General features: G+C 45.3%; 2 protein-coding genes and 2 long non-coding RNA genes across 11 annotated transcripts; all 4 read right to left on the bottom strand.

The window, feature by feature from the left end:
* Positions 1-15,749: 15,749 nt before the first annotated feature.
* LOC125122269 (uncharacterized) lies at positions 15,750-25,528 on the bottom strand. 3 transcript variants are annotated; one of them, XR_007133751.1, is made up of 5 exons: positions 25,373-25,528; positions 20,938-21,029; positions 19,301-19,400; positions 17,271-17,348; positions 15,750-16,220 (listed from the first exon to the last, which is right to left on the bottom strand). It is a non-coding gene; the product is annotated as an uncharacterized LOC125122269 (long non-coding RNA). The 3 variants fall into 3 exon arrangements; XR_007133750.1 differs by having other exon boundaries at positions 19,319-19,400; XR_007133752.1 differs by having other exon boundaries at positions 19,319-19,400; positions 20,938-21,026.
* Positions 25,529-39,919: 14,391 nt separating this feature from the next.
* Positions 39,920-45,419, bottom strand: LOC125122268 (uncharacterized). Of its 2 annotated transcripts, XR_007133748.1 has the most exons (4): positions 44,059-44,088; positions 42,356-42,416; positions 40,612-40,752; positions 39,920-40,103 (listed from the first exon to the last, which is right to left on the bottom strand). It is a non-coding gene; the product is annotated as an uncharacterized LOC125122268 (long non-coding RNA). The 2 variants fall into 2 exon arrangements; XR_007133749.1 differs by lacking the exons at positions 42,356-42,416; positions 44,059-44,088 and adding an exon at positions 45,027-45,419.
* Positions 45,420-62,722: 17,303 nt separating this feature from the next.
* On the bottom strand, positions 62,723-65,444 carry RPL37A (ribosomal protein L37a). Its single transcript, XM_047773454.1, has 4 exons — positions 65,345-65,444; positions 64,881-65,009; positions 64,216-64,298; positions 62,723-62,846 (listed from the first exon to the last, which is right to left on the bottom strand). The coding sequence occupies exons 1-4, from the start codon at positions 65,345-65,347 to the stop codon at positions 62,783-62,785; spliced, it is 279 nt and encodes a 92-aa protein (XP_047629410.1). The 5' UTR covers positions 65,348-65,444; the 3' UTR covers positions 62,723-62,782.
* A 14,871-nt stretch (positions 65,445-80,315) lies between these two features.
* On the bottom strand, positions 80,316-142,931 carry SMARCAL1 (SWI/SNF related, matrix associated, actin dependent regulator of chromatin, subfamily a like 1). 5 transcript variants are annotated; one of them, XM_047773449.1, is made up of 18 exons: positions 142,700-142,931; positions 141,596-141,632; positions 140,292-141,175; positions 139,434-139,484; positions 135,878-136,120; positions 133,380-133,430; positions 128,097-128,283; positions 123,822-123,972; positions 121,707-121,865; positions 118,203-118,268; positions 111,240-111,380; positions 107,022-107,240; positions 98,662-98,732; positions 95,172-95,274; positions 87,128-87,310; positions 85,923-86,023; positions 84,943-85,039; positions 80,316-80,587 (listed from the first exon to the last, which is right to left on the bottom strand). In XM_047773449.1, the coding sequence occupies exons 3-18, from the start codon at positions 141,115-141,117 to the stop codon at positions 80,369-80,371; spliced, it is 2,868 nt and encodes a 955-aa protein (XP_047629405.1). In that variant the 5' UTR covers positions 141,118-141,175; positions 141,596-141,632; positions 142,700-142,931; the 3' UTR covers positions 80,316-80,368. The 5 variants fall into 5 exon arrangements, with proteins under 5 accessions (XP_047629405.1, XP_047629404.1, XP_047629409.1 ...); XM_047773448.1 differs by having other exon boundaries at positions 142,721-142,931; XM_047773453.1 differs by having other exon boundaries at positions 140,356-141,175; positions 142,721-142,927.
* Positions 142,932-144,179: the final 1,248 nt, after the last annotated feature.

The following is a 144,179-nucleotide window of genomic DNA, read 5'->3' as shown; positions in this document are numbered from 1 at the left end:
CAATGAGGGAGGAAGAAGTCCATCCAGGGTTATTTTTAGCACTTTTGGAAATCATGCATCTGCAGGGTTTAGCACAGTGCCTACTGCACAGTATGTGCTCCAACCTGGTAGCTGCTACTTGTAGAACGCTCTCATTGGCTGCCTGCTTTGTTCCTTCTCACTTACGCCACGCTGGGTAAAGTGGTGCCCTGTCCTTTCTGATAGGTTCAAAAGCATGCCTGCCTCTGGAACTCCCTTCAGACATGAAGTTCTCCCTTTCCCATTTTGTGAGCAGAAATTGCTCCAATGGCCTTGAGAAGAAGCATTATTGACTAAGGGCTATTAACCTAGTACCAGCTGTGTACAGAACAGAACACAAGAGGCATGGGGGAAGTTCTAATTATGGAGCAGAAGTTCCAGAGATAAGACTAATACTCATGAGAGAACCAGGCTGTAAGAATACAAGACTGTGCATAATGCTGGTACAGAGGACAAATGCTAACATTGCTTAGGACTTGACTGATGGCTTTTCCAGATCCCAGACAAATTTTCTTCAGAGGCTCGAGAGAACTCAGGGATCTCACCCTTAGTTGACACACAAATAACCTGAGTCAGGGTCGTGTTGCTGCCACTCCGTTGTGGGTGCCATTGCACGGGCAGTGGCAATGATTTGTGTGTGGGCTGCTGTTTCCATTTCCAGAGGGCAGAGCTCATGTTTGGGCTAGCAGGGTGTTTCCCACTCAATAAACAAGATGTGGCCGCAACAGGATGGGGACAAAAAGGTGAAGGGAAAGATCACTGAACTAGAGGTCAGGGGACTTGGGTCATAATTCCACAATGACCACTAACTTCTTGTATGACCTTGAACTAGTCCCTTGCCCTTCTATGTATAAAATGAGAGAGGTGGCCAGATAGGGTTTTCTGAATTGTGCTCCATGTTCTGGAACTTCTGGAGCTTCAAGGGCACCAGTGGGACAAGAGGACAAGTGAGTGACTGTTTGGGATCCTATGTTATCCCCCTCTTATCTTTCCCTAACTTCAACCAGAACAGCCCCCCATTCACATCTTTTTACATACTGGGTAGCTTTCTTGGAAAAATCCTAACTTATCTCCCTCCACCATATTCCTTTTATGTACAAGTCAGCTGAGTCCCAGAGAGCTAAAGCAACTTGACAAGGTCACTCAGTGAATGGAAGAGATGGTACTAAAATCTCTTTTCTGATAACGGTGACAATTATTTGGTTGTCCAAGAATAAATGTCACCAGCTCCTAAGTTCTGAAAAGAGGGGCAAGCTGAAGGTAGGGCAGTGAGTAGGGGTTGGGAATGCATTGGCCAAGGCACCGGAGTGCCAGCTCTGACAAAGTCCACCTGAAGTCCGGGCAATGCCCAATAAAGAAACTGGCACAGGATTGGGTCCTTGATGACTCCACTCCCTGTTGACAGAGAAAGGGACCCAAGCCAAAGCAAAGAGACTCATTGGTCACCCTGAGGCCTTTCTAGAGGGCTCACCAATTTCTCCACCCTCTAGCTTCTTAGCCCTTGTCCCAGAAGTCAATATAGCATGCTACCAAAGTTCCTTTATTCTTATTTTTTAAATTAATAAATATTAATTTTTTAAAGAAAAAAGGGAGCAGTAAGTCCAAAGAGCACCCATCTACCCCCTCTCTACTCTTGGATTAGTGTGGGACATTTGTTATAATTGATGAACCAATATTGACACATTATTATTCACTAAAGTCCAAAGTTTACATTGGAGTTCACTCTTGGGCTTGTACACTCTAAGAGTTTTGACAAATGCATATATCATATATCCATCATTACAGTATCATACAAAGTAGTTTTACTTCCCTAAAAATCCCCTGTGCTACATTGATTGATCCCTCTTTTCTCCCTACCCTCAAACTTCCGGCAACTACTGATCTCTTTCCTGACTCTGTAATTTCACTTCTCCCAGAAGTCACATATTTGGAATCATACAATGTGTAGCTCTTTCAGATCATCTTCTTTCACAGAGTAATATGCATTTGTTTCTCCTGTTTTTCAATGAAAAACAATAATAATGATGGTGCAAGAGCCTGCAAATAAGAAAATAGTTTATTGAAGGGTCTTCAGAATTGCAATTCGGGAGACACGGATTCAGGTAACTACAAAAGAGTGTTCCAGGGAAGAGAAAGAGTCAAGGGCTTGTAAAGACAAAAAGCCATGAGGACTTTAAAAATTGCCTGGTAAGAACTTTGATTGACTCTGATGCGTCAGAAAATGTTTGTCCTTTAAGGATTCATGCGTTGTTTTAGGGTGGGGGTCTGATGAATAGATGATCACAAGCTTTTTTTAGACTGTCTGATACATATCTTGAGTTTTTGGCAGGTGTTTCGGACGACTTCATCAGGTCAAGATCTCAGATTCCATCCAGGCTGAGACATGCACAAGTCACGATTCCTTACTGGCCTCCTCGCCCCATTGGCCCCATTTTGGAGAACTCTCTCAGCAATACAGATTCCATTTTGATTTTCCTTTCACACCTCCACGTCTTTTTTTGAGCTTTTTAGGGCCCCACCTTCAGCATATGCAAGTTCCCAGGCTAGGGGTGGAATCGGAGCTGCAGCTGCTAGCCCACACCACACCCACAGCCAGACCAGATGTAAGCCACATCTGTGACCTACATCATAACTCACAGCAACGGTGGATCCTTAACCCACTGAGCAGGGCCAGGGATGGAACCCTTGTCCTTATGGATACCAGTTGGGTTCGTTACTGTTGAGCCACAACAAGAACTCGGACCACCATGTCTTTTCGTAGCTTGACAGCTTTTTTCTTTTTTTTTTTTTTTTTTATCACTGAATAGTATCCCATTGTCTGGATGTATGATGTTATTACAGTTTACTTACCTATTTACCCAGTGAAGGACGTCTTGGTCACTTTCAATTTTGGCAGTGTGAAGGAAGCTCTTATAAATATTCGTGTGCAGGTTTTTGTGTAGACGTAAGTTTTCTACTCATTTGGGCAGATACCTAGGAGTGTGAATGCCAGATTGTATGGCTAGACACTGTTTATTTTTGTAAGAAACTACTAAACTGTCTTCCAAAGTGGCTGTACCATTTTACATTCCCACTGTCGAAGTCTTTTCATTTGCTATTAAATGTTGTTCCAAGTAAAGGAAAGAGTTTAAACTCTAAATTATTAGCACGAATTTTACTGTTCATTTTTATATTGTGCAATGCCGGTTTTAAATGCAACTATAAAAACATTCACTCATATGCAGAATCACTGTAATTAATTACACAATTTGTATTTTGCAGCTTGTACATGCATGTGTATCCCATTTTCACTCAAAGAGTGGAAATATGGCATAAAGCACATTCTACCCAAAATTTTCTGCCTTCAATTTAGTAAGCAAGGACACAAAAGACAAGGAACTATGCATTGCCCTGTCCCTTTCCTTCTGCCATCATTTCACCATAAATGGGTGGCTAATACAAGAAAGTAACAGGAGGAAGAAAGAGTCCTTGGTTGTTCTGTTCCTGAGAATGCCATTGCCTTCTTTCTGCCTTTAAAGCAAGTTGATTTGAATGGAAAGCATAGTTTTTCAGGGCAGTCAGTCCCCTACAGAGTTGTAGTCATGTTCCTATGGGAGAGGAGTAGGGAGTTCTGGTGTTCCGTGGGACTCAAACACCCAGCTTTCATGGCACGCTTATCTTGTACTCACTTTGAGTCTCACTGAACAGCTACACATGGTGTCCACTGGCATGCAGTGCTCCCGTGGCATCCCAAATGCTCCATGGGAATGGCGAGCGAGGAACAGAGGACACATATGTCGCACGTGCCTGCTCTGCTCATGGGCAGGCTCCACCCTCCTATCGATCGTCCTCGTCTTTAAAAAAAATTATAGTTCATTTATAATGCCAAATTCTGCTGTATAGCGTAGTGACCCAGTTATACATATTATATACATTCCTTTTCTTGTACTATTTTCCATCATGTTCTATCCCAAGAGATTGGATATAGTTCCCTGTGCTGTACAGTGGGACCTCATTGCTTATCCATTCTAAATGCAGTGGTTTGCCTGTACCAATCCCAAACTCCCAGTGTATCCCACTCTCTCCCCTCCCCCTTGGCAACCACAAGTCTTTTCTCTATGTCTGTGAGTCTGTTTCTGTTTTTTGGTTGTTTGTTTGTTTTTGCTTTTTTAGGGCCGCACCTGTGACATATGGAAGTTCCCAGGCTAGGGGTCCAGTCAGAGCTGCAGCTGTCAGCCTACACCACATTCACAGCAACTCGGGATCCAAGCTTCTTCTGTGACCTGCACCACAGTTCATGTCAACATCAGATCCTTAACCCACTGAGTGAGGCCAGAGATTGAACCTGCATCTTCATGGATACTAGTCATGTTTGTAACCCACTGAGCCACAGTGGGAACTCCTGTTTCTGTTTTGTAGATATGGTCATTTGTGCCATATTTTAGATTCCACATACAAGTGATATCATACAGTATTTGTCTTTCTCTTTATGACTTACTTCACTTAGTATGAGAATCTCTAGTTGCAGCCATATCACTGCAATGACATTATTTTGTTCCTTTTTATGGCTGAGGAGTGTTCCATTGTATATATTTGCCATATCTTCTTAATCCAATAACAGCTAATGTTTATTGAGCACTTGGTACATGCAATTTAGGCCCGAGTGTTTTATATTGATTAACTTCTTTCATCTTTACTGCTTCCTCCTGAGGTAAGATGGCTAGCAGAGCATTAACCCAAGCACAGAGCCCTTCTGAGTGTGGGGTCTGTTGACACTGCACAGGGTGAATATCCATGAAGTCGGCGCTGAGTTTCCTTGAGGATGTTCAGGTCCATTCACATCCTAGCTCTGTCCTGACACTGTTATGTCACCCTCTTCCCTGCTTTGTTTCCAAGAGGTCACAGAAACAGAGCTCTTCCTCCTATCATCTGCCTAATGTTCAGATCAGAAACCAGAACGAGCTTCTGCATCCTCTCCCCCTCTCACAGTCCATGTTCAACCACCAGCCCCTATCAATGCTCCTGGGAGAGCATCTCTTGACTCCTCCCACCTCCCATCGCCACTACTGCAGCCTGGTTCATCCTCCACCCCCTGCAACAGCTGCCTGATGGATTTCCCTGCACCCACCTCATCCTTCAGATGGAACCCTCAACAGCAGCCAGGGTGAGCTTTGCAAGGATAAAATCCAATCCTGCCTGAATACTGTCCTGATGGCCCCCAGAATCCTCAAGATCAAGGCCTCTTCTGACCATGGCCTGCAGCCTCTTTCTGGTCTGCCTCCTCCTGTCTTTACAGCAATACTTTTCACAGTTCACCTCTCATTTCTGGTACTCCAAAAAGTTGGAGAATGCACACTTCTTTGAATATATCTTCTTTTTCCTTCCTTCAGCTGTTCTTTTTTATCCCTCTCAAGTTTTAGTTTTGACTCCCCCTGCCATGTCTCTATCACCTCCATCATGTAACACTTTCAAAGCTACATCATAATGAACTTATCTGCATCTCTCACTAGACTCTAAGATCCCAAGAGCACGAGGATCTTGTCTGAATCACTATTGTGTCCCTAGTACATTGAGTTCAGTGACTTTCACGCAGTCATCACTCCATGGAAATATGTCAAAAGCATAAGCTCTCCCTGGGCCAGCTGTGTCTTCATGTCACAGATGAGATAAAAGTTCTTGAATGGGTGGTGGGGTGGGTCAAGTGGTATCCAGCCCATCTCCTCATTTTCCTGGGGCCAGCCTTGGCAAAGTCATTAGTATTCCTTGGAGGGTCGTGCTTTATTCTTTGTGGGGGTTTCCTGGGCAGATGTTTAGCAACATTCCATTCATCAACAACAAGCCAAGAGGCTTGACCAGAGCCAAGACCAGAGAGAATTACCAACCTGTATGTGAAATCAAGGTTTTCAGGGACATCCCCTTGTTTGGCCCATCCAGAGTTTTCCCAAGCAAAGCCCACCTAATCTGACACAGCAATTGAGAGGGAGAGGAAGTAGGGTAATTTATGTCATTTCCATCAGAAAATGTCAACACTGCACACAGGATAGTTAATCCAGAATTAAATAGCAAGCACTTGCTCAAAATTGACTTAACACATTTCTCAAAGCACCTCAGATTGTTGCAAAACCTCTCTGTGCTATTTAAAAAAAAAAAAGAAAGAAAGAAAAGGAAAATCAAAAGCAAAACAAGACAAAACAAAAAAAAACACAGCAGTTTGGAGTTGGGAACAAAGAGTCCCAGAATAGTTTCATTTCCACACCACGGTCACAGCAAAACAATCCTTTGGAAAATGCTTTTTAGTTAACAAGTCTATTTACTTGTCTCATTGGGTCCTTGCGACAATGCGAGCATTCCTTGCAGCCTTTGATGCCATGTCCAAACACTCTGCCTGCTTTTGAGGTCATCCTGGATCTCCGATGCTGCCTCTACCCCGATCTGTCTCATGTTTGTGCGTCCTGAGTTATGCAGACTCCTCTCCTAAGATGCAGGTTCTAGGAACGCCTGCACTCACATGGTCTCCACGGCTTCTCACAGGCACTCTCAATTGCAGTGGATCTTGCCTGGTTTTTTCTCTCTGGTTTCTTTTATAAAGTTTGTCTTTGATACTTTGAAGTTTTGCTATGGTGTATGTTAAAGAATATTTGGTTTTGATTCTCTAGTTTGGGATTTGTGGTGATTCCTGAATTTAAACATCCTTGGAAGTTCCCACTGTGGCACAGTGGGTTAAGAATCCAACTACAGCAGCTCAGGTCTCTACAGAGGTGCAGGTTCCATCCCTGGCCTGGTACCATGGATTAAAGGACCCAGCATTGCCACAGCTGTGGCATAGGTCACAGATTCAGTCTGTGGCTCAGATTCAGTCCCTGGCCAGCAACTCCCATATGTGGCCAATGCAGCCATAAAAAAAAAAAAAAAAAAAAAAAAAAAAAAAAAAAAACTCATCTTTCATCAATTCTCAGGCATCTTCTCTCCAAGCATGGCCTCACCCCCATCTCTCCATTTTCTTTTCTGGACTTCTGCTAGATGCATGAGAGGCTCTCTCGTTTTCTCCTCCATGTCTCCTAATATCTGTTTCATAGTTTCCATCTCCAGGCTCTACTGGGATACTTTCCTAGATTTACCTCCAAGTTCAGTCATTTTTTCTTCAGCTATGTCTAATCTACCACTTAATTCATTCACTGAGTCTTAAATTTTCATGAGTAGTTTTCGGGTTTTTTTTTTTCTAAGAAAGGATACTCTTTATTTTTGAAGTCTGCCTTGTTGGGTTCACTTTCTAGGTATGCATTATGCTTTTGAAGCCTTACTTTATGCTATTAGTCATTTTAACACACTGAGTTTCTGGTCTCCTATGAAAGTTCTATAATCTAAGCTTCTAGGAGGTCTAGTCCTATTGTTTGCTGGATCTGTGGACACCAGCTCATGGCTCTTCCTTGTGGGCTATGTGATTTTGGATTGTGAGCTCATCTTCAGCTGGACTTTAATCTGGAGAAAGTGGTATCATCAAAGTGTTTGCTTCCAACAGAGTTTCACTGGCCCAAACCAAATTTTATATTATTTCTTAGACCAGGGGTTTCTAGGTTGTGCAGGAACTATTTATTCCAACCCCAAACCCACTAAAGACTCATGCCAGTGGTTTTCAATTCTTAAGGGAGACATTTTCCTTCCCCTCCTGACCTAGAGCTCAGTTCAAGATAAACAAATTTTCTTCCCATTTTTTTTTTTTTTATGCTAGAGATTGACTATTTCTGGTCTACAGTTGTTTAAAGGATGTTGTCCTTCCACGGTTTTGGCTTTATGTGGAAGTCCCAGTGCCAACCCTCCACCTCCCAGAGGCTCAAGATCTTGTTTCTTGTCCCTGAACAGCATTAAAACCCAAACCCCTGTGTAAATAAAAGCAGCTCTAACATCAGCACCAGTCCTCCGCCCCCACCATAACTGCAAAGGACAGCCCATGTGCTTACTTTTCTAGTTTTCAGTTCCTTCTTGGTTTCTGGCTCCTGGAGCTTTTTTTGTCCACTCAGCCTTTTTAATAACAGATAGTATTTTTTTGTTTGTAAACACCACACACCATGCCTACTGACTCCTTTAACTCCAGTAATACCTCTTGAGCTAGGTACTATTATTATCGGTCTCATTTTCATATAAAGAAATTGAGGCACAGACAAGTAGAGTCACTTTTCCCAAGGTGTCACGGCTAGGAAGCTCAGGCTGAAACTCAGGCAACCTGGCTTCAGAGCTTGCCTTCTTTGTCAACACTTCACGGGGCTCTCTCATTGAGGATATGTAGGTGTTTCCTAACGGGAAACTCTTTAGATACCATGTTGCAGTTTCACACTGTTGCTCCCCAAACTGAATGAAGAATAACTGCATGAATAGATGTACTTTTCTGTCCATCAGACAGGCAACCTGGTGATTTTCACTGGCTAATCTCATAAAGTTGAAGCCCATCTCTTGGGTGGAAGATCAAATCCAGGCTCTATCATGAGCACATCTGCTGATTCAAAGTAAATGACTCAGATATGGGGAAATTTTAGCACATCACAGTCATGAGGGACAGAGACAGGATTTTCCAAGGCTCAGTCCATGGATAACATGCATCAGAATAAATCCAAGATATTTCTTTAAAAATGCAGATTTTTGAGACCCTACCCCAAATCTACAGAGTCAGAATTCTTAGGGTTGGGCCCAGGAATCTGCCTTTCAAAAATAATCTCTCCATCAAGTGCTAATTCTAATGGACACCAGAGCTTGAGAACCACTGCTCAGTCTTCACTTTGGAACCCAACCTGGGTCTATGTTCCTTCTCAAGACGTGACCATGACAGGCATAGCAAAGCCCCCTTCTTCCCTTTTACGATCTAGTGCCCCACAGGTGGGGAAGCAAGCTCACAGAGGATGGCCTTCTGCTGGGCCCCCATTGCATCTGCGTTCCCAAGCACCACCCTATGGTATCATTAATTGTCTCAACTGATGGTCTATCTTCTCATATAGTCTGTGAAGGTGGAAAACACTTCTCAGTCAGCTTTGTGTCCCTGATGCAAACCACGGTACCTGACATGCAGCAATCGCTCAATATTTGTCGAAATTGATTTGCATTTCTCAGGAGCCACCTGCTAATCAATGATACTGTGAGGGCTAGAACCCAGGTGTTAATTTTCCCAAGAAGACTTTAAATCTTCCAATCCTGTGGTCCCAGAAGCCATTTTTCTCCCATTCTTTTAGAGGAAGACGAAATTTCCTCCTCCTCAGACCAAAAGCCGATCTGAGGTATGGGAGGTCCGCTCATTCCTCCTCACCCCTCTGAATCCCACTGTGACCCAGGGACTGCTATCCAGGTACCTCACCGGAGATGAATGAGTGCAGGATGAGGGCTGAGCATTTAGAAGCTGTGATGTGGGAATCATTGAGAAGTGATGTGGCCCAGACAGGGATGTCAAGAGCTCAGCAGCCTCCAGACAAAAAGTTCATGCTGTTGATGCTTGAAGGCAGGGAAGCTGTGCTGAGATGCCAGTAGGCTCCTTCACCTGTCTTCCTCTTCCAAGCATCACCCTTTGACTTGCAGGCTTGCCCCGTGTCTGCAGTTCCCCTGGAGGTTGCCAAGGAGACCCTGTGGCAGGGGATCTAACCCCTATTCCCCATCAACACTCTCTGCCCATCAATATCTCTCCAAGGGACCTCAATCCACACGCCTTCCTTCATACCAGGGTTTGTCCCAAAACTCAGTCCCGAGTTTAATCATCTTGCTTAGGGTTTTCCTCCTGGGAAAAGGAGAAGGACTTTGCTGGAGTCCTCCAGTTTATTTCTGTGGGAGACATTCTATTCTAGTGCTTTCTATGCCCCAGGCACTGTCTGAGTGCCTCTGCAGGTTGGCTACTGAGATTGACAGAATGTGGACCCCGCCCTGACTGTTTGGAAGGAAGGCAAATGTTCACACACATTTAACACACTCTCTGCCAGGTCATCATCCTTCAAGGAACAGTTTCAGGCCTCACATTCTGCCTGAACAACTTCCACCCTTGGACTCTCTCTGCGGGAGTCACATCTTGGGTGGTGCTTTTTAGCGCTCATGGGGCCTACGTGACGAGGGGCACTGAAGCTCCGGGGGTGACCTGCATGCTCCAGTGCCATGGAATCCCAGGTGTCTTGCAAGGGCGTCCCCTCACAGGAATCTAGGAACAGCAAGAATGCCCCCCTCCTGGCTTTCTGTCTGCAGTCTCTTGGCCTCCCCTGTTTCACCTCTGACTCACCCTTGACTGTAGTCTCAGTTTTCACTAATCTGGAAGCCTCATGTGATGCTGTTACAGTGGTGTGGGCAGGAAAGGAGAATTCCTCCCACCCCCATGAAATCCCCAAGGGACTGAGGTGGATAATATCCAGGGGTCCCAAATATCCAGGGGTCCACTTACTTTCCTCTGTCTTTGGCCACTTATGCTGTTTACAGGTTTGTTTGTTCAGATGTATTTATTTATTACACTGGCTCAAGTGTAAGCTGAAAACTCCAGCATCGAGCTGAGGCAGATGGACAGATATAAATGACTTTCTCAAGCCCTGATTTCTCTCTTCTCTCTCAGGTCTGCTGACTCTGGTTGGCTCCATCTCAAACCTGTTCTCCCCCGGGGTGGCAAGATGGCCACAGCAGTGCAAGTCCCACCTCACCTCCATTCCAGTTCCGATGGAAGTGCCAGGAGTGGTTCTCATCGGCTCTGACTGGTCTGGGTTGGGTCACATGACCACCCCCAGACCTATTACCATCGTGTCGGGAGAACGGGGTTCACCCACGGCCAGACCAGAGCTTCTTACTCCACCCAGATCACATAGACTGGAAGAAAAATGGAAGTGGAGAAAATGAATGCAAATGTTTGTGACAACGAATGTCTTGAGCACCATAAACACTTTACCTGCGTTATGTTATTCAGTACCTACCTCACAAGGTAACTTTATTTAATGATAAAAAAAAACCCAAATTTTACCCCAAACGGTGGAGAAACGGTGAGCATTGAATTGCTCTTCCTGACTTTTTTTTTCTTTTAATGGCCGTAGCTGCTGTATAAGGAAGTGTCCAGGTTAGGAGTTGAATTGGAGCTGCAGCTGCAGGCCTACGCCACAGCCACAGCAATGCCAGATTCAAAGCTGCATCTACGACCTACCCTGCAGCTTGTGGCAACCCTGAATCCTTAACCCACTGAGTGAGGCCAGGGATCGAACCTGTATCCTCACCGACACTAAGTTGGATATTTAACCTGCTGAGCCACAATGGGAAATCCAGATCTTCCTATTCCAGAGCCACTCTCATTCTATTTTGCTTATAAATCACTCCATCCTACAAACCATTCAGTCTTAAGAATCTCAGGTCTCCTGCCACCTCTCTTTATCCCTTATCTCCCACATTCAATTGTCACTAGATCCCCCCCCACACACACACACCCCTCATCTGTCCTTGCCCTGCCATCCCACTGTCCCTGTCCTCGATGGCTTTCATTACCTCACTCCCCAGTAAAGACAGTAGCTCCCTAAGGGATCCTGGAGTCCCCACCCCAGGTGCCCACACCGATGGACTCAGACTGGACACAGTTTATAGACCTGACCTGTTAACTTTTTTTGAACCAACATTTTTTCATTGTTAGACGATTCCTCAAATAATTATTATTTCCAGCATCTCTTTTAAAACTGAAAGACCTGGAAAGGTTTTAGGTAAGTTTTAAAAATTTCTCTGATCTTCAGTTTCCCACGTGAGCTGGAGATAATAATACCTGTCTGATAGCGTTGCTGAGGTGATTGATTACGTGTGGATCCTTCCAGAGACGGTAGGCTCACATGGGCGCCCTGGGCTTTCCTACCTCTGAAGATAATCTCCCAGGTTCCTGTAGCATCTTTCTCCAGGGGCCCAAATGGCTCTGACCTGTGTGGTCTCCCCGAGCCTCGCAGTAGTACCGGGAGGAGGTTAAAAGCAGCTCTGGACGCCCATATGTGAAAAGAAAAAGGATCCTTCTGGGAAATGATGACTTTCATCTAACATCACGCCATCAGGTAGAACGAGGACTAACTGTTCTGTCCAACCCTTAAAACTTTGCCAAATCATATTCTATGAACATTCTTACAATGTCTGAGCAGGAGCAATCCAGGTGAGACAGAAGAAAGAAGAGCTGTTTGTTCTACCTGTGACTAGCCGCCAAAGGGAGGTTCCACAATCTTCTCAGAGGCTGAAGGATTTATGGGATTCTAATCACACAAATAGTGCTCCTGCTGGAAAAACAATACATCTACCACCACACCAATCTTGGCAGATGATGTAATCAGTTTTACTGTTAGCGTCATCAGCGGTGATTATTGGCAAGAACAGCGTTATGAAATATTGAAGCCACTAAAAACAATGAGGCAGGAGTTCCCACTATGGTGCAGCAGGTTAAGATCTGGCATTGTCTCTGTGATGGCACTGGTTCCATTCCAGGCCTGGCATTCCACAGCTGAGGCATAGGTTGCAGCTATGGCTCAGATTCAGTTCCTGGCCTGGGAACTTCCTCATGCCATGGGTGCAGCCAAAAAAAACCCAAAAAAAGAAAAAACAAACAACAAGGCAGATCTATCTATGTGTACTGAGACATGGTTTACTTAAAAAGGGCAGAGCGATTAAAAAACATTAGAAGATCTGGCAATATTAGATCTGTATTTTCTTTTTCTTTTTAGGGCCACGCCTGTGGCACATAGAAGTTCCCAGGCTTGGGACTGCAGCTGCAGCTGCAGGCCTATACCACAGCCACAGCAAGGAGGGATCCCAGCCACATCTGTGACCTATGCAGCAGCTACAGCAATGGTGGATGCTTAACTCACTGCGCCAGGTCAGGGGTGGAACCCACATCTCCACGGACACTATGCCAGGTTCTTAACCCCCTGAACAACAACAGGAACTTCTTTTTTTATTATTATTATTAATGATTTTGATTTTTTTCTATTATAGCTGGTATACAGGGCTCTGTAAGTTTTCCACTGTACAGCAAGGTGACCCAGTCGCACATACCTATATACATTCAAAAACAGGAATTTCTAGACCTGCATATTAATGCATAAAATTGCACAGCTGCTGCCTGCTTTAGAAAGGGCATCCACATTTTGTTTGCCTACCTCCCCTTGTTCTTCTTCTTTAAAAGTGAAATTTAAATATTAGAAGAAATACAATATCCACAGATTTTAAAAGTACATGTAGGGAGAGTTCCCATCATGTTGCAATGGAAATAACTCCCACTAGGAACCATGAGGTTGCAGGTTCGATCCCTGGCCTCGCTCAGTGGGTTAAGGATCTGGCGTTGCTGTGAGCTGTGGTGTAGTTTGCAGACACGGCTCGGATCCTGCATTGCTGTGGCTGTGGTGCAGGCCAGCAGCCATAGCTCCGATTGGACCCCTAGCCTGGGAACCTCCATATGCCTTGGGTATGGCCCTAAAAAGCAAAACAAACAAACAATCAATCAAACAAAAAAGTACATATGGGGATCCAGTGAATAGTCTCCCTTCAAATCTTACTCCAAAGCCAAACAGCACCCCTATCTTATGGCCTCTCAGATATTCTGCGCACACACAACCAAATACACACACGTATGGTACTCATACTCTTTTTTCCTTTTCTTTACGAAAATGAAAACTCACTAAACTCCCTGTTCTTTACCTTATGTTTTTGCTTAACAATGTCTCTTGAAGATTATTACAGATTTGTACCCCCCAAAAAAGCTTTTTTGTTGTTGCTTTTTTTTGTTGGTTTTTTGTTTCTGTTTTGCCTATTTGGTTTGCTTGGGGTAGGGATCGATGGTTTTTGGTTTTTTACTGATGGATGTTATTCTTTTCTATGGATATACCATGGCGTATTTAACCAACACCCTACTGATGGACTTTGGGAATATTTCTAATCATTTGCAATTATAAACAATTCTACGACAAATTACCACATGCAAGTGGTATCTCACACAAAAATAAGAACAAACTCTAGAAGTAGAATGACAGAGTCAAAAAGCATATTCTAAAAATGAAGCTTTAAATTGCTGGGGAGGAGTTCCCATTGTGGTTCAGAGGTAATGAACCCGACTAGTTTCCATGAGGATGCGGGTTCAATCCTTGACCCTGCTCAGTGGGTTATGGATCTGGCGTTGCTGTGAGCTGTGGTATAGGTCACAGACACAACTCAGATCTGGTGTTGCTATGGCTATGGCGTAGGCCCGTAGCTGCAGCTCCAGTTCGACCCCTAGCCTGGGAACCTCCATATGCCATGGGTGTGGCCCTAAAAAACATTAAACAAACAAATAAAAAATCGCCGGGGACAAAACACAACATTAGAAAGATTTAAGATGGCTCCTGCTGTACTTATGACACTATGCTGACTGACCTACATTGGTGTTTTGCATTATCTCTTCCTCCGGACAATACATTCAAGCAAGGCAAGCATCTGTCTCATTTCGCATCCTAGAATACAGTGTCAATAAAGAGTTGCTAAAGGAAGGAAAAGAGGAGGGAAGATTTGTTTTAAACAGAGGTTCGTCCTGGGACCCGGTGACCCCAGCAAAGTTCTGCTTGCCCAAAGGCCCTGATTTTATGACCTAATGAAATTAGAAATCCTCACACCCTCCCCCTAAAAAAAAAAATCTCCAAAGAACACCAGAGGGAAAAATGAGAGAAACTCAACACTAAGGTCAGGCCACAGAAGAGTGGACATATTTCCTTCTGAGACAAGTAGGTGTGTCAGATACCACTTTCCCAGTTGGCCTGAGTGAAACAATGTGGTAGAAGCCAGACTTTCTATTCCAGGAAGGGAAAAGTTGAGCTGGAGACAGAAAGATGGTCCATCAGGGGGAAAGATAATCAACCCTCTGGCCTCATTTTAGTTCTAACTAGATCCACATTTGCTCCACATTGACAAATGCCTTTTTTTTTTCCATCCAGATACTCCCCCAGATGATTTCAGGAGCCCCTGAGGGGTGCAATTTGGCACATATCTACCCATAGGATCTTCACAAAGTCTCACCCCAAAGCAAATTCGATATAACAAAATGAACAAGTCCTTGGTGCTAGCTAGAAATTCCTCAAGACCCAGCACTAAGACCTGATACCCTTTTCAAAAATGGCAGCCACCAGTGGACCAGCAGGAAGATTTGTTGTGTCTCTGAGTGTGTGAAGGCAGAGCGTTGGAGGATGACACCAAGGGTTTGAGAACGTCTTCCCTCCCAACCCAATAAAGACAAGTTTGGGAGGAGGAAGGAGAAGAGGAAGGCCTGGAGGAGAGGGCAGAGAGAGGACTCGGGTCGGGGGAAGAGGATGTGCCTGGAAGGGAAGCAGGATCGCAGTTGAGGCAGGTGCTTTCCACACTCTGGTTCAGAGAGAGAGGAAAGGAGAGGAAGGGAAGAGATGGGAGGAGAGGAGGGCAGGGGACACAGGAAGGCCTGCCGGGCTTCCAGGGCACCTCCTGCCCAGGCTGGGAAGAGCGAGCATCTAAATGCCCCCGAAGCCCTTCATGGAAAAGCCAGGTCTTCCTGGAGGACGACCGCAGAGTCCATGAGAGGCTGCCTACTGGGAGGTTATGGAAACAGGGGCCGCGGGCAGGCCAACTGGAGAGGCGTTTCGGCGACGGTTTGCCCTGGTATGTGAAAAATTTTTCCTGCTTAGATAGTTGGCAAACATTTTAGAGGCAAAATGGAATTTATTAACAGAAAATATTTGTCAAGGATTGCTCTGATTGTTCCCTCCCCCCTCCCTCTGTTCTTTTCTTTCTTTCTCCCTTTTTTCCCCCCTTCCTTTTTTCAGGGTGGAGGCCTTCATCAACAAGATTCTTTCATCTTCCTTTGTGGTTTGGATCTTTAAGCCTGACTTGAAAGAAGAGGGAGATGGCTTTAGGGGAAATGCTGCACCCCCCCCCCCCCAAGGACAGCTTCCTTCTCTACATGCAGGTGTCAGCTTTCTGCCCCTAAAGGGCCTGGGCTGACATGAAATTGTCTTTCCAGAGGAGTTCCTTCTGGGCTTGGAGCCCCCAGGACTGGGTCTGAATCTATAATGGCTTATTAATGTTGCGGCTTTCATCTTTTTGAGTCTTCATTTCCTGAGGGGAAAAATGAGGGGTGAATAACACTGATCTCTTTGATGGTTGTACAACTATAAATATAATAAAATTCATTGAATTAAAAAAATACGTATCTCTTGCCGTTGCTGTGAAGATGAAACACGAAAGTGGATGCCAAGTGTCTGGTACAGGATCTGGAACAGAGTAGGACTTCAGAGAAGAACTTGCCATTAGTTCTGTACCTTCCAATACAGGACAGAGACCCTGGAACCTGCTCACAGGCTAATCAACGAGGCTTAGAATGTGGCACTTTGGGTATCAGTTAGTAACAGAGAGATAAGACACAGCCTTTTAAACCCACATTTAGCCAGAGGCAGCAAAAACAGACAGTGTTTATTGAGAGCATACTAAGAAGCAAGTGCTCTATAAAAACTATGGTGTATGGAGTTCCCATTGTGACTGAGCAGTTAACACACCCGACTAGCATCCATGAGGACACAGGTTCAATCCCTGGCCTCACTCAGTGGGTTAAGGATCCAGTGTGCTGCAAGCTGCGGTGTAGGTCAAAATGCAGCTGGGATCTGGCATTGATGTGGCTGTGGCTGTGGCATAGGCTGGCAGCCACAGCTCCGATTCAACTGCTAGCCTGGGAACTTCCATATGCCGAGGGTGTGGCCCTAAAAAGACAAAAAAAAAAAAAATTACGTTGTGGGAGTTCCTGTTGTGGCTCAGCAGGTTATGAACCGCTCTAGTACCCATGAAGATGCAAGTTCAATCCCTGGCCTTGCTTAGTGAGTTAAGGATTTGACGTTGCTGTGAGCTATGATGTCGGTCACAGATGGGGCTCAGATCCCACGTTGCTGTGGCCGTGGTGTAGCCTGGCAGCTGCAGCTCCGATTCAACCCCTAGCCTAGGAACTTTCATACGCCTCAGGTGTGGCCCTAAAAAGCAAAAAAAAAAAAAAAAAAAAAAAAGCCCAAAACCTTTACGGTGTTATTTAACCCACCCGACTACCCTCCTATTATCCCGAGGCTAGTAGTATTAAAGTGGCTGAAGCAGCATTGAACCCAGACCATCGGCTTCCCCACCCCACTTTCTTAACCATAATGAAAGCTCCATCACTGCAGCAATGAAAAGGGAAACACACAATCATATTCTTGTGGGTTGAACAAGCTTGGACATTAGCTTTTCCAGATCTGTTGTGAGGAGGAGGAAAGTAAAGGCCAGAGAGGGCAAATTCTCACTCAGGGCCATGGAGCTGGTGATGGTAGAACCAGGACTGGAAGCTCAGCTTCTGGAATTTCGGGTCAGTGTCCTGCCACCTAGAGAGAGAGGAATGATCAGATTCCCTGGGGGAGAGAATACTGGTTGGCCTCATAGCCCTTGAGAGCTGTGGGCCTTAACTTCTCAAATGGGAATGTAACCTAAATTTAACCCACCCCAAACCAAATGCTTTCTCAAGCACCTTTGATTGGGTGCCTGCTGTGAGGGAGGCATCTCGGGTGCATACACCTGTGGGGAGACTAAAGATGGAGGACCCCTCATTTGTGGAACTGGAAAGGGGCTTCAGGCCCTGTCAAGTTCATCTCTGATGAGCTGGAACTTGGCAGCTGCAGGAACAGGACTCCAGAGCTTGTTAGGCTCTGGGTGGAGCTGCAGAGGAAGAGGGACCTATGGGGATGAGGGGTCTAGAAAGACTCATTTACAATGACCCTAAGAAACCATGGGCTGGGCCACATCATTTCCCATCTAAGCCATACCTGGACACACAGAAATGGTAGTACCAATTCTTCAGATACTGCAAACATCCTATACCACTCGGTAAGAAGCCAATGCCCTGAGCCCCAAGAGTGCCCCTGGCTACCTCCACTCTCTCTCCAGGCACCTTCCTAACCTCCCTCTGGTCCAGCGACTAAAGAGTTAACACTTGCCCCAGCAGAGGTCCGCCTGCCTTCCGAGCTGACTATCTGTGAAGACTGGTCTAGAACTAAACTCATTCTTACTGTTTTTAAATAGTTTGAATGTCTCCCCCAGATGAAACTACCCAAATGGAATGAGGTATCTAAACAGAGCCACATGGGGTCCATTTGGGGTGGCTCCCTGGAGGACAGATCCTGCAAAGGAAATATGAAGGGCTAAGGGATGCAATTTAGTGGCCGGGAGAGGGAGGGTTTGGACAAAAGCTCTGATTAAGGGGCAATCGTCCTGAGCACGCTGGGGTCTAAACATAGGGTTCGGGCGCCCTGTACATCCCTATGGGCACCTCCCCTGCGACAGATGCTGAGGGCAGGCCTAGCAGCCCAAGGTCACATTATTAATACTCCTTGATCTGCCCAACTCCCTGGCATTTCCCTGCCAGCAGCACCCTCCTTCCCCTCCCTGCTCCTAGGAATGCAGGTCAGAACAGCAGCAGAGGGCTCCCCCGCAACCCCTGAAATCCTCTGCTGGGCAGGGTCCTCCAGAGCCCATCCAGGCAGGGTGAAGGTAGGAGGCTTTGACTGTGATGCAGATTTTTTAGGGCCAAACCTGTGGCATGTGGAGGTTTCCAGGTAAGGGGGTCCAATTGGAGTTTAGCTGCAAGCCTACACCACAGCCACAGCAATGCCAGATCGGAGCCGCATCTGTGACCTGCACCACAGCTCACAGCAACACTGGATCCTTAGGCCGATGAGCAAGGCCAGAGATTGAACCCATGTCCTTATGGATCCTAGTCAGGTTCATTTCTGCTGAGCCATGATAGGAACTCCCAGGAAAAGAGTTTCAATAACTTCTGGGCGATGGTGTCCTCTATCTTGTGACAGTTGGAAAGGGGTTCCTTAAGACTTCATCTCAATCCCTTGGACTCAAAGGGAGAAAGAGTAAATTGGAACAGGAAGGAGGGAGCGGAGGGAGCTAGGGTCAAACCCACACACCTCCCTCTACCTTGCTGCTGAACTTCAGGGGGCAGATGGCAGCTCTCATTCCACTGGCTCTGGAGCTGGATGGTCCTGGGTTCACATCCCGCCTCTTCCCTTATCAGCTGTCTGACTATCTGACTCTGATAGTTATCTAACCTCCCAGAGCTCAGTTTCCTCATCTGTAAAATGGGAATAATAATAACCCAGGGTCCTTGGAAAGGTTAAATGAGCTAATGGATGGAGGGCCTCTACCCATGTGACTATTGTTAGTTCTCTTCTCTTCCTTCCTCATATTAAGTCGGGCAAGAAAATGAAAACTATCTCCCTAGGCATTCAAATATTCATAAGGTAAGATTTTTTTTCTGTCAGCGACATACTTTCTCACATCTCTTCACCTGGTGTTTTCTTTCCTTGGGCTCCGCATCCCTGGTCTTCTTAGTGAAAGAGTGAGACATTCAGACCGTCAGAAGATGGTTCCTGAAGTCAAGCAGACACTTCAGAAGGGATGGTCTCTGCGGTTTTATGCTGCACATCAGGAGCCTATCCAGTGTTCAGAGGGTTGTTTTTTGGTTTTTTGTCTTTTGTCTTTTTAGGGCCACACCTAAAAAGCACATGGAGCACATGGAGGTTCCCAGGCTAGGGGTCTAATCGGAGCTGTTGCTGCTGGCAACACACCCATAACCTATTTATTTGACATTTAGGTTGTGATATACATATAATGATAAATGCTAAACAAATTAAATAAACAAGCAAATATTTATTTATGCTATAACATTATCAAGCCATTAAAAATTAGGTTTGGTGCACCTCAATGTTCACAGCAGCATTATTTACAATTGCAAAACTGTGGAAGCAACCTAAGTGTCTACCAACAGGCAAATGGATAAAGAAGGTGTGGGGTACACATACAATGGGACACAACTCAGCCACAAAGAGAATGAAAATTTGCCATTTGCAACACCCATGATGGACTTGCAGGATATTATGTTTAGTGAAATAAGTCAGACAAAGACAAATACTGTAAGACATCTTTTTTTTTTTTTAGGGTCACACCCACAGCGTATGGAAGTTCCCAGGCTGGAGGCTGAATTGGAGCTGCAGCTGCCGGCCTACACCACAGCCATGGCAACGCTGGATCCAAGCCACATCTGCAACCTACTCTGCAGCTTGCAGCAATACCAGATCCTTAATCCACTGAGTGAGGCCAGGGATCAAACCCGCATCCTCATGGATACTAGACAGATTCTTAACCTGCTGAGCCACAACAGGAACTCCTGGAAAAGTATTTATTGGGAGAGAGAGATTCTTAAAATATGAAGTACAGTGAAGAGTCAAGACACAAACTGTATTCATGGCATGATCTCAAATATTCAATAGATGTTCGAGTAGAGACAAAAGACCAAAAGGAAATTTACCAAAATATAAATTCCGGTCAACTCTTGAGTGTGGGGATTAAAGGTGAGTTTTATCTCATTCATTACAAAAGGAATCCATATCCTTCTAGGACATTTGAAAAATGCAGAATGGGATAACCAGAAAAAGTTGACTTAAATTTTTAAGTATCTTTAAAAAAAAAGAATGGATGGTTTCCAATTGACCCGCCAAAACCTCAGCAATCAAAATGATCAGCTCTTCAGAGTTTCATTGTGGCTCAGCTGGTTCTGAACACGACTAGGATCCATGAGGCTACGGGTTCAGTCCCTGACCTCACTCAATGGGTTAAGGATCTGGCATTGCCTTGAGCTGTGGTATAGGTCGCAGACGTGGCTTAGATCCCACACGGCTATGGCTGTGGTGTAGGCCGTCGGCTATAGCTCCAATTCAACCCCTAGCATGGGAACCTCCACATTCTGCAGGTGCCGCTGTAAAAAGCAAAAACAAAAACAAAAAATTATCAGCTCTTCGACTACCTACTACCCACCTCCAATGTTTGCAACACTCTCCTCCCTACACACACGCACACACCTACACACCCCCTGCCTACATGTACATACACGTGTACACAGACGCTCACCCGCGGAGCACTCCTGAGATTCCCACATGGGCACATGAGGTCAAGTCCCTTGCGGTTGTAGCAGGAGCCTGAGGCTGAAAAGAAGGCATCTGCTGGAAAGATGGAAGAGAAAAAAAAATAAGAGGAGGTGGGGCGTGGGGCTTGTGAGGGTGGGGTACAATGGGAAAGGAAGGGAGTGGGCTTCCAGGAATAAAATTCCTACAAATCACCATCTTGGTTCAGAAAGATGAGTTGAATTTTCTCCAGATATAGAAGAGTCTCCAGGACAGATGGGGTGGCAGCTGTTTTAAGAAAAATAGAGACAACTGTCTGGAAGGACTCAGGGGTTGCTCCCCAGCACCAGGGTCAGTTGTGTTCTGTGCTGGATAACACACGTCCCCACGACCTTGTGGTTATAAGAGCAAGAAGAGTTTTTTATGCTCAGGTACCCGCAACTTGCTCAGGGCCAGATGGGGGCAGTTGCCCTCTGCTCCAGGCACTGACCACACTGGGGGCTCCAGCACGGCTCACTCACAGAGCTGGCACCCTGGCACTGGGTGTTCAGCCAGAGCCACAGGCTCTGAGCATCCGTTCCTCCCCACGTGGTCTCTGCTCTTCACAGGCTGCTTTGGCTTCCCCTGGGCACAGTGGCTGGCTTCCAAGAGCAAGCGTCCCAAGAGACAGAAGTGGCAGCTGCCAGTTTCTGAAGACCTGGGCCCAGATATGGGTACAGCGCCTCAACTACTGTATTGATTTGTCCAGTAGTCACAAGGCCAGATTCCAGGGGAAGGGAGACAGATTCCCACCGCTCTAGAAGAGGATGGTCAAAGAATTTGGGAAAAGTGTTTTAAAACTACCACAGAGGTGGGGCAGACAAGATCATTTCTTGGGGAGTTCCTCCAGGAAAGCCATTTATAACATCGCTGCACTCGAGAAGGTGTAAGATCTGTGGGATGAGCAATATCACGCCCTATTCATAAAGAAGCAGCCTGCTCGGCCTGGGCAGGGAAAACCCTATTTCTCTCTTTGGCCCACCTCTCCAGTCCCCGTAGCAAGGATCCCTCCAGCCTCTGGTCTCCTCCCCATCCCCGCAACATCCCTAATGACCTTGAACAACCTCCTGATGAGCCCCAGGGCTGTGACTCCTCAGAGCCAGCTGCAGAAGCAGAAAATGTCAGGGACCACTCAGGGGACCCTGGCAGGAAAAGCAGGCCGCTTTCTCCCCTTGGGAATGTGGAGCACCTGATGAGGGGGCGGAGGGAGCTGGGTGTGCAGCCCTATGGGGCTGCTCTTCTCATGGGACTATAACTCCCTAAGGCTCTGAGCAGGAGGATCCCGGATGGAGTCCAGCCCTTTACACTCAGAGGACACTGAGTCTTAGAGCGAAGAAGAGGCTGGCCTGGAAAAGCAGGACTAGCACCCAATTCTCCTGACCCCAAATCCATCTCTTGGCTCGTTCCTGCCCTGCTATGAAGTTTCGACTGTGAGGGAGGCACTCATGCACCAAGGAGCTCATTTTGCTTGAGAAGATGTTTCCAATCCAGCACCTCCATCCAGAAGCCCCCAGTAGGGCATCTAAACATTTCCTCTGCAGAGGCCAGAAGCCGAGGAGAGATCTGCAGAACCAAGGCAATCTGCTTCCCATTGCCAAGCTCACCACCCCCACCCGACCCTCCAAGAGTGAAACTCTTCCAAAGTCACCAGGGTCATCTTTCATTAAGGTGGGAGTCATGCTCTCCACAGCATGACGTAGTCAAGGCTGATCCACCATAACAACTCAGCCTAAATCCCAAACCACCAGAAGCTATATTCACCTTCTCAGGACAAGAAAAAGGATTGGGGGTGGGGGGCAGGGGTAGATGGACACTTAAGACAAAATCTGTTTTTCCTCCCAATTTTGAAGTTTCAAGACCTATTTTCCATCCACTTAATGGACAAGACCTTCTATTGAGCTTCCTTTCAGCCTTTTTCCATTCCTCCTTTTCTTCTTTGTTTCTTTTTTCCTTTATACATCTTCCTCATGTGCTTGCATGCTCCCCTTTCTCCCCCGCCCCACCCTTTTATTCACAATCTAACTCAATGGAATATTTTTCTTTGGGGATCATGGGAGATTTTCTGACATCAGGGAACCCGGATGAGGTATGTGCACTTATAATATCTATTAATATCAATATATATATATATATATAGAGAGAGAGAGAGAGTTCTATCTCAAGAATTTGCTGTTCTTTTGATGACAATCTAATCATTTGCAAGGACAGAAACACCTGCTGAGGCACCAGCCTCGTGAGAGACACACTACCAGCTATTACGGTCTCCTTCCTGGCTGTTCAGTTCGGAAGCAACATCAGACATCCCTGGGCCATTTCTCAGCAAGCAAAAATTTTAGAAGAATCATACATCAGAAACAATAATTAGGACATTTTTAAAGAGACATGGACCATAAAACTTGCTTCTAGCATCCTCAAAAAACATTACCATTAGAGTAGATTAGTCTGGGATTCGAGTTTTCAGGGCAGGATTAAAAGAAACACATATATGGATTCAATGCTAGTAATGATATTAAATACACATCAGTTTCATGTGTCAAAATGTTTTCCTGATTCAATGCATTTATGCTCCACCTTAGCATAGAGACATGAGAGTTCTCTTGTGGCACGGCGGATTAAGGATCCAGTGTTATCACTGCAGCAGCTCAGGTCGCTGCTGTGGCGCAGATTTGATCCCTGGCCCAGGAACTTTCACATGCTGAGGGTGCAGCCAGAAAAAAGGAAAAAGAAAAAAAAGCATAGAGATATGGAGTCATGAAAGATGCTATTATCAAGGAAATCTGGTCTCGAATCCTGGCTCAGCCTAACCAGCTGTAAGTGTAAAAATACTTCACTGGACTTCAGTTTCCTCATCTATAAAACAAGAGACAAAAAAATATCCAATTCTTGGGGTTGAAAGGATTCAATGAGATAATGTCTTAAAGCCCTGGATAAATGTTAATTTCCCTCCCTCCTACGTCCTTGCCTTGGGTGGAGAGGGAGATGATTCAAACAGGTATTACCACACCCTTAGCATCAAGAAGATTACAACCTGGTTGAAAAGACAACACCTAGTAATATAGAATAAACTGCCAAATTGGTGCAAAGCTGGAAATAGTCAACACACAAACAGTATGGAGATAAAGGGGATGGCCAGATTGGGAAATCTTCCCATAGGAGATGGGCCTAGAAGAACCGGTAGTTTGGAGCAGAAAGGAAGCTGGCATTTCAGGCCCAGGTGTTGAGGGAAGAGTCAAACTAGTGTGTCTGTGGGAGACGAGACGAGACTGACCACACAAAATGATACGGCAGGAGAGGGCCAGGGGCACGGTGTGGAGACGCTGTGGAGCCAGGAAGGGGTAAGTGGGCATGAGCTCATGGGAAGTGGGGTTAATTGTAGTGCTGGTATCATGAGATCAGAGTTTGATGGAAGGGAAAGTTGTAGCCCTCCTGTCTCCCCAGAGAGGAGCCAGCAGGAGAATCATCAACAAGACAAGGGGGGTGGGGCTTGCCCACGGCTTAGATGTTGGGAGTGAAAAGGGGAGGAGGAATTGGGGATGACTCCCGGTGTGAGGCAGGGTAGCAGGGGAGTCCACTGACCACACGGAGACTGAGAACAGGGGACAGGCGTTGCCTGAAGAAGAACAAGGTTTGGGTCGGTTTTGGACAAGTTTATGTAAGACAGCCCTTTGTGCGGAGGTCTCCAGGGCCTATTTCCACTTCTATTTATTTATTTATTTTAAATTTTAATTAGGGTTGATTTACAATGTTCTGTCAATTTCTGCTGTACAGCAAAGTGACCCAGTTATACACATACATACTTTCTTTTTCTCACATTATCCCCCATCATGCTCCATCACAAGGGATTAGATATAGTTCCCTGTGCTGTATAGCAGGACCTCATCGCTTATCTACTCCAGATGCAATAATTCGCATCTGCTAACCCCAAACTCCCCGGCCATCCCACTCACTCCCAGACCCCTTGGCAACCACAAGTCTGATCTTCTATTTAATGCTACCCTCTCCTCTTTTTCTTCCAGCATCATATTTCCTAAAACCTCAAATGGATGCGCCTGGAGGCAGGAAGTTACACAAGCTATCCAGAGGAAGCCAGAGCCACGCTCAACAGCCGCGTTCCCCAGGTCTTTGCTGGGTCCCCCAATTGTTGTGTTCACCTCCCTCCCCTTTTTACAGAAGAATAATAAGAGTTTCTGGAAAGGATTTGACCTTATATGAGGCAAAAATCTCATGACTTAGGGAGAGTCAATGCCATAGAGAATCTTAGAACCCTAAGGTAACCAGATGTTCTTTCTGAGCTCTTGATAATACCCTTTCTCAACTGTATACATTCCAGCTACTTCATCCTAGTTGGTAGCTTGTCGTTTCTCTTTGGGTAAGATACCCTTTTGGAGAATGGTCAGAGGTACCTTGCATGGATCCTCTTGCCCAAGCATTCTGCCTCCAGGGAAGTCCACCCTTATCGGCTGCTGCTGTTCACCGTGGCTTTGGCTGGCAGAGCTGTGTGGGACTTTGGGCACCAGAATAGCAAGCAGGCCCGGAGGCAGCCAGCATCAGGAATCGAGGAAGGGAGTTCCAGATGGAAGCAGCAGAGTGTGAAGATGCTTGACTGCAGGCCAGCCCCGGGGCGGGGGGAGAGGCGCGGGGGCTTGGAATGCCCTAAAAGGTTCCAGACCAGAGGAGAAAGGCTGCTAGGAAAGGCTGAGAGCATCGGCACGCAGACCCAAAGGAACGTCTGGTATTCAGTCCCTATGGTCATACAATTTGGAGAATTACAGACTCCCCAGGAATTGAAATCACCTGCACCCTAAAATTCTCATGGCCTTGAGCCTTCTGCCAAGATGACCAAAGCAGAGATGGAAATCTGCCACAACTCTTATGGGTCATTCATTCAAGACCCCCTAATATTTCTATTGCCTTCTATGATGTGTCAGAAGGATAGGAAATCCAAATTCAGATTTTTCTGGACAACTAGAAGGAAACAGGTAAACGCAGAGGAAATGATTTATATCAATTACAACAAAGTGAATAAAAGTTAGAGAACAGAAAGAACCTCTCAGGAGTCTGATAGGGTGTGCAATACAGTCTAGTCTACACTATAGTCTCAAAAGTGAGTCTTTGTGTTCTTTGTGGAAGAGACAACCACACAGGGCCTCAGTTTCCTCATCTGTAAAATGTGGAGACCATTCCCCACTTTGCCTTTCTTGATATTGCAGCGAGTGAAGTCCATGTGAGATGCTAAAGACCTTGACATCTCCTAAGGAAGTTTCTTGTGATTTCTCCGAAGTAGAGACTTATGAACCGTGAGGTTATCCAACCAAGGAGATGGGAAAATGAGGGCTCTTCACCCCTATGTCCTCTTCCAGAAACACTAGATGGGCAAATGAGGCCAGAACCATCTGTAACTTACTACCAGGCTGTGCTTATCCTTTCAGCTGCCAACACTCCTCCTGCTTTCAGATGATAACCTATTTTCTTCCACCAAACCATCGTCACTTGACCACTCCCAGGACTTGATGATCCCAAGTACTGCAAGAACACCTCCCACCAGCCTCCATCAGAGCTCCCAGGTAGCAGGCGTAGACTCCTTCTGGAGGCAGGGGCTAGCCACATGCCCAAATGGAGGCAAAGAGAGAATACTAAGAAAAGCCTGAAACACCGTCTCAGCCTGTGGGTTTCAGCTGTAGCTGAGGGAGCCTCAGAGTCCCAATGAGGTGTCTCAGTGGAGGGTGGGCGTGGCCCAGGACTAGTTTGGGGCCCCCAACCCCTACTGCCATCATGGTAGCTTTGATGTTATTGGTCTTATATATTGCAGTTCCATATATGCTTTTGCTTACTGAGGGGGCTCTGTGGCTCTAAAAATGTTTATAAAGCTCTATCTGCACTGATATATTTTATAAGTACAGAAACCAAAGCCTAGAGATAACCCCACAAATCTGTATAGTCTCCACATTAGGCACAGTGCCAGTAACTCAGAAAAAGTTCAATAGCTGGTTGCTGGAAGTAGGAAGGAAAAAAGGAAGGAAGGATGGACGGATGGAAGGAAGGAAGGAAAGTAGAAAGGGAGGAAGGGAAGAAGGAAGGAAGGAAAGAAGAAAAGGAGGGAGGGAGGGAAGAAAGAAGGAAGGAAGGAAGGGAGATACTTCTGCACAGACATAATCTCTTGGTTTCTCTTCCCTAAGTAAGCTAACCTCTTCCACAGTTGTTTTTTTCTTCTGGGTTACAGAGGGCAAATGCTGTAAATTCTCTCTAAGGGGAAAGCTGGGTAGAAGTACTCAGGGACATTAAAAAAACTAAGTTGGCATTGTAAAGGAAACAGCCAATATATTTAGCTACCCATGGCATGCCAAGGCCTTATTGAGACAGAAATAAGCACTGTAGGAGGAAGCTCAATTAAATATTTTTCTAAGCAGTCAGTTCTGGGCTTTGCCTGAACATGGATATAGAGCTGGGGCAAAGCAAAGGACAGAAAGCCAAGAGGATTCTGAGTGGGGGCTTCTGTAAAGCTAGTGACCCCAGGGGGAGGGGACTGGCCTGCTGCCATGGCCCAAAGAGCAGGATCTCTCCTCCTTTCAGGCAGTTTCCAGAATCCCTACTTTGGAGGGAACCACCACCTCTCTCACACCCATTCTTAAGTGGCACCATAGCTCTGAAATATTCTTCCTTCAAGTTCTACCCAATTTTTCTAAAGTCCTTCCACTAGTTAACACCACCTAGAGTCTTGCCCTGTTAAGAAGTAAGGTTCCTCGATAACCTGAGGGAAAGGACACTTTGGGCAGGGAGCACCACACACATCCAGCTTGTCTTTGTTAAAATATGTGGTACTTCAGTCCAGAGGCATAGCAATGACCATCCCACATGGACTGGGCTCTGAGGATGGGCTCCCAGGCTAGGCAGGGCGAAGAGGAAAGAGCTACCTGGTGGTGGCACAGGCCATCCCACACACAAGCCAGATACGCACGCCAACGTACACGCGTATGAATAAGAGCAAATATCTTCCCTTTTTTTTTTTTTTGCATGTGGGATCATACTGTTTTGAAAACAGCTTTTCTCACTTAAAAACATATCATCAACATTTTCCCATGTCATTGAGTATTCTTCTACGACGTGATTTTTAACATCTATATCGCATGCTCTCATTTGGAAGGCAGACTTTAGCCAACCTCCAGCTGTTAAGCATTTAGATTGTTTCCTGTTATTATAACGCTAAAATGAACACCCTCAGGGCACAGCCTTGTGTTCATTTCTAATCATTTCAAGAGGCAGAATGGCCGGTGGTTAAGAAGGGCCTTGCAGCTGTTCTTCCGGAATCTCAATCCCTCGCTCTTTCGACTTTGCTCAAATGACAGAACTTTTCTGAGCCTCATTTTCTTTATTTGCAAAAGGAAAATTTACTTGTAAAAAGTATTAATAGTACTGACCTTATAAGAGTGTCCTGGGGATTAAGTAAATTAATAAATGTAAAGGGCTTAAAAGAATGCCATCCTTGGCTCTGTGTCGTTGGTTGAGAAAGTACTCAATAAACTTTAATTATTATGTCTTTGGGGTTATAGTCTTTGATGAAGAATGTCTGCATCAGCAATTTTATACATTTTTAAGGCCTCTGAAACATGTTGCCCAACTGCCCTTCTGAAGGATGGTGCCAACTTATATTCCCACAGGCGGTTTATAAAGACCACAGCTTCCAAACCTCATCTTTTACAGTAGTGAAGATGTTCGCTTTCACCAATGTGGATTTCTCCACAGTGGTGGGATTTAGCACTGTTGACCCCTCTCTCTTGAAACCCCCATTACCTGGCTCTGTTTTCCGGGTTCTCTTCCTATATCGCTGATCTTTCTTTCATGTGCTTTCTTGCCTCCCCTTTCTTGGGACCAAGTAAGGCTGGGTTTCCTTAGGTCTAAACCTTGGCAGCCTTCTCCTCTTTCACTGCATGCTTTTTCTTGGAAGTTCCACCTTTTCTGATGCCTGTAGTTCTCACTCATCACTAATGTCTGGATCCTACACTCCATGTGGGTATCCCATCATCTCAAACCTCCAGATGTCACACTAAATCCACCATAGCCTGCTCCCTCTCCTCAACCTCCCCAAGGCAAGCTCCCGGTTTCCAGCTTCCTGTCACCAAAGCATGAAACTTCAAAGATGACTTGAGGAAGTTCCTACTGTGGCTCAGGGGTAACGAACCCAACAGTATCCATGAGGACGTAGGTTTGATTCCTGGCCTTGCTCAGTGGGTTAAGGATCTGGTGTTGCTGTGAGCTGTGATGTAGGTTGCAGATGTATCTTGGATCCTGCATTGCTGTGGCTGTGGCGTAGGCCAACAGATGTAGCTCTGATTCGACCCTAGCCTGGGAACTTCCATGTGCAATGGGTGGGACCCTAAAAAGGAAAAAAAGAAATTCCTTGAACTCCTCGCCCGCCAACATCTAAGACCCACACTTTACTTTTTCTCAATACCTCCTGGAGTGTCTCTCCCTTTCCATTTCCAACACCAGCACCCTTATTCAAACTTTTCTCACCAGGCAGGTGCTCTTGCAGCCAGCTCTCCCCTTTCTCCAGTCATGGGCCTCTGGACACACAGCCGCCCCCCTACTCAAGGATTCGCTGCCAGAGTGAGGCCCACATGCCTCCATGCAGCATTCAAGGACTTCAAAGCCCAGTCTTACTCTATATTTCCGGCCCAGTCCTCTGGACATTTTCTTTTGCCCTTCCTTTTGCCTGGAATATCCATTTGCTCTAAATCCTAGCCATCCTTCAAATCATTCTCTTCCCTGCAGGATTTTCTAGCCACAATAATAACTTGATTTAGTTGGGACAGTTGGGCTACAGGCAATAGTTTGAGAAACACTCAAACTGGCTTCAACCATCAGGATATTTACTAGCTCACCTCAAAGGAAATCTATGGGTAGAGTAGCCAACAGGGTCAATGGTAGCAGATGCCCTTGTTAACCAACGTCTATTTCTTTCTTCCTCTTTCCTAACAGAGCTTCGACTTTGTTCAAATCCCCATCTCTCCTTTGCTCAGCCATGTGCCCCAGGGAAGCTGACCTCACTTCTTAACTGGGGTGAGTAATGATTAAGAACACGGGTCCTGGGGCCTGAATTCAAAATTTAGTTCTGCCACTTCCAAGCTGAGTGATCCTTGGGCAAAATATGTTAATGCCATATTTCAATGTCCTCATGTATAAAATGAAGATTCTAATAGTACATCTCCTAGAGCATTGTAATACAGGTATAACACTTAGCACAGCACCTGCACATAATAAAAATTCTATGTGTGGTGTGCTTGCTATTTGTACCCCAACTAAGATGATAAGACAGCCATGGCATTCCCAGACTTTGAGGTAGCCATGGAACCCAGTGCTTGCCAAAAAGTCAAGAGAGTGGTTTGCTGGGCATCTTTTGGGGAGACTATCCTAACTCTTAAGAAGAAGGTACAGAGTTCCCGTCATGGCTCAGTAGTTAACAAATCCAACTAGGACCATGAGATTGCAGGTTCGATCCCTGGCCTTGCTCAGTGGGTTAAGGATCCAGTGTTGCCCTGGGCTGTGGTGTAGGTTGCAGATGGGCTCAGATCCCATGTTGCTGTGGCTCTAGTGTAGGCCGGCGGCTACAGCTCTGATTAGACCCCTAGCCTGGGAACCTCCATATGCCGCCAGTACAGCCCTAGAAAAGACAAAAAGACAGACCCCCCCCCCCAAAAAAAAGAAGATACAACATTTTCTGACTCTTTTTCTCCCTGGTCTACGCCATGTCTGAAGTGTGGTATCTAGGACGAGCAGCCTGAGGAGGGTTGAGTGATGTCACCAGGAACCCAGAGTCTCGTCTCTTTGCTCATCCTCTTTGGCATGCTGGTGTCTTCCAGGCAGCAAGTTGTCCACAGCAGTTCTGATCATCATGTTCTATGCAAAAACCAGTGGAATAGAGACTGCCCTTTTCTGTGGCTCATTAGAAGCAAGAGAAGTTTTCCCTGAGGCTGTCCAGCAGCCCCCCCGTTCCCACCTAATTAGCTAGAATTGTGTCACATGGTCTTTCTTGAACCAACCAGTGGCAAAGGAAATAAGGTTCTTCATAGCCTAATCCGGGCAGGCCTAGACCTGGGAGAAGCGTCATCATCCCCTGAGATAACAATGCAGCTCTGAGCAGCATCTCTCAGAAGATGCTCCTTTGTCCCCTGGAAGTAATGTTAAGATGAAGGACTGCCATGGAAGGCTCAAGAGACCAGGCTAGGGTCCTGGCACTGCTGCTAACTAGCCAGTAACTTTGAACAAGTTCCTTAACTTCTCTGAGTCAGCATATTCATCGGTTAAGTAGGAATAGTAACCCTACCCTCTTGTGAGAATCCAAGGAGAATATGTAAGACAGCACTTTGTGAGCTCAAAGTTTTCCTATAAATGTAAATAAAGTGTGTGAATTTTAAGGGGCTGCTCCCTTCTTTATGAATCCACTCTCTTAAACAACGGAGCTCTCCTTCCCAGGAAGTGAGTCAGGAATCTCTGTCTCCCTCCTCCTGACCTCTATTTTGGGCTGCCCCATCTTTAGAACCCACCGTGGTATCAACAGCTCCATCACAGGTTGTCTATCCTTCTCCATCCCCAAAACCACAGATCTTTTTTGGACTAGAGAGTCTTCAAGGAAGAAAAATGTCCTGCTTCCTTCAGACACCTAGGACTATTTGCCTCCCATCTCACTGTCAGAAAAGCTGGGATGTTACATTTCAATCTAGAAGTTCTAGGCTGTCTCCTTGGCTCTGTACAGGCCAGGCAGGAAGGCTTTAGAAAATAGCTGTTGAGGAGTTCCCATCATGGTGCAGTGGTTAACGAATCCGACTAGGAACCATGAGGTTGCGGGTTTGATTCCTGCCCTTGCTCAGTGGGTTGATGATCCGGCATTGCCGTGAGCTGTGCTGTAGGTTGCAGACATGGCTCGGATCCTGCATTGCTGTGGCCCTGGCGTAGGCTGGCAGCTACAGCTCCGATTAGACCCCTAGCCTGGGAAGATCCACATGCCGAGGGAGTGGCCCAAGAAATGGCAAAAAGACCAAAAAAAAAAAAAAAAAGAAAAAGAAAATAGCTGTTGAAAGCCGAGGCTCTGAAATCAGGCAGTCTCTGAGTTAGAATATGAACCTCAAAGCTTAGTACCTGATTGATCTAAGCCTCTGCACTTCAGTTTTCCCATCATGAGGCTGTGTATATCCACCTCATAAGACTGCTCTTAGGTAAAACACATAGATAAAACACATAAACCGCTAAGCATTGGTTCGTGCCTCGCATGTAGCAAGAACTCACGCAGCAGTTAGGCTTGCTAGTCTATTTATAACCATTGTTGGGGGAAACTCATTCCAGCTCCTCTCTGGTCCCTGAGGAGGTAGGAGCCTTGGAAGGAGGAGATCTGGGTTCCAGTCCTGGTGCCACCACCACAAACTGCGTGGCTTTGGTCACTCCATTTCTCTCTCAGCTTCCATTTCCAGATCCATGAAGTGGAGGCAGGTGCATGGAACCACCTCTGGGGCCCCTCCTTATGCCAGATACTCATTTTTGTGGCTTGCAATCTCTTCCATGAGGAGACTTCCAGAGTCTTCTCCTGTCCATCTGATTTTCCGAGTTGGACTGGTGACTGTTCTGTGCTCACTGTCCACATCCAGGAATTTGCTCCAGGGGGCTCCTCACCATTTTGGGACATGGACACTGCATCTCTGGTTGGGTTCTTCTGCTCCCTTTTCGCTTCCACCGAGGACTCCTGGGTTGCCTGGAGGGAAAACCATCCCTCCCCCCATTGCTCTGCATCCCCTCGCTTTCTCGTCTCCTGCCAAAATTCCTGGCTCCCTAAGCCAGGTAGGAAAGCAGTTTAGTTCGACCCAATCTGGCACTTTCTGAGAACCTCCCCTGCCTCTGGCACATTCCTTGCATTTGGGCAGAACCCAGAGAGCTAGAGAATTCCTCTCCCTCCTTAGCGTGGGTCCCCGTGTTGGCATGCCAACAGCCCCAAATATTTAAAGCAATCATGAAAATGAGCTCAGAGGCCCATGCCAGAGCCTTGAAAGGAATTAGGCTAAAAACAAGACAAAGGAAGAGGTGAGGCCAAACAGAAAATGCCATGAAAGGCACTGCCCAGCAGGGCCAGGGCCCAGAGCCCTCCTCACTGGCTTCATTCATCGGCAGCCAGGCCCTGGGCTGGGCACCAGGGATGCAAAGTCAAGTTAACTGGTGCCTGCCCTCGAGGGGCAACCAGTTCATCCCGAGAAGCCATACAGACAGGTGATTGAGGTACAGAACGTAAGGACAGGCAAGATGCCGACAAAGGCACGATGGAGCCACCTAGGAAGGGGGCGTCAGCCAGGGTGGGTGGTCAGTAAGGCAGCTCTCAGGGCACTAGGTCCAGGCCTGACTTAGGAGCCTAGGGACACCAGGCTTCACCAGGGGACAAGGGAACAGACGTGCTTCCAGGCAGAGTGGAAAGAGCAGGTGCCAACGCACAGAAGCCTGAAGCAGGGTGGAGGAGAGGGAGAAAGTGCCCCACGTAACCACTTCGTAAACTGTAAAGACCCTGCATCTCCTGCTGGCATGTTTATGCGCATGTGATACATGGGACAGAGAACAAAATTAAGACTTTTTAAAAATGATGACAGCAGAGATCCCATTGCGGCTCAGCAGTGATGAACCTGACTAGTATCCACGAGGATGTGGGTTCAATCCCTGGCCTCGCTCAGTGGGTAAGGATCCGGCGTTGCTGTGGCTGTGGTATAGGCTGGCAGTTGTAGCTCTGATTCCAGCCCTAGCCTGGGAACTTCCATATGCCGTGGATGTGGCCCTAAAAATAAAATAAAATAAAATAAAATGTATTGACAAAGATGGACTCTTGGATGCATGCAGACAGAAAGGCTTGAGCAGAAAGCCTTTATCAGAAGGTCCTTTGAGTGTGAGCCAAGCATCGTACCTGTGCGTAGAGAGGCTGGTGAGGCTGTGCAGCCGCAGAGCAGCCCCTTTCCTGTGATGACCCAGAGAGACCGATTCTTTGCTGGAGGGGAAATGGGATTTCCCAGGTCACATGTGTGATGGAAGCGAGTCAGCTTGGCGACTGGGAGCACTGCCAGTCTTCCAGGCACCTGGCACATCGCAGGGAAGGTGCCAAGGTCAAAAACCGATGCCTGCATGAGTTGTGATTAGGGGAGCCCCAGAAGGAGATGGGAGAGGTGGGGCAGGCCTGGGCCTCCTCCTGCCAGAGCACTTCCAAGCCTGCACAACAGGGTGGAGAGTGGCTCTGACAGGAGCCTAGGCAGCCACAGGGAGGAAGAAGCGAACAGAATGAAAATACAGCAAGTGAAAGGATCCTCAGGAGCTGTGCAGACACCTGCTAGTAACGGTGTGCTGGGAGCATCATCATAGTCATCTTTATTCATTTAAACGGTTCTAGCTTTTACTAAGAATCTACTGTAAGGCAGGCTACATTAGTTCTTATGGGCACTTAATTTTCGCAACAAATTCAAGAGATCAGTATCCATACTAAGCCCATTTTACTTTATATTTTATTTTAGTTTTTGCTTTTTAGGGCTTCAACTGAGTCATATGGAGGTTCCCAGGCTAGGAGTTGAACTGGAGTTGCAGCTGCCGGCCTACACCACAGCCACAGCAGCACGGGATCCAACTGGTGACCCATGGCTTGTGGTAATGCCAGTTTCTCAATCCCCTGAGCGAGGCTGGAGATTGAAACTGCATCCTCATAGATATTAGTCAGGTTCGTTACCACTGAGCCACAACGGGAACACCAGCTAATCCCATTTTATACAGGAGGGAGTATCTCCTCATAAGCCTAAATGAAGGTCCCGGATGCCCTAAAACCAGGCAGTGTGCAATTAAAAAGTAAAAAGTGTTAGAGGCTGACTTGTGTCCTCCCCACCTCCCGGTTCATATGCTCAAGTCCTAACCTCTAGTGCCTCAGAATCTGGCTTCATTTGGGGATGGGCTCCTTAAAGAAGTCATTAAGTTAAAATGAGACCAAGAAGGTGGGCACTAATCCAACATGACTGGTGCCTGATGAGAAGAGGAGAGTTGGACACAGACACACAAAGGGAAAAACATCTGAAAGCACAGGGAGAAGATGGCCATCTGCAAGCTCAAGAGAGAGGCCCCAGAAAAAAAACACAAAGTCCACACTTTGGTCTTGAACTTCCAGCCTTCAGACTCATGAGAAAATAAGGCTGTAGTATCATTATGGCAGGCCAAGCAGACCAACACAGGGAGCGGTGGCTGAGGAGTGCCTTAGAGAGACTCCATGGATCAAGTCTGCTTGGAGAGTGTGGTGCCAGGCAGGGGGCTGCCCGCCACAATCCCTTGCCTTGTCCTTGTCTGTTGGGAATCTGAAGACATCTTAGCATCCTCAGTTGAGCACTAAGGGTGACAAACCTCAGGTGGTTTGAAGTTGTGTTGCAAGAGTGCCATTGATAGGAGTAACCATGGTGGCTCAGCAATAATGAATCCAATTAGTATCCATGAGGATGCAGCTTCGATCCCTGGCCTTGCTCAGTGGGTTAAGGATCCAGCATTGCCACGAACCATGGTGTAGATCGCATCAGCGGCTCAGATCCCACTTTGCTGTGGCTGTGGCATAGGCCAACAGCCGCAGCTCCAATTCGACCCCTAACATGGGAACTTCTGTATGCCGCAGGTGTGGCCCTAAAAAGACCAAAAAAAAAAAAAAGAGTACCATTGATGGGTGTCTTGCCTGACAAGACCAGGGCTTGAAATCAATGGGATGAAAACTGAGGTTTAAAGAAATTAAAACACAAGCTCTAAAGCCAAGCCATCATAATTCTTCTTTTACATACCTTTATATACTAGACTTCCATGAGAGGTGAAGCCAAGGGGACAGACCGATATTTCCATCTGCTTGAGAAGCAAAACAGGTGTGCCAAAGGAATTCACGTTCTCACCATGAATAGACCAGAGCCCAGAGGATGGACCCTCATGAGAAACATCATTAGGATCGGTTAGAAACTAGGTCAGTCGTCACTGTATTTGGGCTTTTGAATTCTTTGAAGTAAGTTAATCATTAAAAGAAAGAAGCAAAAATATAGTCTTGAATTTTGGTTAAACTAGAATTGGTCTAGTCGGAGAGTGGGGTGAGAAAGAGGGTTTCAGAAGTTCACTCAGCCCGTGATGCAGGTGTCTGGAGACCCAAGTGGCCCTGGCCTCTACAGCCAATACTGAACTGACCAGAAGTACAAAAGGAATGAGGTTTCCGGGTTACAGGATGGTGGGATGTGGAGATGGAGGAATTGAGGAGAGGCATCTGAAACTTTAGGAAAGCTGGATTTCTGTGCTGAGAGTAATCTTTAAAATAGGTGCAGGCCATAAGACAAAGAGAAGGCTAGCCAAAAAAAAAATAAGGAGGACGTCCTGGAGGAGGGGCCCTGCAAGCCGGGCTCTGAAGGAAAACGGATGTGGAGCTGAAAGAACAGAGGAAGGTGCTTTTTCCCATGAAAATGTTAGAGAAACTCAAAAAGGTAGGCAGGAGGTCCCCAATGAAGACTTTAACACTGGAAGGGGAGCCTTGGGCCACACCAGGGAGGGGTGTGTGTGTGTGTGTGTGTGTGTGTGTGTGTGTGTGTGTGTGTGTGTACATCCTGGGACTTTAGTGGGGAGGATCATTTGGTCAAATGTCTCTGGTGAGAAGTGGAGCTAACTAGCCTCGCCAGGGCTAACAAGAGCGGGGTTTGGAGATTGTCGGGGGAGTTCAGCAGGCACCTTCCTTGACCAAGGGGGAGCAGGGACAGAGAATCATGAACGAGACCTGCTGGACTTTCAATCAGATCTAGTGTCAACCTGCAGCTTAAGTGATAGCCAAATGTCTCTTATTTCTATTTTATCATCTCCACACTTGCTCCCAGCACGCAGAGCATGCCATCTGCATGATGTTGGGCCAAAGAAATAAAACCCAAGAGGAAATTGCACGACGGTACGGCATAATCGGTCCGCTACGTCTGGGATATTAGCTGAGACATGTGTGTCTTCACTTATCCGGGCATTAACATCCTGACTGTTTCAATGAAGCAGGATGTTTCCCATTTGGTCCGGTGGAGGGGCAGCTCCAGAATCAGCCATGCGTCAATAGCTTTCTGGTCTCTCTCACTGAACCTCTCTCCCCTGCTCCTCAATCCCGTCTCCCTTCTTCATGTGTTGACAGTTTTGACAGTTTAAGAGAAGACAGCAGCAGGAGTCCTGGTCTGAGCAAGAAGCAAACAGTGCAGCACGGAGGCACCAGGAGACAGATGCTAAGTGATGGAGGCAGGCGGGGACCTGCCCGCTCTTCCGTGCCGGCTGTCTTCTTGGCCCAGCTGACGTGTCCTCTGCAGCCCGTGGGGGCGGGGGCCCATCTCAGACAAGGCACAGGAAGCTTGGCAAACCTTGGCTTCTTCCTAAGAAAAGCAGGCTCGGCAATGCCTACCTCATGTGGGCAGTAGGAAAAGTGCTTAACACAGCACCTGGCTGCAATATACACAAGATCGAGAAATGCTTTTAATAATAGTACTAATAGGGATTGCTTATACAGTGCTTACTACCTACCAGGAGTGGTTTTAAGCACTTTATCTATATGACTGATTTAATCTTTTACAGCCCCGTAAGGCAAATCCCATTATTATCTCCACTTTACAAAGAAGGACGCTAAGATACAGAGAGGGTCTGTCACTTGCCTATGGTCACAGAGCTGGTAGATCTGGGATTCAAACTCAGGTGGTCTGGCTCCAGAGGCTAGGTGTGAATACAGATAGATGAATAAATTAGAAAGCTGGTGTAGGAGTTCCCTCTGTAGCACAACGGGATCAGTGGCCTCTTGGGAGTGCTGGAATATAGGTCTGATCACCTGCTCTGCCCAGTGGGTTAAGGATCGGGTGTTGACGAAGCTTCGGCTTAGGTTATGACTGCAGCTCAGATCTGATCCCTGGCCTGGGAATTCCATATGCCAGGGGGCAGCCAAAAAAAAAAAAAAAAAAAGCCGGTATATTGGATGGACAAAGATCGGGGATCCTTGTGAACTTCAGCAAGAGGCGGGTTATTCAAGTAGCACATTGATGTCTTGAAGGCTGGACGTTCTAGTCCCGGCCTCATGGCACCCAGGAACCACAGTTAATCATCTAATGTTGCTGTGCAGTGGCCTCACCTACTCTCAGCTAGAAGTGAAGGCTGTCTCCCTTGCTGAAACAGGGATAGTATTTGCTATAATTTGGAAGGTTAGAACTGGGAAGGACCCAGAGATCACCTGACCCCCAACTGTATGTTTGAGGGAACTGAGGCAAGAGGGGAAGTGCCCCACCCAGAGTCACGAGTGCCTGCTGACACAGCCCCCACATCCTTGCCCAGCGCTGTTTTCTCGGCACCATATGGCCTCTTCTTCATGCCAGGAAAGTCGTATCTGGAAGTTGGAAGAACAATTACAGAAAAAAAACAATTTTTTTTTGAAGAGTTGAATGCAGGAATACATGGCAGATTGTTCTGCAATGAGAAGGGCTCCCTTTGTTGCATGAAGTTCCTATTTCTGTGAGTCTGCTGACGTCATCAGGCTTTGCCTTTCTTCCTTCCTGAAGGCTTGGGGACAGGACACTGATACAAAATGCACCCTCCCTGACCAAACGGGCCACTTGCTGTTCCCCAACTATCACAGCCACAAGGGACTTTCTGGGCTTGAGGCACCTCAGGTGATTGGGTCAAGTTCTGGCTCAGCCAGGTCTGGGTGTGAATCTCCAGCCTCGGCTTATTGGACCGTGACCTTTGGCAAATACCTTAACAGGCGCCTTATCTCCATTTTCCACTTATCAAATGGGGAAATTACCCCCTCCTCTTGTGGTGTTATATAAATGACATTAACATGTGTACGGAAAGAATTTAGCCTAGGGCCTGGCCCTCAGTAAAAGGGAGACAGGATGGCTCCCTAGGAGGTCAGATTCCACATGCCATTCTGATTTATGTTGTTTGGGTTTGCATCTTATCTCTCTCTTAAGGAGATGCCAATCTAATTGGCAGGAAGTGGGCCAAGTTCATCTTTCTCTCCTGTGGCACCCACCGGGAGCCCTGCACAAAGTCAGTGCTCAGCGAGCACACGTTCCATTGGGGTGAACTGGACACATTCCATTGGGGTGAACTGGACACAAACAGGATGAGTTCATCGTCACCAGAAGCTGGTATTGCAGCTTTTGTAAAAAGCCTTGGGGACCACCCTTCTAAACAGGCTTGGAGGTTCTGGGTAGAAATAGAGAGTGGGGTATCACTCACAACCCTCATTAGAGTCTGCTTGTGGGTGATAAACACAGTAATAGCCTCCACCTATAGGAGACTCCAAATAGCCACCCAGGCTCTTCCTACCCTCATCCTCACATCACACTTACTGGGTGAGACATTATCAACCCTACCTGGAAGGAAACCGAGGCTCTGAGAGATCCGCCAAAGGTCAGATGCCAAGTGTACGCTGGGCCAAGGTCTGAACCCAAGCTTGTCTGACTCCCAAGTCCACCCTCTCTGCCCAGAGGCCTAAAAACTCCCTCCCACTATCTAACAGGCCCCCGTGCCTGTTTCTGTATGGCCCTAAAGCTAAGAAGGGTTTTTACACTTCTTTAATTTTTATTTTATTTTATCATTTTTTGGCTTTTTTAGGGCCACACCCGCAGCATATGGAAGTTCCCATGCTAGGGGTCGAATCAGTGCTGTAGCTGCTGGCTTACACCACAGCCACAGCAATGCAGGATCTAAGCCATGTCTGGGACCTACACCACGACTCATGGCAATGCCAGATCCTTAACCCACTGAGGGAGGCCACGGATCAAACCTGCGTCCTCATGGATACTAGTTGAGTTTGTTAACCACTGAGCCACAACGGGAACTCTGGTTTTTATACATTTACATAGTTGGAGAAGATATCAAAAGTAAACTAATATTTTGTGACACAGCAAAATTATATGATATCCTAATTTCAGTGTCTATAAACAAAGCTTTATTAATAAGACTGCAGCTACATCTCTTCACGTGTATGTTGTCTGGCTGCTTTTGTGCTGGAACAGAAGAGTTGGGGTAATTTCAGGTGCCTCAAATGTTGACCATCTGGCTTGTTGTTGACCCTGCTTGATGCCATGCTGCCTCTTACAGATAAAGTTCCTGCAAAGAAAGTGTCCCTTTCCATAAAAGTATTGCTACAGAAAGGGCAGCCACTCCTGCAGCCTCAGTATCAGTCCCAGATGCTGACCTTCCCCATGCCTGCCAGCCAGCCCTGGGTTCTCACAGCTCCCACACACTCCCAGTGCCCTCGGAAAGGCAGAGCTGGGGGTAGCCTCTAGCCCCCGCCAGGCAGGGACAGGCCAGAGCAAGCCTAGAAGAAGAGGGAAAGGGATTTGGACCCAGAAGTCAGCTCGACTTCTATAATGCCTTCACCCCCTTGATTCATGGTTTCCTGCCGCATCTTGTTTGGCTGTGAACGTGCCCAGGCCCCAAGCAGGGACAGGCAGGCCAGAACCCATGAAAGCACAGGGGCCCCAGGCCCCACCATGTTTGATCTGGCTTCCGCCCTGGAGGTGGATAGAAACCCAACTCAGAAGAGCCTCTCTAGGGGGCCTCAGGGTGTTCCCTCCTTGGCCTGGCTGCTCAATACCCCACCTGCCCCACACACCTGTGCAGGCCTCTCCTCCACGTTGTAATCACTTTGTCCTCCCATTGTCCCCCCAGGGAGTGAGTTCCAAACAGCAGAGTTTGCTCTTTGTGGCACTCCTTCATTTGGCAGGATTTTTGAGTACTGCTGTGTTGTCCAGCTCTGCAGAGACATGAAGGAAGTAAAAGTAACAGGAGAGCTTTCTATTGTTTCAGGATACTAGCTGCACCAGATGGAGAAGCTACTGACCAATCCCAGCAAATTCAGATTCCTCATACACACACCGGTTGCCAGTTATATATGTAGCAGCTCCAGGTATTTTCACAGCCATGCTTTTCCTTAAGCCACAAACCGCTCCTGTGGCCCAGGCATCCTTAGACCCATTTTACAGATAAGGAAACTAAGACTCAGAGTTTGCCTGATCAAATGGCTGTAAAGAAGTGAAGCGAGACTTTCAATACAGATCTCACTGGTTCTAAAACCAGTGCATCTGCAAAAAAATGAAGCTACCCCAAACAGGGTGCAGTTGGTGACCAAGTGAGTGCAGCATGGAGATGTTAGAACTGGGAAGGACCTAAAAAATACAATAAATAAAATTTTTTAAATAATTAAATAAAAAATTAAAATTCTTCTAGACCCAGCTCTGCCTTTTAAGGAGCGATATCCCCTTGAGGAGATGTTTTTTCATCCCTGGGTCTGTTTTCCCTTTAGTAAAACTGCAGTGGGGAAACTGGACAAAGTGATTTCAAAGCACCATCCACCTTCATGGCCGCTCTCTGTACCTGCTTCACAGATGATACGCTTAGGTACAGAATTCATCATTTGGCTCTGGCCCTGAATCACACAGTTCAAACCTAGTGCCTGTAGCAGAATCTTAAAAAGACAGTGAAGCCCTAATAAAACTCAGATAGTTGAGCTATATAAGTTCAAAACAGGAAACTAAAATTTAAGAAAAAATGGAGGCCAAAGATGTTACGTAGATGCTATTTTCCCTTCCTGATTTCACCTTACTTGGCTTTTGTGGAATTCTCTTTCCAAGAGTAACTCAAATCTCTGCTAAATTTGAGTTTTCAGAGTATTCTGCACTGGGAAGCAAGAGTTAGGCACGTTGAAAAGGAAGCTGGGTAGACGTGGCAGAAGACAACTGAGGCCTGAAGAATGCAAAGGATTTAGGGAAAGTATGGGTGAAGATCTATAAGAAAGAAGAGAAGAAAATGGAAGGAAGGAAGGAAGGAAGGAAGGAAGAAAGAGAGAGAGAGAGAAAGAAAGAAAGAGAAAGGGAAAGAAAAGGGAGTTCCTGCTGTGGTGCAATGGGATTAGCTGTGTCTCTGCAGCACTAGGGTGCAAGTTCGATCCCAGGCCTGGCACAGTGGGTTAAGAATCTGGTGTTGCTGCAGCTGTGGCATAGTTTGCAACTGCAGCTTGGATCTGATCCCTGGTCTAGAAACTCCAAATGCCTCTGGGAAGCTGAAAAAGGAAGGAAAGAAGGAAAGGAAGGAAGGAAGAAAAAAAAAAGAAGAAGGAAGGAAGGAAAGAAAGAAAAGAAAAGAAAGAAACTCCAAGTCTTGACATCCTAGTAGCAACAAGTACACATTAGCACCAGGAACTTAGTTTCTAATACCATTCTTAGTATTTAGAAGGAACTTGGGCTTCTTGGAGAAATAGCCGATTCTAGTTCTACAGTCAAAAACATACAAGATAAATATGTAATGCCAGAAAGTAAGAAAGTGCTCAAAATTTTTTTATTTTTAAAATTTTAACCTACATTGACGAGGGTATGTCAGAAGGAGACAGGATCCAAATGAAAGAGCTCCCAATGAGCAACACTGGAAAAAACGAGCAAATGAAATAAGTAACATAATAATGATTTCTAACCCAAAGTAAAGAACAAATATTCACAAGTACATACTGATATAAATATATAATACAAATAAACAAATAAGTAAATGGAGAGGAAGATAAAAACTCTTATAGAAGAATTCCCATGATTATGTAGACAGCCCTCCTTCAAGAAAAGGGAGCATAACCCCCTTCCTTAAGTGTGAGCTGTGCATAATGACTTTCTTCCAAAGAGGACAGAATGGGAATAGGGAAAAGAGTAATTCTCTAGTGGAGAAACTTGACAAACACAGCTGTCTTCTTGCTGTGTCCACACAGGTACCTCCCTCTCCTTATAAGGGCACCAGCTCTACCGGATCAGAGTCCCACCTTCATGACCTCATCTAACCTTTATCACCTCCTACAGGCCCTACCTCTAACACGTGAATTGGGGGAGGATGCAAACATTCAGTCCCATTACACTATGTACAAACCAAATGACATACTTAATATCTTACAGGCTGAAAAATAGAGAGATAAAAGAAGAAAGAAAGCAGCAAGGCTAATTTCATAATTCACAGATGTTTAGACACAGATAATACTCCTAATGCTATTGAAATAGCAATGAATAGGGATAAACCCCAAATATTCATCAGTAAGATATCTAGCTTAAATCAATTCTGGTGGATGCATAGAATGAAAATACCACGCAGCTCTTAAACAAGAAGGAGGATGCTCTCTATGCAATGCTATGGAAATACCGCCATCATACATGGTTAAGAAAAACAAGTAAGTACATTGTCACATTGTCCATTTAACTTGCTGAACATTTGTGTAAAAAAAGATGGGGGGAATAAGAATTCTAACTGTATATCTTTTTCTATTGTCTTTTAAAATTTTTGAATCATGTAAATGTGATACTTATTCAAAAACTTAATGAAAAAAATGAAATGAAATGAGATGATTTACAGAAAATTATTAACTGAAGTAACAATGAGGTGGTATGTGGCTTGGCAGCAGTCAGGAAGTTTCTGGGGAAACGACTAGTGCAGAGAAGCGTTTTCAATCACCTCCCAATGGCACCTCAGTCTGGTTCCTATTAATTGATTGATTACTTCACCCTTTAAATCTTATAAGCTGAAAAATAAAGTTATTTTAAAATACCAGCAAGACTCTTGACAGATTTTTAGATGGAGAAGAAAGAGAGAGCTTCTAACTCAGCGCCCTCACCAACAAAATGAAAGCTTGTGGCTTGTCAGGGCTCGTTGGCAAGACGAAGGCCTCCCTAAGCCCTGGGCTCTTATTCATTTTGAAGGCTCTATCTCCCATCAAGCAAGTCCAAATGCACCCACACTGAATAAATCTCATTCATTTAATCTCTAAAGCATATTTCTAAGTTAGCTTTTGAAGTGGTTTGACTATTAGGTAACTTATTACATTCACAGTTTTTTTTTTTCTTTTCTTTTTTGTCTTTTTAGGGCCACACCTGAGGCATATGGAGGTTCTCAGGCTAGGGGTTGAATTGGAGCTACAGCTGCCGGCCTACACCACAGCCACAGCAACACAGGATCCTAACCACGTCTATGTCCTACACCACAGCTCATGACAACGCTGGATCCTTAACCCACTGAGCGAGACCAGGGATCGAACCTTTGTCCTCATGGATTCTAGTCGGGAATCTAGTACCACTGATCCACGACGGGAACTCCCAACATTTGCGGTTGCTTATATTCCCTGGGATTCCTGCAAAATATGAAAATCTCAACTGAAAGTTGTTTTTGTAGAAAAATTCTTTTTAAAAAAAATGTGGCCATGTCCACGGCATGCAGAAGCTCTGGACCAGGGATCGAATCTGTGCCACTGCAGTCACAATGCCAGATCCTCAACCCACCTAGCCACCAGGGAACTTCTGTTTTCATAGGAAAATTCTAAACACTAAATTTTATAGGTAATAAAGGTAACATAAGGAGAAGTTTTAATTAAGCATATGTTAACTCTGATCTTGCAATTTCCTTTGGTTATCTTCTTTTCTTTAGGAAAAAAAAAAAAAAAAAGTCTCCTAATGCCTGCAAATCTCCTAAGAGGCAATGTGAGCTAGTGGCAGCAGAGGTAGGAACCCACACCCATGACCTCTCAAAGCAAGGCACCCTCTGAGAACCGTAGTCCTCACAAGGGAAGAGAGGAACCTCCCCCCAGGGGCACGCCCACCTACACAGACGCTGCCAGACGGCCGGGACGAGGCGAGCTCAGGGGGTCTACCCCTCCCCCCCAAGCCTGCCCCACCGTTCCTGAAATAACCTGCGGTGGAAGGGGCTGCCCCTCCCTCTTTCAGCGCCTGCCTACCCTCCCATCCTCCCTCCCGGCAACTCTATAAATCATCAAGCGTTTCCCACAAAGAATTACTGTTAGGTAAAACAAATGGGGAAGGGTGGTGCTTCTTAGAGGCTGACCGGGGCACGAGGGGAAGGAAACGGAGAAGGTGAGCTAAGGGCCGCGAGCTGATATGCCTACCGGATCTTTGTTTTCAGTGACAGAGCTCTAGGGTAGCCTCATTTTCGTTTCCATTTGAGGCTGGGGGTGGGGAAGGCGGAGAGCTTTGGTGCTGGGAATATACTTACTGATGAAGATGAGGTCAAAACCGGAAGCAGCTGGTTGACCTGGAAGAAAAACTTTCTGGTCGTAGAGTCACAACTTCTCTTCTTTTTAGCGACCCAAAAGATGCCTGCCAGGCCAAAGAATCTGAATCTGTCCTTTTTCACAGGATGTGGCAGCACAGGAACCCCTTTGTAGCTGTCCCTACTCCTATCCCTAAAAGAGCACAAAGCCAACAGAGCCACCCAATTAGATTTGCATTTACTGTCCTTGCTACGCACAAGCGTCAGTGCATTATTCATTTAAAACATTTTTATCGGAGTGTAGTTGACTTACAGTGTAGGTTAGTTTTAGATGTATGCAAAGTGATTAGTTATACACATACTCATATCCATTCTTCTTCAGATTCTTTTCCCATATAGGTTACTACAGAATATTGAGTAGGGTTCCCTGTGCTCTAATCTTGTTGGTTATCTGTTTTATATAGAGTAATGTGTATATGTAAATTCCAAATTCCTAATTTATCCCTCCTCACCACATTTCCCCTTTGATAACCGTAAATTTCTTTTCAAAATCTAAGAGTTTCTGTTTTGTAAATAATTTCATTTGTATCATTTTTACTGGATTCCATGTATAAATAATATCATATAATTTGTCTCTCACTTACTTCACTTGGTATGATAATCTTTAGGTCCATCCATGTTGCTGCCAATGGCATTATTTCATTCTTCTTTAAGGCTGAGTAATATTCCATTGTATATATGTACCACATCTCCTTTATCTACTCTTCTGTTGATGGACATTTAGGTTGCCTCCATGTCTTGGCTATTGTAACTAGTGCTGCAATGAACGTTGGAGTGCATATATCTTTTCAAATTATGGTTTTTTTCAGATAGATGTCCAGGAGTGGCTGGATCACAGATCATGGTGAGGAAGGGAAGGATACTCCCCAGGGAACTTGGTTCTATGGTTTGTCCTCTTCTCACCAGAGGTCAGACAATAGCTCTCTGGACTTCTCCAGAATGACCCACAATGGTGATTCCTTCCCAGCCAAGACTCTCCCCTTATTCTGTTCCTTTGGGTTACACAGTCTCCAAACTGTTCTCATCATGCTCAAAGTACAAATGTGCCCCTGGGGAGAGGAACATACTAGCTTCCTAATTCTTTCATGTTGAGAGAATTCAGGGTCCCTCTGTGACAGAAAGGAGCCCATCAAGCTGAAAGTGAGGCGGGGGGATAGGGTGAAAGAGACAGCTGAAGGGAGGTGAGGAGGCCTGCAGTCCATATTAGCCTTCGTCACTGTAGGTCCAGCATTCTGCAGACAGCCTGCTGAGTTCAGGGCGTGGGAGAAGGGGGCCTCCATCTTTGCCCTCCTTGATCTTCTCTTCAACTTTCTCTTTCTCGCCCTCATTCTTGTTGATCTAGCCATGTTAAAGGATGTCAGGATTCAAGAGGGGGTTCAGGTGATCAGCATGGTGGGGTTCATGGAGCTTTCTTAAAGGAAAGCCAGAGGCAGTCTGGCTGGTAATGAGACAAACTATTCGTCAGAGTCTTTAGAGTCAAAGGAATAATCCCAAAGACTAAATTCTCAAAGTTCATCATTTTTCAGGACAGCTAGCTTACCAGCTACCTTATGTGGCCTTGGGCAGATTGCATATCCTCTCCAAGCTCAGTTTCCTCAACTGCAAAATGAGGCTAGGAAGAGACCTACCTCTTCAGGATTGGGTGAAGATCAAAGGAGACAACCTCCATTCTTTGTAAACTCTAAGCCAACAGAGCAATGTCCTTATTCTTTATTCACTAATCACCTTTACCCCTATTGGCTGTTGTGCACAAAGTTAGTACCAGATTCTGCCATAAAATTGTTTTACTGAAAGTAAAAAGGCAACACAGATTGAAAAAAAAAAAAAAAAGTTAGCACAAGAGAACAGGCTTGGAGAGACAGTCCTGAACTGAAGTCAACAGCAGCCTTGACAAAGAACGGCCAAGTTCTCTGATCTTTGCACCACACTTCAAAGGGCACTGGCCCCTGACTCACAGGTAACACAAATATTTTTTACTCCAATGTATTTCTTTGTTCAACACACTCATCCCATTTCTCTGGGTCCTCTCCACATTTATCAGTAATATGGCAGCCTTTTAACCGGCGTGTGACAAAAATATCCCAGGCACTTATTTATTCATTTTGGGGGGAAAACCTTCAATTGTGATCCCTAATAAGAGTTTTTTTTTTATTATTAAAGTATAGTTTATTTACAATTTGTGCCAATTTCTTCTGTATAACAAAGTGACTCAGTTATATACATATTATATTTTTTTATATTATTTCCCATCACGGGTTATCCCAGGAGATTGGATATAGTTCCCTATTCTATACAGCAGGACCTTATTGTCTATCTGTTTCAAGTGTAATAGTTTGTAGCTATTACCCCAGTCCATCCCACTCCCTCTCCCTCCCCCTTGGCAACCACAAGCCTGTTCTCCGTGTTTCACAGGCAATTATTTAAAATGCCAGTTTCTGGGTTCCATACGTAGTGGCTCTGAGGTGAGCCTCACAACCCTGGCATTTGGGAGTTGTTACTGCTACATAACCTGGCCTTTCTTGGCTCATGTCCAAATGCCCACACATCCCCTTTTTCTAATCAATGAAAATGTTCATACACAAAGGCTGGGTAACCTGTGGCGGACCCCAGACCCATTCTTTCAGAACCTCTGCATCAGTTTATTTAAGTCCCAAAGGGCATGGGCATAGACCGTGTCATTTAACTACCCAGTGCATCATTAATGCCTAACACTCAGGAAAGATGCTTGCTAATAAGTGAGAAATACCAGGCAATCTGAACACCTGCCTCTTAAAGGATGTAACACTTTGTCCCCAGTATTATTTCACAACTTTGACCAGCTGCATAATTCCCACTCCTCCTTAAGAATGAAATTCTAGACATCAGTTTCCCATGGTGAAATTTTTTGGCACCCGGAGGCTAGTTTAAGTGGCCCTGGGTCGTGGTTCCACAGCCCCCAGACCAGACCAGCACATACTTCAGAGTCTATTTGCTGATTTACTGCTAGTCTTCCCCCTACTAGCAAAAAGTTTGCCCCCTTCCTTGAAGACAAGGGCTTTGTCCCCTTCTCGTTTGTGTTTCTACCACCTAGTCCGGTAATCAGCCCTAAGTCAGCAGTAGCTAACAAAGTGAAGCACCGACAGGCATGAAACAGGATGGGATGAGTGGTAAACCCTTTGAGATGGGAGACAGAAGAGAACCTTCTCTGAAGTTCTAGTACAAGGACCCGCTCATCCTAGGAGGAGCCACATGACTGTGTGTGGTTGGTTTTCGAGGAACGGGGACTTTGATTTTGTTCATAGTTTGGGGGTTCTGAGAAATTATTTTAAGGAGTGGGCATTGAGAAATGTTCCTTTTAATGCTGTGATGTGTCTTAGTTTTTCATACCAAGTTTGACATCTTGAGCAGGTGTTTCAATTAGCTCATGGCAGAGGATCACTCACGCTATGATTATATTTGTTTATGTAGTGAACCGTCCTAAATTGGATTACTCTTCACCAATATCTGGTTACCTCCTGTAAGGGGATCATGCTTATCCACATTGTTGGACTCCATATGGCCATGTGACTTATGGGCAGAAGTGATCAGTCACTTCCAGATGGATGCTGGAAAGTAGGTTTGTGCTTCCAATACCCAAGTCCCAGGACAAAGAAGATCATGTTAGGAGCAGAGCCCCAGCTACCCATGATGGGTGCAGAATATAGGCAAAAGATAAACACATTTTGCAGTAAACGCTGGCATTTGGGAGATGTTACTGCCACATAACCTGGCCTTTCTTGGCTCACCTCCAAATGCCCACATATCCCCTTTTTCTAATCAATGAAAATGTTCACACACAAAGGCTGGTTTTGTGACTTTTTTTTTTTTTTTTTTTTGCTTTTTAGGGCCACAGCTGAGGCATATGGAGGTTCCCAAGCTAGGGGTTGAATTGAAGCTGCAGCTGCTGCCTATACCACAGTCACAGCCATACAGCATCCAAGCTGTGTCTGTGACTCACACCACAGCTCACAGCAACGCCGGATCCTTTAACCCACTGAGCAAGGCCAGGGATGGAACCTGCATCTTCACGGATACTAGTCAGTTTTGTTTGCACCACAATGGGAACTCCTGATTTTGTGATTTTTAAGAAAATATATTTCTTAATATATACTTCTGTTTGTCTCAGTTTCTATGTCTACAAAGTAAGGGAAAAAATAATGACACAATAGCAGCATCAAATGTTACTTAAAGGTTTACCATATGTCAGGCATAGCACTTTAGAAAAAGTATCTCATTTTATCCTTATGACAACCCTATGAGATGGTATTATTATTATTATCCTCATAGGCAAGGGAACAGAGGCCGAGAGGTTAGGAAACTTGTCTAAGGGAATAAAGACACTAAGGATAATTAGTGATGGAAGGTAAGTGATCTGACGCCAGCACCTAGTCTCCTGACTTCTGTGCTCTATCTGCAGGGTCATTACTCCTCTTGCCTCCACTACCAGAGGGTACACCCTGTGCAGGGCAAATACAGAGGGATGTCACCAAATGTCATCAGCCTCTTTGTTTTGACCCTCAGCGGCTCTGGCAGAGGACATGGTAGAACTGCTGTGGCTTCACTCACTCGCCTTCTCCTCATCTTCCATTAGCAGAGTTCATGCAGATCTGGTTCCATGTTGGCACTTCTAAAAGTGTGGAGCTGAAGCATGAGAAGGACAAAGCAGATTTTTTTTTTTTTTTAGGGCTCTAAGCAATATTATTTGAGTAAGTCCTTGTGGTTTTCTACAAGAAAATGTCCTACCAACAATTGATAGCCAATGACACCAACAAACCAGGCACCTGCTCAGGCTTCTCTGACCACAACTCCAGTGCTCTCCATTTGGACGATCCTCTCCATACCTTCCTTTGGGCAGTTAATTCTTACTCCCTTCCCAGTGCTCTGCAGTACTCCCCTCTACCCCCAGCTGATCCTGGCCCTGACTCACGGATGCTGACTCAAAGAAAAGCAGACCCCTCAGGCAGCGGGAGGGTGGACCTGGCCCAGAGCCTGCAGGAGTGGGCGGGAGGGCAAGGAGAGGCGGGGAACCCATCAATCAGCCTGTCACCAAGTCTTTGCTGATCCCCTCTCCACTCCCTACAGAAACGCGGTCCCATGCTGAGCTGCACAGTAGGGTTCCAGAAAAGGAAGGGAAGACAGGAATGTTTATTTGGTAGCAACTTAAGATGTAAAGATGGAGCTCCTTCCTTTTGGGGGGTCCCCAAGCGTGCTCACTCACCATCACTCTCAGAAGTAAGATTCGTGTAATGCTAGGAAAGGCTGCCACCATGGAGTTAAGGGAAGGTTAGAAAGGAGCAGCCAGGGTAGCGTTTCAAAGCTGTATTTGCAAAGTTAAAGACATAAGATTAAGATAATGTCAGTTGTTTATAAGGAGAGAAAGGAAGCAGATGGAAAGTAGGGGAAGAGTTTAATGTCCCCAAGTCCATACCCTTGGTACTACCATTGCTACTGCTCCCCACATTTCCCTCCTATATGCCTGTTGGATGTGGGCAATTCCTTTTGGTTAAAGCACTGTGCTTTTAAAATGTCCCTGCTAGGAGTTCCTGCTGTAGCTCAGAGGTAACAAACACTACTAGTATTCATGAGGATGTGGGCTGGATCGGTGGGTTAAGGATCCTGCATTGCCCTGAGCTGTGGTGTAGGTTGCAGAGGCGGCTCAGATCCTGTGTTACTGTGGTTGTGGTGTAGGCCTGCAGCTCCGATTCGACCCCTAGCCTAGGAACCTCCATATGCTGCAGGTGTAGCCCTAAAAAGCAAAAAAAATAAAATAAAATGTCCCTGTTAAAATGAACCAACTATGCTATTCTGGGAGTGTCTTTTTAACCTGATTTGCACCCAGGATTGCCTTTGCACAGAGGGACTATAGACCATAAAAGATTCTGGGGCAGAGAAAACTGACTGAGATGACGAAGTAAAACTTCAGAACCCTAGCACCCTAAGGACTAGAATCCTGACTCAATGGCTTACCAGTGTATAACTGAACTGGGGGCAGTTTTTCAATTCCTTTGAGGTTTGGTTTCCTCATCCGGTGAAGAGGAATAAAGCAGCAACCTCATAGGGCCTTGTGAGGAGAGGCACCTTCATAGGCACTTCTGATAGGGAAATGATAGGCAGGCACTGAGTAAGAAGAGAATGGGGAGAAATGAGCTCAAGGTGATGGAGGTTCAGAGAAAATGTCACTTTCTCCTTCTGAGTCCAGACTTGATGAGCAAAACTCATCGAGGGCTCCCCCTGCTGTTCATTCTGTACACTCATCTTCCTCTATCAAATAGGTGCCTAGATTTGAGTCTGGGGCACAGAGTGTGCACCTACCCTAATTTCATAAGTGGAGTTCCGTTGTTACTTTGTTAACGTTATATCTTGAAAACATTCTTTGCTTTCCATTCTGTTGTCCTTTCCCCAACTTTATGCCTTTGTCTCGTGCTTAGATTGGCTCCCCTATCACCAAAATCCTTCACAATATGCCACTCTCAGAAAACCTGTCTTCTTATCTGTAAGAGAATATATACTCTCTGAAGTTCAAGCCAGTAAATGACAGAGCAAAAGTTTGATACCATAACTTCTGGGTCCAAAGTTCATCCTTTTTTCCGCATTATTATCCCTCTCTGAAGTGTATGACCTTATGTATAACATTTAACTTCTCTAAGCTTCTTTTTCCTCACCTGTAACATGGAGAAAACAATCACATTAATCCCACGAGTTTGGTGTAAAGAGAAAGGGAGTCAAGGCAGGAGCAAAGGAGAATGAGCAATAGAAAGAGCACAATCAATACTAGAAATGATCTCAAAGTACGATTCGTTCGAGTAACAGAGAAGTTCAGCATGGCTGGTACTCAGAGTGGAAACAGAACATAAAAACAGATAAGACTGGAAAGGTAAACAGAAGTCATGAAGCACATTGGCAAATACAGTCCAGTTACCCAGCGCAGGCTGTCCTGAGGATTACATGAGTTTATATAGGTCAAGCCCATACAACAGTCGGGCTGACAAACTTTTGCTCTGTCATTTATTCCTGATAAAACGCTCTACTGCTAGTCATGACTTAGAAACTAAAGCAGGGAAATTTGCAAGCAGAACAGCCTTGAGCTGAAGAGTTAAAGAATAATTGCTTGGGTGGGAAAAAAAAATACCTAAAAGACTCAGGAAAAAAAAGAACATCAGGAAAGAGAAATGAAGACTTACATCAACCCTGTAATACTGGCCTTTGATTCTTAATAAATTACACCACTTTATGTTCCTGTGTGACACACATGAGCATGTGTGCACACACACATACACTTGTGTGCACACACACACACAGCTTCCTCTCAATAGAGAGAAGCCCCTCGTCCACTGGCTCACTTTCAAGTCATACTCCCACTGCCCACAGCACGCAGAAGGTCCCAGGCCTGGGATTGAACTTGAGCCACAGCAGTGACAATGCCAGATCCTTAACTGCTAGACCACCATGGAACTCCAAGAAATGCTTGAGAAATAAAATCTTATTCAATTAAATGTATTTTAAAGATGCATTATCACTACAAAAGAGTTTTGTTTTTATAACTGGTAAAAATAAAATTTAATATTATTAACAAAATGAAAATATGAAATTATAATTTTCTATTCAAACTAGCAAACCCTAGAAAATACACCCAAGATCATCTTAATTATGCATTATTGAGGTGTTCCAAAAGACCTGTAATTACTAAATCCTATTGTCTTTTTTTTTTTCACTTTTACATTACAACATTACGGAAATTTTTAAATAACTTGGTACTTAACTAGTTTTAAACAAGCTCTTAAGCATTTTATATACGCGCTCAAGATGACTCCTCCAGACCTTACACTTAATTACCAGTCTGTTTCCTTCTTCTAGTTATATTTTATCACCCCCTACTGTTATACACGATGTCTGCAGCCAATACATGATGGCAAATTTCTCTGCTTTGTTGAAAGAATGAATAATAATCTGCAGATAAGTACTTTTTAAATTTACAGATTAGGTTCCAAAAAATGTATGTAAATCTACTGGGTTCTGAGGGCATGGTGCACTACATAAAACTTAAAAAAAATATTTAGAAAATACCATACCAGGACATCTTATGAAGGTTATTTTCCAAAGTCAGTACACAAAACAAGTAGAGAATAGTGATTGACACTCAACAATGATTATTCTGTTTTCTGCTGTTGAGATTTCTAGGGAAACATCAATGTTAAATGCCAGTCCAGAAAAATGGAGCATCAATAACAGAAGCAAAAGCATAGACAGAGGGATGGCTCTAGTTTAGCTTAAAAGATTCATTTTCAAAATACATTTTAACAGATTAATATGTTACTATTATGTCGAGCTGCTGAAACATTTCTTGATATTTTATGTTTTTGTTTCATAGACTTAGCTATTATTTAGAAATTAAGATGTTTTCTAGCTTATAATGAGTCCAACTTGCTGGGTCTTCTTGGTTATTGGCATTGACTTGTAGAACTTATATTGTTCTTCTTGATTTCCTCTAGTCAGTGTTTCTCTAAATTTTTCAATTAATTCTTCTGTTTGCTCCTCAAAAACATCTTCAGAGCCATCCCCATTTACTTATCTAATGTTTATCTTCATCAATGGCCCAGAAATGCTGAAAAAGCAGGCATAAATTTTTAACAATTTAAATGTCCCTCTTTGTTTCTGGCAACGCTTTTCTGCCTTAAAGCCCACGTTGTTACATATTAATATTGCTTCCAGGAGTTCCCACTGTGGCACAGTGGGTTAAGGATCCAGTGTTGTCACAGCTGTGGCGGAGGTTGCAGCTGTGGCTCAGATTTGATCCCTGGCCTGGGAACTTCCATATGCTGCAGGTGCTGACAAAAAAAAAAAAAAATTGCCTTTCATTTCATGAACTAGTGTTTTCAGGTTATGTCTTTCTTTTACCCTTTAAATCTTTCTGTAACTTTTTTAGCATATCTGTATCCATATATTACTTATACCTGATTCTTTAGGGCTTTCTTTAATCTCTATATTTTATGTATATGATCCAATCTATCTTTTTTTTAAATTTTTCATTTTTAAAAATGTTATGGCCACACCACAGCATACGGAAGTTTCCAGGTCAGGAACTGAATCTAAGCTGCAGCTGTGGCAACAGGGGATCCTTTAACCCAATGCACCACTGGGCAGTGGATTGAACCCGCACCTCACAACGACCCAAGTCACTGCAGTTGGATTCTTAACCCACTGTGCCACAGTAGGAACTCCCAATCTATCTCTTTTTTTTTGCCATTTCTTGGGCCTCTCCCACAGCATATGGAGGTTCCCAGGCTAGGGGTCGAATCGGAGCTGTAGCTGCCCGCCCTACACCAGAGCCACAGCAATGCAGGATGCGAGCCACGTCTGCAACCTACACCACAGCTCACGGCAATGCCAGATGTTAACCCAAAGGCCAGGGATCTAACCCGCAACCTCATGGTTCCTAGTCGCACTTGTTAACCACTGAGCCAAGATGGGAACTCCCCCAATCTATCTTTTAATTGAAGTCTTTATTTAGTCTATTTAAATGTGATGTCATTATTACTGATATATGCACATGCACGTATGTGTATATGTTTACGCTTAAATCTACCACCTATGTACTATACTTCTAGTTCTTTTCATACTCCACTTTTTAATTCTATATCCACTCTATTAGTTATACATATTCTATTATTTTAATGATTACTAGAGACTACAACATGTACTCAATTTGTAGTTGGAGCTCTTCCCAAACAATCCAAGAATCATTTGAACACAGTATTTATCCTTTCTCAACCTATATGCTGGGGCTATAACACATGTTAGTATTACCCTTACATTTATTATTGCTATTATTTATAACGTCTATATTCATTTGCACTTATTGACCTATTTCCCCTTTGTTGTTGACTTTTTTTTTTTTTTGGCAGTGTCTACAGCATGTGAAAGTTCCCAGGCGAGGGATCGAACCCAAGCAACAGCCATGGATGACAGCTGCAATGACAACACTGGATCCTTAACCAACTGCGCCACAGGGAAACTTCCTTGTTGACTTTCATTCCTTTGTGCATCTTTAAGTCTTCTTATTTACTTTCTTTCCAATAGGTTGGTTTGTAGTGATAAATTCTCTCAGTGTATTTTTGTTTCAAACTGTCTTTATTTCATCTTCATATTTTACAAATATGGCCATTAGATTCAGCACCTTTTTTTTTTCTTCTTCTTTTTAGGGCTGCACCCACAGCCTATGAAAGTTCCCAGGCTAGGGGTCAAATCAGAGCTGCAGCTGCCAGCATACACCACACAGCAACTTGGGATCCAAGCCGAGTCTGCAACCTACACCATGGCTCAGGGCAATGCTGGATCCTTAACCCATTGAGTGAGGCCAAGGATCGAACTGTGTTCTCATGGATACTGGTCAGGCCCGTTACCCCTGAGCCACAACGGGAACTCCGATTCAGCACCATTTTTAGTTTAGTGCCCAGAGGAGCCCTGAGACTATTTCCATCAACAGATGCAAATAGTCTCCTTCTAACTTAGGGACGTGGACAGCAACAGAAGAATGGGAATTACAAAAAATTTAAACCAGCAGCATTGAAAGTTACATAAATTGAATAAAATTACCAGGACAGTAATGAAAAAAAAATTTGCCTCTAGAGAAGAAACTTGGAAAAATCTTAACTTTTGCTTTAACTTTTGCTGACATACCTATAAAAAGAAATCTGTATTTGTATTCTATAAGGAATCTTCAATTCTACCTATTATAATCTGTGGATTATGAATTACTTTTCTGAATGGAAAAAACAAATTGACTTTAGCAGTAAAAAAAAAAAAAAGTACAGCCACCAAGTATACAATTTGAAGAATTTTGAAAATACAAATCTATTGTCTTGTAGAGTCTATTGTTCAAGAAGTTGGCTGCCTGCTTTGATGCTATTCCTTTTTTTTCTACTAGCTGCTTTTGAGATATTCCTTGTCTTTGGTATTCATAATACAATCATATTCTTAGATATGATTTTCTTTGTATTTATTTTGCCTAAGGCTTACAGGGAGGTTCTTGAATTTGCAGTTTGGTATTTTTTTTATTGATTTGATAAAATTCTCAGCCATTACCATCCCTCCTTTCTCCTTTTAGAACTTGTTATACACATGTATTAGAACTCTTTGTCTATGTCTCTTACACTTGTTGGCTCCTTTCCACTGTTTTTGTGCTTCTGGAGTTTGGTTTTTTCTATCTTTCTAGCTACTATTCTCTTAATCTGCATCTAATTTTTGGATAAACCCATTCATTGAGTTCTGTTACTGAATTTTCCAGCACAAGATTGTCTTCCTTTTGGTAATGAAATTCTTAGCCTTATCTTTTATTAACTTGTCCATAACAAGTTATTAATAATTTTTAAGTCAATTTCTGATAATTCTATTTGGATAGCCTGTGGACCTGTTTCCACTGTCTATTGTTTCTCCTGGTTTTTTAAATCAAACTATCTTGTCTCCTTGTACACTTGGTGATGTGATTTCTACCTGGGTGCCAGATGTCATATATTAAAAAACAGAGGTAATTTGTAGTTTAGAGTATCTTTCCTTTTCCCAGACAGGACTTACACTTGCTTCTTGTAGGCAATTAGGGCATGAGAAATTCGAAATTCACTAAGCCAATTATGGATTAGGATGATGTGGAACTCATCCTCAGTCCCCATGAGGGTTTTGTGGTTTTTTTGGCTTTTGTCTTTTCGGGGCCACACTCACAGCATATGGAGGTTCCCAGGCTAGGGGTCCAATCGGAGCTACAGCTGCCGGCCTACACCACAGCCACAGCAACATGGGATCCGAGCCACATCTGCAACCTACACCACAGCTCAGGGCAATGCTGGATCCTTAACCCACTGAGCAAGGACAAGAATTGAACCTGCAACTTCATGGTTCCTAGTTGGATTCGTTAAGTACTGAGCCACGATGGGAACTCCCATGAGGATTTGTTTATCTCTTATTCACTTCTCCCAGTGTGTAGGCTGCTGGAGGAGTTTTACTCTATATTGGGATCTCACTACATCAAAGGAAGAACTAATACCCAGACAAGAACCTGAGCAACTTCAGGGAATTTGACGCAGAAATTCATGATGTTAAGGCACACTTCCAATAAAAGACTCAGTTCCGACTACCTACCTCTCTCTATGACTCTACCCAATTTATAAATGCCCAGAATAATTTGTTTGATCAGTTGTAACAGTTCAGATCATGTGACCATCCTTTTGTGGCCAAGAGAAAGGATCCTGCTATGGGTAATCCCACCATAACCAAATAGAATGAAGCTGCTCAAAGGAAGAGATTTGGGGAGACAGAAATATTGTCTAATCGCAGAACATAAGGAAGAGGAGGGAGTGACAGATGATGTAAGACAAGGAACAAATCTGGAGAACATGATTTTAGCTCTAGAAATGTCGTAACACGTTACTGTGTTAACATTTGATTCAGTCAAGTTCCTGGCAGAAAGCAGAGGGGACACCAAAATAAGTGAGGTGAATAAAGGAACTAAGGTCAACAGCATGGGCAGTATCAAAGGAAATCGACAATGGATGCAGCCACTCAGGACTAGTAAAAATGGGGAGTCATTACCACCCTAGGCCCGCAGGAATAAGAGGAGCGGGTACTAAATCTTCTCAGAAAGAGCCACCTAAGAGTACTGAAACCTTTAGCAGAATGGTTGACATGAAGCAACACTGCATGCAAGAGCAGAGGAACTACCATGATTCCACTTTCTTATCTATTAAGACTTCTCTTGGTCTACCCCTTTTCAAAATCCAACCAGAAGCCACAGAACAAAAAACCCATTGCTAGAGCCCACAAAGGCAGATTCTCCTGGAGCAAAGGTGGGTGGTAAAGATGACATATCTGGAGACTCACTTTTCTACTTGTTGCTTCAGTGGCATAAAAAACTCAAAATGATCAACCCTTAAGATTTCAATTTAAATGGAACTAAGGTTGTGTTCCCCGGAAGAAGCATTTCTTCCTTAGGCACTAAGACCTCCCAACTCATCAAACCCAAAGTTACAAAGCAAATGAATTAAAATTGCCTTCAGTGGAAAAACTGCTGTAGTTCTCAGTGGTGAGAGTCCCACTTTGATCCCTAGATTTCTTGACCTATGAATCCTGGCTACAGAGAATGCACCACATACTGAAACTTGTGAAACAGTGCCTAACCTCATGGTAAGTTAATTCTCAGCTAGTCCTTTTACAGAGCCTTTGGCAAACCATTAAGTCTATCAAGCAAACTGTCTCTAGACGATGGGGCCCATGGTAAAGCAATGATGTCCCCGAGTTTGAGCCAACTGCTGCAGTTCCTTCACTGTCAGAGACTACATCATACGGGCTATCAGTGATGAGTACGGTTTTCAAGTCCGTGAACACTGACACTGACAGACACTGTAGGTAGGAGACAAATCCACACCCATAGCGCATGTCTATCCCCAAGACAAACTGCTATCCTTTCCATGATGGAAGGCGTCCAATGTAATCTCTTGGCTAAATGGCACCCCTAGGGAATGGTGTCATATTAGCTCAGCACTGGCCTCCTGAAGTTTGCCACTCACGAGAGGAAACAGCCAAGTCATCATTGGTCCATCTTTTCAGCTCACATTCAGGCTCAGTCTCCATTATCGTAATTGTTTTGTTCATGGGCCCACTGAGCAAGCACCAGGGTAGTGGCTGAGGGAAATAGCTGACTGATATCCAAAAGGGTTATCTTACTTATCTGGCCAGTGAAAACAATATCCATAATGGATACTTTCTGGTGCGCATTTACACAGGATATACATACATCAACCCTGTACCCATCCAAATAATGTCCATATAACTTATTCCTGCAATACCCTTGTCACCAATCTTTGATTCTTCTTTCCAACTCCCTGGCCAGCTGGTTAACCCAGAATCTGAGAAGACTCCGGAGCAGGTTTAAGTTGTGATCCAAGTCACTCTCTCAGTCTCCGGAATCTAGCAAACTGAATATTCCATTTTAGAATAGAATGTTGCTGAAAACAATTTTTTAACTTTATGCACCATATAACAAGTTTATAATGGGCAGTTTCATATGCATAGAAATTCTATGTTCAGGCATTCCACCAATAGCAGTTAAGAGCTACTTTTCAAGTGGACAAGAGATGTTAAGTCTCTAGAATTCCTGCTATGGCTCAGCAGCAACAAACCTGACTAGTACCCATGAGGACATGGGTTCAATCCTTGGCCTCTCTCAGTGGGTTAAAGACCTGGTGCTGCCGTAAGCTGTGGTGTAGGTCGCAGATGTGGCTCAGATCCCACATTGCTATGGCTGTGGTGTAGGCTGGCAGCTACAGCTGATTCAACCCCTAGCCTGGCAACTTCCATATGCTGTGAGTGCAGCCCTAAAAAAGAAAAAAAAGCACACACACACAAAAAATTAGGTCTCTTAACTCCAAAACCCTAGTGCAGAGGATTCTTTCAGAGTATCACAGAACACCGCTACCACTAACACTTTCATCCTATTGGGATTTGTTAGGTCACAGAGGAACAGAGTCACTTGGACTAGATTTGGACCTGCTCTAAAGTCCCCTCTCCAGTCTCCACTCAAAACCAAATGCCTTACAGGCTACTCAGTAAATGACACAGCACATCCAAATGTGACCCGTTTCACACACCCCCCTGCCCCCGCCCTGATCCAAACACATCCAGGTATTATGCCCCTTTCTTAGTCAGAGGTGGCGTCAGGCGAAGAAACTTGTCCATCACTTTGGATAGGCAGTGTGACCTACATCACTGGATGCATGCTGAAGGCAATGTGAGGTTCACAGTACTTCCTGACCTTCCCTGGTCTGGTTTATATCATCAGTGTAATGGATCACCATGATTTTTGCTATCAACATGACCAAGAACCATCAACATTATGGCAGAACATGTAAGTTCAGAGCCCTGAAATAAAACAAAGTATATTGCTGTCCCTGTAATGTGAAGGGAAAACTAATTTTGATTACTTTGCAGTTAGGGATGATGCTAGCTCCCCATTATCAAAAAAAAAAGAAAAGAAAAGAAAAAAAATCTCGCTTTAGCTCCTTTCCCCTTGGATCAACATCATTTCTTACAAAAAAAAGCCTCCTCCAGCCTGAACCTCAAATCTCCTTCCTCAACACCAAAACTCATCCTTTTGCCAGAGCCAGTTTCCCTTCTGGATTCCACCACCTTCCCACTGAAATATAGAACCAGTATCTTCAAACTTAGTACTCACTGCCCTCTCCCAAGATCCACAGTTAGCATCCTGAAACCAAATTTATCTTAATTTGTTCTTTGAAGGAAAAACTATACCCTTTTTACAAATGAGGAAACTGAAGTTCAGAAAAGTAAACTCGTCCAAAGCCATCATGGCTCAGGGGGTTGAGCATCTGACGCTGTGGTAGGTCAGACGCGGCTCCGATCCTGTGTTGCTGTGGCTGTGGTGTAGGCTGGCAGCTGTAGTTCTGATTCAACCCCTAGCCTAGGGACCTCCATACCCCCTGGGTGTGGCCCTAAAAAACAAAAAAATTAACTACTTCTGACTCTAGAATCCATGTTTTTAATCACTATGCTACATCTTCTTGTTCTTGTCCTAATTGTTTCCAAGTGAATTGCAGAACATTTTGCAGGGTTTTAAGTGATGAAATTACCATTTTGCCTGCAATTGCCTTACGCAAATAACTTTGGAACACGTTAGTTTTCCAAACCAGTTTATTGGCATGCTTTCACCCCTGCCAGTGAGTTTTGAGTGATCACATCTTGTCCTTATTCCAGTGAGTGGTCAATGCACACTGGTTTAATGGTCTCTATTCTCAACTAAGCCCCTTCTTCACTAGCTGAATTCACAAAAACACCTGAAAGCCTATGGTGTCAGCCAGACTGCCCCTCTCCTGATACTCCTCTCAAGGCACCCAGCTTAGAGGGCTGATTATGGCATATTAACTTGACCCTTGACTCATTTTGACTGACATACCCCAAAACATAATCAAAGTTACCCTCCCCTGCTGGCGAATTCTGGTTCAAAGCGCTATCAACAACAACAAAACACGAGTTCCCTGATGGCTCAGTAGATTAAAGATCTCGTGTTACCACTGCCATGGCTTGGGTATGATACCTGGCTGGGTAACTTCTGCATGTTGCAGTCACGGCCAAATAAAAACAACAAAATAGTTTCTGGTTTTCCAGGGGTAGTCAGCAGCAAAAGTTTTAAACTTTGTACACACTGCTTGGTTCTGCTTGCTATTTTCAAAACTGTTAACTGAGTCCTCCCAAAATTCCTTCTCAGTCTCAGTTGTCACTTTCAAAACTCAGCCTCTAGTCCTCACCTCTTATGGATAATGCTGTAAAACCAAGCTCCACCCAAGTACCCCTATCTCTTATCTCAACACCCAGAACAAAACTTGCCTACAGATGGGCTCCATTTTGGCTTTCTGGCTACTGCACACACACAGACACAAACAGTATTTAGGATACAATGAGACAGCCCTTAAGCTCAGCATCCAGTGAGGAATACATGCCTCATTCATCTTTATATCCTGATACAAAGTATTAGACAACTTAGAATAAAAGGCTCAGAGAACCACTGTAAAAACAAGCCAGAGGCTGGAAGTCTTTAGTTTATAAAGGAGCAGATTAAGAAGGAACATTCTTGAGCCCATAAAATATAAGGCAGCCTAGGACAGCGAAAAGAAAAAAAACCAAAACATCGACTAGGAGTCAGAAACCTAATTTTTAGCCTTACCAGCTGCCTCCTGAGTCTTGGCAAAATTGCTATTTTCTTAGCCAAAGAAATATTTACTATTTCAACAGCCTTCTAATTGCTCTCTATGTCCCCCATGCAAGCCTCTTCATAAAAAATATGTCTAGGACTATCAGCTCTGAAGCCAAGAATGCATGGGTTGAAATACCAGCTTCATAATTTACAAGCTCTGTAACTTTCTCTTGACTCAATAAGGATATTACCTACACTGTATAAGGTTGTTGTGGGATTAAATGATACTCCATGTTTAGAATACTCAAGCGCAACAAACATTACATCACTGCTCATAAAACTCTTATCACCCAGATTCCTAAGCAGAGTAACACAAAAGTCTTCAAATAAGATTCCGCATTAGTAATCCCAGCCCCTCTCATATATTCTATTGCACTACCAGCACTGTTCAGGAAACTGATACTGAGAAGTAACTCAGACCACACAACTACCTAGGCAATTTGGCAGAATAAGTGCTTCTTCACCACAGCCACCTAATGCTTATTCAACTCCTTATGCTGATGCAAAATTTTAGCCACTCACTTGGGGAATCCCTGAAGACCTGTGTCAAACACTTCTATGAAATCGGTATATGATCAGACAAAACACCAAAGGTTAATAGACAATGTATGTTAAAATATCTTAAAATATACATAGACTGTGATTTTAAAACAAGTTTGCACAGCGTGATGTATCTCAAAGAAGTCGAACTGGCAAGGAAAGCCTTAGGCTTATGTCATATTATCATCTGACTACCAAAAAAACAATAGATTGTGACAATCCATCTCAGCATGATTTTATAAGAAAATTAAAAGGATTTTAATTTCCAAGTCTTTTTTAAGAAAGCAAAATTAATGCAAATAAGAATGTCAACAAACCAAAGTAGTTCTGTTACATAAATTAACCCATTTATTATAGGCTAGCAAAATTTCCACTGGTGGTGCTTCTACTGGTCCTTCAATTCCTTCAGTCTTCTGATGGCAGACTTTACTGTGACAGCAGAAGTGGTGCTGGAAAGAAAAACAAATTTGGTTCCAAGATAATCAACTAGTTAACATGTGAAGTGGCAAGTAAGAAACCTGCCTCAGTTTTACATTATAATCTTAATCTTACATCCATCAACTGTCATGTCTTCAGGATCTGCAGACAATCTCATGCATCTGATTTCTCAGACAAGAGAGCATAAAATTAACAGGAAGAAATGGTTGCAAGAAGCTAACTCGTTAAAAGGGAATGGACAGACTGTCAGAATTAACTAATAAATTACAAGATGTGTACCATCAATGAGCAGTATCAAGAAGACGTCTAAAGCAGTAGAGCAGACTAAAGCACGTCTTGGAAATGACAGTACATTTTGCCACAATATTCAGAAAGAGCATTTGAAAAACATCCATCCCACCCCACAGGGAAGACATATGAATACTAATTCATTTTACCATCACAATCAAGTGCACCACACTCCCCATTTTTGTCTATGTTGTCCTCAAAACCCTGCAAGGTGTCTATCTACCTATATATACACACATCTCCACGTTATCATTTCAACATTTTCCAATTATTTCACACTACTTTAATTTTAAATTTAAAAAAATTTCAGGCGTTCCCGTCGTGGCGCAGTGGTTAATGAATCCGACTAGGAACCATGAGGTTGCGGGTTCGGTCCCTGCCCTTGCTCAGTGGGTTAACGATCCGGCGTTGCCGTGAACTGTGGTGTAGGTCGCAGACGCAGCTTGGATCCCGCAAGTTGCTGTGGCTCTGGTGTAGGCTGGTGGCTACAGCTCCAATTCGACCCCTAGCCTGGGAACCTCCATATGCCATGGGAGCGGCCCAAGAAATAGCAAAAAGACAAAAAAAAAAAAATTTCAACTACACTAGCTGTATCCCTTTACTATATATAAGGTACTAGTACTGGACAGCTGTACACTGACTAGAAGTGAAACACCTCAGCCTTCAGGGTCAGCAACGAATTCTACAACTAGAGGTCTTTGGGGGTGGCTCGAATTTTCAGAATTGGATAACCATAGGAGTCCACACAATAACCAGCATAAAAGTCCACAAGGCAATAGCACCTGGTCCTTGTCAGAGCCACAAAACTGAGAAAGTCCAACCACATTGTTTAAAAGGGCAAAGGTGTGGTAGCCCAGATGGCCTCCATACATATACGACAAGAAACAGCCTGCCTTAAGTGTTCAGCAGTCAGCCCAGTAGACCTGTACAACATTTCTTGATGACCCTAATGAAAATAAAATTCTAAAGTAATGTGATCACACTTTAAAAGCATTCTCTTGTTTAAGAGTTTAAACTAGCCCATTCAACACCAAACCTGGAATTGTGACATGGTCCACGCACTTTCAGTTACGACAAAGAAATAAGACTCACTTGTAGGTCCAGGCACCACCAGCTACCGTTTTCATGCAGGAACCACAGTGCCAGATGCCCACAGCTCGTCTCTTCATCTTGGTCTGTAAAAGACAACCAATTTTCCCTCTGACCAAAGAACAGCCTTTTATATCACAAAAATCTAAGAGTCTAAATTACACTAGAATTAAAGCTGGTGTATTTTACCATTTTTTTTCCCCTAACTTCAAGTTTTCTGCTGCAAAATTTGCATAAACTGTGGTGATATTTTCAGGGATGTGGAAGATCTGCAAACCCCCCCCCCCCCAAAAAAAACCAAAGATTGCTGGAATACAGTATTTTTTGCACACAATAAACATACAAACATTAAACAAAGATCTCTACCCGACACTGGTAGACAAAACAGATAGGACTGTGTTCCACAAAACTGGTTTGGCTTAAACTGGGACTGTCAACTGTTTACCCTTTAGTTCCCATTTTTCGTCACAGGAAAAAAAGGTTTTTACAAAATCCAGAGTTATCAACAATACTCTCGTCTTGCAACTGGTTACCAATTATGTGCAATTCTGAGAACCAGCAAACCATCTATAAACTTCCTTCAAGAGGCCTCACTCCGGAAGGAAACCTTCCCTCCCTCCCTCCCTCTTCGCCGCGCCCCCCGCTTCCCGGCCCACAGCCCATCTTACTTTGCCACAGAAGGAGCAGGTGTACTTGGCGTGCTGACTGATTTCAATTTTCTTCACCATTTTCCTGAGGGAAGCACCATAACGGGTCCCGTATTTGCCCACGATTCCGACCTTCTTGGTGCGTTTGGCCTGTTAAAAAAAAAAAAAAAAAAAGTTAGGAAAAAACCCAGCAACAAGGACTCTGACCCTCCACACACCATCCTTCCACCCACCCAGCCCCCGCCTGCTCCCCGCTCGCCCGTCACATCCTGGTAAAACGAAGGTCCGAGGGCACTGGGTTAACCCAGCCCGGACGCGCCAGCCTTCGCCAAGCCGCCCCAGTCTCCGTCTGAGGAGCGGCGAAGGCACGGAGGCCGGGGACACAGGACCGAACAGGCGAGCAGAGGCGGGTCGGCGCGAAGAAACCAAGAAAAAGGCAGATGCACGCAGATAGACACCTAGGCCTCACAGGGACCAATACTCACCATTTTGCCGCAAACCCGGTCCGAGCCCAGAGAGGAAGAAGGGATGTGCGCAGGCGCAGTTTTAGGCGGACGAGCGGAAGCGGCGGATGGGAGGCCCAGCTAGGAACTGAACTCTATGGTTCGGAGGTTTCCTCCCACCCGGTGCCTTCTGGGTAATGTGGCCGGCCTTCTTTCTGACAGGTTTATCCTGATTCACAGATTGCAGCAACGGACTGGATAGTAGAGGCACTTTCTCCCATCGACATTATTTTACACGTATCTCACGAAGTTCTGCAAAACCAAGTATGATTTCCTCCATTTTACAGACACTTCATATTTTAAGTGACTTGCTCAGAGGCACTTGGCTTACAAAAGTGCTTAACTTTTACGACTCCAAATTTCCTCGCTTTCTGTATAATGCATTCTGAAAGCGGCAAGCCCTGTGCAGGAAGCCAGGATAGCGGTGGCGAAAAACCAAAGCTCCACTCTTACATGTTATAGTCCGGCCAGGGGAAGCCATATGACCTCTTTAACAAGTTATAATTTCAAAGAAATCAGAGCTCTGAAGGAAGGAAGATGGTCCCATCTATTCTAGGAAGAGCCTGGGGCTCCCTGAGAAAGGCTGAGACGAGAAAGCTGGAGAGGAATAGTCACGGTCGAGGTTCGTCTGGCAGCTTCTCCCTCCGTCTCAGTTCTGTTTGCCTGCCGCTCTGTTTCAGAATCCATTCCCATGCCCTGATGGGAGGGTGGAAGTACGCACAACCTAAGAGATGAGAATCATCTTCTACTTGGTGGACTTTCTGAGGACTGACTTTCTGAGGACTTATGTGGGAAAGACAGCTTCTCAGATATTTCTGAGGGACTGCTCCCAAGAAATAAAGGAGGAGCCAGGATTTATAGGAATTTTGGCGACAAAAACTAAATGGTAGGAATATCAAAATATTACTGTTGAAGTTCCCACTGTGGCACAGTGGGATCGGGTGGTGTCCCTGAAGTGCCAGGACAGAGGTTCAATCCCCCACCCAGCACAGTGGGTTAAAGGAGCTGGTTTTGCCACAGCCCCAACATAGGTCACAACTGTGGCTTGGATCTGATACCTGGCCTGAGAACTCCATATGCTGCAGGGCAGCCAAAAGATGAAAAAAAAAAAAAATTACTGGTCGTTAAAGAAAAAGACATGTCAGGTTAATGAATTTAGCGCTTTTCTATGTGTGGGAAAATGCAAGAGTCTGGGCTTATTAAAATTATTCTTTTGAGAAGTTCCTTTCATGGCTCAGTGGTTAATGAACCCAACTAGGATCCATGAGGACGAAGGTTTGATCCCTGGCCTTACTCACTGGGTTAAGGATCCAGCATTGCTGTGAGCTGTGGTCCCAGACACAGGTCGCAGACATGGCTTGGATCCCACGTTGCCGTGGCTGTGGCTGTGGCATAGGCCAAGGGCTACAGCTTGGATTCAACCCCTAGCCTGGGAACCTCCATATGCCTCGGGTGCAGCCCAAAATGGAAAAAAAAAATTATTCCTTTGATATGCATCTTAACTATCTAAGGCCAGCATCCCATTTTTCTCCATCCTGAATCCCCCCTGGATGCACAGCTGAGGGTAACTCTGTGATTGATGGCTTGATGGCTGTAACATCCTTTACTGATCTGGTAGGCGACAGTTTCGTCCACAGCCCCATCCGGGGCTGTCAGATCCCTGCCTGAAACCTTAAACCCCAGCATCTCAATCTTTAACCACATCTCTTAACCTATCCTTCCAACTCTCTCAAAAGGAGCAGCAGAGAAGGGCCAGGTTTCCAGTTAAGGTCAGGAAGTGAAAGGTATGTTCAGCGAAGAGCCTGGAAACATGTAGAACACTTTCTCGAAAGTTTTGCTGGGAGTTCCCTTGTGGTGCAGTGGGTTAAGGATCTGATATTGTCATTGCAGTGGCTGAGGTTGCTGCTATGGCTCATATTTGATCTCTGGCCTGGGAAATTCCACAGGCTGTGGGCAAAAAGAGCAAAAGAAAAAAGAAGGTTTTGCTGCCTTTCCTTAGAAGGTGGTAAGGCCGGAGGAGAGGAAGCTCAGAGAATTTTGAAATAAATGGGTAAGAAAGAATCTGTGACTTAGGAGCCAAGAAAGACCATGAGAGCTGAAAGGGATTGTGGGATTACTTGGCCTTGTTTCCAATCAGAACTCTGCTAACAAATGGCTTCAGTTCACAAATGATTTTGCAGGTGCTCGAGGCTCCTCATAAGTTAGCCAAAGCGACTTGCAGACAATTACATCCTTCATACTTCATAGGGTTACAATCTTTGGACCCTTTATGACTTGAGTACAGTACTAGGAAAATCACTGGGGCTCAAAGCAGCAGAAGTGGTAACAGCACTGCCAGCTGGCATTTGTTGACAGGCGCCACATCATGGGCACTGTTCTGAGTATTTTACAGGAATGTTCACATTTACTTTTCACTATGGTCCTTTGAGAGAGGAAGAATCTTTATCTTCATTACTAGGATAAAGAGAGGAGGTCTCATGTAATGGTTAGGAACATAGCTCTGGGTTCAAAGCAGAGCTTTGCTATTTACCCTTTGTTGGACCGCTGACAAATTATTTTACTTTTCTCTGTATTGGTTTCTCCAGCTGTAAAATCTAAATAATTGTAATACCTCCCCCATAAAATTGTTGTGAAGAGCCAAGGAGTTAAATACAGGAAAAGTGTTTGCCACAGCGCCTGAAACATAGTAAACAGTATACAGTTGTAACTATTACTGTTATTGTTTCAGATGAAGTTAAGTGCTTTGCCCAAGGTCACATAGCAATCAGTGGTGGAACTAGAACTCAAATCCACATCAATCAGACTTCAAAGTTCTGTCTTCTTCGCACGTGTGTGCGTGCGTGCGTGTGTGTGTGTGTGTGTGTGTGTGTGTGTGTGTGTCTTTTTTTAGGGCTGCACCTGTGGCATATGCCATATGGGTAGGGGTCAAATAGGAGCTGTAGCTGCCGGCCTAGGCCACAGCTACAGCACTACCAGATCTGAGCCAAATCTGCAACCTACACCACAGCTCAAGGCACGTCAGATCCTTAACCCACTGAGCGAGGCCAGGGCTGGAACCAGCGTCCTCATGGATATTAGTTGGGTTCATTACCACTATGCCATAACGGGAACTCCCCAAAGTAAGTTCTCTTAATTGTTGGCTTGTACTCCAGCTCATAATATTTAGTGCACTGAAAAATCATAGCAGAAAAGTGCTTAACCTGATACCGGGTCTCTGGCCTTCAGTCCAGGCCAGGCTCTGTGACTACCTTGTGGTATGACTTACAGTGCCTGCATGGCCTGGAGAACTACCTCCCTGCCTCCCAGTAGTGACTGTCTTTACAGTGAGGTGCTAGACCAGATGATCTCCAAGATCCCATCCAGGTCTTAGGTTCTAAGGTTCTAGGAAGAGTTTCCAGACTCTGAGTGCTGTTGGGGAAGCTGACTGACCAATTTATGTTGTCACCATCCTGCAGGATTTTTGGTGGAACAAAAGCAGTTGTCTCTTTACCTTCCCCAGTCTGTTATCCCAGCTCTGACTGTATAATTCCAGAGAAAAGGTGAAATGTCTACTTATTGTCGTTGTGGGTAGCAGGAAAATTATAATTGATTTTTGTTTTTATACATGTCTATATTCTCTATCTCATAATGAGTGTGTATTTATAATTGGAAAAAAATTAAAAAGATTGGAGTTCTCCTGTGGTACAGTAGCTTAAGGATCCGGTGTTGTCATTGCAGCAGCTCAGGTCACTGCTGTGGTGCGAGTTTGATCCCTGGCCCAGGAACTTCCAAAAGCTGCAGGTGTGGCAAAAAGAAAAAGAAAAAGAAAAAAAATCCATCGTCAATAAACACACCTAACACCCAGATCTTGGTTTCTAGTATCATGGTACAATGAAAGGAACCAGGGCTCCTTGGCAAAATGACTGGTTCTAGAACTGGGGCAGGACATATATACAAGATGAGCCTGGAGGGAGCACTTGTAGTGCCAGAAAGTAAGGAATGCTCAAAAAGCAAAAAGGAGGGAAAAAAAAAAAAAAGGAGGTGGGGAAGCATGAGAACCAATCAAGAGAATTCCCAATGGATAAGTCTGAAAAAATGTAAGCAAAAAAAGTTGTATTGGTATTTAACCCAAGTAGAAAATAAACATCCATGAGTCCAAGCTGATATAAATAAATGATTGAATAAATGAATGAGTGGAGGAGAAGAGGCAAATCTCTCTGGCAGAAGAATTTTAAATAATTTATGTGGCTTCTCTGCCCTCTGGGAAGGGGGATAAGACTTCTCACTCCTTAAGTGTGGGCTGTGCAGTGACTCCTTCCTAAGAGCACAGTATGGAAAAGGGAAGAAAGAGGAGCTTTATAGTAGAGAAACCTGCCAATCACAGGTCAAGGTTAGTATCAACAGTCATAAATCATGAAGACAGTATGTCCTTTTGATACAGTGTGATGAAAATGGCACTTTACTTTTGTGACCCTCCTCCCCCAGACCTATAACCTCAGTCTAATCATGAAAACAAAAAAATCAGACAAATTCCAATAGTTTGATGTCCTACAAAATATTTGACAAGTACTCCCCCAGATTATTAAGATCATAAGAAACCAGAGAATCTGAGATACTGTCACAGGCAGGGGGAGCTTACAGAGACTAAATGTAAAATGGGATCCTGGAACAGATAAAGACATTAGCTGAAAACTAAGGAGCTCTGAATAAACCATGGATTTTAGTTAGTAATAATGTATCAGTGTTGATTCATTTGTTATAATAAATGTACCACTCTAATATTAGATGCTAATAATGGGAAACTGGGTGAGAAAGTATATGGGAATTGTCTGTACTATCTCTTTAATTTTTCTATAAATCTAAAACTTTTCTAAAAAATAAAGTACATTTGAAAAAAAAAAAAAAAACAATAGGAGTTCCTGTCGTGGCTCAGCGGAAATGAATCTGACTAGTATCCATGAGGATCCCTGGCCTCGCTCAGTGGGTTAAGGTTCTGGCATTGCAGTGAGCCGTGGTGTAGGTCACAGATGCAGCTCAGTTCTTGCATTGCTTTGGCTGTGGTGCAGGCTGGCAGCTACAGCTCTGATTTGACCTCTCGTCTGGGAACTTCCATATGCCTTGGGTGTGGCCCTAAAAAGACCAAAAGAAAAAGAAAGAAAGAAAGAAAAAGAAAAAAGAAAAAAACAACAATAAGCCAAGGTGACAAGTCAACACCATGAGGACAGGGCTGTGTTTGTCCACTCCTGCATCCCAGGGCTGAGCACAGAGCCTGGTATGTCAGTAGTAATGAATACCTGTTGAGTAATTAGATGTTAGTTTGCATGGTGCAATGGTGATGATGGGTCTTAAGGCTTTTTTTTTTTTTTCTTTTTAGGGCCATACCCAAGGCATATGGACGTTCCCAGGCCAGGGGGCAAATCGGAGCTGTAGCTGCTGGCCTACACCACAGCCACAGCAACGCAGGATCTGAGCCACATCTGAGACCGACACCACAGCCCAATGCAACACCAGATCCTTAACCCACTGAGCAAGGCCAGGGATTGAACCCATATCCTCATGGAGGCTAATCAGGTTCTTAACCCTCTGAGCCACAGCGAGAACACCTGGGTTTTAAGGGTTTTAAAGAGTTTTATTTGTCTGGCTTTGCTGCTTTACAAAGGCAATCCACTTATATGAGACCAAAAAAAAAAGGGGGGGGGGCTTTAGAGATAATAAAGATTAAACTGGAAACTGAGGCCCAAGGAGGTGGAATGACTTGCCCAATAAAGGACTTTCAGACCAGTGCTCTTCCTATTGTATGACAAGATTCAAGCTGTTTTCCCAGCTGTAAAATGAGCACACAAGAGTTCACTGGTGGCCTCGTGGTTAAGACTTGGCACTTTCACCACTGTGGCCCGGGTTCAATCCCTGGTCTGGGAACTGAGTTCCCATGTGAAGCAGCTGCATGCTGCAGCTGGAAAAAAAAAAAAAAAAAAAAAAGGAGTATACTATAACCTTTAAGGTTCTTGGTAGGATGAAATAACTTTTATAAAGTGCCTAGTGGAATTTCTAAATGATGGTTACCATTGTTAAGATGTTCCAATATTTCTTGAGGCCTTTTCAATCCTATTTTCTCTTCTGCCACATTCAGGGAACTATGACAGACGGGCTTTCTACTTTCCCTTAAAAACATGCCCATCTCCTTTCTCCTTAATTTCTTTAGCTCAAGCATAATGACACTATTATAGTCTTGCTACCTGAGGCCCTCTGTGGCAAAGGGTGTGCTCATGGTCCCTTAGCTCCACCAGAGGCTCCATCTACACATTCTCGACCTCTTAGGATACAGAATGGCAAGGACCCATGGAAGCAAGTCTCTCATCCCTCAGAAGAGAAATGCACTGCCTTCTGGGAGGTGATTTCTGGTGACCTCTCCACCCAAACTATGCCCTTTCTCCAGAAAACTAGAAATTAAAACATATTGGTGCAGGAGTTCTCTTGTGGCAAAGTGGGTTAAGGATCTGGTGTTGTCACTGTGGTCACTCTAGTTGCTTCTTTTGTTTGGGTTCTATCCCTGGCCCATGAACTGCTGCAGGTGTGGAAAAAAAAAAAAATTGATGCCAACAAATGGGATTGGTGCAAGGAGTGTTGAGAAACAAATACTCTGATGTTCCTCCTGTTCCAGTCTATGTCTCTAGGGCAGCAACCAGGAGCAGCCCAAGAGGGTTGTCCTGGGTGGTTGGGTAAGCATGGCCAGCCTCACACTGGGGCAGCTCAAGCTGAGGTGAGCACTCCTGGGCTGGCTCTAGAGTCTAGTTCACATCATCTTTTACCATCTCCCACCCTGACCCCATATGGCTTCCTATGTTTCTGGCTTCCAGAGGGTCTGACAGAGAGAGCAAGACAGGGAGGATGCATGAGTAAGAATGCAATAGAATGGCTGGAAATGAGAAACTCTGATGCAGGAGGAAATTGTTCATGTTCAGCGCAATTTTTTCAAAACTGAACCATTCTATTTTTTGTTTGTTTGTTTAGTCTTTTTTAGGGCCACTCCAGCAGCATATGGAGGTTCTGAGGCTAAGGGTCTAATTGGAGCAACAGCTGCCGACCTATGCCATGGCCACAGCAACGCGGAATCCGAGCTGCATCTGCGACCTACACCACAGCTCACAGCAACACCAGATCCTTAACCCACTGAGCAGGGCCAGGGATCGAACCCAAAACCTTATGGTTCCTAGTTGGATTCGTTAACCACTGAGCCATGACGGGAACTCCAGAACCATTCTATTTATTTATTTTTATTTTTATTTTATTTTATTTTATTTTATTTTATTTTATTTTATTTTATTTTATTGTCCTCTTAGGGCCACACCCACAGCATTTGGAAGTCCCCAGGCTAGGAGTCAATCAGCTGCAGTTGTCAGCCTACACAACAGCCATAGCAATGCGGGATCCGAGCTGTATCTGCAACCTACACCACAGCTCAAGTCAACGCTGGGTCCTTAACCCACTGAGTGAGGCCAGGGATCAAATCCATGTCCTCATGGATACTAGTTGGGTTGGTTACTGCTGAGCTACAACGGGAACTCCTCAAAACTGAACAACTCTCTTTAAATAGCTGGCTTGAGGATGAACAAATAGCACTCTCATGAAATCAGCTCTAAGCAGCTTCAGAGAACGGTGTGTGGAGTCTCAATTTGTCTTATCCATGGGCTAATAAATCTCCCTCCCCATTAGAGGATCATGAGGCATAGAGATTGTTAACTGGGATGTGTACCCATAAAAATCTCAGTAAAAAGCTCTGTGGAGTCACTCCTGCTCCTCAGGAGCCCTCAAAATTCACTTCTCACCTTTAGAAAAATAAAAATAAAGAACTTAAAGGTTGCCTCCAGGGAAGAGTTCTAGCTGTTGTGTCAACCACTTCTCTCAGGGGCACATGGAACATTTTATTCCTTTTTTTTTTTTTTTGGCTGCACCCATGGCATGCAGATGTTTATTTTATAGTATTTTGTTAAGCTGTAAATCTGTTTCATGAACTCTTTTGTATATTCTCATCATCCCCCAAAAGAGGGATTAAAAAGAAAAGAAAGACAGAGTTCCCTTGTGGTGCAGTGGGTTAAGGATCCTGCATTGTCACTTCTGTGGTTCTGGTTGCTGCTGTAGCGGGGGTTCAATCCCTGGCCCAGGACTTTCTGCACTCTATGGGCAAAACACCCCCCCCCCAACTCTGACAAAAAAAATAAGAGGAAGAGTGCCTGTTTCTCAGTATATCTGGGTTGAATGGGTTGACGGTGGGGGGAATGTGGGCAGAGGGTGTTGCAAAATCAAGTAATTGTTAGCTGTCCTAATACCCCCAGACCGTGACTCACAGTCTTCTCAGTGCTCCACTGTGATGAGGAACCCATTTCCTTCACTGAGAACCACCCCCCCCACTCTGCCCCCAGAAAACACAAAACCAAAACAAAACATAGGTACAAGAGACTACTCCAGTGAATCCTTTTTAAGCTTCTAAGAAATTTTTTTTTTAACCTGGTAATCCTAAACTTGGTAAGAAATCAGAGGATAGGGTGAAAAATAAGGTTGGACTTCTCTTCATTCCCCAGGCTAGGGGGCAAATCAGAGCTGTAGCTGCTGGCCTACACCACAGCCATAGCACCTCAGGATCCAAGCCACATCTGCGACCTACACCCAGCTCATAGCAACACTGGATCCTTAACCCAATGATCGAGGCCAGGGACCGAACTGGCATCCTCATGGATACTAGTTGGGTTTGTTACAGCTCAGCCACAATGGAAACTCCCTCTGCATCCCCTTTGCAGTTTAATTTTCAGTTAAAAAAAAAAAGCTTCAGAAAATATCAAGTCTTCAATAAACAGGAATGCACAGATAAAGCAAAACCCCAGAGACAGTGGTGAGGGACCATTACCTCTAGCTGTTTCTCAGCTCCCCTTCTGACCTAGAAACAGGCTCTTGGGAAGCCCAGAAGGAAAAGGTATGATTAATTCAAGCACAAGTGGATCGAGGTGAACAGGATTTCTTACTGCCTCTTGGAGTCTTCCTGACATCAGCCCTAAAGGCAGAGATTAACCAAGGTCATTCGGGGAACCACACTTTAGTAGACAACTTGGTGAGGGGAGGCGGGGACAGCTCCAGTGAGCCTTTAAGGGAACAATTGATGGTGGGGACAGGAGTGGGATAAGAAGTACCCAGATTTTCTTCATTCCAACTGACATTTCCAGAAAACATGGTGGATGGTGGGGAGTGTGTGCCTGGACTGAGCTGCAAAGCAAAGGAGGAAAAGCAGTTAGTGTGGAAATCCTTTCTTAAAGCCAAAGGTATTCACTCTCTATCTACATAAGTCTAAGTATCCTTTACGGAATCACTCAGGAATGCAGCAAATTTCAGAAGTATATTTGGGAAGGTAAAACTTAAAATATATAGGCTACATGGTATAAATGAAACTTGCTTTGCAGGACCTCAGGGACAAAGAGAGAGAAGAAAGAGAGAGGGAGAGGGTTTTTCTCCAGAGTAGCTGAAACTGAGGTTTAACTAGAGGTGTCAGCTGGAGGCTCAATGGGCACGTTACTAAGAACACAAAGGAATAGAGGTTTCAAATACGAGGAGCACTCCCACAGCCAAGCACTGATCTGACACCTTGCAATATCTCAGAGGCCACTCTGTGATACAGGCCCCAGGTAAGTGCAGCAGGGACCTGTTCATTTAATTTAGAAGCAGTTCTTCCTTTTTTTTTGTCTTTTTTTTTTTTTTTGCTATTTCTTTGGGCCGCTCCCTTGGCACATGGAGGTTCCCAGGCTAGGGGTTGAATCGGAGCTGTAGCCACCGGCCTACGCCAGAGCCACAGCAACACGGGATCTGAGCCGCGTCTGCAACCTACACCACAGCTCATGGCAATGTCGGATCCTTAACCCACTGAGCAAGGCCAGGGACCGAACCCGCAACCTCATGGTTCCTAGTCGGATTCGTTAACCTCTGCGCCATGACGGGAACTCCAGAAGCAGTTCTTCTAAGTGACACTCTATGTCTCAAAATCACCTATGCATTCACTTTTACTTTGAAGCATACCCCTTGTATCCTAGCCACATCCCTGGAGTAAGGAGGGACTTTTTTTTTTTTTTTTGGTAATGGCAGCACTTGCAACACATGGATGTCCCCAGGCCAGGGATTGAATCTGAGCCAAGCTGCAGCTATGACCTATGCCACAGCTGCTGATGACAATGCTGCATTCTTTAATCCCCTCACCCACAGCCACTTGAGCTGCTGCAATAGGATTCTTAACCCACTGTGCTGCAGCAGGAACTCCAGGAGGGACCATTAATAGAAGTAGAGGAGTTGCCCCTGAGGTGTAGAGGAGATTGGCGGAGTCTCTGGAGCACTGGGATGCAGGTTCGATCCCTGGCCTAGCACAGTGGGCAGATACTGCATTGCCACAGCTGTGGCATAGGTTGCAACTGCAGCTTGGATCTGACCCTGGCCCAGGAATTTCATATGCTATGGGGTGGCCAAAAAAGAAAAAAAAAAAAAGTGTAGAAGTAGGAAATGAGATCCTCAGCAATGAAGAACTTGATCAAACACCAGTGGAGCCCATGGAAAAGCTGTGCGCACATTTTCTGGAGACCCTGATGAGGGTGGAGTGAGCAGCAGGCAGGTGGCAGCATCTCTGGAGACATCCACAGACTCACGAGAGAGGGCTTCTGAATGTTTCCCAAGCTATGTGTTGTAAGTGCATGGATCAGGGCTGTGGAGAGGCACCGGGACCAGCCAGGAAGAAATGCTCCTTTCTGAAACTCTCCCAGGACAACTGTGATCCCAAAACCCTTCTGCTTCCTGGGTATTAACTCAGTTCAAAGATTTTTCTCTAATGAAATGACTGTGGTGTTCCCATTATTGGGCCCCTAAGACTGCAAAAATCACATGGGTGAAGCTGATGTAGGATCATTAGTAGTTCTTTTGGCTCTGGGTTTTGTTCTCACTGGGCCACCTCCTGGCAGGCTGCCTGGTGCAGCGCGACCATGTCCTTCCCCACAGCTGCATTGATCATTGTGTCCACTGTAGATTATGAACCTCTAAGGGCAGTAGCCATGAGGTGACATCATTGGCTTTTTAGAACACCCACTCATGAAGAGACTTAATATAGCTTGTTTGGGAAGACAGCAGCCACTGCTCTATGTTAATCACTATTAGAAAAATAGTTAAGTTCTTGTTTGGGGGAAAATTATAGTAAAATTTATTTAAAAATTTTTTTGTATTATAGTTAATTTACAATGTTCTATCAATTTCTGCTATACAGCAAAGTGACCCATAATATATATATATGACTGTATATATACACATTCTTTTTCTCACATTATCTTCTATCATGTTCTACCACAAGTGACTGGATATAGTTCCCTGGGCTATACAGTACGACCTCACTCCTTATCCATTCTAAATGTCATAGTGTGCATTCACTAACCCCAAACTCCCAGTCCATCCCTCTCCCTCAGCAACCTCAAGTCTGCTGTCCATGTCTGAGTCTGTTTCCATTTTGTAGATAGGTTCCTTTGTGCTATATTTTAGATTCCACATATAAGTGATATCATATGGTATTTATCTTTCTCTTTCTGACTTACTTCACTTAGTATGAAAATCTCTAATTGCATCCACGTTGCTGTAAATGGCAACACTTGTCCTCTGGAAGCTTTCAACAAGACTAGTCACTGTTACAGACAAATGTGTTGAGCTGGGACAGTTAACAAAATTTAAAAACAAAATCCAGAGCTGGGAGTGAGATGGTGTGAGACAACTTCAGGTGGCTCAAAGGAGAGCCCAGACAAAAGTTATCTCCCAGGCCTTGACCCTGGATTTTCTCCAGACAACCATGGGTAGTTCTCATGTTAGCAAGTGAGGAAGAAACCAAAGCCTCAATTATTTATGGAGATCTGGGGCCCAGCAGAGCGTCTTATGGCAGGATAAGTCAGCAGATGCCAACTCAGCTGCTGATCTCCGCAATCTTTCTCTCAAAGACAGGAGAAGCAAGTCATGCCCTTAGGCTTCCATGTTCAGGCTGAACTTTCCAAAGAGTTCTGACTGTGCGGAGAAGGCAGATGCAGTGGACGACACAGTGATGAGCAGTAAGCACAGTCACCAGAGGTTGAGTTTGACTGAGGAAAGCAGAAAGGTCAGCATCTACCTAGTTATTTCCTGAGGCTGGAGCTTACACAGGACATGACCCCCCAGTTCGAACTGTGCTGAGATGTCAGTGAGCCTGATCTCCTCCGAAAGCAGTGAGGGTAGGTAAGTGACCCCCAAAGATCCCCTCTTTCAACTGGAGCTGAGAGCCCAGGAAAGGAGACTCAAAGGGATGAGAAGGGGTTGCATTCCAGGATCTCGGTCTAGTTTGTTAAGCAGAGAGGCCAGCAGGTTCACAACCAGGGCCAAGCCTCTGGGGAGGAGAGCTGTGTAACAAACTGCTCACAGACTCCCCTAAAGCACCATGAGCCTATGCCCCCGGCAGAGCAGCAGGTCGATGCTTAGAGTGGACTCTGGAGGGGCTGCCCACCCTGCAGGTCCCACACTGCCTCTTCCCCACTGAGATGCTCTTGGCTGCTGCTGCTGTTGTAAAATGAAAGTATAACTACTTTCCTCTGAGGTGGGGTTCACTGTGCCTACACATGAAAAGTGCTCAGCCTGGTCTGTGCTCCCCTTCTAGTGCACAGTGCAAAAGGGAAGACCATTTAGGTCTAACAAACAGTCCACACACCATCATACTGGCACAACTCGGGCCAGGAAAACCGGGCTAACTCCAAGTCCACCTAGCCCCTTGGCTTCCTACAACACCAATTAGAGCAGCGACTCCTTCGTTTTTGAAACATTTGGAAAAAAAAAAATCCCCCTCCTGGACACCCATATGAGTCACCTTCTCCTCTCCCCAACTCTGCAGGCTGAGTGCTCAGCTTTCACCCAGATCTGTTTTTCTCCTGAAGCCACCGGACCCCAGATGATCTCATCTGGCCCCCTGACTATAAACACTTCCATCTGGTAGAGGCCACAAGACTCAGATCCCCTACTGCCTATGGAACATTTCTTCTCAGACCTTGCTACAGGTTGGGTTTTCTGGAAACATAGAGATAGAGTTTGGGGTGCAAGAAGCTGACTGGAGGTCACCTGTAAAGGGAAGGAGGAGGAAACAGGGCAGGCAGAGGGAAACGAACTGTGATGCAGGCCTGATGGAGCCCCTGACGACGTGGAGTGGGAGCCCTATGGTGGATGCTGCTGTCAGCCCTGTCCTGCACCTGGCCTTTGTGCCCACCTTGCCCAGTCACTGATGCAAGCTGCCCCTGGAAGGGTGCAACTGCAGACAAAGTGGTCTGAGACTAACTGGAAGTCATGGCCAGGTGGAGGGTATTTGCTGATTCCACATGGAAATGACAGTATTTTGAATATACCAGGTTGAATAAAATATTACTAAAAACACCCTTTAGAAAACTAACTTAGGAATTCCCACTGTGGCTCAGCAGGTAAAAAGAACCTGACTAATATCCATGGGGATTCAGGTTCGATCCCTGGCCTCACTCAGTGGGTTAAAGGATCCAGCATTGCTGTGGCTGTGGCTGTAGGCCAGAGGCTACAGCTCTGATGTGACCCCTAGCCTGGGAACTTCCATATGATGCGGGTGTGGCCCTAAAAAAAGCCAAGGGAAAAAAAAAAAATTCAGTTTCTTTGGAGTTCCCGTCGTGGCAGAGTGGTTAACGAATCCGACTGGGAACCATGACGTTGCAGGTTCGGTCCCTGCCCTTCCTCAGTGGGTTAACGATCCGGCGTTGCCGTGAGCTGTGGTGTAGGTTGCAGACGCGGCTCGGATCCAGTGTTGCTGTGGCTCTGGCGTAGGCCGGTGGCTACAGCTCCGATTCGACCCCTAGCCTGGGAACCTCCATATGCTGCAGGAGCGGCCCAAGAAATAGCAAAAAAAAAAAGACCAAAAAAAAAAATTATAGAAAACTAACTTACATATGTGCCCTGTGTTATATTTCTATTGGACAGTGCTGCTCCAAACCAAGAGTTAGCTAGCAAATTATGGTCTGTGGGCCAAATCCTGCCCACTGACTGATTTTGTATGGCCTGTGAGCCAAGTACAGTTTTTACATTTTTATATGGTTGAAAATAAAAGAATACTAATTCGTGACACATGAACATTTTATGAAACTCAAAATTCAGTGTCCATAACAGAGTATTATTGGAAAAGAGCCACAATCATTTGTTTCTGGATTATCTACGGTGGATTTCTTGCTAGAGCAGCAGACTTGAGTACTTCCAACAGACACATCCTGGCCCATAAAGCCAAAATGAATTACTATCTGGCTGTTTATAGAAAAACCCTGTCAACTCTAGTTCTAAACCTGAGCTTTATTTTTCTTCATAGAACATATAACTATTGCCCCTCCTGTTATGTGATAACCTCAAAAAAACATGCACTTTTCCTTTTGTCTTTTTCTTTTTTCTCAGGGCTGCACCCGCGGCATTTGGAGGTTCCCAGGTTAGGGGTATAATCAGAGCTGTAGCCACTGGCCTGCACCACAGCTCATGGCAATGCCAGATCCTTAACCCATTGAGCGAGGCCAGGGATTAAACCTACATCCTCATGGATACTAGTTAGTTCGTTTCCACTGAGCCATGGTGGGAACTCCCACTTTTTCTGTTTAGTGAATTTCTGCTAGCACCTAGACAATGCCTGGCATATATTAGGTGCTCTGTAAATATTTGCTGAATCAATAAATTTAAAAAAATCCAGATTTTGGGGGGCTGTATAGGAAGCACTTTGTTAATCAGAGAACATGAATTGCCACTACTACAACCTACTCTTATTTCTCAGCCAGAAAGCTAAGGTTAATTAAGATCCAAGCAAACCCACACATGAGGTGGGAAAGGAAACGCTGACACTTGGCCTGGTGACCTGCTGGGCTCACACACAGAGATCAGCACTGAGACCTTAAGAACAAAATGTCTTCTTTTATTTTAATGAATGCCATGATTTTTAATGTTTTTTTGCCCCTCTTACAAAGGAGAGGTAAAGCTGTCCCAGTTATCAAAAAATTCAAATCTCCTCTTCTTCTGTGGACTGCCCATCAATGTGCTTTCATCCAGTGGGTCTCCTGTGTCCTGGGAACTACTTCCTGGGTCAAAGGACTCTGCTGCCTCCAGGAGCTCCATATCGCTTCCGTCTTCCTCAAAGGACTTTTGGAAAAAGTCATAGATCTCCTGCTGCTTTGGGTCCTTCATCAGAGAAAGAGAAAAAAGGTATCAGCACCCAGGCGCCAACACTGACCCTCCCTTCAGCTCTGTGGTTGGTGAGAAAATGCAAAGGCCAGGGATCAGCTCGTTTCTGGCTTCTTTTCTCTGCTGCTTGTTGGGAAAAGAAAAGAGGAGAGGAAAGGAAAAAGAAAAGAAAAAAGAAAAAAAAGGAATGGTTGTGAGAGCAGTGGAGAACCTGCTTTCACATAATTTATTTTGGGAATGCTTTCTCCTTTCTAACTTTACAAATCAGTACTTAGATACTGAAATAGTTCCCAAGCTCTTACTCCCTTCCAAAGCCTTTCTCCACTGAGAGGTTAAACTGCAATTCAATTCCAAAATCGGTGTGTTCCGTCATGGATTACACCTAATTTTCGGAGTGGCTACAAAACATACACTCAACACATTGATAAGTAGTTACATGTACCCGTTTCTGACTACCCTAAAGTTACAAGTGATCAGGATGCCCACCAACTGCACCTACGCACCGACTGACTACAGTGGCAGAGTGCTAAAATCACGCCCAGCGGTTACAGCCACAGCACACGATGGGCTTGCTCGACCCTTTGCTGATTTGTCCTCTAAATTTCCAGTTGTGACCATCATTCAACCCAGAGGCACATAGTCAGTATCTCCACTGATATCCCACAGTTCCATAAGTCTTGCTTAAAAAACCAATCACCTCCCCTCCCACTCCTGTATCTCCAGATCAGCTGCTGCAGTTCCCTGGTTTTGATGGTCTCCCACCATGCACCCCCACCCCCGCACCCTGCACCCCGGACCTGACTGCAATCACCAGGGCAGCCTGACTCCAGATCTCACACGTCAGACCTCTTGAGGCTGGCTCCTCCCTCTGTCGCAGGCAGATTCATTACTTGGGTCACGTCCCTTTGTCCCACATGGATCTGCAGGGGCTTCACTGCACTTCCTGCCTCAGGCCTCTTCTCATGTCAGTTGCTCACAGGTCTTTTCTTGGCTGATTTTTTCCCTCCAGACTACCCTCTAACAAGATTTTCCTGTCATGTCACTGGGCACCACCCTCTACCTCGTCAAATCTAACGCTGCTTCCCTGGCTTTTCATGACCTTTATCGTCAGGCCTCAACCTAACTGGCCACGATTTCTTTGCTTCACCCTCCACGCTGGTGAAGTGAAGTTCCTGAAAATGGATCCTGCAAGGACTCTAGATTAGTCTATAACCCGCACCCTACATTTCCTCGCCTCTCAGGATCCCAGCCTCTCAGATGCGAAGTGACATTACAGATCAAGGTCAGCGCCACACCATCCACGTGTCCTCTTCTACGATCTCTTCTTCCGCCTCTGTCTGAGCAACTGCAGGGTCAAGGATAGGCCGTCCGCAGGGCAGCCCACTCCAGGGAGAAACAACTGTGCATGTGCACTCGATTATGATGCTGTAACGCTATGTGCTAACTTGGAGCATGCATAATTAAAGGGAAGCAAGCTCCAAGATCAGACGAATATCTCACTTCCCCTCTCAGCAGGCAGGCAGACATAACCTCTTTTGCTTTTGGCTCTTGTATAGGAGACAACATTTTCTTTTCCTAATAGTTGATAAAGTTTTCAGCCCTATTTTAATTTTTTAAAAAATGACATAACTATTAATCAAAATAAGTATTGAGAAACTCCATTTACATTATCTTGCATTTGCATTTTAGGCGGAATTCTTAACTAATTCAGAGCAACTGAGGGTCAGGCCAGTATGAATAAATGAGTTATAAATATGTCCATTCTCACTGGTTGAGAATGCTTTAAAAATAAGGCTCTTTCTTTTCAAAGGGTACATAATAACCAAAGCTCTGTCAAAATAGTCACCATTCAACTGATTAAGAAGTTTTTTACAAAGTTTAAAGACAAGGTTTGTTTTAAAACTGGCTTATTAACCATAAGGATGATTTATACTCTACATTAAAAAAGATGATCTTCCCCTGTCGCGAGACATGTTTCTACAATATTTTCTTAGCCTCTTTGCTGAAAACTCCATCTTGTCCTGCTTTACTTTACCCCATCTTCCTGCTTGGAAAACAGTCACAGTGCTGGTGAATGACTTAAGCTTAAGAACAAAGACCTAAAGGCATAAGTTATTCATAGGGTCAGCTGAATGAGGACTTAATGGCATTGGTCTAGGCACTCCAGACCTGTGCAGATAGGCACGCTGGTTTGCACAGCATGATATGTCCTCTAAAGAATAAAAGAGGAGCCTCATGGCCCCAAGGGGTTTATGAGGGGTCATTGGCAGGATGTGCATTAGCAAGATGTGCATTAGCAAGGAGAACCAAGGTGCAAACCTAGACACTCCGGGTTGCTGCACATAGGCATGCCATCTGCAGAAGCACAGTGGTGATTCTCTAGATGCTATGCATAGACAGCTGATGCCAAGCTTCCTCAAATGCTAATGATTGTTAAATGCCTAAAGTCAGAATAAAAGCTTAATCAGCAACCGGCTACGTGACTTTTAAAATAACTTAAAAATAACTCCTGCTGCACCTACAACCCCCCCCTCACTGGACGTAATCCTCAAGAGCACAATAAAAGCAGTGTGGTTTCTTGAGGCGGTGCTCTTGGTCCCTGAGACCTTGAGTCCCCGGTTCCCACCTTTACTTAGGATAAATGTCTCTGTGTCTTGTTTTATGTTAACTTTTTTCCTTAAGTTTCACAGCACCCATTCTTCAGCTCCAACCTGCTGAGCTGGTCTTGGCATTCTCCCAAGTCTTACTTATCCCAATAATTGCACTTTGAAGAAAGAATTTAGTTACTAAGTAAATGTAAATGAAAGATGACATCCTCAGACTAAGTCTTAGCATCTTCTATGAGACTGTTGATTTAACTCAGCTTCTTATGCTCGGGGATTCCACAGGAAGGAGAAGGCACCTTGGTTTCCTGAGGAACAAGGCTGCCTTTCTGCCCAAGGCTCAGACCTCTGTCCCAGCACTCTCATTGGAAACAATTCACTCAGGAGTTGGCCTCCGGCAGGCAAGACCTCCTGAGTTCTCACCTTCCTTGTCAACCACCTGAGCAGGCGACAGGAGACCAGCCCTTGGGAGTCTTTGCGCCTCACGCTCCTCCCCCTCTTTTCATTGAGATGGAGGAAGAAGGGCTGTGGCAGCAATGGGGCCAGAGAGCTAGGCTGGGGCAGGCCTGCTGACCTCAGGCTGCCCTGTCCAGAGGCAAGTAGGCCTCCTCTCAGCATCTCTGACATGGCCCATCTGGTCATGGAAGGATGTTCATTGGCCTCTCCTTGACAATAAGAAGGGCTGCCACATGGGAAATGTGGGGCCAAGCCCAGAAGCCTTCCCCCTTGGGCTGGCTTCATGTAACCTGTGACTGTGGGCTGGTCTTAACTGCTCTGCAAGTCTCCATTCACCCCTTTATAAAATGCAGAGACACCGAGAATAAAATGCAGTGACAGAGGGGAAAATATGCTCTATAAAAGCAATCCCCCTTGTGAAACACTCCCATTCTGTGCTGGGGACATATTCTGGTGGCAGGCCTGCTGCATAGTGTTGCTGTGTACTTTTTGCAACAGTTAAAACAGTTGCCATGGGGAGGTTTCTGTCAGTTTCTAATGGCCTGATGGAAGAGGCAGTATTTGGAGGCCCTGGTTTTGTGAGGATCTAGGAGGGCAGGTCAGAAGCAGCAGGAGTTAATGCCAGCACTTCTCCATAAAGGGATGCATACAAGGACTGACCCAAGAATGACTGGTTCAGCTCCCGCTGGGTCAGAAGCTTCATGCCTCCCTCTGCCCCCATGGCAGGGAGCCATGTGCTGGGGTTGTAACTGAGCAGGACCCTATGGGGCCTTCCTGCGCTGCTATAGCTCCTCTCTGAAGCACCTCGATGACAGTATCTGATGCACATTTCCTGAGTGGTTTTACAGATGCTAAAACCATCGCCAAAAGGAAGAAATTAACTACTTGATGATCACGAGAATGTAGCCCCCAGACCTACTGGCACCTAAGGACTGATAATGTGAACCCCTGTGACACCACCTTGTGACCTCACCATCAACCAATCAGAGAACTGTGAGAAAGCTGATTTATTTACCCTGCAACCCCACTTCCTCACCTGGCTTTTAAAATGCTTTACAATTTTGGGTTGGGGAAAACTCCATCTTGTCCTGCTTTACTTTACCCCATCTTCCTGCTTGGAAAACAGCAGAAGCCACAAGTCTCCTTGCATGGCCTGCAATAAGCCTTTCTCTGCAGAAGCCACAAGTCTCCTTGCATGGCCTGCAATAAGCCTTTCTCTGCTCCAAACTCCACATTTCAGGTTTTGGGGCCTCACTGTGCATTAGGCACACAAACTTGTACTAACAGTATTACCTTGTAGAAGTAATCTCTGGCTTCTGTCATTTCTGAAAAATTGGTCTCAGAAAGCCCAGCTGCACCCAGAACTTTAATCTTCTCTTGAATCAGGGGCCTGTTGGGGAGAAATGAACTTCAGTGCGGACAGTGTGACCATGACGTGTTTATGGTTTCACATCTCTGCAACTCCCCAGGCACAAACGCCCATCTGAAATATTTACCTCCTGTCTCTTCTAAATCAAGCAATTCAGGGCTCCTATCATCAGGCTTAAAATTCTTTCTACTGGAAGATGTGAAGGAAATCAATGCTATTACAACAGAATTTTGAACCTGGCGCTGTTATGAGGTGCCAGTTAACAAATCCACTAACAAAGAGAGGGAGTAGGGGCAACCCCCACACACTACAAAGGTAAGATGCCTTAGAAGGCTGAAAACAGAGCTAAGGAGTGGAAACGAGTGTGATAAGAAACTTAACATCAGGAAGTGGGAAATGGGACTGGGGAGGGAACATTTGGGGATTTTTTTCTCAAAAGACATGGAACCCCAGAGATGAAAATGTCACCCCAGTTCTGCTAAGAAAGCACAACATGGCCCACTTTCCAGGTGGCATGGCAGCAGCTCTGGAAGACATGGCCTCACTGGACCAGCAAATGTTATAAACGGGCAAATGGGGCCGAATCCCTGTCTCAGCAAATGCCTTCACCTCTGTGAACAGAGTGCTTTAGAAACGAAATTCACCTACACTTCACCCTTTTAAGAGCTGTTCCCTTGTCTCAGGCCAGTGGGAAGGAGCACGCGCCCTCATTCCTGTAAGATTTCCTCAAGCCCCCTGCAGCCACCAGTAAGCTGGCAGGAGGCCAAACAGGGCCATGATGAAAGGGCCAGGGCACTGCTAATGGGTCTTCTGTGTGGGTTCCTCAGCAAAGGCAGAGGCTCTTAGGGAGCAAAGGAAATTCTGATCCATGTCCACCCCCATACCCGCCAGCCAGCGGCCTCACCAAAGGTAGTCGTCAGCTGTGCCTCTAGCCACGAGGTAGTGGATGCCGACGGAGTTGGACTGTCCGATGCGGTGCACCCGGTCCTCAGCCTGCATCAGCACCTGCCAGGCGAGGGGATCAGGCTGCATGTGGTCAAGGCCACCAGAGTAGGCAGCCCCTTGCCCCCAGAGCCTACCACACCCCCTCCCCCCAACTACTTGTCATGTAGCAGGGGTCTGCGAGCCTCTAACCACAAACAACCTGTCATCTGACAAAGGGAGAAGCAAACACAACACTGGTCACCAGGGGACTCAATCTGAAGCTGGTAGCTGTGGATGTAGGCTGTCCGTCCCCTGCTGGGCGCCGCGGTGGGAGAGCGAGCTTCAGCTCTGCCACTAGCCATGACGAAGGGCAAACAAACGAGACCTGGCACGCTTCTATTCTTCTTCCGCGGAATAAAGTTATCTTCTATCGGATAAAAATACTGCGCCCGGGGAGAGGCCATATATGATCAGGGTGTATGATCAGGCCTTTTTATATGGGGGTAAACCGGAGCACGAATAATGAAAACCAAGAGCATGGTTTCTATTATAAAATGCCTTCAACCTCTAAGTATGCCTGTTGTTACCGCAGCAGCCGACGTGTGATCAACGTGCGCCACGCCGCATCAGATCATCGGAAGGGAAAGAACTTTCTTCTGGAATTCAGGAGAAAACTTTATGAACCCAAACAAATGCTTTCCATCTGCTGTCACTGCCCTGAGCTGACCACATAAGGCCAGTGGGCACCACAGCTGTGTTCAGGGAACACCCACGCAGTCCTATTGTGCCTCCATTGGTAAGCGGCTCACGGGGTTGGGTGATAAAAGGGGTCAGCCTGGGAAGTCAGAGGCCTGGGCTGCCACGGGCTCCCTGTAAGTAACAGCTATTCTCCTGAGCTCTCTGCGCCCGGATTTCTTCATGGAGAGATGGGTCCTGAGATTCTTTCTAAAACTTTAATTTTCCCATCGATCATAAGGAGTCGATAATCCTACTTAGTAGCCTGCTATGAAGACCTGCTACCCAGCCAACAGAGGTCAAGACAGATGTGTAGAGAGTCTAGACATGTTTGTGAGGCCTAAGAAACGGAGGGAAGATGATACTGGCAGCAGGGACGGTGCACAGAAACCCTGCCTCCCCCGCGGACACTAGCCCCCTCTTCCCTGCAGCCAGAAGCATGCCCCTTACCCCTGGGTTCCAGAACAGCTCTGCGAACACCACCAGATCAGCCGAGGAGAGGGTGAGGCCCATGTTGGCCGCGGTGATGGACAGCACGGCCACGGCGTGCCCCTTGGACAGCTGGAACCGCTGGCACCGGTCCTCACGGTCAGCTGAGGAGGTGGATCCGTCGATGCGGATGTGCTGCACGCGCTGCAGGGACAAGGAAGGAGGCGGGGTGGGAGCACAGTGCCAGGGTCTTGATGCCACAGCTCCAAGGACAGAGCCCGGCTGCTAGGGCTCAAAGCTGGCCAGAGCTGCAAGCCCAACACTCGGTACCACTTTCTGAGCTTCTTTGCTGGTCTTTCCTTTCCAGCTAAAACTGCTATTTAGATAATTTTAGATTGGCCTGTGGTTTAAGCGATAATGCAGAGGGATCCCTTGCATGTTTTGCCCAGTTTCCCCTGATGGTGATATTGGTAAAAGTATAGCATATCACAACTGTATACTGACTTTGATACAATCCACTGATCTTGGCCAGATTTCTCTGGTTTTATTTAAACTCATGTGTGTGCACATGTGCATCCTAAAGTTTTATTTCACATGAGGGTTTTCACATACCCACCGTCACAGTGGAGATGGTGAACACTTCTAACCACAGAGGGATGCTCCCTAGCCCTTTTTTTAGCCACGACCACCTCCCTCCTGTTTTTCCCTCACCCTCTCAGTCCGTACTAATCTGTCCTGCATTTCTAAAATGCTCCACTTCAGGAATGTTATATAAATGGGGCTAAACACTGTGTAACCTTTGGGGCTGGGCTCTTTCTGCTCAGCATCATTGCCTGGAGGGTCATCCAAGCCGCTGCTCTGTGGGTGGTTCACCGAACAGGTAGTTCATTCCTTCTCAATGCTGAGCAGAGATCTGTGGCATGGATGTACCATGGTTTAGCCATTCACTTTCGGAAAGACATCGGGGTTGGTTCCAGCTTTGCACTACTACAAGGAAAGCTGTCAAGAACATTTGTGCACAAGTTTTTATGTGAACATGTTTTTCATCCCTCTGAGATAAACGCCCAAGAGTGCTAGGTCTTATCTGATAGTTGCCTTTTTTTTTTGTTTTTTTTTTTGTTTGTTTGTTTGTTTTTTGGTCTTTTTAGGGCTGCACCCATGGCATATGGAAGTTCCTAGGGTAGGGGTCAAATCAGAGCCACATCTGCCAGCCTCTGCCACAGCCAAAGCAACTCAGGATCTGAACCACATCTGTGACCTACACCACAGCTCACGGCGACACAGGATTCTTAACCCACTGAGTGAGGCTAGGGATTGAGCCTGCATCCTCATGGATACTAGTCTGATTCATAATGTGCTGAGCCACAACAGGAACTCCATAAATAATCCTACATTTTGCTTTTTTCCAATAAGCAGTATATTGTAAAGAAACTAAATTAGTATAATTTAACCATTTATCTATTTATTCACATTTGGAGGGGTTTCTAATTTTCACTAAAAAAGGATGGGTTGACAAATGTCCACCAACAGGTGAGTGGATAAAAAATTGTGGTATATGCATACAATGGAATATTACTCATCAGTAAAAGAAATGAACTGTTGTAGACACATGCACTAACATGTATGAATCTCAAAATATGTTGAGAGAAATCAGATTTTTAAAAAGTATACAATGTATGATTCCACATTTATATTAAGCTCTAAAAATGCAAATTATTCTATAGTGATAGCAGATCAGTAGTGGCCTGGAGATGACAGGACAGGGATTACAAAGGCAAGGAGGACACTTCTGGGGCTGATGGGTCCATTCACTACTGTGCGGCTGTTAGCATAACTCACACCATCTTGCGCCCGTCCAGTTCCTCCTGTCCTTCCACTGACCCTACCTAGGGTGTAGTGTAGTTAGTCTCTTGCCTGTCATCAAAGGCTTTGTAATTAATAGATACTGTTTAATAATCATTAGGTCCAGGTGGCCGATATGCTCCACTAGTCGCCAATGACAGTGACATACGATGACGTATTTCTGACACTCAGGAGACTAGTTACCCATCAAAAATCTTGACTTAGGAATGCACTCCTATCCCCACATGATACCCCAAGTCAACTATACAATATTCCTAGTGGCTCCTCAGCACTGAAGAGTGCAGGCCATTGCTTCTGGATCACTGTCCACCCAGTCCTGTCTGGAAGTTACCCAATAATAAACTGATCCATTGATCATATGGAGCTGCCCGTCTTGTTTTTTGGTCTCAAGATACCTTCTCAGTTCGGTGGCCACTTTTCATTCTGTCTCTCAATAACTATCCTGATTTTTACCCACTTGTACACTTCAAATATGTGCAGTTTACTGCATGGTAATTATACCTCAATAAAGTTACTAAATTAAATGTTTGAAGATGGGTTAAAATAAACCTATTCTTGGTTCTTTGCCCATATTTGGTTATCTTCTTAGATGAGACTATTAAAACTCAAAGTGTTATGAGGAAAAAACTTAATTGAAGGCTCCTCATATTATCACAAAGTTACTTTCTTTTTTCTTTTTTTTTCTTTTTTTTTTTTTTTTTAGGGCTGTGCCCACAGCATATGGAGCTTCCCAGGCTAGGGGTCCAATTGGAGCTGTTGATACCGGCCTATGCCAGAGCCACAGCAAAGCCAGATCTGAGCCATATCTGCGACCTACACCACAGCTCACGGCAATGCCGGATCCTTAACCCACTAAGCAAGGCCAGGGATCGAATCTGCAACCTCATGGTTCCTAGTTGGATTCATTTCCACTGTGCCACGACAGGAACTCTACAAAGTTACTTTCTAACATGTAGTGTATAAGCATGTCCAGCTCACTGCACTGTATCAAGAGTGAGCACTGGACATTTTTAAAACCTCCGCTGACTTGACAGGTTTGTAAAAAAATTATCGTTTTAACAAAATTCATATTTCAGATTTTTTTTTTTTTTGGCTGAGGTGTACAGCAGCTTGATGTGGGAGTTCCCAGACCAGGGATCAAACCTGGGCCAGAGAGGTGAAAGCACCAACTCCTAACCAATAAGCTATCAGGGAACTTCTCATATTTGATTCTTAAAGGGTCCAGTGATGTCCACAAAGGAGCAGTGATCTGTGCCATTATTTTTCATGGATAGATGGACTGTTATTTAATGGGACACCTAGGGTGGGGGGATGTGCCTGGGCTGTGGGATGGAAATCCTGTGAAATCAGATTGTTATGATCATTATACAACTACAGATGTGATAAATTCATTTGAGTAATAAAAAAAATGGAAAAAAAATAAAAGAAATTAAAAAAAAATGGGACACCTACTGTTGAGCATTTGGGTTTCTAATTAATCAATATTATAAATAAAACACGACTAATACTCTTGCACACAAATCTACCTGACTGGTCTGGTTATTTCCTTAGGATAAATTCCTAGAAGATGACGATGGAAAAATTTGTGTGCATGCTAAGTTATTGCCAAATTGCCCTGCCAAAAAAAATATGTGTACAAGAGCCATGATTTAACCACTGTGTATAGTGTGGTTTTTAGTAATTTGAATCACTTTCTTCCTTTGTAATTTCTTTCATCATTTTTTTTTCTTTTTTTTTTTTTTAATGGCTGGACCTGCAGCATATGGAAGCTCCTGGGCCAGGGATGAATCGGAGCTGCAGCTGCAGCAATGCTGGATCCTTAACCCACTGCACCACATGTAAACTACCTTATCATTATTTTTATGCTTAGAAAGTCATTCCCTCCCAGTCCAGTGATCAGCTAGCTCTATGTTCATCTCTATTTTTTTTATATAGTGATTTTTATTTTTTTCCATTATAGCTGGTTTACAGTGTTCTGTCAATTTCCCACTATACAGCATGATGACCCAGTTACACATATATGTATACATTCTTTTTTTTCACATCATGCTCCATCATAAGTGACTAGACATAGTTCCCAGTACTACACAGCAGGATCTCATTGCTTATCCATTCCAAAGGCAATAGTCCCCATCTATTAACCCCAAGCTCCCCATCTATCCCACACCCCGCCCCTCCCCCTTGGCAACCACAAGTCTATTCTCCAAGTCCATGATTTTCTTTTCTGTGAAAAGGTTCATTTGTGCCGTATATTAGATTCCAGATATAAGTGATATCCACATTTTCTTCTAATACATTGTTTCAGAAAGCTTTGACTCACCTGGAATTTAATATACTAAACAATGAATTAAAGTTTCATTTAAGTTTCCCTTCCAATTACTTAGCCAATTACCCAAACTTTACCTGTGAATACATTAAATCTGATTTGTGATAACTCTTTGGTCATATATTTGCTTTTTATTAAAAGGCTTTCTATTCATTGCCCACATCTGGCCTTCAGTTCTTGAAACGACATGACTGAGTTTTAGAATAGATTTTAATACCTGAAGGAAAAAGTCTATCAACATTGCACTTCTTTTTTCAAAGTTGTCTTGGATACTGTTCTTGCTTATTTTTTTGAAAGTCTATTATAATAATAGTATAAAGTTCCTTTAAAAAAATCCAATTGGTGGGGGTTTCTGATTGGCACATGCACATTGTGGCAGGAATATGGAATGGTGGGGCAATGGGGACCTGGTGTATAACACAGAGAACTCTACTGAATATTCCCATAATCTATATGGGAAAAGAATCTCAAAAAGAATGGATGTATGTATATGTGTAACTGACTCATTTTGCTGTGTAGCAGAAATTTTCACAGCACTGTAAGTCAACTCTACTTCAATAAAATTTTAAAATTAAAAAGAAAGTCAATTGGGCTTTTTCTTAGAACTGAATTAACCTACAAGTTAATTTGGGATGGACAGGCATTTTTACTTCTTAGCTTTTCACAGAGGAACATGGCACAGATCTCTGCAACTCTTAAGTTTCTACACTCTTCTTGGTTAGATCATTATTGGTACTTTCTATTTGTTTCTATGAATTTAGCTTATTCCCATTACATTAACTAATTAGTTATAGCTGGTACATAAAAAAAGAAATTTATTTTATTTGGAACCTAAGCACTCTACACTAAACTTATGCATTCTAATAGTTTTCAAATTAATTTGGTTTCTCAAAACTAGTAATAGCTCTGATTTTTTTCTTTCTAAGGACTATAGCTTTTAATTCATTGGCTGGCTCCCTGTATTATATATAAAATTCAAGCCCAGGTGGATTAATGGGCCACCTCTACAATTTTCAGGAAGAGCAAGCAAGCAAACAAACAAAAAACAGAAGAAAATCTTCATGACCTCAAGCAGGAAAGGAGTCCTTAAACCAGTCATAAAAGTTAAAGACCACATAGGAAATAACAAATATACTTGAAATACGTTATCATTAAAAATCAAAATAAAAATTTGAAACTGTTCAATAGAAACAATATGAAAAGATAACTGATAAAGGATTAATATCTAGAATTTAGGAATACTGTTTTCAAATCGATGAGAAAAAGACAAATCATCAACAAAAAAACAGGCAAAGGACACAAACAGAATATCCACAGAAAAAAGCCTGAAATGACCAAATAACACATTAAAAGATATGCCTTTTAGTCAGGGAAAGGCAAATTAAAACGAGAATGAAGGAGTTTCCGTTGTGGCTCAGTGGCAATGAATCTGACTAGCCTCCACGAGGACGAAGGTTCAGTCCCCGGCCTTGCTTAGTCGGTTAAGCTCAATGGGTTAAAGATCTGCTTTGCTGTGAGCTGTGGGGTAGGTTACAGACGTGGCTTGGATCTGGCATTGCTGTGGTTGTGCTGTAGGCTGGTGGCTACAGCTCCAATTTGATCCCTCGCCTGGGAACCTCCATATGCCACGGGTTCAGCCCTAAGAAGCCACACACAAAAAAAAAAAAAAAAGGAGTGAAATGAGACTTCATTTCACTGTATTGGCAAAAGTAAAAAGTCTGATTAATACTAAGCAGTGATGAGCACACAGAACAGGAGGAACTACCTTAGAGAGCAAGGTGCAAACTGACAATATCCAGCAGAGCTGAAGATAAGCCTATCCAAGGATCATGCAAGATCATGCCTGGACATGCCTATGTACACACAGAAGACATACTTAGGTAGGTACATAACATATACAGAAATATTTGCATAACAGTGAATAAAATTCAACACCCATCAGCAGGAGAATGGGTAAATTGTGGAACAGTCATCCAGTAGTGAGTGAACTGAACCTGTAATGCTACAAAGAGAAATCTCAAAAGTAATGTTGAACTGGAGTTCCTGTCGTGGTGCAGTGGTTAACGAATCCGACTAGGAACCATGAGGTTGTGGGTTCCATCCCTGCCCTTGCTCATCCCGCCGTGTTGAGGATCCATCCCGCCGGTTGAGGATCCGGCGCTGCCGTGAGCTGTGGTGTAGGTTGCAGACACGGCTTGGATTCCGAGTTGCTGTGGCTCTGGCGTAGGCCGGCAGCTACAGCTCTGATTGGACCCCTAGCCTGGGAACCTCCATATGTGGGGAGTGGCCCAAGAAATGGCAAAAAGACAAAAAAAAAAGTAATGTTGAACATAAAAGTAAACTTCAAGGTACTTATACTACACTGCTGTTTATATAAGTCTAAAAAATATACAAAGGAGAATATGTATCGTTTAAGGATACATACTTTTAGAGTGGAGTATTACAATATGGAGGGGGAGGAGTCAGGAAAGTGGTTGCTTCCAAAGAGGAAGGAAGAGGAATGAATGAGAGGGCTATTTTATTACTTAAAAATAAATTTTGAGTCACTCTGCTCTATAGCAGAAACTGGCACAAATTGTAAATCAACTATAATTTTTAAAAGGTTAAAAACTTTGAATACAGCAAGACTTCATTTATTAAATCTGGATGAGGGACACAGTGTTTGTTGTATATTTCTCCGTACCCCACTTTTTTTCTTTTTAGTGCCACACCTGCAGCATATGGTAGTTCCCAGGCCAGAGGCTGAATTGGAGCTGCAGCTGTAGACCTATGCCACAGCAACAGCAACACTGGATCCAAGCCACATCTACGACCTATGCCACAGCTTGAGGCAATGCTGGATCCTTAACTCACTGAGTGAGGCAGGGATCGAACTCACATCCTCACAGACACTATGTCAGGTTCTTAACTCACTGAGCCACAACAGGAAACTCCCCTTCTGTGTATTTGAAATAAAACATAAATGTAAGAGATGAAGGAGGATGAAAGGCAATTTATGGTTCCAAATTTAACCAAAAATGAAAAGAGAGATGCAAGCATGATGGGTTGAGTTTTAATGAACATCCTTGGAAATCTTTCTAGATATTTTTCACTCAATTTAATGAGAGTCATAAAACTCTGTACTGAAGTTTGCACTGGGGAACATATAATTAATAAAGGCACTTTGACAGAAACAAGGAGGAGCAAAGAAAGGGGGAGAGAAGAGAGTTCCCGTGGTGGCTCAGTGGAAACAAATCTAGTATCCCTGACGACACAGGTTCGATCCCTGGTCAGGCTCAATGGGTTAAGGATCCGGAGTTGCTGTGAGCTGTGGTGTACGTCGCTGTAGACACGGCTTGGATTTGGCACTGCTGTGGCTGTGGTGCAGGCTGGCAGCTGCAGCTCTGATTCCGACTCCTAGCCTAGGAACCTCCATATGCTGTGGTGTGGCCCTAAAAGACAAAAAAAAAGGGGGGGAGGATATTCATATAAATACTTGTCTTCACACAAGTGAACAATTTTTGCTCCCTCCTGTTTTGTAATTATTTATACAGAATAATGGAAGACCCAGTGGGAGATGTTCCCAAAACAGGACTCCTGGGATATCTGTATAAAGCATGGAGGAAGATAAATGACACCACTGGGAATATATTTTGACCCCACTGTGGTTCTATAACTGAGAGAAATTTTTCAAATTCTGCTGCAATGTTTCTGGAAACTGCCGCCTCACTTCTTTGCTCAGATCTCACCTCAGTCTGCCCAGAACAAAACTCAGCAGCCAACACACAAACAATAAAAGTATCCTGTGCTCACTTGAAACTAACACAATACTGTAAATTAACTATACTTCAATTAAAAAAAATTAGCATCCTATGCCGAATTTCAAAGGGAGCTTACTTTCCTCTCGAGCGCTTCGGTAACTGCATCCAGGACCACCTTATGGTGGGCAAACACCAGAAACTTCTCTCTTCCACTTTCCAGTAGGTCCAGGATATACTCGCTGTAGTTGACAATGATAACATCATAAATGAAACATAGGAAACATTTATGCAATCCAACTGAGGTTAACTACTGAAAAGTGACTGCATCTGTGGGGGACACCTTCCGGGTACCTGCCCCCCCACAACCTGTTCTCTCCCTTCTCTGAGAGCTGCCCTCTCCCCCTTTCCCCTGTGGGGAAGGCACCTTCTACCACGTGCAGAGAGTTCTCTCTGCTTTTCAGTCATCTCCCACACAGAAATAAATGGAAGTATCCCTATGTTTTATGTATCTCTGATAAGTTATCAAAACATTCTTACTACTGGGGGTCCAACGAGACAATTAACAGTTTGCACTTTGGCTGCTACTATCATTATAATGTCTTTTCGATAAAAATGGAACTATCATCTCTAAATGTGAAAATGCCTGGACAAGGATTAAGGAATTCCTGACAGCAATTAAATTTCTGGAAGTGCACCACTGAGACATATGTAATAACATATTAGCTTTCAAGTTCCCTCACACATCAGACTGCAAACCACAGGGCCCGCAGTTAAGGCAGTGATAAGTGAATTATTTGCCGAGGCCAAGGAATATAGGGTGAAAAGCCTTATTTGCTGGGTCTTTTTTTTTTTCCTTTTTAGGCTACACCTGCAGCATATGGAAGTTTCCAGGCCTGGAGACAAATTGGAGCTGGAGCTGCTGGCCTCCACCATAGCCACAGCCACACCAGATCCAAGCCGCATCTACAACCTATGCTGCAGCTCACGGATCCTTAACTCACTGAGTGAGGACAGGGGTCAGACCCGTGTCCTCATGAATACTAGTAGGGTTCTTAACTCTCTGAGCCACAACAGGAACTCCTATTTGCCTGGTCTTTATTCTCCCTTTAATTTACTTCTCTCTTCCATTCGCTGTTTTTTCTTGACTTCCTGCTCCTTATCTTTACCTGAGGTGAGAAAGGAAGGCAGTTACCCCCTGGGGAGCTGTAGGAAGGAGTCTCCCAGTCGGCAGAGCTCTAGGCTTGCCCTGGCACTGGCACCCCAAAAGGGTTCCCAGTCCTAGTACAGGTTGCAGCTCTTGCACAGGCGGAGGGAAGGTGAGCTTCCTCAGACAGGACACAAGAGCGCTCGCTCTGCCCAAGACCATCCCCACGTCTGGATGTATCTTAGCTGAGAACAGGCCTTGCTCTCCTTGGAGAAGGACAAATCTCAAGGTCTCCTATTACAGTACAGGCAGGGGATGGAAAGGTAAGCGAACTGTCTTCTAAAGAATTATTTTCAAACAACACTATGGCCAACCAGGGTATGGATTTCAGTTCAATTTGTGAATTGTTGGTACTAGTGTAACCTAATTACTTTGAGCGACCTAAAATTTGCCAGGATATAAGCAACAAAGCCTATTGGTACAGCATCAGAAAGTCACCAGGCCATAAAATTAACATGGCCAGCCCATAAATAGCATAGCCCCCATTTTCCTAGGGCTTCTCTTCCCTCCAAATCTCGGACACGGCGCTGCTACTTTGCCCTTCCTCGTGTCCCTGAGCTACCAGGCTGCAAATATTTGCTGACCATAATAACCTTGGCTTTTCCATTGGAATGCGTCCATTAAAACGAAAACAAACGACAGCAAAAAAGGGGAAGAAGAGAGACTATCAGAGGAAACGGGGGTTTTTAAGATTTATAATCCAATTTCCACTACGAGTTGTGTGATTATGAAATTCAGAGATTTACAGGAGATTTACTCAGTTTCTGCATTTTAACTTGCTGTACTTAATCTCACAAAGAGGCTGTACATGTGAAAGGAGTTAACAGATGTCACAACTGTTGGAACCTATAAAGCACTAGACCATTTACCACGGAATTTTGAAAAAGTCTGTATACGGTATGTTACAGACTGAAGGTTCTGTGTCCTCCCACCCCCAATTCACATGCTGGAATCCTAATTCCCCAGTGTGATGGCACAGGGAGGTGAGGCCTATGGGGGAGATGGCATCAGAGATCTTATAGGAGACAGCAGAGAGCACCCTACCCCTGGTGCCCCGCGAGGACACAGAGAGAGGGTAGCTGTCTACAGCCAGGGAGAGAACTCCCATCAGGCCTGGATGTGCCAGCCCCTTGAACTTGGATTTCCCAGCCTCTAGGACTGTGAGAAATATAGGTCTGTTGCTTAGGGTACATGGTCTATGCTATTTTTGTTACAGCAGCATGAACGGACTAAGTCAAGGTATTGTCAAAGTTGACTTATAAGGTGGGAAAATGGTGAGACTTAAAACTTCTAAGGGAAATGGGTGGTTCTGGGCCCAGCAATCAAAGGACCCTGGATTTTGTAGGTCACAAGCTGAGAGAGCTGGGAAAAGGCTCATGTCCTTGCCATTTGTTACTCAGCAGCACGTGGGAATGGGGTCATGGGAGCAATTCAGATCCATTCCTAAGAGAGACGTTTCCAGGCCACAAAATCCACATCTGGAGTTCATTAGTCTCGTCACAGTATCATAAATGAAAATGGCAGCACCCAGAGGGTGCAGGAGAGCCACCCAATATTCAGCGGTCTTTGTGGACAGCCTGAGATTTGAGCAATGTAGGCAACTCACTCTCAGACCATGTTTCAGGGTGCGGAAGGAGAGGCCGGGGAGGCGGGAGACGAGGAGGCTGCTCTCAACCCACCCTAAATTCATTTCCATTGCAATTCCATCACTTGGACTATTATCCTGCTGGAGTCTCAGGGGAATGTTAAACAATAAAAAATTAGGCAAGCTGCATGTTGTCAGGACTGCTTCAAGTCTACCACGCTGATATGAGCACAGCAGTGGGTTTTTCTTTCTTTAGCAAAAGCAAACAAATGAGATTTTTTTCAAGTCAGTGAATCATTTTAAGAACAGAAATGATTATTTCAGCTTTAGTATGAGGAGGCAGGAGACCAAGTGGGACAATGGCCACCTGCCCATATCTTTTGAACAAAGGTTGACATTCATCTTCTTTCTTAGGTAAATAATAGATGTCTTTGGAGAAGACCAGAGCATCTCTGAAAGGCAGCCTCTCCATCTTCTGTGAAAGCCCTAATTTTTTCTTACAGGCAAGTGAGCAGTTCTCTTAGTAAGAGGAAAGCCTCCCTTTAGTATTTGGGTCGCCCCATCCTCCTTGTAATTGGCTGCAGCTCTAGTTCACCTGGGTTAAGATGGGATCTCAGGGGGACCACAAGCACATCCTGGCAGTGCTCCAGAGACAAGCCTACTTATGCCTCTTGGGCTATGGGGCCGTGGTGCCCTAAACTTTATATTCAAGGCAGCCATGATTCAAATCTTTAATCATTTCTTACAAGGCAGTAAAACCACCCTGGCCGATTAAGGTAATAGGTGTGTCTTTTTAAAACAGAGACAGAGAGAAGTCGACACTTGGTGACCACTTACATGACACACGGGATTTTAGCCTCCGCTGTTCTGTTGAAGAAGAGAATGAGGGCTTCTTTCTGCTGCCGTTTCTGTGGAAGGAGAAATTGAGGGTTTAAAGTTTCCTACTCTGAGAACTCTGGGATGCACAGACATAATTATTGCCACCAGGAGCTGTACAAATCCCAACACTAGTCACCAGAGCCAAGAGCCTCTGATTCATCCACCCGCTTTAGCCAAATCGTAGGAACTGTCTGGACTCTGCTTTTGTCCTGGGAGACACGGCATTATAATAAGCTACTCTGTCATCCTTTGAGAACCGTTGTGAGAATCCAACAAGGCAAGGACATGAAAGCAGTTTGGAAAGGCACTTCAGGTAGGGCTATACCATCCATACCAAGCTCACATGCTCAGCTGGAAGGCAGCCTGGCTAAGCTCACCTGTTTACTATAGGTATTATAGCCTGGTGGCAACTTACACATAGCATTGGCTTAGGATGTGCACCCCACCCCTTTTCTTCTGCCAACTTATGTCCATACACAACCTGCTAAGCTCGCCTCTATGACTAACTATATCAATTCCACCTGACCCCAACTGGTCTATTCTAGTATCCTCTCAAAACTGTTATTCTCGTGTTTCAGGCTTGTCTCCAAAAGGTAACTGTCTTCCCTTGAGAGGAAACCATACTTTCTCTATCGTTTGCATCTAAAGAAATCCCAGGAGAGAATGCCAACACAGGAGATGCTTAGATGGTTTCACAGCAATATGAGCTAACATTCAACATTACTCTTGGGTTCCCAGAAGTGACAGACACTCTCACCATCCTTGGCAGGGCAGCCACCCCCTTGCACCAGCCAGCATGGGTTTATAGACACTCCTACATTTAGGGCCTGGGCCCTGGGAGGCCAGTGATTGACATGACAGCTTCCTCATGGAAAAAAGAAGTGACTGAACAGTAAAAACTCCTATGGTCCTAACCTCATGAGTAACTCAGGAAAGTGGCCACAGCTGGACTGTACCTTAAATTACAGCACAGATGGTGAGAAAAGCTACCTTTCCCTCTAGGTTTTGAAGAGAAAGAAGAAAGAAAACTAGGGGCCACAGGAACCCATGGGGGCACTGACAGGTTAGTGGACCCCTTTCATTTTGTACTTGTGTCATGGCAGTGGTGGCCACTGTCCTTCCTGTTTTGTGGCAGCAGTTCAATCTAACAAGTCCTGGGAATTCACACTGTAGACATGATTCCGTGTGTGTGTGTGTGTGTGTGTGTCTTAACCTGTCAGGACTCTGATAAGACTTGGCACACTTGCCATTCCTGTGGCCTATGAGCTCACATGAAGTCCATCCATGTCCTTCAAAGGGCCCTGCAGCAGGTTAGGCCGTCCAAGGGAATGCATCCCCACCAGGATATGCTGGCGTGGTATGATGACATCACCCACAGCGTGCATGACTCAAGCAGACTCACTCCACTCGCCCTCCATCCACATCTGTATCCACGTCCTCCAGACATTCTTGTCGCTCCCTCCCTCCCACCTGTGCTTGCTCACTCCACACTTGCTCTTAGAGAGGGAGAGGGCAAAACAGATGGAGAAATGGTAAAAAAGCACGTTCAGAAACCCTGCCCCAAGATTTAACATGGAGAACTCATGTGGGTGTGAGAAAACAAACGTCCTTATTACATAGGGCTGGGGGTGGGGTGGTACCCTGGGCTAACCCTATGGGGGCTGATTTGTCAATATGTACCAAAAGCCTTCAAAATAAGCTCACGCCCCATGATGCAGCAACTCACTCCTTAAAATGTATCATCACAATACAACTGGAGGTATACAAATTCACTTGGAAACTGCTTTTCCAGTGTAGTAGTACTTAGAATACTGAAGAACTAGAATCATTTACATGTCCAACTAAAAATGATTGGCAAAATTATAATATAGATAGGAGAGAAAACATTATGCAGTCTTCAAATATTATGCCTTAAAAGAACACATGACAGGAGTTCCCGTCGTGGCGCAGTAGTTAACGAATCCGACTAGGAACCATAAGGTTGCAGGTTTAATCCCTGGCCTTGCTCAGTGGGCTAAGGATCCGGTGTTGCCATGAGCTGTGGTGTAGGTTGAAGACGCAGCTTGGATCCCGCGTTGCTGTGGCTTTGGCATAGGCCGGCGGCTACGGCTCCGATTCGACCCCTAGACTGGGAACCTCCATATGCCTCAGGAGCGGCCCAAGAAACGGCAAAAGGACAAAAAAAAAAAACAAAAAACAGAGAGCAAAAATAAATCCATGGGACCTCATCAAACTGAAAAGCTTTTGCACAGCAAAGGAAACCCAAAAGAAAACAAAAAGACAACTTACAGAATGGGAGAAAATAGTTTCAAATGATGCAACCAACAAGGGCTTAATCTCTAGAATATATAAACAGCTTATACAACCCAACAGCAAAAAAGCCAATCAATCAATGGAAAAATGGGCAAAAGACCTGAATAAACATTTCTCCAAAGAAGATATACAGATGGCCAACAAACATATGAAAAAATGCTCAACATCACTGGTTATAAGAGAAATGCAAATCAAAACTACCATGAGATATCACCTCACACCAGTCAGAATGGCCATCATTAATAAATCCACAAATAACAATTGCTGGAGGGGCTGTGGAGAAAAGGGAACCCTCCTGCACTGTTGGTGGGAATGTAAACTGGTATAGCCACTATGGAGAACAGTTTGGAGATACCTTAGAAATCTATACATAGAACTTCCATATGACCCCGCAATCCCACTCTTGGGCATCTATCCGGACAAAACTCTACTGAAAAGAGACACGTGCACCCGCATGTTCATTGCAGCACTATTCACAATAGCCACGACATGGAAACAACCCCAATGTCCATCAACAGACGATTTGGATTCGGAAGATGTGGTATATATACACAATGGAATACTACTCAGCCATAAAAAAGAATGACATAATGCCATTTGCAGCAACATGGATGGAGCTAGAGAATCTCATCCTGAGTGAAATGAGCCAGAAAGACAAAGACAAATACCATATGATATCACTTATAACTGGAATCTAATATCCAGCACAAATGAACATCTCCTTAGAAAAGAAAATCATGGACTTGGAGAAGAGACTTGTGGCTGCCTGATGGGAGGGGGAGGGAGTGGGAGGGATCAGGAGCTTGGGCTTATCAGACACAACTTAGAATAGATTTACAAGGAGATCCCGCTGAATAGCATTGAGAACTTTGTCTAGATACTCATGTTGCAACAGAAGAAAGGCTGGGGGAAAAATGTAATTGTAATGTATACATGTAAGGATAACCTGACCCCCTTGCTGTACAGTGGGGAAAAAAAAACAAAAAAAACAAAAAAAAACAAAAAACACATGACAACATGGAAAAGTATACAGGTGCAGTTTTATAACCTGCTTCCTTTCTCACTTCTGTTTTTCTAGAATCTCAGTTCTGCTTTTAAAATACATATGTTGTTTATTACATATGATATATAGATATATATAATAAATATCTTAAAGTGAAATACACATACATTTTATAGAAAAAAATACCCTAATGATATATGCCATAATTATGTAAAAATAAAGATAGATGAATCTTTTTTTTTTTTGTCTTTTTGCTATTTCTTGGGCCGCTCCCACGGCATATGGAGGTTCCCAGGCTAGGGGTCCAATCGGAGCTGTAGCCACTGGCCTACACCACAGCCACAGCAACGTGGGATCCGAGCCGCGTCTGCAACCTACACCACAGCTCACGGCAACACCGGATCGTTAACCCACTGAGCAAGGGCAGGGACCGAACCTGCAACCTCATGGTTCCTAGTCAGATTCGTTAACCACTGCGCCACGACGGGAACTCCCAGATGAATCTTTTTTTGAATGGCTGCACCCATGGCATATGGAAGATCCTGGGCCAGAGATTGAATCTGAGCGGCAACCTACACCACAGCTAAGGCAACGCTGGATCCTTTAACCCACTGCTGGGCCAGGGATCAAAGCCACACCTCCTCAGTGACTGGAGCCACTGCAGTTGGTGAATCTTTTTTTCTAGTACAGTAATGAAAAAATTTAATAAATGCTATTATATGTACTTTTCTTTAATCTTCAGATTTTAAACAATAGATCTCTATTATATTTTTAATGTGGGAGAAATCAACAGTTTTATCTTTAAAAAAAAAAAAAAAAAAGCTCCCCAAACTAAGTAGATATCATACTAGCCTATTAATGATCTCACTTCTTTTGCCAGCCACTGGGAAACTTTAAGTAACCTGCTTTCTTTGTTCCTATCTCCGAGACCTTTATTAAATTAGATCCACTGGGGAGTTTAATTTATTTTTCTGTGTTGGAATTTAAATGGATTGTCAAATGGCAGAAAGGTGAGCTGATACCGTCACCAGGAAGTCTGCATGGACTAGTTCCATTTTTTCTGCTCCTGGTCTTGCTGATCAAAAACTGGCTTTAGACAAAAGACGATTAGAGTCAGCTTTTCTTAGCCTGTGAAGAGCTATCTATTATTTCGGCTGAAAATGAGAAAAAGCTTTCGCCGTACATTATGTTTTATAAATTGGCTGCTTCACCTTGGCTTCTGTGATTTAAAGCTTTTTAAAAAATGTCTTCCTCTAGATGGGAAGGGGTGAGGGAACAAAGAAAGAATCATTTCTTGACAGGGCAGCAGTGCTTTGCTGGAGCCACCAGAATGTGCAAAACTGCAGGGCAACTTGGGGCTGCAGAGTCACTGTAAAAATGTGGTGGGGGTACTTCCTGTAGACTCACAGTCTGAAACCACAAAACCATGATTCTCCCTTTTAACTCTTTCAGCTCAGGATTTCACAGCCAGTCAGAGCTTGGAAGGCATGTTGATGGCCATCTGGTCCGAGCCCTGGCTCACACAGGCTCCCCCTCCTAGGTTAAGCTGGCGGGGGGGTTCGGGGGGTGCTCCCAGTTGGATCCATTGTTTGCAAGTGCACCAAACTGGGAGCTTTACAGTATGTGCTGACATTCTAAAGTGTCATGCTCATAAATTCATTTGCTACTTGAATTTTCCATTATAAAAATGAATTTTCATTACAGAACACAAAAGATAAGATAAATTCTTGAAATTTTGGTTATCATCAAAAAGAATTTAGTATCTGGCTTGGGCATCACCAATTCAATTTCTCTCAGGGTCACACCTAATTTTCCCAAGAAGCCAAGGAAGCACATAGCGACTCTCAAGAACTGGAGAGAGAAGAACTCAAGGCCCCTTCTCCACTAGGTTCCTGAAGAATTACACTGAAGCTCAAGGTCTGTTTTCACAATCTGCAAAATAGTGTTAAGACTCTGGGGTGAAGAAATAGACAACAATCACATAGCAGCTGTGACTCAGAGCATCTGCCACTTGCCTTTCATACTTCTCCAGCGCCAAGCTCATGAGACAGGTCAAAGCTCCCCTTTTTAGGGAAGAAAATATCAACAGATCTCAAAGAGTTAAGGGATTTGCAAAGCTATGGAGTGCTTATGAAGAGCCAACATTCCTGATTTCCGTGGCTCAGCCCAGTCAATTTCACGTCATTGACTGTGAACTCAGAAATCAAACTTACGGGTCACATCTGAAATCATCTTTGGAAAGAGCCGCTCATCTAACTATACACATTGGCATAAAGTTTAAAAAATGCTTTCAATTCTTGCTGCACTAAGTTCAAAGATCCCATGCTTCTTTTTCTTATTTCTCTTCTTGGCCACACAGCACAACTGACAGTTGTCTCTTGACCACTTAATGTGACTTTCCTCCCTCAATTCAAATGCCCACTGATGCTGTTGTCAGTTGTCTACGCTGGCTGCTCTCCACTTGGCTCAGGAGGTGGACTGTGTACAGGTATTCTTTGGGGTCTCCCATGAAACACTGATAGATGTTTTTCCATCACATGCAAGGAAGTAAAACACAGCATTTTATGAACATTCAGACATTTTGCATCTAAAAAATACCATACAATTGAATTTTTTTCTATTAATACTACATACATTATACATGTTCATTAATTTTCTTGTCTGGTAGAGTTAGTTCCCGTTGTGGATCATCAGTAACAAACCTGACTAGAATCCACGAGGACTCAGATTCGATCTCTGGCCTCATTCAGTGGGTTAAGGATCCAGTGTTGCTGGATGTGGTGTAGGTTACAGAGGTGGCTTGGATCCAGTGTTGCTGTGGCTGTGGCACAGGCTGGCAGGTGTAGCTCTGATTCAACCCCTAGCCTGGGAATCTCCATGTGCTGTGGGTGTGTCCCTGAAAAGGAAGAAAAAAAAAAAAAAGAATTCTAACAGAAAAACTTAAAATTGAGAAAAAATTTTTATTCATTGAGTTTTTATCTCTAGAAGTGAGAAGATCACCAACGCTGATTTTAACAATAGCACGCCCTGGTTCTGCTTGTGGTTCCACTGAAATGTAATTTGGGAACCACTGGTCTATACATCCACACCAATGTCATGGAATTTTGTTTGAAAACTCCATGGCAAAGAGATTATGCTACTCACTTCCTCCAGGCCACCCAGATAATTATGTATAATACTGCATAAATTATATGCAACTAGACAATTTACCAGTGCATCCTCTGTCCTACACTGTTTCTTTTTTACTCATTTATTTATTTTGTATTTTTAGGGCTCCACCCATGGCATATGGAGGTTCCCAGGCTAGGGGTCAAATTGGAGCTGTAGCTACACCACACAGCAATGCCAGATCTAAGCCGAGTCTGTGACCTACACCACAGCTCACGGCCTTAACACTGGATCCTTAACCCATTGGGCAAGGCCTGGGATTGAACCCACATCCTCATGGATACTAGTCAGATTTGTTACAGCTGAGCCATGACAAGAACTCCCCTACACTGTTTCTTTTTTCCTTTCTTGTCTTTTTGTCTTTTCTAAGGGCCACACCTGTGGCACATGGAGGTTCCCAGGCTAGGGGTCTAATCGGAGCTGTAGCTGGTGGCCTACACCAGAGCCAGAACAATGAGGGATCCGAGCCACATCTGCGACCTACACAGCTCACGGTAACGCCAGATCCTTAACCCACTGAGCAAGGCCAGGGATTGAACCCAAAACCTCATCGTTCTTAGTCGGATTTGTTAACCACTGAGCCATGACGGGAACTCCTACATGGTTTCTTAAAAGCTAAGAGCCAGTCTTCTGATTATGTGGTAAAATAATCTATTTTTTTTTAAATCACACATTCTGTCTCTTGTCATTCTTATTTATTTTGTACTCTCCTAGAAGGTGGGGATCTCATTTGGATCTAAGTTTCTGTATACAGGGTAATATCAAGCCCAGATAATGCTTGAGGATAATGTCAAAAAATGTCAATGACTGTTATTTTCTTAGGAATGGAAATGGCAGGGTTTTTATCCTAAGGGGACAGAAACGGAGCTAGTATAGATTACTCTGTAGCACTTGGCACAGCATGGCACTAAAGACAGATATGAAAGTGTTTTGAAAAGATAAAGCCACCATAGTAGAAAGAGCCCTAAAATATAGGGCTAAAAGGCTTGGTTGGCACTGCCATGGAATAGCCATAAGACCCTGGGCAAATTCCAACTTGTCAGCCTCAGTTTCCCTCTCTATAAAATGGGGGTGCCAACTTCCTGCCAACCATAAATGACTGTAACAAGGATTAAGGGTTAAGAGGGTTTGAAAACTCTGTCATACAAACATCAATTTGTTACTTTGACTAAAGTAAATGACACACAGTGATTGGAGGGTGAATATATATACCACATACGCTTAGGACCAATTTGTAACCACTGTCACTAGACTGAAGTATTCTTAAAATACACTAAATACACGAGTTCCCTTCATGGGTGACCTGTGCAGTTCCCTTCGTGTTAACAAACCCGACAAGAATCCATGAGGTTGTGGGTCCAGTCCCTGGCCTCGATCAGTAGGTTGAGGATCCGGCGTTGCTGTGACTGTGGTGTAGGCCGGCAGCTACAGCTCTGATTTGACCCGTAGCCTGGGAACTTCCATATGCCGCAGGTTCGGCCCTAAAAAGCCAAAATCGAAACAAAACAAAACAAAAATACACTAAATATAAATTCCAACTTTCTTTGAGGGATTCAGAACAATATATTACCATCCTGTGGCTGCCCTGGGGTTTATTTTTTATGACAGTGATCTACGTAAGTATAAAGCTGCAAATTAATACGGGATCTTGGAAGCAGCCTTGGAAGGTGGGCTGACAAATGGAGTGGGCTCACTGTCCTGGCCCAGGAAGGTGGGGATGGGTGACGGAAAGATAAGGTCAGGGGACTCTGGGTGACCTGGGGCAGAGCCCCTCCAGGGAGGGTACGACTGCGGACACATTACTTCCAAATCCCGTCTGCAGCCCCAGACTCACGGTTTTGTTCTTGGTGGTCATCTCCTTGGCCACGGCATCCAGGGCGGCTCTGGACCTGGCACTCATCTGGCCCGGGGCAACCACCACCATCTTGCGCTGTTTGGCTGGGAGCTGGGAAAGGACGTCACACTTGAGGCGTCGCAGCATGACCGCCTCCTCCAGCAGGAGCTTCAGCTCTCCGAGGTTGGAGGAGCCTGAATAATCCCATCCCCAGGGCAGCTGTGGAGGCAGAACCGAGACATGGCCTGTGAGATTCTCCCAGGGCCAAGGAACAGGCCCGTGACGTCAAGGGTCCACCTTCTCTGCCCTTGATTTTGTTCAGAGACCTTCGAGTGGCTTTAAGAGGTGGACAAAACCTCACAGACGACAAATGCGAAACAGGAAGGAAAAGGGAGAAAGAAAGTGAGGAATGAGGTGAACCAAAAACACGTTATCATAGCCTCCCACAATTTGGCACTAAGCTGTCTAGCAGCTAAGGCAAGATGGCAAGCGGTTTGGTGTCTCTTACACTGAAGAACTAATGAGGAGTTCCCTCGGTAGCTCAGCAGGTTAAGAACCCGACTAATATCCATGAGGATTTGGGTTCCACCCCTGGCCTCACTCAGTGGGCTAAAGGATCCAGCGCTGCTATGAGCTGTGCCATAGGTTGAGGATGTGGCTCAGATCTAGCATTGCTGTAGCTGTGGTGTAGGATCCCTAGCCTGGGAATGTCCATAAGCTGTGAGTGTTTTTTTTTTTTTTCCTAAAAGAAAAAAAAATGAAATAAACAAGACAGCTTGTCAGATTTTCCTATATATTAAACACAGATATAACCCTCCCAGGGGTCCACCCTACAGAGCCTGTTGCACAGTGTAATAGATGATGCTGTAATATCTTTATCTGATGAGGTTTACAAGGATTTACAAAGCTGTTCTTCCTCAGCGTGGGTTATACCAGCACAACCAAGTGTGATGTGGTGAACACTACCCTGGGGTAGGGGTGGGGGTGGGGAGTGCTGAAGGAAGCTGGAGAAGATGTTACCAATTAAAATAAAAACCCTGTCCTGGGAGTTCCCACTGTGGCTCAGTGGGTTACAAACCCAACTAGTATCCATGAGGATGTGAGTTCGATCCCTGGCCTTGCTCAGTGGGTTAAGGATCCGGTGTTGCCATGCGCTGTGGTGTAGGTGGAAGATGTGGCTCAGATCCTGAGCCGCTGTGGCTGTGGTGTAGGCCAGCAGCTACAGCTCCGATTTGACCCCTAATCTGGGAACTTCCATATGCCATGGGTTTGGCCCTAAAAAGTAAAACCACACAAACAAACAAACAAAAAGCCCTGTCCTTCACTAACAATTTTACTGGAAATAGGACTGACTTCTATGGTCTTATAGAAAATCAGGAAGCCAGGGTGTCTGCTGCCTTAGGGTTTCAGCTGCTGTCTCCCCTTGTGCCTCCACCCGCCCACCCTGGACTGTGAATTACCCAGGACAGGAGCTGGGCTTCAACATTTTCCAGGGACAGCGGGCTGAGTATAATCATGGGGACACGGTAGGTGTCCTGTAAATCTTTGCTAAATTGAGAACAGGAAGAGACAGCCAAAGGTGGGGAAATAAAATGATCAAAAATTGCTGCTTCTTTTTAAAAAGTATACTCTGAAACCAACTGGAAGTTCTAGCAAATGCCTCACACTATGGGGTTGAAAATGAGCTTGGCATGGGGCATTCTCTTCAGTGGCTTCTCTTAATGCAAGAATCTGGCCACACACAAACACACAGTGGCCCTGGCCTAACCGGCTGCATTATATAAAAATCATGCTAGGAAAAGTGGATATAATTAATTTGGGTATTGTTCTCCTTCATTCTAATATTATCAGCTTTTGATCATGCAGGTTAAAACCCAATGATACCAAGAGTTTTAAATGTGGGATACTTAAAATCCAACCAGCTTTTATCGAGAACTTATTACGTAGCAGGCATTGGTCTAGGTGGAAGGAAGGATATGGAGATGGGGGAGGGGCTCACTTTGTTTTCTTGGGTGCTGGCGCAGCAAGAAGGGAAAAGATGGATCCTAGGACGGATGGCATGAATGACTGGGGAGATGGTGGCTGGAGACTGGGACACAGGAAGGGACAGCATGGGGAGGAAAGGCAATGAACTCTGCCTTCAGCCCCTGGCTAAACATGATACCCTGCGCCCAGAGGAAGAGAAGAAGATCCTTTTCAGAACATGGATCACTTGCAAATAGGACAGAGGTACAAATCACACATGGAGAACTTTGAGGGACCAGGATAATTATGTACACTCTAAACTGGATTGATCCCTGGGGAAAGAGCATTACGGATTTTGTTAGAGAGGTGTATGGCTTTAAATACATTTAATAACAGAAATTTCCTGCCTCAATAAGCAGCTAAAAATGGTTTGCAATTAACTTTGCAAAACATCACAAATTACTCTGAATGCAAGCGGGTATATTTAAAGCACTTGAATGGGTTTTTTTCCTTTTAAAAAAAGTATTTAAAAATAAGGCAGATGATCTTATGTACATCATGAACTTGCATGGCAAGGCTTTTCCCTCTCAGGTGGCATGGGTGATGGTGAGCAAGGGGCAGCCACTTTTCCAAAGGGTCTCTGATGCAAATAGTGTAACTGAGCAGCACCCTGTAGGGCTCCTGGGCACAAACGCCTTTCTGTGTCCCCCATTTCTTTTCTTTTCTTTTTTTTTTTTATTTTTATTTTCCCACTGTACAGCAAGGGGGTCAGGTTTCCTTTCATGTATACATTACAATTACATTTTTTCCCCCACCCTTTCTTCTGTTGCAACATGAGTATCTAGACAAAGTTCTCAATGCTATTCCCCATTTCTTATTGTAAGGAAATGGGCTTCATTCAGCCTTCATGGCCTACCCTGAGTTCCAAGGGGGAGGTCCAGACAGTTGCTGATCAGGGAAGGAAGGGGATGCAGAGACAACAACAATAGTACAGCCTTGGGGCAGGATCTTAGTTCCTTCTAAAGGGACACACATAAGGATGTAGGCATCTTAAACACCTAAGAGAAAAGTTACATTCCTCATGCTTCTTTTAGAAATGAATACTTTAAAACCAAACAGCTTAGAGTCTTTCCTTGTCCTTCTCCCTGGCTTAACTGCACCCTAAACACAATCACCCATAATCTAAAATTAAGCACCCTGAGCACAGTTGCCTGTGGGTTAAAGGTTATTAGCACATGATGTTTTCAGGAACTCTCCTAGTTGGTTCTATTCACTGATCAATATGGCCTTTCCACAAGACTGTTATTCTAGGCAATAACCCAGAAGACCACCGTCATGGTCATGCTGAGATCTCCTGACTCCAGCTCTGTAATTTCAACATTTCAAAAATGCTGATTTCCTCACTTATGAAAGCATTCCATTTTGGTGTATATTATCTTCTGTTCCAAAGACAGGAGTGGGGTGAGTATGGGGGTAAGAGGAGATAGGCAAAGGGAAAGAGAGCGAGAGAAAGCATAAATAACTAATTATAGGGAAAGTTCTGCATCCTACTTTCCCCCATATGTTATTTCTCCACTTCATTAAACTTTTTTCTTCAGTTTTAAAAAACACTGAGGTTTTAGAAATCATGATTTTGTTTGCAATGGCACTTGTGTTTACAAGGCTTCCTTTGCCACTTCTGGTGAACAGAAGTTGTGCAGACAGCAGCTCCAGAGGCAGCTGCTCCATGGGCATCGTCTTCATAGAAATAATGTGTAGGTCAGAGGCTTCCGGCTGGCTGACCAGGCATGATTCACCGTAATGAGTCAACATTTACGAGCAAAGGCCTGCTGATGCGAGCCCACCAAGGCAGCCTGAAACCATGCTCCCCACTGCAACTGTTCAAAGACCTCCTTTGTCCTTTTTGCATGGAGTATGTTAAGGCCTCGGCCTCCTCTGAAGCTTACCCAGTGCTCTTCTCCGGAGCAGGAGCTGCTGGTTCCAGAGCTGCATGAACCGATACATTAGCCATTGGTCGCTGCACTGGAAACTCTAACTGGCAATTGCCGCTAGCATTAAAACTGGGGGGTAGGGAGCTGTTCTTATCTTACCCTTGAGGACACTCCAAGGTCAGAGTTAGGGGCAAAGCAGAACTAAAATCTGGGTCTGGCTTCCTTTCTGATCAGACCATGGCCAAAAGGAAGGAACAGAAAGCTAAGTGTGAAAATCAGGGTGAGGGAAGGGCGGGGAAAGGAGGGGACAGAGAATAAATACCCGCTTGGCACCACAATAGCGAAGTCCAAAGGCATGGAACTGAGGGAAGAAAGTTGGCTTGACGGCAAGGATCTGCGTGTAGAGCTCTGCGGGCCGGGACATGGCTGGTGTGCCCGACAGTAAGATCACCCTCTTGGCAACCTAGAACACAGACAGGGGAAGATGCTGAGATGCAAAGAGGGCATGTAGGGGTATCCCCCATGCCCCATGAGTTGGAGCTGATGCCCCAGAACCGTACTGACCCCTGGAATCACGCAGCAACACCCTTCACTTCCCAGCACTCTGACTACAGGGACTTCTCAAGGTCACTCGTCTCAGAACCAAGGGAGAGCTCCATTCCAAGGGCACTGAGACGGCCTCAATCCAGAGTTCTGTGGAGCACAACCTGGGAACTCTAAAGCGAGGGTACCATGACCAGAGAACAAGCGCATGCATGCTCTAAGAACCTTGTCGTGTGAGCCAGGGAGGAGACCAGACGTGGCCTCCAGGGCTACCTCAGCCGCGCTCTGCCCACCTCTAGCACTCAGCCCGTTACATGGAACTCTATCTTCTCAGTCTCCCTCACTAGACAGCAAGCTTCCCGAGATCAAGGGCTGGGCTGCGTTCACCTTTATTACCTGTAGCACAGTGGTTGGCTCAAAGTAAGAAATCAATCAATCAATAGTCATGTATGTGGAAAAATATTCAGAAGGAAGCCAATTAGCATTTAGGGACCCTGGAATAAACTCAAAGAATCCAACACTGGAAGAGGAAAGGGAAGTATGGGACAGAACAGCAGCAGGGCTCAACTTTCTCCAGGATGGATTTCTGACACGCAGGTGAACCTAGGACCAGATAATGACACCTATGACCAGCCCTCTCTCAATCCCAGGAGGAAGCCTAGATAGAAGCCTCTATCTGACTTTGTTGAGAGGGACAAAAAAGAAAAAGGCTGTCACCAACTCTGCTGCACAAGGCTTTGTGTAGAGAGCCCTGACTCAAGTTCATTTTGCAGTTAATAAAGACTTTAAAAGGTGGGACCCAGATCCATTTGCCCCTAAGCTCAGCCTGGGCAGCAGCAGCGTGGCTCAGCCAGGGCAAGATGAGCATGAATAGTTGGTGGGTTCCAATGACGGACTCCAGGTTCCTCATTATCCTGACACCAAGCTGACCCGAGATCAGACCCTCATATCCTTCCTCTTACTCAGATGAGAAAGAGGGTAAGATAAAAAAAAAAAAAAAAAAAAAAAGGAGACACTTTCCACTGTACTAGAACATGACCTGGCCAAATATCACTGGAGGTAGAATTTGTTTCAGCTCTGGGAAGGGACCCTACTGTGGGGCTCGGTTGTCTAGAAACAGCTTGTTAATCATCGTAACCTTGAGTTAATGACAGCAGTAGGAGGCAATTGCACGCAGTTAATCACCTAGGGGAGGAAATTAGGTTTTCAAATGGATACACTACCTCACAAAAATAAATAAATAAAGGTGCAACAGAGGGAAGAAAAATGGTTCTTTATAAATATACAGTATATACAATTCTCAAGATGCACTTTTGCCCTCTCAGCCAACACCAATACCTAATTCCATTATGACAGGAGAGCTATGAATTTCTCCAGCTATGATTTTCCACAGTTCAATTACTCGGCCTTCTAATTTCCTGCACGGTTTAATGCAGACTCATTAAAATAACAATGAGCTTCTCGAATGACGCCTGTAGCATTGCTCGCCTTGGCTCAAGACCATTTCAATGAGATGGGGAAAATGAAAAGTCTTATCGGTAAGAGAAAATCATCTCATCATTCCCCATGTCGTCGTCGTCAGGATGGGACCTGGGCAGCAGCTCAGATCAGGCAATGGAAATTAATTCCAGGGCTCTCAGTCAGGGATTTATAGGACAGTTTATATGAAGTCAAATCTCTCAGAAACTGTCCAGTCTAGAGGGTGATGGGACCACTGAAAATGGACATTTATGGGTATTAAAAATGCAGAGGCAACATTATGGAAAAAGAAAAAGGCCAGCTTTGAAAAGAAACTAGATGGGCATCTCATCTACCATGCGATGATTTAGCCTGCTCGGCCCCAACACATTTTTGGTCATCACTGTCATCCATAAGGCCTTTCGTTGTGCCTGGCTGCCTGTGATTTATATGTCATCCTCCACCTCTGAGAATTTCCAGTTTAGGAAAATATAAGCACAGAAAACTACATAAATCAACCCTAAATGGAATGCTTTACAGTTAATTTGTCTAGCACCCAAGAAACCCACAAAGGAACAATGCCAAAAAAAAAAAAAAAAAAGGATTTCTGTTTAGTGTCAGGGAGAAGTGAGGTGAGCAATCACACAGGCAGGGGATTCCACCCTGGAGCCCGCCTGATCACAGTGGGATTCACACTGGGGTTCCCCCTAGAGCCTGCCTGATCACACTGGGGAGGGGGCAGACCCTCCAGTTGACACCACTCCCCCTGTGGCCTGAAAAGGCAAAAAGCCAGCTCTTCAAACACAGAGGCACTGGGCTTTCTCTTCTAGGTGCAGAGGAGGTTTTCTGCTCCCTGCCTGTGTATCACATGAAAAGGTGGCCCTTGTAGTACTGTACATAACATCCTAAGCCTGGTTACAACTCCATGAAAAGGGCCAGAGGATATATATTACTTAATAGAAGAGTATTTACAAGAATGAGGTTGGGTCAAGGGGAATGGGGTGGAGTGATTACCACTATACATCATTAAGGGAAAAAAGGCAGATGCAAAACAGAAGCTGCAGAACACCCTAGGGCAGGAGAACAGCAACATGTGTACATACTTTCGTGGGGATAGGCCAACTCTTAAGAAACCTGAAAATCTGGTCCTTTAGGGAGAGAGAGGTGGGAGAGTTATTTCTCACTGGGTACCTTTTGTACTATCTGAATAGATCTAGTTAAACTACTTTAATGAAAAAGGAAAAGCTCATAAAGCTTAGACCACCATTCTCATCTCATCCAGCCAATTGACAGAGATAAAAGGAGTCCGCTTAGACAAAAGAGAAACAGCTATTTACCAGGAGAGGATGGTGGGATCCAGAGGGACTTCTTTCCTCTAAAGAAATAATCTAACTGCTTTAACAATAAAAACTACTATTAAAAAACACCACTAGAGGAAACTCAAACACATACTTAACTGCTCAGAGGGGGGAGAAATCTGAGAAACTTCAGGGCTAGAGTTATGTGGAGAGAAAGACCATGTGATTCGGGCTGAGTGGGAGCAAAGATGGTGATGCCTGGCTGGACTGAACTTCAGAGACAACTATCAAAAGGTAGAATTACAACCCAGAAATTCTGAGTGTGAGAATCTGTCTACAAGGACAAAGTCTGAGTTATGAATATACGGATAATGTTCACTTGCAGAATTACATATAATAGCTAAACAATGTCCAAAACTAAGGGGTAAATTATTGGCTAGTGTCCATAGAACAGAATGCCCCCAAGCCATTAAAAATGACCTTGTCCTACTACAACTGACACATGAGAAAAATAACCAAGCTGTTAATGGTGGGTTTTCTGGGTTGGAAGGATTAGCTGTGATGTTGCTTGTGTTCTTTATAGCTTTTTATCTTGCCTACTTTCACATGGTGGACCCACGTGGATTTGAACTGCATAGGTCCACTTCTAAGGAGGTATTTTTCAATAGTAAATACTATAGCACCACACGGCCCAAGGCTGCATGAACCCGGGGATGTGGAGGAACCTCAGATCTGAGGCACAACCACCTGTAAGTTAAAGGCAGATCGACCCCCACTGTTCAAGGGTCAATGAAAATAGAACCACCTCGCTTAGGGGCCCAGACAAAGAGTGCTGTAGGGGAAGAAAGATGTCACACTTTCTAGGGGCAGTGAGACTAGTTCTTTACAACCTGAGCAACCTGCCCTCTGCATGCAGCTGCTGTTTCCCCTCATGAAACCCACACAATCTGGCCTGGCTATCTTAAAGGCAGAAGGATGTAACCTAATTACATCATCACAAACATCTGCTGAAACTATCTTGCCATGGCAATTGTCAGAATCTAGTTCTGGGAGTTCCTACTATGGCACAGTAGATTAAGGATACAACTGCAGCAGCTGGGGTTGCTATGGAGGCGTGGGTTCCATCCCAAGCCTGGTGCAGTGGGTTTGGCATTGCTGCAGTACGTCAAAGCTGCAGCTCAGATTCAATCCCTGACCCAGGAGCTTTTCTATAGGCCATGGGCATGACCATTAAAAAATAATGGTACAAGGAATATAGTTGTAAGAGATGCACAAGTGAGAGGAACAATCAAGTGGTATTAAATTAGGCCCTTATGTGGCTTTTCAAAGGCATTATTTTACTTCTGCCCAACTCCCCTCTTACTCCATGAAGACTTAGATTCACTTCCTTAAGAGTATGTAGATCAGTGGTTCTCAATAGAGATGGGGAGAAGTGATTTGCTCCACCCACCCCAGGGGAAGCTCGGCAATACCTGGAGACAATTTTGGTTGTCACAACTGGCATTTAATGCTTAGAGGCCTGGGATGCTGCTAAACATCCTAGATTAGGCACAGGACAGCCCTGTGTATAACAAGGAATTATGCAGTCCCAAATGTCAATAGTGTCAAGGTTGAGGAACTCTGATCTAGATGAAAATATAGCAGAGAGACAAGAGGCTTGATTACCGAAGAATGCCTCACCCACACCTCCCTCAATGTCACAGCAGTCCAGCACCACGTGAAGTCAATGTCATGGACAGGGTGGCTTTGAGACACCCATGAACAGGCTGCATTCATGGGTTAATTCATTCAAATTCTACAGCAAATGCAGAGTAACATATACTAGTTAGCAGTTGAAAATATTGCTTTAAATGTATCATTTTGAAATACATCCAAGATACTAAAAACATAAATGCTACTTTAAAAGGTCTGGCTCAGAAGCTCATATTTCAGGAACCAATATGTAAGTCCAGCTTGCCTGATCAGGCAATGATTGCATTAAAAACACAGCTGCTAAGAAGCTTTCCTATTAGACCTTTAATGATATCATCTATCTACTGTGCAGTTTTGTTTTTTTTTTGTCCAAACAATCTGGGGTGTAGACTGAATTTCAGTTATGGCTGCAATACTGGAACCACAGTACCAAGGCCTATCAACATCTTTCAAAACGAATTAAAACCTCCCCAAAGAAGGGTCATTACTATGGGAAAAACATTTCATTTAAGTGTGTCCACTAATAGCTTTCAATCTATAAACATTTATAGGTAATGTGAGCAGAAGATCAAGCTTTTTAAATAAGGGAATTTGAAGTTTGGAGGAAATACCATAATCCTGTTTTGGAAGCTGTATTTTATTACCTGCTATTCCTCACACAGAACAAACCTGAAATGAGTGGACATTTGTGTGTGTTTTGTGGGAAGTAGGATAAATTAATTTTCAAATGCTAATGAATTTCACCAACATTTAGCGTATTTGTTTTTTCTAGCTTGGGTAACTTAAAGCTTCTGTTAAGTAGTAAAAGCTTCAGTTTTAAAATGCTGGTGCAACCCAAAGGCCACTTTTCCAGAGGCCAAGGTAAACATGCACTTTTGTTTGCTCAGTTCATACAAACCGGAGGAGATCCCCGCAAAGTCATCTCTGAGAGATTGCTACCTTGTTATGAAAGAAAAGACTTCCTTCCTTCCTTTCTTCCCTCCCTTCCTCCCTCCTTTCCTTCTTTCCCTCCTTTTTTTTTTTTTTTTTTTTTTAGGGCTGCACTTAAGGCATATAGATGTTGCCAGGTTAGGGGTCCAATCAGAGCTACAGCTTCTGGCCTACACCACAGCAACAGCAGCATCAGGTCCGAGATGCATCTGCAACCTACACTGCAGCTCATGGCAACGCCAGATCCTTAACCCACTGAGTAAGGCCAGGGATTGAACCCACAATTTCATGATTCCTAGTTGGATTTGTTTCTGCTGTGCCAGGACAGGAACTCCCCTCCCTCCCTTTCTTTCTGCCATAGCTGCAGCACGTAGAAGTTCCCAAGCCACAGACCAAACCTGTGCCACAGCAGCAACCCGAGCCACACCAGTGACAAAGCTAGATCCTTAACCTGCTGAGCCACCAGGAAACTCTAAAGACTACTTTTCTAATTGTACTGGTTTTTTTTTTTTTCCCAATAGTAGGAAAAAACTCACTATAAAAACATGAAAGTAAGTTTGGAAGCACTCCCTCTGTTGGGGAAGGTGGGCTGGGACACAAAATACAGACACAGAAGGGTATGTCACACGAAATGTGAAGCTTATACTGCATGGTAGAATAGAATGCTTTTGGATAAAGATCTGAAGCTGCTGTACGTACACGTACACACACACAGAGACAGATAGACACACACTCCTCTTCTGCTCTGAAGCCAGGACTTACGCAACCAAGTGCTCAGCACGGGTTCAGACCACCCCAGGAAGGGATGTGGATGGCTGACTCTCCCCTTAACAAAACAGCCTTAGGGCGGCCCCATAGCAGAGCATCACCTTTGAGAGCAGGTCTCAGCCTTGCAGTGCCTCTTGCTGATGCCCAAGGCCTGGTTCTGAGTCTGCCCAACTCATTGCCCTTGGTTCCAAGCACCATGAGAGCTCTGCCCCTCTAAGCGACCAGAAGACAGGCAGCTCCTCCCGGGCTGTTTAGAGGACACGATGCTGCAGGCTGTCCCTCTGCCTCGTCCAGGAGAAGCCCAAGGAGGTTCCCGAGTGAGTCCCGACCTGGCCTGTGACCTTCAATAGGTCCTCATCTTTGAGAGACAGATGGCTGCAGAGACCACTAGTAGCAGAATGTTAGGAAGGAAATTGAATCTGTCGCTGAAGCCGTAAGGAGAGATGCCCCAAGTCGATGCTAGGTCATGTCCACAGCCTGCAGACCTGGACTGGCAGCCCCTGCTCCCCCTGGACCCCTGACGAGCCTGAGCAAAATATAGCTAATCTCAGTGCTGAGTGGACTCAGGCACCAAGTCTGTCCTCAGCTGCACTCACCTTGAGGAAGGTCAGAGCTGCACGACACCGGGCGGTCTTAATGTTTTTGAGGAAGTGAGATTCATCCTGAAAAGAGACGGTCGCGTGAGTGAACAAGGCCAAATCCTGAGTGGACGGAGAGAGAGTCCATGTCAAACGTGACCCTAGTACGACATCACAAAGAGACGGCTGCGCACCTACGTGAGGACCAGGCCCCAGTGCATCTCCTTCAGGATGTTCTGGGCAAGTCCCTTCATCTCTCTGGGACAGTTTTCCACCTGCATAGTGGGGGTGGTGACCCCCCCCTGCCCTGAACAAACCACTGAAAGATTTGTGAGACGCCCCTCACACCTGCACAATGCTAACAAAGTCTGCTGGAGACCCACTGTGTGCCCTGCACCAGCATGAGGCGCTGCAACCCAAGCCCCTGCCTGCAGGAAGGACATTAGCCATTCTGGCAACTGCTCAGACAGTGTTATCCATGCTGCTGCTGGGTGGGTGTGACAAAATACTACAGGGACTCAGGGAAAGGAGGCAGTCGACATGATTCCTGACCTCTGGGGGCTGACTGTCACGTTTCAAACATGGAGTTTGATTTTTTTATAGCTCTGTTTCTGTGCATAACCAAACTAGTGTATGTCATATTTCATTCCATTTCATTTCGTTTTTGCTTTTTAGGGCCACACGTGTAGCATATGGAAGTTTCCAGGCTAGGGGACAAACAGGAGCTGTAGCTGCCAGCCTACACCACAGCCACAGCAACACAGGATCCAAGCCAAGTCTGTGACCTACACCACAGCTCACGGCAACGCCGGATCCCTAACCCACGGAGTCGGGCCAGGGATGGAATCCGCAACCTCACGGATGCTAGGCGCGTTTGTTACCACTGAACCACATGGAAACTCCTGTTATATTTTACTAAGCCAAATGAGTAACTAATACTTCTTAGTATTGGGGGGCTATTTCTATTTTGGCACATATTCAAATTAGTTGCAATATGATTCTAAGCAATGACTTGACCTCTCTATGGTGCCAGCTTCTCCAAATGCAAAATGAGTAGAGTAACTAATGTATCACATCCTTGGCTTAAAAGGGCTACTGCACACGAAGTCCCCAAGACAGTCCTGCCACTTAGATGGGACCAGTCGCCCTACGGCAGGGACACCAGGGAGATCCCAGCTCTGTCCCTGAAGAAGACCTATGAGAAACCCCCTGTTTCATTTCAACTATGATGAACCAAAAAGGACCTCAAAAGCGCAAGTGTGAGATGGACGCCTAAATATCGAGACAGGGTTTATTCCCAGAAACGTGGGGGTAACATTCATATTCTTGTCTGCTAATAAGCCTGCATGACAAGCCAAGAAAAAGGTTTATAGAGAGAAATAACAGGAAGTACAGAGGATATGGAAGGGAATGGACCCTTTCAATCAATGGGTAAAAACATACCACTATTATAAGTAACCACAGGGAGAGGCTTTGTCTGATTCTCTTCTAAGAAGTCTGACATCTCAGAGCTGTCACTTTATTCCTTCCTCTCAACACTGCTCTGAAGTCAGAAGGTGACAGGGCTCTTACTTAACAGAACAAACGAACACTAGCGGTAAGCGGCCTGCCAAAAATCATACGGCAGGTTAAGTGTTGAGCCAGAGACAGACAGGCATGAGTTCTGAAGCAGATGCAACCCAGCTCTGATCACTGTCTCTCCACCCTGTACCTATGGGCAAATCACGTACCAGTCTGTCAGTCTTGTCAGCTGTGAGAGTGAGGAGTACTTGGTGTCCGGGCCCCGGGGTGGGGCGGGGGTGGTGGGGTCAGAGGTGAGATGTGAAGGACCTGAGGCAGGATAACGCCTATTCCTCCCGCCCACCGCAGAGCCATCACCATCCTCCTTGAGTACCCTTTTAATGTTTTCACTGCACACGCATGCTGATGTTTTTTCCTTTTTTTTTGTCTTTTGTCTTCTTTTAGGCCTGCACCTGTGGCATATGGAGGTTTCCAGGCTAGGGGTCTAATCATAGCTGTAGTCGTCGGCCTACACCAGAGCCACAGCAACGCCAGATCTGAGCCTCGTCTGTAACCTACACCACAGCTCACGGCAACAGCAGATCCTTAACCCACTGAGCAAGGCCAGGGATCGAACCTGCAACCTCATGGTTCCTAGTCGGATTCATTTCCACTGCGCCATGATGGGAACTCCTGATGTTTTCTTCAGAGCCATACTTGGATTGGTGACAAATGAGAAATGACTGTGCCTCCTCTCCTTCCTTCCTGCGCTGCCCCAGCCCTTGGCTGCCAGGCCTCTGAAGGCACTAGAATGAACTGTAAGGACCTGCACGTCTGTCTGTCCCACAGGACTGTGGCTCCGGCTCCGCGGAGGCCTGGGGCTGGCCTTCCTCCCTCCACACCCTCAGTGCACAGTACCATGCAGGCCACAGAGCTGGTTTCAACCTCTAGTTAGCAGAGTAAACTCACGAACGTGCCTTCCTCGCAGTCAGCCCGCTGCCGGGAAACCCAAGGCAGGGTCTCCACCGCAGTCTTGTTGATGCGTGTGACTCAGAATCTCTCAAAGGGTTTTCTTAAAGCTCTTTCCTTTGGCTCCTTCTGGATGAGCCACACACTAGACAAGATGAGCAGTGAGATCTGGGAACCACTGTCGCAAGAGAATCCTATTTTTAGAGGAGGAAAACACCACTGGCTTTTTCAAGTCCCATGTTTGAATAAAGAATTTTTCATGTCACCTGCAGGCATTGGGTTTCCCTGTTCTGAGAGGAGGAAAAGCAAGGATAAACTTCCCCTGGAAAGCACCCAGTGCTAGCTTTGCCCAGACTGCTACCTGGGCGGGAGTAGGACTGGCCAGATGAGGGCAGGGACAGGAGAAACTCACACCTTTCCAGAGTTATGTTTGTGACCATGAAGACACACTGGGCACTGACAGAGGAGGCTGAAGCAAGTCTCCGGAGACTTTCCTTCTGGAGTATGAGAGGGGTTAGAAGAAGGAAAGCCAGCGACTAAAGACCACATCTGGGGGCTGGAATCGAAAGGCTCCTTTCCAAAAAACAACTATGGTAAAAAGTGTTTTTTGGGTTTTTTTGTGGTGGGGAGGGGGTATCTTTACAGTGCCTGGAAGAACATCTATTAACTGTTTGAACTGCACGTCTGAGTCATTCCAACAAGATGGCACCAGATGAAGGCTGCAGCCCCTGGCACCCTAGCCATCTGGGTCCACACACCCGCCTCCATCCATGACTCCACGTGGGGAGACGTGGGCAGGAGACCACAGCGTAGACCTAGTAAGTCACAATTTTTCACAAAGCCCCCCAGAAGATTCTAATATGTAGCCAGGGTTGAGAACCACTATTGGAGAGGAAGGAAAGGTCAGGTCCCCACAAAACCAAGCCAGTGATTTCTGTTCTTCTAGCAACCCAGTGGGGCTCCATGAGATGGCAGATCTGGACATTCCTGGAGCTTTCAAATAGCAAGTTTCCACAGAGATAAAGTACTTAAAGGCTTTGCCAAGTCACTTACAATGATGACAACTTTAAAAGAGGTTTTTAGCTGTTTTTCTATCTTGCTCAGAAGATCAAAACTGACAATGTTGACCAGGCCAGCTGTCAGGCTGTCCTTCCCGGTCACGACGACATTGATGCAGTCTGGGCTCAGAGACGGCAGCCACTGATGGAAGGCCTGGGGGGTGATGGGAGAACAAAACCAGCATGATGATCCGGCCCTCGGCTGCCACCTGTGACCCCCACCAACCCACTGACTCTCTCCGTGTGGACCAGTATTGAGGCTCCTGGAAAATAAACTCGGTCTCATTCCCTCCTGTTCTGCATTCGTCATAACCTCGTCCCCACGAGCAGTATTGCCTCCCTCTTCCTCTCATCCAGCCACTGCCCATCACTGTGCACTAACAGGACACGTCCCTCCTTGGTAAACAGGTGCTTGCTGGCAGTCACTCTGGGCTGTCTGTGGACTCCATTTCTGGGATCTCTAGCTAGGTGGCAAGTTTCCGCAGGGAAAGAATGCAACTCTTCTTAAAAGAGGAATTGTATAAAGGAATTTGGAGCAGAGCCTGGTACACCAAAGGCACTGATGATAAGAAAATATTCCTATCAGTGTTTTCTACAAAGCCACCTGCTCTCCCCAGAAATCTTTCCATCTCCAGCCAAAGCCAGTACCTGGAGCTGATAGACAGTCACCAGGTGCCTCTGTGTCAGCGGCCAGGGGTCTGGTGCTCCTGGGCTGACATGATTCTGCTACGGGGAGCACTGGTCCTTCCTTCACACTCCGTCCTGCTTATAACATCGACCATCTGACTCTCCCCTAGAATTTCTGAAGGTGCTGTGGGAATCACACACACACACACACACACACGCAAACATGCACGCACTAAATATGTTAGTTCCTAGAGGCTCTTGGTGCAATTCAGATCACAAGGACAGAGAAAGAACTAGCTACTGTCTTGAAGCACTTTTTTTTGGCCACCCTGAGGGATGTGGAGTTCCTGGGCCAAGGATCAGATCTGAGCCACAGTTGCGACCTAAGCCGAAGCTACAGCAACGCCAGATCCTTAACACACTGTGCCGGGCTGGGGATCAAACCTGAATCCAGAGCTTCCAAGATGCCACAGATCCCTTTGTGTCAGAGTGGGAACTCCTGATGCACATTTTGTTAAGACATTTTAATACTGTTTTCCATCACGGTCTATCCCAGGAGACTGTGCTACACAGTAGGACCTTGCTGTCTAGCCATTCTAAATGTAATAGTCTTCAACGTGCGTTTCTGAAGTCTTGCTTTCTCTTCAGCGGGAGGGCATGTCTGGGCCTCAGGGCCCCTGGCTGTGGGCAGCGCTGCCTCGTCCCTGAGATCGGAGGCCGGGGAGCTTAGTAAGAAGCTGAGAAGTGAGGAAGCCGACAGCCACCTCGAGAGCATAAAGCTGAGAAAAGCTGTGGACAGTGAGCCTGGTTTTCTTTCCTCATCCAGTTTGCTCCTGTGGATTTTTACTCATTTCCCAGGACCACTCTCATCCCTGGATTCATGGCAGACAAAGCTCACGGCTGAGTGATAACACAAGGGTCATGTGGGGTTCTTCAGCCAGGGAGGTACCTGGCAGACTGTGAACATCCTGCCCGTACCACCTACTACAGGGCACAAAACGCTGGAGCCCAGAAGTCAGGAGGTGCAACTTCGAGGCCCCAGAACTGGTGCTCACTAGCAGCAGGCGTGGCGCTTATCCTCTGAGGTGAGTTTCCTCATCTGTCAGTGGCGTTAGTATCTGTTGTGTCTATGACACATCACTGTATGGGATTAAGGGAAATAAAGGAGGTGAAACTGTTTTGCAACTTACGTGGAGCAAAAGTGAAAGGTGTTCTTAGCCGGGACCCGAGAGGGACTCAGGACGTGTCTGCTGATAGATGGAGGCGAGCCTGTAATGCCTTGGCTTTCCTCCCCAAAGACATGGCCTGCTTCTCACTCAGGAAACCAGGGGCCTGGCCTCAGGAAGCCATCTCCCCTCCCCTCCTGCCTTCCGAGGAGATGGATCCTTCCAATTCCCCAGGTCCTGTCCCCAAGCTGTCACTGGATGGCCCTGACACTGAGGAAGACCCTCCCTGTTAAAGTCACACCCCCAGGAGAGCTGACCTGCTCCCAGGTAAAGCGCACAGACGATGGTACCACCACCAGGAGCGGCCACTCCTTCCGGTAATAGGCTGCTATGCAGATGGCTTGGATGGTCTTCCCCAGGCCCATGTCGTCAGCAAGCAGCAGGCGGCCTCTTTTCGCGATGGCGAAACTGAAAGCAGACAAAGTGAGGACGGAGCACAGCCTGCACCCCCAGGGACTCAGTTAACACCCGCCCCCCACGCCCCCTGTCTGGCCAGCACGGTCCTGCTTCCCAGAGCGGGAAGAGGAACCATAACCACCGTAAAGACAATTGGGACAATGTGAAATGGAGTCAAAGGGCAGGGAGGGAGTTCCCGTCGTGGCGCAGTGGTTAACGAATCCGACTAGGAACCATGAGGTTGCGAGTTCAGTCCCTGCCCTTGCTCAGTGGGTTAATGATCCGGTGTTGCCGTGAGCTGTGGTGTAGGTCACAGACGCGGCTCGGATCCTGCGTTGCTGTGGCTCTGTAGGCCGGTGGCTACAGCTCTGATTCGACCCCTAGCCTGGGAACCTCCATATGCCGCAGGAGCGGCCCAAAGAAATAGCAAAAAGACCGAAAAAAAAAAAAAAAAAAAGGGCAGGGAGAAGCTCTAGAAGACGAGGCCAAGGAAGCCAAGGGGGGGGCAGTTTCCAGGAAGAGGAGTCGCCCTTGGCCCAGTGCAGGCGGGGCCCAGGGGATATAAAGGAAGAGTGGGAAACGGTCCCTAACAAGGGGCCGGGAGGGGTGTGCTGGTCAGGCGAGGGATCAGCCGGGAAGAGAAGAAGGAGGAGTCAAAGTAAGGCTTTCTCCAGCTCACAGGGGACTCTGTATGCACAAGGCTGGTGAAGACAGAAGATGCTGGAGAGAAGGAGGATGGCAGAAGGAAGGATGGGGCAAGGGTGTCTGTCTAAGAGGAGCGCCAGCCTCATCCAAGTGCCTCACCACCTAGCAGCCTCCAGGGTCCCCGAGCCCTCCAGGGCAGCAGCCCTTGCTAAGTTTGCGAATAAGGGCGTGGAATTATTACTCCACTCCTTTGGAGCTCAAGGGGTCTAGGTTGGAATCCCAAGCCACCACCTGCGAACCGTACACCTTTACGCAAGTTGTCTGACCTCCTCGTGCCTCAGCTATAACACAGAAATGACAACGGGACGTACACCAGAAAGCGTTGCGAGGGTCTGCAATGTTTAAGCAGCATCCAATGCCAACTATCATTCCCCCAAAAGGAGCAAAACAACCAAGGTGCAAACAGTGACAGTGATTTACTCGACTCACATGATGAATGAGAAACAAGCTAAAAGGATGCCGAGGGCCAGGTGTCTGGGCTCCTGTTCCAAACCCCACTCCTCTTCCACGGGAGTTCCCGGAAAACTGATCATTTGCTCAGGAACCTGATAATAAGCTGGGCCACCAGTTCTCACCCTTTCTTTCTCACACAAAAGACAGAGAACGTCCCCTCTTCTGCTCAGTAGCAGCAACGGCCCATAAGAGTTCCGGGCTGCACATGGCCTTTCTGAATCGCCTGGAAATGGCATTTCTGCCCTTCAGAAGCTGGTGTTCAACAAAGGTGGGAAAGTGGGCCGTGGGTCTGTGGGTGGCGTGAGCCCGGACGCCCAGGCTCCGCAGAGAACAGGCATTGTGTTGTGACACTCCTTGGTTTTCCCAGCTGCCACATGGCCCACCTGTGAGAGGCAGTGTCCCTCCCTTGGCCCCCTGGCTGAGGCCACCAGACTCCTTCAGTGGGGAGGAAGGGGGCCCAGCCACCTCTTCCATGTACGACTTGGTGAAACCTGGACCTTTCCAGGATCAACTCCTGACCCAGACAGATGTGTGCAGAGAGGCAAGTATGAAAACTGACGTTTTGCTTCCGTTTCTGGTTTACAAAACTGGTGGCCAGAGGCATCAATGCAACAAGCCAGAGAGGGCCCTTTGTTTCAGCCTCTGAGGCGTAGTTGCCATTTACAAGTGTCCATACAGCTTCTTCATCTGGTCATTCCCAAAGCAGTACAGACCCCTGATTGCCACGGTCTTTCCTTCTACCCTGCCTTGAGGGAGTCCAATTAAGGAACAAAGTGATCAAACAGAACAAAGATGACGCCTGGATGGCACACATGGCAGAATGCCATTCTCAACAGAGCAGTTTGGTACCACAGGAAAAACGGTGTTTTCATCATTGGGAGACATGGATTCCAGCCCCAAGTCCACTTTTGGAAGCCGAGCGATTTTAGGCAGACGACTGTCTTTCTTGGTCTCAACTCACTCATCTATTAAAATGAACCATCTAGGGAGTTCCCGTGGTGGCTCAGTGGTAATGAACCAACTAGTATCCATGAGGACGTGGGTTCGATCCCTGTCCTCACTCAGTGGGTTCAGGATTGCTATGGCTGTGGTGTAGGCTGGAAGCTATAGCTCTGATTTGATCCCCAGCCTGGAAATGTCCATATACTGCAGGTGTGGCCCTAAAAAGACAAAAAGACAAAAAAAAAGGGACCATCTAGATCGTAGAGGGGGCTGATACCTAAAAGATTTTGCTCCATACATTTAATGGAGTTCAACTGTAGTTCTTACATAAACAACAAAACCAAAAAACATTTGGAATTGATAGCTTTTTCCTCAACACCAAACTCCCCTTCAGAGAATAAAAGTTAAAATCTGGATTTAATTGAAAGTTTTGAAGAAATGCTGTAAGTACCATTTGCAGTTTCAGAGCCACAGAGAAAAAGATGGACACAGCCAGTATTGCTCTGGCTCTGATGTGAGTCAGCCCGGGGGTGCTTCGCATGCACGCGTGGCCCCTCAGTGGTAATGGGTTAACTGTCAAGGCCAGCATGCACCACACAGCTCCAGGGGTCTCTGTGGAGCCACGAAGAACCTGCATTCTGTCCAGGAGCTGAGGGTGGGCAACCTCTCTCAGAATTAATGAAGGAGCCAGAATAAGAAAGATCAAAGGGAAACCCCCCTTGAACCTGGATAAAATGAGGTCCATAGGACATCTCAGTAGATTAAAGACTGAAACAGCAAAGTGTGTTATCTAAGAGAGATGGTAGCCGGAAGGAAAAGGAAGGAAAGAGTGTGGGCAGAGATGGGACTGTGGGGAGACAGCGAGGTCCCACTGGGCCCAAACTGTGCCTGGAGGACAAAATCCTGCAGAGAGAGGAGCCAAGCTTTAGGCAAAACACAAGCAGGCTGCACTCGGGCCGCTTGTCTTGTGGGTCAGGTCTAGTACCTCCCCTGGAATAGGTCTCTGTCTCCAGCCATGCTGCCTGACATTAGATCCAGCTGTCATTTCTACATGGAATCTCAAATGCCACTTCTCTTTCCTTCACCTCCTGTCTTTCCACCAGAAGGCAAGTTTTTTTTTTTTTTTGGTCTTTTGTCTTTTTTTAGAGCAGCACCTGCAGCACATGGAGGTTCCCAGGCTAGGGGGTCTAATCAGAGCTATAGCTATTGGCCTATGCCACAGCCACAGCCACGCCAGATCCAAGCCACGTCTGTGACCTATACCACAGCTCACGGCAACACCAGATCCTTAACCCACTGAGCGAGGCCAGGGATCGAAGCCGCAACCTCATGGTTCCTGGTTGGATTTGTTTCCCCTGTGCCACAATGGGAACTCCCAGAAGGCAAGTTTTATGGAAAACCTGTCATCTTGCTTCTCCCAAGGAACCCTGGGAAGAGGGACAGGTTAGGACACGGGCTTTTCTTTTTTCTTTCTATAATAAGAGCAACCTTCTTTGGGAAAACTACCACCTGTCACTCTCAGTCCAAGTAAACGGGGTGGGCAGGCCCTACCCTTCATTCCAGGGATAAGCCTGTCACCTGGTTTCACCAATAAGACCCCAGTGACCTACAAGACCAACAAGGCCACAGTGACTGAGTGGTTCAAGTGTCAGCAACAAATTTCAAGCATTTCAGTGTTAACCCACTAGGGAAGCAGTGCTTCCGCTAGACTCTAGAACCAATGGGTGAGAGAGGGACAGAGCCCTAGTGAGCTCTTTATAGAGACCCTGGGCTTTCAGTTACATGCACTGAGAAATCGTTTTCTTATGCTACTTTGGGCTGGGTTTCTGCACACTTGCAAGCCAGAGTTCTTATTAACTTATGGAATTTGAAATCAATGGTTATCATCAGGCTTTAGTGGCAGCACACCTGAGCTGTTTGATGCTGATATCCAGATGCTTCCCGCCTGCTGTGAAAAGAGGAGTGTCCACAAAAGAAGGAGCATCTGAAGCCACGAAATCTGAGCAGAACAGGAGGAAGCCTGATGAAGAACCTACTTGACTCCAGCCCTCTGAAAGGGCAGCAGGCTAGATACGAGCTTGGAGTCCACTCCGGAAAGGTCTGCCTCAGGGACATCTGTCACGGGATGGAGAGACGTCTTCTCAAGCTGAGCAGCAAAAGCCAGGGTGACAGTTTTGGGCAGAGGATCCAGCTGAACTTGCGGAAGGTGGCGTGCCTTTTCCACTAGAAAGAGCAAGAGAGGCGTATGGAGTGTTAATGGCCAAGACTCCTGGGGGAAAAAGAAGGAACTCTGAGACAAGTCCAATGGCTAGAACCCTGCTGCATGCCATCTTCTCAGAAAAAGTAACTGGGGAGAAAACCGGGTGCTGACACATGCACGGAGAGAACTAGTTTCCCTTTCTGTTCCTAAGGTCTGCAAACAAGAGGGTGATCAATAATGCAAAAATGATTTTCTAGAGTACACACACACTGGAAGGAGCTGAAGTGTTTTTGTGATCGACCTTTTTTAGGCTAAGTAATCAAAAATACTATCTTAGTAACCCCATTCAATAAATAAGGACCTATATTCTTTAAAAAAAATCAGCCCAGGAAAAGCCATACTTAGAATGAATGAATCCTGTCTTGTTTTCATTCTCCTTGTTTTATTTTGGTTTCAAAGTGTGAACAGATGGAGAACTCTAGGTTACCTGCCGTCAACAGGTAAGGAAGCACTGTGGTCTGTGCAGAGAAGCTGCTAGGTATTCCCAAGAACAATCACTAGGACAGAAGTGCTATTTACAAACACCACCACCACAAAAGACACCAACTGGTAACATGAGTGTGGCTCTGCAACTTTTGACCCTTTCCGTAAGAGAGTCATCTTGAGGGAGGTGAGCTTCACAGATACTGGCAAGCTAAGGCCTGTGGGTCAAACCAGTCTATTACCTGTTGGTAAATGACATTTCACCAGAACACAGCCATGCCTATTTGTTTATGGACTGTCAGTGGCTGCCTTCATGCCCGGATGGCCTGAGCTGAGTCACTGGGACGGAGACCGCATGACCTGCAAAGCCTACAGTATTTATTATCTGGCTTTTTGCAAAAAAAGTTTGCCAACCTCTACTTAGAATCTACACCATGACTAAGAGTGACCATGACTCTCTTCTAATTAAAGCTTATATTTATTTATTTTTATTTAAAATAACACATTTATTAAGATAATTTAAAGAAGAAGAACCTGAATTATAAAAAAAATTAAAGCTTATATTTAGAGGGTCTCTCCTTTCAAGTGTGCTGGTTCCAGACCCCAGTATAATGGTGAGGAAATCTCCTCTGGTGGATCTGTAAACCAGGTGGGAAAAAGAAATGACTGGGGCCTGACATGGAAATAATAGCAAATTATTTCACTGATTTTTCTTTTTAAAGGAATCGAGCCTCACCTGATTTTAAAATTAAGAGGGAAAAAAAAAAAAAAAACCCAAAACCCTTTATTCAATGGAGAAAGAGAAAAAAGAAAAGAAAAGAAAAAAAAGGTAGAAATAAAACAGAATTCTAGGGGGCAGAGGAAGCAAGGGGAGATAAGTTAAAAATTTAAAAGTTAGAGATGACAGACCTAGAAATCCCTGGTGGTAGGATTATCGTTAAACTGCAATCATAGCTTGCTGGCTTAGGGTTGGAGCTTTCAAGATGCTCTTCCCTAGGAGTTTCCGTTGTGGCTCAGCTGTTAATGAGCCCGACTAGCATCCATGAGAACGTGTGTTGGATCCCCGGCCTTGCTCAGTGGGTTAAGGATGCGGCGTTGCCATGAGCTGTGGTGTAGGTGGCAGACTTGGCTTGGATCCCACATGGCTGTGGCTCTGGCGTAGGCCAGCAGCTACAGTTCCGATTCTTCCCTTAGGCTGGGAACTTCTATGTGCCGCAGGTACAGCCCTAAAAAGACAAAAATGACCAAAAAAAAAAAAAAAAAAACCCATTCTTCCCTAGTATCATTTCATTTGAAAAATCTACTTAGAAGAGGGACCATTGTTTACAGATTTGCAACTGGTCTTTATCCTTTGCCTTTTCAAGGGCAGCCCGGGAGAGTCAGTAACCTACCAAGGGGCTGTCCTCAGGAATCGAGGAAAAGGAATCAAATTAGAGAATGGGGTCTCTATTTCATTTCTACCCGACCTTACTTGAAATTCTAAGGGTGCCACTTCTCTATTCCACATGGTTGTGTGTGGCCTTAACCAACGCCTTCCCAAATATTTTCTGCCACAACCATCAACTGCCAGTTGCAAATATTGATGTGACTACAGAGGGCTGAGCCATCTACCGCCACCTTAGATGGCTTTGCATTTTCCATGTATTTAAGTCCATTTCTGTCTTTCCCTAAATATAAGTACCAGTTATTTCTGGAAACAGTCTGCATGAACAGAATCACCACGATAAGAAATTAGGCAAGGTTGACAGCTTTAATATAAAAGAGACTGTCCATATTGATGGAGAAATACATTTTCTGCTTCCAAATTAAATCTGAGCGTGCTGTTTTCTGCACACTTCAAGACACTGAGCACTCCGTGTGCTTTCAGAACCCATTTTCATTTTAATCCTAGTGATCTTCGGCACTCAAATACCTGATGAGAATGAAGGGCTGTGGATCCAGCCAGTGTGAAATGTGGTGCTTAGTCAGCATGATGTCCTTGCCACCACTGAGGAGGAAAAAAACCACCCTCCACAGTTTCCTACCAACTACTGTCTCCCCAGATCCTGCGCTGCTGGTTCAGCCAACGGGGTGTGTTTCTGAGACAGCTTTCATTCGCTGCAACCACTCTCTGCCTCCCCCTCCCCGTGCTGGGGGACAACAGCAATGTGCCCTCTGGCTTCATGAGTCACGGAGGAGTCGGTTCTGTAAAATAGCTCCCTGGCAGATGTTGATGTTTTCAAAGGGCAGCTGATAAGACAAGATCACGGAGGGGGGATGCAGAAGCGTCTGGACTGTGACGGCTCAGGGGGAGGAGGTGGGGACTGAAAGCTTTGTGCCAATTTCACGTGGATGAGAAGCATGGAGTCCCTCAGAGAAGACGGAGGAGGAACGCCCTGGAACTGGCCTTATCTGGAGACCGGCAGTCACCACATCAGCCCTGAGCACCCACTCGCTCGGCTCTGTCATTTCTTAGTTTCTTAGGCACAGGGTCACCGGCTCGGGTCAATGACCTGATTTCACACATGAGCAATGAGGCTCAGGGGTAAGGAGAGAGGGGCACGTCCTCCAGGTCTACTGTCTGTAAACAGAGGAATCAGAATTAACTGGGGCACCCTGACTCCTCGGCCTCTTGGTTCCTAGACCTGACTTCTACATTTCCTAATGGGTCACGTCACAAACTCAAAATTGCAATTTTATTTTATTTTAATTAATTTACTTATTTACTTTTGCTTTAAAGGGCCATACCTGTGGCATATGGAAGTTCCCAGGGTAGGGGTCGAATCAGAGCTGCAGCCTCCAGCCTACACCACAACCATAGCAACGCAGAATCCAAGCTGCATCTGTGACCTACACCACAGCTCACAGCAACGCCAGATCCTTAATCCACTGAGTGAGGCCAGGGATCAAACCCGCATCCTCATGGATACTAGTTGGGTTCCTTACTGCTGAGCCACGATGGGAACTCCCAAAATTGCAATTTTAGTCTGACTTCACTGTGACCCTGCAATGCTCCCAATCTATGAAATAGGGAGAATGGTCTTATTGCCTATAAGACGTTATAATGATGAGCTAGCATGTAAAAAAATAACCAGAACTCTAACTGTAGCTCTCTTAACTCAAGGCCCAAGGAATGATTAACACCAAAGACTAAATCTTATGTGTGGCCATCAGGTGCATTTTTCTGGGTGAAGAATCCACTGTTTTCATCAGATATTTCAAGGAGTCTGTGGCCCACAAGACTTGGGACCGTCACACACAATGCTATGCAAACAAGTTGCCAGGCATGGTTTCCCAATATTACATTCATCCATTAATGCTGTAAATATTCTGCTTTTTGTCCTTCCACAAAAGTCAAAGCCCGTACAAAGCCCATACATATATATCTTTCTGTGGTTGAAAGACAAAGGGGCAAGAGGAAAAAAAAACTCACTCCTACTACTCACCAGAAATTAGGCTTAGGCCAAATAGTTTGCTCTAAATCACAAGTTCCAAATCACAGAAGCCAAGGGATCTCAGATCAATGTCAGCCATCCTTCCTCCTTCCACTATTGCTCGCTGACACGAAATAAGTAACTCTTCACGTTCAAACTTAACCTTGAGCTTGCAGTAAGTCTTTCCTCAAGGAATCACAAACTCTTCCCTGATATTTAATTTCTGACAATAGCACAGATATGGATTAAACAACCCCCTTTCCACAGACAGGACAAATGGACCCAGAATACTGAACTACCTGACATTCCACCGTAAGACACACAAGGAGGAGACAGAGGGAAAAGACTCTCTTCCCTAAAGCCCTAGCCTGGTGGGCAAGTGCCTTGCCCCCTTCCCCCACCCCCCCAAGTCTCTCCTGGTACTGAGTGGTACCAGAAAGTTCTCAGGGAGTCAAGCAGGAGGAAACTATGTTGTGCCAGCTCAACATCCACTGCAGTTTCGACAGCCTGGAAGATGGGTGACAGGCTGAGATATGGTCTCACTACCCACCCCCCATCCTTCTGAGGCATATTGGAATTCATTCATTGACCCACCCAAGCAGAGGACAGATAAGAAGCCAACTGGCTTCTCCTTCTCATAGTTATATCTCTACACACAGTCCTGTCCTTGGTCAGCCTCCAAAGCACTTACTAAATGCTTATGAGCCCTGGCCTTGGCTTCTGCCTCTGGCAGAACTCAGCCCATTATGAAGCCTATAACCACGAAGGCTCCCCGACTTTCACAGACCATCTGGCTCTAGAAGTAAAGCAAGGGCTTGTTCTTAGAGAGACTCTGAAATAGCTTCCATCTAAGCTAAGGAAACCTAGCTCGCCTCTGATTCCCAAAGTCCACATATCCTCCTTCTAATACCTCTATGATGGGTGGGAGGTTTCAGGGGCCTCAAGAATCTGACTACTACCATCTCTCCCAACTGTGTTTGCCTGGGTGTTGTCAAGCTGCCATTCCAGCCAAGGGGCTGCCTAAGACTATCTGCCCGTTTACTAGTCCTGTAGCTACGCAAGCAGTCACTGCCGTGGAGGGGAGGTGAGTCTTTCAAAATACATTACATTTAAGGGACATAATTAAGGTTTAATTTGTTCATTAATTAGTAGCATAAGTTAATATAATTATTACTATAATTAATTAATAGCATAATATAAAGCAAGCAAGGTGGGCAGCTCACTTAGTTTATTGTACTCCTCCAGGAGAAAGTTCCACTTCCTGCTCTTGACATCTGCAATGACAAGAAACAAGAAAGCAACCGTGACACCCTGCCCTTCTGCAATGCCACCACACTTATTCATCCCCTGGTTTCATAAACCCCCAGGAGGTTCGGGTGATGCGGCTGATCATGTGCCTGGAGCTGAGGATCCAGGGGTGGAGAATCCCTGTCCTCGAGGCTTTCACCGAGTTCAGGGAGGAAAGACAGGCAGGCTGGGGACAGCACTGGGTTGTACGGGTGGTGATAAAAGGGTACTGTGGGGACATACAGGATGGCCCGGCAGGTCAGAAGTGCCCTGAATTTCCAAGGTCAGGATAATGACTGCAGCTTACACTTATTCAGTGTTCACAGCAAGCCGGGCCTGGCACCAAGAGACTTACACGCACCATCTCCTCAGCTCCTCAATACACAATAAGCTGGACACCATTATTCGCTCCATTTTTTTAAGTGGGGAAACAAGCTACATGTGGTCAGAGTGGTCAAACAGCCTGTGTTGAAATTCCAGGTCTGCCACTTCCTGGCTGTGTGACTTCGGGCAAGCTATGTAACTTCTCTGTGCCTCAGTTCCCACATCTGAAAAAGGAGAATCCTACAGCCCCAGCCTCAGAGGGTTCTTATGGGGATTACATAAAATTTCAATGTAAAATACTTATGAAAGAGTGTCTGGCAAACAATGCACCCCCCAAAAGCAAAAACAATTATAAATTATTATTATTACTGTGACATCTGATTAGTGCAGCATCAACTACACATATATCAACTAAGAAGAAAGAGCATCTACTCAACATTGACAAATTATTTCGGTTTTCCTGCCAATTGATCTTCTGAGAAAATCAAGCAAGAATCACCTCAATAAGAGCTCTCTTGGCAGCAAAAATTAATTCTTCTCTGTATGGTCACTGAGGAAGCGAGGTATGTAGGGAAAAGGCCTCATGGACACAGTATGTCTGTTTCAGGAAAAAAGTAAGGTGGCCCAGATGTAATCTGACAGATAAACCAAATGCAGACAGATTACCATTTCTTGGCCACACCCAAGGCATGTGGAAGTTTCCTGGGCCAGGGATCAAACCCACACACAGGAGTGTCAATGCCAGATCCTTAACTCACTGAGCCACCAGGAAACTCCAGAGACTACTTTTGATGTGAGAATAGGGTAGGAGACCCTTTCTGACCACAGCTTGATCTTGACTGTGGCAGGGCAGTAAATGGGAACATCTGTGAATGACTGATATGGCCAAAAAAAAAAAAAAAAAGTCTAATCATGGTTTTTGGATGTCTAGGTTTGGGAGGGGTTGGGTGTGAGTATTTTTGCTGTTCATAATCCTCCCCAGATAGCAGGTCACATCAGGAGTGAGATTTTAAAGGCCGTACTTTTCAGAAGACACAGGTCATCGGTACCTGCTTTCTGACAAGAGACCCATCCCAAGCGGAAGCCGAACATTCGAAGGGCAGCAGGGGAGGCGATGGGCCCCAGCCCTCGTGTGAGCATCTTGGCACATGACCCATGCTGGGCCCTGCATGCCATACCTAAACCCTACCCACCAGCCTGCTCTGCCCTCACCAGTCAGAACCATCCCTCTAAGGGCTAAAAATGCAACAGCCACCCCCTCCTGAAGAAGCCCCTAAGCCTGATGAAAGCTCGTGAACAAGTCACCCCACAGAGGCTCAGTCCATGATGCCGCCTGAATGTGATGTCTCAAAGGCAGAAGGCTTTCAAGGTTTACTTTCTACTTGCCTAGGGAAACACTAAAACCACTTCAAGAATAGGAATATAAATCTGTAAAAGCCATGCTATTCGGTAAAACAACATGGCCCACGCTGAGAACAAAACCCAGAAGTTCAGGATTCTTCTGCTCCTTATTTTGATGGGGCAGCTTTGGAAGAACCGCATAAAAAATAAAAACTGCCTCCTCTGGCCAGTGGTTTTCAATCCTGGCTTATGGTTAAACTCACCTGAGATCTTTAAAAAAGTCTGAGGCCCAGGCCCTGCCTCAAGTCAACTAAATCAGTAGCTCTGGGTGGGAACCAGGCTTTAGTGTTTATTCTGGGGATGGGGCTAAGCCCTCCAGGTGGTCTGGGGGCATGCTCAAGTTTGAAAACCGCTGGTTTAGTCTACCCAAAGCCATCTGTTTTTACGGCAAACACCTGTTTTTCGAGTTCTACTAGGGACAAAATACAAACAGGTGTGTTTAGGTGGCTGAAGCAGGAAGTTACCTGCTTCTACCAAGAAGACACTGACCAGGAGATTGGGGAAGGAGTCTTCTCTTTGGGACAAAGCAGCCCCCACCACGTGTTCAACCATCTGGAACAATTTAGGGAGCACCTTTCTCCCTAAGAAGAGCATGTCTGGAAGGCTCCTCCAGAAAGTCACCTCTAAATATTTGAAGAGAGGAAACACCCTACTCTGAGATCACAGGCCACTATGCATCCTGGGAGTCAGGCAGAGGCCAGCTACTTGCCGTATTTTCTGGACTCCATCTGTTTAAACAGTGCGATCAGGTCCTCGGAATAGCCGATGTCTGCCTCGAAGCGCGCCCGGGAGATAAGCATACACTGCCCTTTGACAAAGGCGAGGGACGGAGCTGCAGGAAGGCAGGTCTGGGCCATGCTGCTGCTGCCACTGGGGGAGGGTGACTCCATGTGGCCCTCGGTCCCTTCCAAAGACTGTAGGGTGACCCTAGGGAGGCGTTGGGCTGCTTCCACTGCCGAAGAAGAAAAAGACAAAGGTGACGACCTGGATGGCTCTGAGATGCTCAGCAGGCAGAGGAGGGGGGATGGGGGTGGGGGCGGGGGCGGGGGCAGGGGCAGGGGCGGGGGTGGGGTAGGGAATTACCTACTGCAGGCAGGGGAGAAAAGGTGGTGTCAGACCGGGAAGGCGTGTAGGTGTGCTTTGAGTGGGGCTTCAGGAATTGCAGGATTTCCTGATTGTAACTCTTCTACTCCTTAGGTTTTCCAATTAAAAAAACTAAGAATTCAGGAGTTCCCATTATGGTTCAGCAGTCACAAACCTGACTAGTATCATGAGGATGCAGGTTCGATCCCTGGCCTCACTCAGTGAGTTAAGGATCTTGAGTTGCCACAAGCTATGGTGTAGGTTGCAGACACGGCTTGGATCCCGAGTTGCTATGGCTGTGGTACAGGCCAGCAGCTGCAACTTTATTTTTTTATTTTTTATTTTTTTTGCCTTTTCTAGGGCTGCTTCCTGCGGCATATGGAGGTTCCCAGGCTAGGGGTCGAATCGGAGCTGTAGCTGCCGGCCTACGCCAGAGCCACAGCAACGTGGGCTCCGAGCCGAGTCTGCAACCTACACCACAGCTCACGGCAACGCCAGATCCTTAACCCACTGAGTGAGGCCAGGGATCGCGCAACCTCATGGTTCCTAGACGATTCATTAGCCACTGCGCCACGACGGGAACTCCTGCTGCAACTTTAATTTGGCCCCTAGCCTGGGAACTTCCGTATGTCTCAGGTGAGACCCTAAAAAGAAAAAAAAAATTAAAACAACAACAACAACAACAACTTAGAATTCAGAAAAGAACAGGGGAAGAGGGATTTCACCAGGGCAAGTATAAACTTAGATAATTTCTGTGTCTGTGTCAGAGAAGCCACCAAAGGAAGTCAACATGACAGAAATCACCCACCTAACCCTATTTCCTGGTCACTGCTCTGCTGCCTCAGGGAGGATAAGGAAGGAGAGACAGGATGGTCAGGCCACAAATGCATAGTTTTGATCCTTATTTCCTCTATTTCTGAGGCATTTTATAGATTAATAGATTTGATGACATAAATTTTCAAAAAACAAACTGAAATGAAAGGCAAAACTGCTAAATAAAGATATCTGCAAAAGATATAAAGAGCTCATACTTTTAAAAAATACTAAGACTACATAAGAAGTTAGAGAGGTAGGAAGTTCCTTTGTAGTGTGGTGGATTAAGAATCCAGTGTTGTCACTACACAGCTTGGGTCACTGCTGTATGTGTATTCCATCCCTGGCCCAGGAACTTCCGCATGCCACAGAAGCAGTCAAAAAAAAAAAAAAAAAAAAAAAGAAGAAGTTAGGAGTTCCCGTCGTGGCGCAGTGGTTAACCAATCCGACTAGGAACCATGAGGTTGCGGGTTTGGTCCCTGCCCTTGCTCAGTGGGTTGACGATCCGGCGTTGCCGTGAGCTGTGGTGTAGGTTGCAGACGCGGCTCGGACCCCGCGTTGCTGTGGCTCTGGTGTAGGCCGGTGGCTACAGCTCTGATTGGACCCCTAGCCTGGGAACCTCCATATGCCGCAGGAGCGGCCCAAGAAATAGCAAAAAGACAAAAAACAAAACAAAACAAAACAAAAAAAAAACAAAACAACAACAACAAAAAAGAAGTTAGAGAGGTAACCAATTCAAACGGAGGGAAAATCACTAACAGATACTTGGAGAAATATGCAACTTCACAAAGTAATAAAAAGCCATTGCTTATCAAACTTGTAGGATTAGAAAAACAGATATTTGCAATGCTAGATTGGAATAAAACCTTTTGGGAATCAATTTTCCAATATACAGCAAGAGCTCTAAAGAGTAACCATACTGATTCAACTTACAGGAATCTATCTCAACTAACAATTAAAAACACAAAAATCTGTAGACCAAGGTGTTCCTCAGAACTTTGACTGTGGGAAAACTGGGAGGAAATTAAAACACATTCTTACAACAGAATGTTATACAGCCATTAATTTCTTTTCTTTTTGTGGGGGGGAATGGGCTGTGCCTGGGGCATGTGCAAATGCCCCGGCCAAGGATCAAAGCTGTGCCACAGCAGCGACCTGAGCTGCTGCAATGACAACACTGAATCTTTAACCCTCTGCACCACACAAAAGAATTCCCGCCATTAATTTCTTTTTTTAGAAGAATTTTGGAAAAGTCGAAAATACAAAGCATGAAATATCATTTTCTGGAGGTCAAAGAGGTTCAATAATGGACACACATTTTCATCACTCAGAATAAACTGTTTAAAATGCAACGTTAAAATAAAAATCCTTACGCTGGAACACTAAGTGAAAAGGGAAAAATACAAATTACATTACATATGTAAAACATGTACGTTAATGCATAGGGAAAAAGGCTGGAAGGAACAAAAGGAAAAGCGTAATAGCGGTTAAGTGAGCAGGGATAGACAGGGACTGTTTTTTTTTCCTCTGCCACTGATATACTTTACACATGACCCAGGATAAATGTGTGTGAGGGTTAAAAAGGCAAAATTCAGAGGTGGACCCAAAGCAGAGTGACAGTAAGACTGACATAGTCTTTAAATGTTATAGTCATAAAAAGTATAACCTAAGAAGACACAGCAATCACGAACTATCTGAAAATTAAGAAACATGGACAAATGCACAAATCACAATCATTGCAAGTGTTTGAGGTATATTTTGGTAGAGAGAAGACCGAGTGTGCAAAATAATGATAAGAATACAGAGGAGCTAAAAAAGTCATAGCCAGCAAAAGTCATCTAAAAGCTATAGAGAAAATTTTGTGCCCAGTAAACAGTTTTAGGTTTGTGTTGTTTGCAGAACTGTTACCTGTCCCCGGGGCAGGGCTGGCACAGCTGCCTGCTGTGGCTAGAGCCCACAGTCCAGTGGGAATACACACTCTGGAGCCAGATGGCCTGAGTTTGAATCTCAGTTGCACAACCTATTGGCTGTGTGACCCTATGCTGTGTGACCCTACGTGAGTTACAGGGCCTATCTGAGCCTCAGTTTCCCCATCTGTAAAATGGCTGTTATAAAGAATAAAAGAGACATCATATATAAGGACTTAGAACAGCTTCACATGTAGAAGGCTCCATTAGGTGCTAGCTTTTGCTAAGATGACCCATGACTTCCTCCAAAGGACCTGCCTCCATAGGCTGGCCAATGGTGAGAAGGAAGAGCACTGGATGGTGCCACAAAAGCCATCTGAACCACAAGCTGCATCTGGTCTTGTAGAGGAACTTTGCAATACCAGCATCTCAGAGCACAGGGGCAACCACACACGCACTTACTCAGGGCATTATAGTCGGTCATGCTGAAGTTCCACATCTTAGTGGCAGGATCTGAAAGGAAACACAAGTACCCAGTTTGCCATCAATGGGGCTGATGACTGTTGGTATCAGCTGTACTTGGACATTCAATAAAGGCTTATTGAATGAATCAATGCTAAGTTCAAAACAGTTGACTGAAAAGCTCCTACTTGGAGTTCCCGTCATGGCGCAGTGGTTGGCGAATCCGACTGGGAACCATGAGATGGCGGGTTCGATCCCTGCCCTTGCTCAGTGGATTGATGATCCGGCGTTGCCGTGAGCTGTGGTGTGGGTCACAGACGCAGCTCGGATCCCACGTTGCTGTGGCTCTGGCGTAGGCTGGCGGCTGCAGCTCTGATTCAACCCCTGGCCTGGGAACCTCCAGGGGAAATGGCAAAAAGACCAAAAAATAAATAAATAAAAATAAAGGCATTAGTTTAAAAAAAAAAAAAAAAAAGCCCCTACTGATAGACAAAATCCCTACAGAGGACAAAGAGCAAATATAAATGAGGATGATGCTGTAACTCTGCCCTTCTAGATGGACCACTCTGAGCACGTCACTTCACCTTGCGGAGCCAGTTCTGTTGCCTTTAAAATGGAAAGAACATGTACTTATCACACACAAAAAACTTGTTAGGCTTAAGTGCTACAATGCATATAAAGCACCTGGCAGGGGAACCAGCCTGGGAGTAACTATTCATCTATTCTCCATATGGCCACAACTGGATAGACAGAAATGTGCCAATGCACTCTCTTCATATTGATGAGAAACTGTTACATCTAAAGAGGCTCTAAAAATAGGAAAGACCATTGGAAAGAACCAGATAGAAGAGGCATTACCATAACGTCTGCTGGGCAGACTCTTAAACACTGCAACGAGCTCCGCATTGTACCCAATCTTCACCTGGAAACGATCTCCTATCCTGATGCATGTTCCCTGCTGGGAGCTTGCTGCTGGCTGATGTGGGGTCCCCAATTTCTGGTGGAGTCTTCCTTCTGTCCCGGGCATCATCCTCTCTGTGCCACAATGGACATCAGCAACGTTCTGCCCGGAGGCAGAGGGTCTCGCCATCTTGGCCTCCAATACAGCATCCCTGGGAGGCTGTCCAGACAAGGAAGCTGCTGTCTCTTGGGGATTCTTTGCTCCGGCCAAAGGCTCATGAGTTGTATTAGCAAATGGTGTCGATTTGGTCCCATGTGAAGCCTGAGGATGACCTTGACCTAATGCATAACCCAAGAGCTGTTGGCTGGGGACCTCTGGAGGACTGTGTGCCAAGGGAGGGGAGATCCCAGCGACAGTCATTTGACTTGGTAGGCGGTGGCTCAAGCAGGCTGTGGGCACCTCTTCTTCCTTCTTCCATGTCCCCTTTGCCTGTTCTGAGGTACTGAGTTGAAAACTGGAGGAATTTTGAGGTCTCTGGTCACCATTAGTTGAACTCAGGGGATTCTGTTGCTTGAAAATGATACCATGGCTCCCTGACTTAGAAGGATCCCCGGGGAGGTTTTGGAAAGGGCCCTGTTTAGACTGGGAAGATTTGGCAGCAATGGAGGAGCCAGAGCCTGTGTTCTGATGCTGTCCTGCTAGTTTCTCAGCTCTACGGGCCAGAGCCTTTTGCCGATTCTCCTCAATTTTTTTCCTCTGCTCCTCTGTAAGAGGCAAGGACATTTTAACAGGGAAATGCTGGCACAGGAATGTCAATTTTCAATCAGAAACTTGGCAAAACCTGAGGAAGGAAAAACAATAATGAAATAAACATTAAATGTATTTATTTGTTACCTCGATTTTAACAAGCTTTTGTCCCACGAAATGTACAAGGAGTACAACCAAAGGAAATATTAAAGTTTCTTTTATAATTAAACACACACACACACACACACACACACACACACGCACACAGACAGTATATAGCATATGCCAAAACCCATGATCCTGACAAAAAGGCAAAAAGCAAGGTCGATCAAATCCAAAGCTAAAAAGGTAGTTCAACAGCAATATTTTTCTCCCTCTCATCCACTAGTCAACATGAGTTATCGGATCCCAAGAAACTTATGCAATGCAACCTAAATCCATCAAATAATGAGAAAGGTGACATTTCAAACTAGAAAGGATATTGGATTGGACATAGACCAAAACAACCACATACCATGGCGTGATGCTTGCTAAAATAGCCTCTTGCCAACCTGGAAGAAGGAAAAAAGCATTAGCATCACAGAGACTGTACCCTAAAATTCAACCCTCAAATTCAATCCTTATTCCATTCCTGGCAAATCAGTCTGCAACTAGTCAAGTGCAAGCTTTAGTGCCTGCTGTCTAAAACTCACTGCCATGGAGCAATTGAGTAACTCTTTTGGAAAAATAAGAAGGAAAAAAAAATATATTCTCATTGTACAAATTCGAATGTTACAAAAAGATGTAAAGAATAGAGTAAAACTAATTTGCAATCTCACCATCTATCAATAATCACTGTTCATAGTTTATAGTATAATTCTGAATTTTTTCTATTCATAGCCATAGTTACACGCTATGTATTTGGGAGGTAGATGAATTTACTACAAAATAGGATCATTACATATGTTCTGTTTTGTACCCTGATTTTTTTTTTCCAATTAATTTTCTTAGGTCATTTTTCCATGAGCTGAGCCACTTCTGCAATATTTCTAGACCCAGAGCGCTGGACACCAAATTTCTCTGGCTTGGTTCAGAAGAAACAGTCTCCATTCAATGTAATGCCACATAATGTTTACAACAGTGACATGGGGGAGGAGGAGCCCTGAGAGGAGCCTGGGGTAAAAAGGTTTCCTTTCTGCTAGGACCCTCTTTGACCAGAACCCCCAAATCCCGACACTTTCCACTTCCTCCAACCACTAGCAATTAACAAGCGGTTAGGGAAAGGCTTTGTCCCTGGCCCGGCTGAAGTTCTCAGGCTCCCGGGGTAAAACATTCCTGCCTAACTTTACAACCAGGGCGCTTCGGCGCCCCCAAATGCTCCAGGTCCAAGGCCCGGTGCGCTGCCTCCACTAGCCAGGGGAGGCGAGGCCATGGGATGATGAAGTCCCTTGATCAGCCCTAAACCATAAAGCCATCCCACCGCATGGACGCCCCTCTTCTTTTTGCTGGGACCTGTGTTCCACCCGGTCTGGGGGGAGCGCCACTGCCACTCTTATCACCTCCACTTGGATTCACCCTTCCGGTCGGCCCACTCCCTGCTGCAGGGAAGCATTTGGTCTCGTCCGCCTCCGCCGCCTACCTCCCAGTTTAACCTTCTCACCCGGTGAGGCCTATAATGCGAACCACATTCGCGGCCGACCCCGAAGCTAGGTGCGTCTCCAGAGCCCTCCCGAGCCTCTCTTCCGAGTGGACTGTTAGGCGCGGGTTCTCGAGCGCTGCGAGTTCGCTCGCCTTATTTCAGCAACCGGGCCTGGGAGGTGGTCGGGGTGATGGAGTCGCTCACCGAGGAACTACACTTCCCAGGGGGCAAGGCGGCCCCCAGTTACGCTTCAAAGAGTGAGTCATGAGACGGGAAACCCGAGCGGTGCTGCAGGGATTCGTAGTTTAAACCTGGAGCCTGGCGAGAATTAGAGACGCAACGTCGTGGGCGGGGGTGGGGGGGGGAATGGTGCACCCTGGGAAGTGTAGTCCTCGGTTCCCTCAAACGTTTTACCAAGTACCCGGATTCTGAAAGCCTGGGTTGTTGAGGTATCCAAACTGGAGTGTCTATGTCAGAGTTGTCTCCAAAGGGCTTCCCAAGCGGGCAGATGGATTTGGTAGCTCTTAAAAAATATATTTCTTGGGGCATCCATTCCTGATACTGATAACCTTGCAGTTTAAGCTCCACCCGCTGTCCCAACCCTGACCTGACCTTCCTGGACAAAAAGAGAATTAACATTGTCGTCATTGTCATATCGTCATCATCATTGCCATCATCAGCCATTGTGCTGAACATCTAATGTGAATCATCTCATTTAATCCTCACTACAACCTGATGGAACACGCAGTATTCAAATCCTCTTTTACAGAAAGGAAAACTGAGCAGTTAACTTTTTCAAAGCCTTGTTAGGCTATTTGTGTTTCTGATTCCGAAGCCCATACTCTTGAGAGAAAAGTATTAGGCTGACACTCTCAGAACCAGTTTACCCCGTTTCTGAGCACCAGCACCCTCTCCACTCCATAATCAACTCACTATTAAATATTGGTGGTAAATATAATATTTCCCTGGGGAGGGGGAGGGAATGGGATGGACTGGAAGTTTGGGGTTAGTAGATGCAACTATCACATTTGGAGTGGATAAGCAATGAGATCCTGCTGTGTAGTACAGGGAACTCTATTCAGTCACCTGTGATGGCACATGATAGAGGATAATGTGAGAAAAAGAATATATATATCTATACACACATATATATCCTTTTTATAATATATGTATATATAACTGGGTCACTTTGCTGTACAGCAGGAATTGACAGAGTATTGTAAATCAACTATAATAAAAAAATTTTAAATATATAATATTTCCTATCATCAGGGTACACGTGAGTGTTGCTATCTGTTTTTAAACATGACTGTCTTTGTTTTTAACTCACTTTGTTTTTAAACAAAGAGGTAGAGCTCTACTTAAGGATTTGGAAAAACAGCCAAGACATATTATTAGGAAAAACAAAGCACAGCAATGGGTATATCTTGATCTATTAAAAAAAATCCTTACCTATCAGTGCTCGTAAACTCTGCTGATC

The sequence above is a fragment of the Phacochoerus africanus genome, chromosome 3 (genome assembly GCF_016906955.1).
Source record: "Phacochoerus africanus isolate WHEZ1 chromosome 3, ROS_Pafr_v1, whole genome shotgun sequence".
NCBI classification, from domain to species: Eukaryota; Metazoa; Chordata; class Mammalia; order Artiodactyla; family Suidae; genus Phacochoerus; species Phacochoerus africanus.
Note: the sequence above shows the minus strand (reverse complement) of the source record. Positions and strands in the feature narration are given on the sequence as shown.

Excerpts from the sequence above, each read along its gene's own strand:
- RPL37A (XM_047773454.1), bottom strand. Across the intron at positions 64,299-64,880 it reads CCTGCTCCTTCTGTGGCAAA|ACCAAGATGAAGAGACGAGC; the intron begins GTAAGATGGGCT and ends TGTCTTTTACAG. Across the intron at positions 62,847-64,215 it reads GGTGGTGCCTGGACCTACAA|CACCACTTCTGCTGTCACAG; the intron begins GTGAGTCTTATT and ends TTTTCTTTCCAG.
- SMARCAL1 (XM_047773449.1), bottom strand. The coding sequence starts at position 141,117 with ATGTCCTTGCCTCTTACAGAGGAGCAGAGGAAAAAAATTGAGGAGAAT. Across the intron at positions 133,431-135,877 it reads GATGGAGTCCAGAAAATACG|ATGTCAAGAGCAGGAAGTGG; the intron begins GCAAGTAGCTGG and ends TTGTCATTGCAG. Across the intron at positions 80,588-84,942 it reads CCAGAGATTACTTCTACAAG|GACCCAAAGCAGCAGGAGAT; the intron begins GTAATACTGTTA and ends TCTCTGATGAAG.